Below are 144,179 nucleotides of genomic sequence, written 5' to 3'. Positions count from 1 at the left end.
AGGGAGAGTAATTACTGACAGAGATTACATTTCGGGGTGAACTAACCCTTTAATGATCCTGTGTCGAGCACACCTGAGAAGGACAGTGTGTATAGATAGCTTCTTGATGGGACGCCGTCACTTTACTTCAGAAAAGTATTGTATTGTATTTTGAGAATTCAGGGAATTACCTCAAGAGACTGTAGTTATTATTTAAACTGGAAGTTGTTTAAATTTTCCGTGGTGAAGATGTCAGATTATGTAGGTTGTGTTCGTATGAAGAATTTCCCTGACAGCTGCTACTTTGTTTTTCCATGTATTTGCAATTCAACCAAGCTCCAAAAAACCATAGTTAAAATGACTACAGGATTTTGTTGATTGATGATATTTATTTGAATGTACAACAGATGCAAAAACAATTGTATATGAACATTATTCAAATACTTTATTACTTGGTAAAGTTGCATCTTCAGGTTCCAACAGTAAGAAATAAACAGCATCTTTTAGAAGCTAATGCCTTTTCTAAACTGACCTGACTGAATCATATTTGTTCTTTCTAACGTAACATTTCTCCGCATATGCTCAAAAGATATCACTAACTCACACAGAAACAAATGCTTTGTGAAAAACACGTCATCATTCTCTGGATCTATAGGTTTTTTTTTTTTTTTTTTTACGTTTCATTCTGTGCAAGTGTAAATCCATCGTCTTTGAATCCTTAGTATTGTTGATATCATGATATGTTCTACTGGTCACATGTCTGACTGGTTCATAAGACATCATGTGAGTTTAACTTTTCATCATCATCTTCCTCACTGGCATTTCCAATCCGTTGTTCAGGGTTTCTGAGCGAGAAGCGTGTTGAGTTTGATCTTGCCGTCCATGGACGCGGTGAGGCACGTGCCACAGTCCATCGCTGAGCACCAATCCACCGTCACGACGGGTGCTTTATGACCACCGAGAGACAAAACGCTTTCGAGACCCACGTCCGCCTTGCTTAACTAGACGAGAGGAGAGAAGATAGGCCTATTAGGTTCGATTTACTCGATTTAATTACTAAAACTTTCAAATTAAGATGAAAATGAATTAATAAAAATTATAATACTATCAATGCTACTAAAATAACACTGTTTCGGTACATATGTGTTGATTCGATCAGATGCAATGGATCTAGATTCAATTCAAATACTATTCTTACTATACATCAGTTTACAAATGGTGAATTAATACAAAGACATTAAGAGCCACAGAACTTTATATTAAACTTTTTTTATTTCAGGAACACATTAATTAAAAAAACTACCTCTCTATTTCAAACAGAGCAGTCACATGCCGTGTTCAAAAATCAGGTTATTTTACTTTTAGGATAATAAAATCTTAAAACATAAGCTGTAACCCAGATAGCAAACTGACATTGAATCAACGTGGAAATATGACATCGAAACAACGTTGATCTGACATTGTTTTGCTCATCGAATTAACGTTGAACCAACGTCAGACGCGTCATTCTTTCAAAACTAACGGAAAATCAACTTGAAATCAACGCGTTGTTTCAACTTTATGAAAGCAAACCAATTTTCGATTTTCATTTAGCTTTGAAGGATGCCGCGTCTGACGTTGGTTCAACATTAATTCGATTAGCAAAATCAACGTTGTTTCAATGTCATGAGAGACGTCGTTTCCACGTTGATTCAATGTCAGTTTGCTGTCTGGGAAGGCTCTCGGATTTCATTAAAATATCTTAATTTGTGTTCCTAAGATGAACAAAAGTGTTACAGGTTTGGAACGACAGAAATTAATGACATAATAACTCATAATTGTAATTTTTGGGTGAACTAACCCTTTCAGCAGTAAATAACATGGTAAATAAGAGGGTGTCATCTAGTGGAGAAGTAATAAGATTCAAGTTAATCAAACTTAAAGGGTTAGTTCACCCAAAAATTAAAATTAAGTCATTAATTACTCACCCCCATGCTGTACCAACCCCGTAATCCCTTCGTTCGTCTTCGGAACACAAAGATATTTTTGATTAAATTTGAGAGCTGTATAACTACCACATTGGCTGCCTAAGGGACTGGCTCTTGACGGCCCAGAAAGTCATTGAAGAAAATGTTTAAATATCCCAAGTGACTACCGTGGCTCAACTATAAGTTTATCAAGCGACGAGAATAGTTTTTGTGCGAAAAAACAAACAAAAATAACGACTTTATTCGACTATTCCTTTTCTTCCTTGTTGGCCTGAAACGAGACTTCCTTAGATTTCCACGACGCATGCGCGAGAATTGCGATCTCCTTCAACTACTTCAGTTCAATTCTCGGTCATGCGTCGTGGAAATCTAAGGAAGTCTCGTTTCAGGCCAACAAGGAAGAAAAGGAATAGTCAAATAAAGTCGTTATTTTTGTTTGTTTTTCCGCACAAAAAGTATTCTCGACGCTTGATAAACTTATAGTTGAGCCACTGTAGTCACATGGAATATTTAAACATTTTCTTCATTGACTTTCTGGGCCGTCAAGTGCTAGTCCCTTAGGCAGCCAATGTGGTAGTTATACAGCTCTCAAATTTAATCAAAAATATCTTCATTTGTGTTCCGAAGACGAACGAAGGTCTTACGGGGTTGGTACAGCATGGGGGTGAGTAATTAATGACTTAATTTTCATTTTTGGGTGAACTAACCCTTTAATGGTGCGTCCAAGTCATGTCAGAAAGACAGTATTTAGTTGAGTTGGGAATGGCACCACAAAGTCATAATTACAAGTTATAAGTGGGGAACTTGGCTTTTGGGAATCAACATCAAATCGACCATGTTTTAAAAAACTATTCATTGAAAAAATGACCAGCCAGATGACAGATACGGCTAAAAAGATACAGGTAACGAAACCGGAACCAATTCCTCAATGACCTGAGCTCATCTAAGAGCGGTTGGTGAATGTGTGTTTACCCGGTAGATGTTTCCTCCATTACTGGCGCAGGTGAGAACGTGTTGCCCCTCAGAGTCGAAGGCGAAGAGGCGACCGTGTGGAACCTGAACCTGTTTATATCCACTGTAACCCGACAGCACAAACGGCCCCACGGCATCCTGGGATAGCGAGTACTCCGACTGCTTCACGCCACAGCGATGGATATTCCACTGAACAAACTGACAACAAATACATGATGTTTACATAAAATAATCTCAGATGAACACGAGCAAGTTTTAATCGTTGGCGTCGAACCAGAAATGAATGAATTGTTGAATCAGAGCTTTGAACTGATTCACTGAAATGAATCAAACTTTAAAGGTGCAGTCACGTTTATCATTGTTTGTTGATTTATCAAGGGCATAATCCTGTCATATCAAGGTATTTAATGTGAAGGCTAAACATTTAGATTTCACAACGGGTTCATGAAATATTTATTTCAAGTTCCCTAAGACTAAGTGGAGTTGCACTGATGTATCTATCGGTCGCTATTTTATATCGCTGATCGCGGATATAGCATGAAAAAGGCCAGTATAGCAAACCGATAGTTTATTAATTAACTTTGTGTGTTGTATTATGTCTTTCTATTTAGTAAGGAAATATGAAAAGTTCTATAATATTGTAAAATATGAGGTGACGTTAATCAGAAATATTTGATAGCAAAAATAACCCCTGAGTGTTAAATGAATCCAATCCATATTCAATGAAAATGATTAGATTACCTCAAAAATATAGCTAATACCTTAAATTCATGCATTTTTTTTAACTTTGCTAATTTAAAACATGATTAAAACAGTATTTTTTTTTCTTAAATGACAAAAAGTTCAAATAAGTGTTCAAGTGACGAATATCGGAATCGGCTAATAGCTATATTCGTGCTACATTCATTTATTTTAATTTGACATTCAATATAATAAATTACTAGCTTTTAATCAAACTCTGTGTGGGAAACCCTGCATTAAAACATCAGTGTGTGTGGCTCATCATTAGTGTTAATGACATTCATCAAGTATAAACACAAATTCCCATCACCTTCCCGTCCTCTCCGATACTGAAGACCGTGTTCTCGTCGTAGCTGAACTCCACGCTGTACACTTCACCATCATGAGCCTTCCAGCTCAACGCGCTCTCATAGCGCTGCATGTCTGCAGACAAACATTTCAACATGTGAATTAAATGAGCCATTTGGTGTCAAGATGCAGGCAAGGAAAAGGCAAAAAGGCAAAGACAATACTAGACAGAGAACTAGGGCTGGGTATTGACACAAATTTCACAATTCGATTCGATTTCGATTCACAAGCTTGCAATTCGATTCGATTTCGATTCAATATCGATTATTTTGGATATCAGTTACAATAAATGGCAAATTTTCTAAAGGAAATCAAATCTCTTAACTTAACGTTTTGTAGCTATACAAACTCTTAAATTACACTTTTATTTATTTTTATAATAAGATTATATGAAATATAAACATTTAAATGGTGGCTGTCATAAAAACTTGCCAGATTTATTCAAAATGCAATTAAATATTGAAGAACATTAAGATTATAATGCATATGTAATATGGTTTATATATTTAGCAAAATGCTCCTCTCTACAGTTATTTTTTCTAGTTGACTAACGAGTTTATGTGGGTTTTCTGAGGTAAATGAGGATACATGACATTGATTACAAGCTGTTTAACTGACGTCTTTCCTCGGTTGAAACGCTGATTGAGCGAATCAATGTGACATGATACAGATTTCGATAAGTTGTACTCTATCTTTAACACACTTTCAAATGCTCATTCATGTTTATTTCGAGCTGTGACTGGTATTATTAACCCGGAAGAGAGATCAGCGCTGCTGCTTCTCTTGAGCTGCACCAGAGCGATCTCACGCCACAGCGCCAAAACAATATTTATGTTTTTGAATTTCTAAAGAAAATGGACGTTGAAAATTGAGGCTTTGTTTCATATCAATAGTAAGAAAGGAGAAAGATTATTGCGATTTTTTTTTTTTTTTTTTTTTTTTTTTTTTTTTCCCATTCATCCCTTTCATTCAAATGAAACAGGATGACTAATCGATTCTTGAGATTTAAGAATATCGATATCGGTTCTTAAAAATGAGAATCGATTAGTATCGAGAAATCGATATTTATTACCCAGCCCTACAGAGAACAGATGGCTTAAATACACTGTAGATAACCAACTGAACAAGAAGCAGGTGCGCAGATCATTCAGAACCATGACAACAAACTAGTGCATAAACCCAGAAAACAGAAAAGCAGCGGGAAATAGGAATAACTGAAGCAGGAACTGAACATAGGGAATCAATGATATAAACATAACAAACCTGACACTTAGAGATTAGAAGACAACTGATATTCAGCAATATTATAGATTTAATGGCACCAGGACTGACTAAAATATCACTAACTTTGCAACAACGACAAAGTTATTGAACTGATTCTGAATTGAACTAATGTCTTCTGTAGAGCAGCTTTATAGCTGAGATTGAATTTTTCACAATTGATGAATTTTGCAACATCGACATTGATTATTACTGTGTAGGTGATTGGAAAATAAAGTACTACCGAAGAGTCGTATGATTCCGTCCGCCGCTCCGGTCACCAGGAGGTTTCCGTTGTGATTAAACGCCGTGCAGTTTATGGCGACCGGTCCCGGCTCCAGCGAAAACTGCAGCTGAACGCAATAACAATCAGATAAACGTCAGTACGCCAGTGTGCAGTCGTTACATGTCTGTGTTGGTGGCGTTTGGCATCAGTACCTGCTGCTTGACCGTTTTGGTGTCCCACAGCAGCAGATGTCCGGATACGGGACCGGATCCTCGTGTGTCGCTCTCCGTAACGACTGCAGAATTCGCAGCTTGAGCCGCCGCGGAGCAAACGAACGACGTCCCGCTGGGACTGCAGGCCAGCGACAGGATCCTGAACACACACAAATATGTTCTGAGTGGACTACTTTATAAAAAGGGTATGAGAAAGAGTATGCAACAATAGCTTATCAATAAGATGCATGTAGAAATGGAGATTAATATATTGGTGCATCATGGGTAATCTGTAGAGCTGGGTTGAAAATGTCAAACCGATGTCGATTCTTAAATCCCAAGATTCGATCTTTTAGTCTAGGCTGTTTTCAGTTGATACGTGAAGAAAACTAAACATTATTTGTTTACGCCTCCAATCCAATGACATGTAATGAGCTTTGATACTTTTGATAAGAGTCTAAGCTTTCAAATTCAATCAATTCTATAATAAAAATCAAGCAAAAATTTTGTTTTGACGCTCTTGAATGTCTAAGGTCATGCAGCGCGTGAATACGATAACCGATCCTTTATATTTAAAAAAAAACGATAACCGATATATTGGCCGATAAATCTAAATCCAAATTGTATATAATTTTTTAAAGAGCCTGATTACAAAAACAAAACTCTCACCATTAAAATCCATATCCCAAACACACAATTCTAATCATGTTCTCATTATGATTTTATGTAGCCAATATGGCAGACTTTAACTGCACATGTTGCACTTAATTGTATTTTCCTTTTTTTGATGTGATTCCAATCATATTACAAGCAATTTAAAACCATCTTGAAGAGTGAACATCTGAAGTGTGTCAGCTTTAGGAAACAATTTATAATTTATCGGCCTTAAGTTAACATATCGGCAAAATTCTCTTATCAGCCCGATAATATTAAAAATGAACATATATCAGCCGTTACTGATATGGTGGCATCCCTATCCAAAACTGAATGTGTGTTTGAATAGACTCCTTTTCAGTTGGTAAACATGGTGACGTTTTTATGTGGGAGGAGCTTAGGTGGAGGCAGAACGATCCCTCTGGTCGCTTCACTAACGCTAGTTAGCAAGTATTGTTAGCTTGTTTTTTAACAATGACTGGAGAAAATCCGATTTTATCTTAATGTGTAAGGTCACTCAGTGTCCAGGACCGCGATTGTTATTTCCAAAAGTTATTTTTAACGGACGGAACCAGATTGGCCGACCTGTAGCCGCCTACACGCTCACTCAATGCATGGACGATCTGACCGGATTAACGTTACGTTACCTCGGGTGAGTGGCCTGACTTCTACACCTACCTTATGGAGAAACCGATCGCAAAGAGAAACTGATGGCATATAAATCTTTAGATGCCTATAACTATGTGCTGAATGGTCCTGTACAAGACTTGTGTGTACGATCCGCAGTTCTGCCGAGCCAGGGCAGAGAAGACGACAATGTAAAGAGTGACATTACGGTGCGATTTTAATCATGTGAATATTTTCAAGAAATAAAAAATCGAGATACAGCATATTCATTTTTCATTGATACTTGCACCACACAATAACAACACAATAAGATAACATTTAAAAATAATAAAAGTAATTTATGCTCCTTATTATGTAGCCGAATCTGTGCTGGTTTGTATTGGCCGCCTCCAGTTTTCACATTGTTTTGCCTCCAGCTAGCGCCGTGACGTTACTGTGACGTCGGCGCAAAAGGGGTCTATAATTCTGTCAAGTACGTTATGACAGCCACCATTTGAAAAATAAACTGGAGTAACAACATAAGAAGCTATTATTAAAAAGTTATTTTATATAAACAGCCATATCTACGGTGGCTGAGGGAGCTCAACACGCGACACACCCGCAAATTAAGAAAACATTTTTATCAGTTTTAAAACACACGTGTGCTCCATAGCACAGCCAAATACAGAAACGCACTACAAATCTTTTGTAAACATGTTTTATTAATTTGCGGGTGTTTTTTCTATTTGCATGCGTTTCCTTCAGTTGCAGTGCATTGAGCTCTCTCAGCCAGCTTATATATGTACAATTTAAATGATTGTACACATCAGCTGTTAATTTCAAACTTTGGTAATATACTGACGGTATTCCCTTAAAAGTTCACCACATTAGTTTACTTTGAAGTGTGTCAAAGCCCAGCACTAGTGATCTGTGAGGACTCACCGCGGGTGGACGGTGTCTATTGACATCTCGTACAAACTCTTCTTGGCGTCGGTATCGTAAAGCTTCACCGTGCCGACGCCACTGCCGAGCAACAGCTGCAAGAGTAAAACACCACATAAACCAATAAAACCAACCAAATACTGTTTTTGGCAACAAAAAAATGAACTGAAACCGCGGTTAATGTATATGTCATCTGAATTTTTTTCTCTGGTTATATTCATGAACCATGATGTTATTTACCAGTCGGTCAGGTTTGGCCGCCCACTCCAGAGAGAGAAGTGGAGACTTGGACATGATAGTGGCTTTGGTTTGCATGATGGGATTGAAGGCCCAAACCTTCACCACCCCATCCACATCCAGACTGGCCACTTTTCTGCCCGAGCAGTCCACCCTAAAACACAAACACACAACTGATGATGCCAATAAATGCTCCTATAGTGAAACTAAAACACAGAAACGCCTATAAGCTCATTAACACATCCAGTGTTAAGCATCCAAAACAGTATGCAGAGATTAGCCAATCACAACAGAGCTCATTTACATACTCCAATCCAACAGCCAGTGAAATACTAAGAGTCAGAGGAGGATGAGGATTATTAGACAGTGAATTATGACCATTTCCAAGGTTTTGATTGTGTTTTAGTCTCGACTAGAACAGGTTTTCCCGCTTGAATGTTGATTATTTTCCTCATATTCTCCATTGTTGCGGCTCCTCTCTTCCCAGTCTGTCAGTAACGCTCTGTTTACTTCCCGTCTCTATGAAGCCACTCCTTCTGAAAAGCACACTGTGCTCTGATTGGTCGGCTGGATCAGTGTGCTGTGATTGGTCGAGCGCTTTGAGTGTGTTTGGGAAATGTCCCGCCCCTTTCCATAACCGCCAGTTTAACACACTACTAAATAACTCAACCAGGCCCCGCCCCTTCATTCTGCATATTAATTATTAAAATGAGGAATATTGTGAAGTGTTCATTCTCTGAAGAAAACTCACTTCAGGGAGTCAGAAACAGTGACGCTGATATAGAGAATAACTTTGAAGAGCTTTTTCATGCTCAAACGGCAACATTAATAAATGTTAATTTTATTTAATTTTTAAATAAATTAAAAAAACCATAATGCGACCCATTTGATGTCTCCTGGCCACACACACCTGCAGTGCATGATGGATGAGTGATGTTCTCCATACTCTTCCTGACTCAGCTTAATAAAGGGCTGCTCCACTCCAGCTCCGCCCACTTCAAAGACTCGCGTCTGATTGGTGGAGTCCGTTTGATCAGGAAGAGCTTCGGTTTGAGTGTCTGGATCCGAATCGTTTTTCTTCTCCAAACTCTGTGGAAATCAAAAATACACACGGAAAAATGCATGATGTAGTCAGTATGATTTTAAACTTAATTTAATTTAATATCCCAATTGAAATAATAGCAAAACCAGGATGGGTTTAACATTAGTTAACATTTTAACTCGGAATGAAAAATACTTATCGTATTGTAAAGTGTTATCAGAAATCTTTATATTCTAAAGTTAATGTGATTTATCTGGTTGGTTTGGTTCATGGAACTTCCCCAAGGAGAAAAGGAATGGGAAAAGTACGTTCCGGACTAAATTCCTTGGAAGAGTGTTTGGCTACTGTAGTGCCAGAGTTACGCGAGGAGAAAACCGCAGAAAACACAGAACATGGGCTTTGTTTCTCGGACCTGCACTGAAGGTTTGGACAGCAGCTCTTTTCTCTCTTTCTCGTGGTCATGCACTCTTCTCGTTCGGGGATGACCCGTGACCGAATCCACCGTCACCGCGGAAACAGTGGCCGTCTTCAAGTCCTTCGCGCCGGGCGCATCTTTCGCTTTCACAGACTGAGAATCACAGAGAGAAAGACCTTTAGATTAGCAGAGAGACATCGGGTTGATAAAGCAACGTTTGTAAAACTTCTACGGTCCCTTTAGTTAATGCATTAACTAACTTAAACTAACAATGAGCAATACATTTGTTACAGTATTTATTTATATTTGTTAAAAACTAAAACTGTTGTTTGTTAGTTTAGCTCCGTCTTATAATTATAAACCAATTTTTGATTTTAATCATGTAAATGAACTTTATCAATTCTCTCTCTCTAAAAAGAAAAGTATTTCATTGATAGTACATGTTAACTTATTTTAAAGTGTTAACAGCTTGCTAAAATAACTAAAACTGAAATAAAAATGAATACCAACTAGAGACATTTTTTAAACTAATAAAATCACTACAAAATCACAAACTTTCATTGAAATGAAAAAATACAAAATAAAAACAAATTCAAAATATTTACAAACACCTCAAAGTTTGTGCTTTTATCATGAATAGATGCACTTTAATGATGGATAGATGCACTTTTATGATGGACAGATGCACTTTTATGATGGACAGATGCACTTTTATGATGGACAGATGCACTTTTATGATGGTTAGATGCACTTTTATGATGGACAGATGCACTTTTATGATGGTTAGATGCACTTTTATGATGGTTAGATGCACTTTTATGATGGTTAGATGCACTTTTATGATGGACAGATGCACTTTAATGATGGATAGATGCACTTTTATGATGGACAGATGCACTTTTATGATGGACAGATGCACTTTTATGATGGACAGATGCACTTTAATGATGGTTAGATGCACTTTTATGATGGACAGATGCACTTTTATGATGGACAGATGCACTTTTATGATGGTTAGATGCACTTTTATGATGGACAGATGCACTTTTATGATGGTTAGATGCACTTTTATGATGGACAGATGCACTTTTATGATGGTTAGATGCACTTTTATGATGGTTAGATGCACTTTTATGATGGACAGATGCACTTTAATGATGGATAGATGCACTTTTATGATGGACAGATGCACTTTTATGATGGACAGATGCACTTTTATGATGGTTAGATGCACTTTTATGATGGTTAGATGCACTTTTATGATGGACAGATGCACTTTTATGATGGACAGATGCACTTTTATGATGGTTAGATGCACTTTTATGATGGACAGATGCACTTTTATGATGGACAGATGCACTTTTATGATGGTTAGATGCACTTTTATGATGGACAGATGCACTTTTATGATGGTTAGATGCACTTTTATGATGGACAGATGCACTTTAATGATGGATAGATGCACTTTTATGATGGACAGATGCACTTTTATGATGGACAGATGCACTTTTATGATGGACAGATGCACTTTTATGATGGTTAGATGCACTTTTATGATGGTTAGATGCACTTTTATGATGGACAGATGCACTTTTATGATGGACAGATGCACTTTTATGATGGACAGATGCACTTTTATGATGGTTAGATGCACTTTTATGATGGACAGATGCACTTTTATGATGGTTAGATGCACTTTTATGATGGACAGATGCACTTTTATGATGGACAGATGCACTTTTATGATGGTTAGATGCACTTTTATGATGGACAGATGCACTTTTATGATGGACAGATGCACTTTTATGATGGACAGATGCACTTTTATGATGGACAGATGCACTTTTATGATGGACAGATGCACTTTTATGATGGTTAGATGCACTTTTATCATAGATGTACTTTTATGATGGATTGATGCACGTTTATCATGGATATATGCACTTTTATGATGATAGATACACTTTTAACATGGATAGATGCACTTTTATGATGGGCAGATGCACTTTAATCATGATAGATGCACTTTTATGATAGACCGATGCACTTTTATGATGGACAGAGGCACTTTAATCATGGATAGATGCACTTTTATGATGATAGATGTATTTTTAAGATGGATAGATGCACTTTTATGATAGATGTACTTTTATGATGATAGATGCACTTTTTATGGTAAATAGATGCACTTTTATCATGGATAGATGCACTTTTATCATGGATAGATGCACTTTTATAATGGATAGATGCACTTTTAAGGGGACAGATGCACTTTTTTGTTATCATGGACAGATGCACTTTTATGGACTTTAAAACAGAAACAACCATTCACTGACATTATAAAGCTTGGAAAAGCCAGGATATTTTTTATATAACTCTGATAGTAGTAGAAGAAAGTCATGTACTCCTAGGAGGACTTGAGGGTGAGAAAATCATTGGCTATTTTTTTCTTTCTTAATTTTTGCGTGAACCATCCATTCAATAGTATCTTAATGATGTTGTAATAACGCTGGATGTACCTGCGCTCCGGCGGGAGAGTCTTTCCGGCCCAGCGAGGCCTGCGTAGGCGAAGACTGTGACCCCGGGGCCGTTTTCCCAGGAGCACGTCTGGCCTGAGGGAGGAACGTGGAGAAGAAGTTTCTGGACGGCGTGGTCATGTTCACGTTCCTCTGACTGTACACGAGATCACTGAGAAAACAGATGAAACATCGCTCACGTTTCTGAAAACACACACACTTCACACTACCTGATTTTCCCGCTCACTTCCCTTCCACAGATTTCCCTTTTTCCAGTTTGAATGCCTTTTAACTTTAGACGAAGAGGCCTTTTGTGAAGAATCGTAGTTTAATCTTCACAAAGAGCTTGCAGGAACAGAAACCTTTACGTGGATATTTGTGCAGATCCGTTCTTTGTGCTTCGCGTGTATCAAAAATTGTTTTGATTTCATATTCTTTTACATGATTTTTTTCGCCAACTCAGACAGACCCTGTATTATCACAGTGATGTACAGAAATGATCACAGACACAATCAAGACTATTGTGAGGAAGTTACGTTTCAAGTGAATGTTTATTCACTAGTCAAACGCTCGTCAGTCTCATTATTTTCAGTTCATGCTTGTAAACATTGATATAATGTGAAATGGTTGGATAAAAACACCCTGCGTGAACAAAGGGATGATTTCAGTGCTACAGTCTCCTCACAGCTCAGTGTCGCCGAGTCGGTCCATATGCTGGACGTACGGCGGGAGTTTGTGATGCACCATCATCTCGTCTTTCTTTGGCCGTGATTCTCCTTGAAGAGCAAATAACTGGAACGAAGGGAGATGTTTGATTACAGGCAGATTCATCTTGACAAAATGACTGCTCTTCTAATAGGCCACTAAAAGTCACAGATCAAAAAATAATAAGCAAGAATCAAAACTTTAAAGGGACAGTTCACCTTAAAATGAAAGTAGTCCTCATTTACTCACCCTGGTGTTGTTTTAATGCCGAAAGCCCTTCGTTTTTTGTTTTTTTTTGGACCTCAAAAGGAGAATTTTTATAAAATGTTCTTAAAAAAATATGTGTTTGGTGAAAAACAAGCTAATGTTGTTTGTATGTCTATGTGGTGTTTAATTAATATGCTTTAAGACAAATCATGTGTAAATCATGAAATCAATCAAACACGGTTTGAAATCGCTGATGTTTCTGACGTCACAAACGACCTTGTAACCAATCAGATCAATGTGTGATCGTCAACCAGTGGTGGAGTGAGTGGAGGCGGGGCTCATCTGCATATTCATAGAGCCATGTACACTAAATGAGGCAAGGGTGTCGAGTTACATTCAAGATATTTTAAGGCATGAATGAATAAAAAATTAAGAAAAACACATCATGAAATACAATCCATGTACTTTCGATATAATTTGTTGTGTTCGTTGAAACAAGTTATCACGTTTTGGGGATTTCGAGGTATTTTATTTCATGTTGAGTGTTGATTTATCACAACTTGGACCACAAAATTCTCCTTTTATGGTCCAAAAAGGGCGTACGGCATTAGATTGACACTAGGGTGAATAAATTAGGAGTTTACTTTTGATTTTTAAGGTGAACTAGATTGGCTAGAGGAGGTGTCAATCTAGAACTAGTGGACCAATATAGACGCTAAATACCCTTCTCATTTACATAAAATTCTAATACATAGAAAATTTAGAAAAGCAAGTGATAAAACAGTACACAAAATGAGAGAGAGAGAGATTATTTTGAATTCATGTTTTAGTTTTGTGCAATTTCATTTTAATTTTAAGTTTTGATTAATGCTTATTTTTAAACAAGTTTTAACATTTTTTGCAAAACACCGTCACATGCTGTGATACTTTGGCCATAAAACTAATCCCAAAGCCTTCTTCCATTGTAAGTGCACATATTCAAGGCTGAACAATGTATATTTTGGTCAAATATTAAGCACTGATGTCGCATATCTACCATGTTGCATCAGGGATTACTGACTAACTAGTAAACCGTGAAGATCTCACCATCTGTCTGTACTGCTCGTTCTCCTCCTGAAGACCCGTGAGTTTCTGTACTTCACTGTCAAAGCTCAAGAGCGCAGGCAGAGGTGAAGCTGTTAAGGAGCACTATCAATTTCATCACATTACATATGATATAATATCAGGTATTAATGCACATTAATGCCACATTAAGGCTATTTAAACAGCTGAAGCACGATCATAATTCCCTCCATCCCATAATAGACGGATGTTACAGTGAGCAGCGCATGGGTTGCCGGGCAACAGCAGTGTTTGGATATGCATGCACTGGAAGAGAACGCTGAGGAAGTTGTGCAGAGACACCAGGAAAGTGTCGGCCCACTGGCGGGAGAAGTACGGAGAGAAGACGGGATTCTGTTCCGGGGTGGAAAGGAACGGCAGAGCGAACCATTCCCGCCACTCCGGCTGAACCTGCAGCTCCAGCGCCTGCTTCTGGAAAAACTCCTGCGTCTTCTCTGGATTCCTCGACTGAGACACAGCAGATTCAGGATGAGTCTCACAACATAAACTATAGACAGACACTGAAACAAACCTGTTTTATTTATTCATTATAATTTATCATTCATTATTCTTTAACATTTTTATTATGTATGTTGTATTATTAATTACATGAAGTATATATTATTTAAAGGTATTATTATTTTTTTATAATATTGATAAGTATATGAAGAGTTCAGATGCAAAAGCCTCTAAATGCCATTTGAAATTTTCTTCTTTAATGATGATTTTTATCAAACTTGTATATTTAAGTTTAGCAATTTCACTTAAATAACAATTAATAGGTAATTATCATTGCCATTTGAGTATATATATATATATATATATAAAATATTGAAATAATATAGCTTTTATTACTATTATTTATATTAAGTATATATTTATATAGAATTTAGTATATATAATGAATAAATACCATCAATTAAATTAATTTAGTACTGCCTTGAAATAATGCTTTTTTAATTATTATTATTTAATTTACTATTATTTATTTTAAGCATATATGATATTCAATAATTCATCACTAATACGTTTACTTACTGATTAGTATAAATTTAATGTAATACTAGCTTGAAGTTTAATTTTGCATAGCTGTAACAATTTTGGAGGAGTAAACGTGTTGTGCGGTTTTCATCACAATTCCACAATGCAAAAAAAAATAATAATAATAATGCAATGTTCCAAAAATAGGCTTAAAGGGGTGGTTTGGGATTTTGGACATCAGACCTCATTTCAAGTTAGCCTGAGTGTTATTTATCAGTCAAAAACTTTCATCCAGTCGTTCCAGATACATAGTTTGTCGGTCAACCGTAACTGCTAGCCTGCCATTAAAAACAGTTTTACCCACTCCACACACAGTTCACCAAAAGAACATCAATTATAACACCAGACTATCAATGTATGTCTGTTGAGAGAATAATGTTCTTTGCGTAGGATTTGAATCAGAAGTGGTGTACGGATGAAACATAGGATGTGCGTACGCACAGAAATATTGGGATTTATAAAACTGTACGCACGCACATCCTACGCAGTTTTCCCTTAATAAATCAATCAATTTCTAAATGTAACGCAGCTTTTGCGGCTTCATGTCACGCCCATAGTTGCCCGTAAAAAGTCGGTGAAACACCCAAGTTAATATTCATCGATTGCGAAATCATGGCAAACACAGAAAGGAAAACCAAGAAACGTATCTTCACTCAATGTGAGGTAGAAATTATAATTGGCGAGGTGGAAAAGAGGAGTAACATGTTGTTTGGAGGGCACAGTGTGGGCATTAATGGCAAAAAAGGCACTTGAGTGGCAAAAGGTTGCATTACGCATTGTGAGGGCATCATAGCATTTATTACTATCCATTTGATTGCATCTGACAAGCTACAGATGTGTCATGAGGATGAATTGCATAACGTGCAATAATTATTATTGCAGAACATATTTCACTTATTCTTGCAAATGTGTGTTAATTTGCATTTCTGTTGTTATCTTCTTGTTATCCACTGCAAATCGATCAAACAGGTGTTCATGTAGGCTGTTAATTGTAAGACTTGATTTGTGAAGTCTTCATGTTATTTATTTCGTTTACACAACGGTCTACGGTTTCACACACTTTCACGTTTCTTCCATCTGCCGACGATGTCGCCATTTCTCATTCCACCCGTTTTTGTGCGTACGCTACGCCTGGGTCAGAGTTTGCGTGAAGGACCGTACATTTTCCAGTCAAGTTTGCTTTTTATAAATAACAATTATTGCATAGAGAGCGGCGTACGCCTTCTTTTGTGCATACGCAATGTTTATAAATGAGGCCCCTGCTCGAGACTTTTACCAAGCGTGTCAGAGGTTCAGGGTTCTAATCTGTCTCCACTGATAAGTAACACTAAGGCTAACTTGGAAATGAGGTCCGATGTCCAAAATCCTGAACCACCCCTTTAAATTTCTTACATACAAAAATACATTTTCTGAGCGAGTCGTTGAGTTCCTGGGTGTGTTGTGCTGCACCTGAACGCTGTGTATGACGTAGAAGCGGAAGAGGCTGGTCCTCAGCTTGCTGACGGTGGGTCTGTAGATGTCCTCCAGCCTGGAGAAGAGCCTGCGGTCCAGATACCCCCAGTACTCCTTCAGACCCGCCAGATCATAGTTCTGAATCAGATGCTGGAGCTGATCGATGATTTTATCAACCTGGAAAACACATCAACAAAACCAACATTTACACTATTACATATTATACACGTGTACATTTGATTCATGCATACTCATACTTGACCTTTTTGATGTGATAACCCTTATTTAATGTTTACTAAAAGCCTGTTAGAGACGTTAGATTGTCCTGTTATGATACTGTCCTACACTTGTGCATGAACCCGCATAAGCCAGGCATGCAGGAGGAGGTGAATAAACACATAGACTCACTCTGAAGCCTTTCTCCTTGTCTGATTTGATCTCTGAGTCCAGATGTTTGAGTGTGCTGTTGAAACCTCGATAGATCAGATACTCTCGCACCAGATCATCTGTTCTCTCCACCGCCGCGGCCATTTCACATACTGTACAATTCACAAACACAGGTGCACATAAACACAGCATTTTACATGCACGATTATTTTGCACACAAAATGTTTCAGAATAATGGTGAGTCGCAATAAACTAAACTAGTGCTACATTTTGACTCAAAAGACAATAGTTGATGCATGACGTGACCTGTTTACTTCGCCTGTAGATACGACAGTGCAATTTATAAATTAATAATTACTAATAATAGAAATGTTTTAAGTAGAAACAGCGACAAATAAAGCATTACCTGATTAGATTAAAATACGAGTTCGATGTCTTCCTGTTTTCAACTTCTGTCCGTCATGTGATTGTTGTGTCACGTGATAGCTGTAAGCAGAGCCCGTCTAACGGAGAGCCTTGGTTGCAGTTCCATTAAAATTCCACTGGAGGTGATCGCGGGCGAGTGCAGAATGAATGGGAGTCTATGGGGCTAAACGGCTAAATGTGTCTCTTTCACCTGCTTGTCGTTAAATCAAAATAGATTTTATTGTTGATTCCTCAAGTTCAATATAGATTATAGGCCAAAAGTCGAATGAACAAGTACTTATGTCCTTTTGATTTCTTACAGGTTAGGCTGTTGTTGGCCGGAACACGCTAGCATTCTGCTATTGTGTGACGTCATCACATTTTTAAACGGATTTTTAGAACAGATAAGTGAACTTAAAAATGCAATTTTCAGCCAGTGTATTTTCTTAGCCCTCCCTTTTGAATGCAACTTTCAAATTACTTGACAAAAAATTGCATACTGAGAAAAGTGGATTTCTGGGGGTGAAACCCCATTGACTCCCATTCATTCTGCACTCGACCGCGAGCGCCCCCGCATGGACAGAGACGCCTTACTGCAGCCAGTCCAGAACTCGGAAGTTAATTAGACATTCTCTGCTGTAAGTCCTTGTTTATGTTTTATGTTATACCCACAATATTGGAAACTGCACAATGTATTTTATTTTATAATAGAGAGGAATGTTCGTGTAAACTGTGAAATTGTTGAATAAAAAAACAAACAAACAAAACAAAAAAAGAAAAGACTCTAGCGTCAACGCACAGTTCACGCGCACCGCCAGAGGGCGCGCTCACACTGCCATTACGTGCATTAAGTAACACACGTTTCTATCTACACTTTTGTAGGGTGTCATTAGACCTCCATAGTCGCTTTAATAAACTTATTAAACTGAGTGAATCTCAAGCCTTTTGTTAATTATTCTCATTGTCATTTTTCTGCAAGACATAAAAATTTTGTATCCAATAATATCCATATCTATAGGCTATGTGGTATCTTATTGTTTCTTCTATAGACAGCAATGAGCATTGTATCTACTTAACTATTAAAGTTAAACAAAAAAACACACTTTTCCCCACTGATCTCACTTTTGGAGGTGTTTAAACAAATTATGAGCAACAGATATGAGCCGCCTTTAGTTGATTTTATGAGACTGGCTTTCATGGCACTCATTATACTGTCATGGTTGAATAATCGAACACGACCAGGTTAAGCGATGGGAAGAGGAGGTTCAGTGACACAAACTATATATTAACTTGTCCTGAATTCAATTAGGATAATTTGGTTTCCTGTTGGTTGTGTAATGACACTATACTAATGAAAATGCTCATGGACATTTATCAAATAATGGTAAAAATTGCACATTAAAAGTAGGTTACAGTACATTAACAGTTACTCTTAAATATAAAGGTTCTTCATTGGCATCTGTGGTTCCATGAAAAACATTTAACATCCATTGAACTTTTCCAACGCACAAAAGGCTCTTTATAGTGGAAAAATATTCTTTATATGTGACCCTGGACAACAAAACCAGTCATATGGGTCAGTTGTTTTAAACTGAGATTTATACATCACTAGAAAGAGATAAAAAAATAAATAAGCTTTACATTGATGTATGGTTTATTAGGATATTACATATTTTGGCCGAGTTCTGAGGGTGCAAAAAAAAAAAAAATCAAAACATTGAGAAAATCGCCTTTAAAATTCTCCATTTATGTTCGCGATTGTGCTGCATTCACTCACCAAAATAAATGTTTTATATATTTACGGTAGAAAATTTACAAAATATCTTCATGGAACATGATCTTTACTTAATATAGCAATGATTTTTGGCATAAAAGAAAAATTGATAATTTTAATTTTGAATTTTTGCCACAAATATACCTGTGCGACATGTGACTAGTTTTGTGATCCAGGGTCACATAATTAACCTATTCATGCATGAATTATGACAACCTCAGTCAGGATTTTTCATGGGTTTATTGCAAATGCAGTTGAGTTTGTTCAAGTTCAACCAGCAGACAGAGAATAAGCTTCATATAAGTTGAGCGTTGCATGTCTTTGATATCAGAACATGAGGACGTGATTCCATCAAAGATCTGGTGAAGATACAGCTGGGTGGAAACACAACTCAGACTATATGTAGATCACACTCATGCTCCTCCAGAGTGTGTCGATTAACAATTATTAGCTGATAATTCTGATTATGTTTAAAATGGTCATATTTCTACCGTAGCTCTCCTCTCTGGCAAAAACTCAGACTGAAATCTACATTGATCTATTGATGTTTCCAGACTGTGGAAAAACTAGCAATCAGGTGTTTTCAATCTCTTTTGAAACAAACAGTGTTGGGGTAATGTCCATAATGTAATCAGATTACTTTTGATGTAAGGAGTAAGTAACACATTATAAGTAACATGCATTTCATAATCAGATTACTTTTTTAATGTTACGAGTGAAGTAACAAATCACGGGTATGCATTACGAGTAACATTCATTATAGACCATTTCACAAGATGTAAACAACACTGGTCCAGAAGCACTTCCTGTTTCAGTTTTTTAACACTACATAAAAGCTGGGATAAAATACAACCAACAGAACATATAAAACTGAATCAAAAAGTTAAACAAACATCTTTAAGATGTTTTCTTTACATGTGAAATAAAGAAAACAGTTACAAACTGAAACAGGAAGTGCTTCTGGACCAGTGTTGTTTACATCTTGTGAAATGGTCTATAATCAGATTACTTTTGGATGTTACAAGTAAAGTAACACATTACGGGTAACGTATTACATAATCAATTTTGTTCTAACTGTTACAAGTGAAGTAACACATTACGAGTAACGCATTACATAATCAGATTACTTTTGGATGTTACAAGTAAAGTAACACATTACGAGTAATCAATTTTGTTTTTAATGTTACAAGTGAAGTAACACATTACTAGTAATGCATTACATAATCAGATTACTTTTGGATGTCACGAGTAAATACATTACAAGTGATATGTATTACCCAATTAGTTTTCTTTTTGATGTTACAAGTATTTAACGGATTACAAGTAACATGCATTACATAATCAGATTACTTTTTAATGTTACAAGTGAAGTAACACATTACGAGTAACACATTACATAATCAGATTACTTTTGGATGTTACGAGTAAATACATTACAAGTGACATGTATTACGTAATAAGTTTTCTTTTTGATGTTACGAGTATTTAACGGATTACAAGTAACATGCATTACATAATCAGATTACTTTTTAATGTTACAAGTGAAGTAACACATTACGAGTAACGCATTACATAATCGATTACGTTTTTAATGATACAAGCGAAGTAACACATTACGAGTAACACATTACATAATCAGATTACTTTTGGATGTAACAAGTAAATACATTGCAAGTGACATGTATTACGTAAGTTTTCTTTTTGATGTTACGAGTATTTAACGGATTACAAGTAACATGCATTACATAATCAGATTACTTTTTAATGTTACAAGTGAAGTAACACATTACGAGTAACGCATTACATAATCGATTACGTTTTTAATGTTACAAGTGAAGTAACACATTACGAGTAACACATTACATAATCAGATTACTTTTGGATGTAACAAGTAAATACATTCCAAGTGACATGTATTACGTAATAAGTTTTCTTTTTGATGTTACGAGTATTTAACGGATTACAAGTAACATGCATTACGTAATCAGATTACTTTTTAATGTTACAAAAGAAGTAACACATTACGAGTAACGCATTACATAATCGATTACGTTTTTAATGATACAAGCAAAGTAACACATTACGAGTAATGCATTACATAATCAATTACCTTTTTAATGTTACAAGTGAAGTAACACATTACGAGTAACGCATTACATAATCAGTTATGTTTCTAATATTACAAGTAACACATTACGAGTAACACATTACATAATCAGATTTCTTTTGGATGTTACGAGTAAATACATTACAAGTGACATGTATTACGTAATTAGTTTTCTTTTTGATGTTACGAGTATTTAACGGATTACAAGTAACATGCATTACGTAATCAGATTACTTTTTAATGTACCGCATAAAAAAGCAATGCATTAAAAGTAGCGTGCATTAGATAATCAGATTTTTTTGATGTTACGAGTAAAGCAACATATTATGGGTAACATGCATTATGTAATCAGATTACTTAAGTAATACAGTACATTACAAGTAATATGAATTACACAATCAGATTACCTTTTTTGAACCGCAAAATACATTCTAATAATATTTTTTGCAACCAAAAAAGTTACTGCAGATTAAATATCTTCAAGAACTACATTCACAGCAATAGTATGAATAGCAGCTGTAATTTAGCTACTGATGCATGATGTCCGAAATAGTGGACAGATTATCAATCCAATCGAAAATCAAAACTGGAATATTGAAATATTCGAATATTTAACTATAACGATAACGGCACAGATAAACAATTTCATTGGAATCATTCTTGGAATGATTTTAGGAACCCAATACATCTCATAGGCTTTACTATTTTTGTACTCTCTTGGTCACAAATTTTCAAGCCAAGTTCAACACAAACCCTCCAACCTTTCCCTTCTACTTCGTTATTGAGACTAATTGGCATTTGATAAACAATTAAAAGCTGTTGCCTCTCCACATTAGTGGTTCCCATGGAGACAGGAGCGCTGATGCCATGTGAACACGTTTTAGATTTGCAGCTCTTCACTATATCAAGACAAGAGAGTTGTCTTCATATCACAGTGAATAAATGAACGGTCACGCTGCCATGCGCTATGTGCACACAGGAAACTGGTGTATCCATGACAACGGTTGGCACAGGTTCCGGAACGGGTGTCTCCATTTGACCTTACACTTCTCTTTAATTGATCTGAACACAGATTGTGTCTAGTTTTATGACAAAGCGAGGAGGGATGTCAAATGTTAATAGCGCTCAAAAGGGATTTTTGCAGTCTGTTGGAATATTCTGGAAGCATAGAGTCTGTTTCTAAGTTTCTGTGTGAAGTTGTGCAGTTACTGTATGCAGTCATTGAATAGGCAGACTTATTTTTCTGGTGTGATGCATTTATTTTGGTCTCATTTGGGTAAGCACGGTTGTCAAATTAGATTTGTAAATTGGATGCGTACAAAGAGCTCATTGTTGTGTTGCACAAAGAGCATGTAAGTGCATGAAGGTCTTGTAAAGCCTTGTAATGAACCCATAATAAAGTCTCGTAAATGAATGAAGAATGAAACCAAAGTCACTTCTAAGTCACCAAAACATTAGGCTATTTTATACTAATCAATATGTCATGTTTTCATTTTTTTGGCAACTCATTGTTTACAGTAATACATTTACCAACTTATAGTTTCAGATGTGAATATTAATTACACACACAACGATGTTTCAGTAAGAAATGTCAGCATCTGATTAATATTCATGAGCGAATGTCCAATGAACGCGCTGCAACCTGTTGTTGACGATCACAGACTCCGGCGCTAGGACCCGGATCTGAGCGCGCCGCGGGGCTGGAGAAACGGTTCGGCTTCTACAGATCCAACCGAGAGCACGCAAGAGCCTCATGCACACTCATTACACTTGAGTAGGTATGCTTTAGTGTTTGAGCTTTTAATTGAGCAGGTTCCCCTTCGAATGAGGCGCGGTTAGAGCGAAATAAGCGGCGGTGGGGTTTGATGAGGATGAGGATGAAGAGCGTGAGACACCTGTGATTACATTCAGCAGCATCAGTCACTGAGATGTGAGTAAATCACCAGTGTAAACTCGTCTAATGGTTATGAATATCATGTCTGCTACTGCTGTGAATCAGAGAGCTCGGTGTCGTGTGTGTGCGCGCGCGCTGTGTGTGTGTGTGTGTGTGTGTGTGGCGGAAGCCTGAGTCACCAGAAGCAGAAACACACTGCGCAGTACCACAACTTGATCACAACAATTGTATACATGAGTGATGTTCTTTCCATCATATAACATAAGTATGAATAATCATGGCTGATACTGCCTGATTGCATTGACTGAAGTTATCATGGTGCTATAATGCTTTTAGAACGGTAATACCAGTTTTTTGGGTTATTTATCATGGTATTACCTTGCTTATTAGACCATGGTATTACCACATTTTTAGGCTATTTACCATGATAGTAGCTCGTAATCATGTCTTTTTCTCCTTGATTTAATTTAGTGTTTAAGGACCAATACGGTAGTACCTTGATAGAACCATTGCATTCATTTATGCATAATATCACCATGGTAATACAATCTTGAAGGCAACATCAAGGCAATCTTATGTATTTTGTAAGATTTAATGTTGTTTCCAGGGTTTCATAGTCTAGTGTAGATCTGAGCATGTTTGAATCCCACATGGATTGATTTATCACCATGGATCAATCACGAGTAATCTTTCACTGCAAACACAGTATCGATTAAAAAAAGTGATATAATGGCCAATTAGTATATTAGAGAATGTTTGCTCATTAATGTTGGTGGTTGGTTGCCAGGGTGTTGCTACGTGGATTTTTTTTTTTTTTTTTTGCATGTTGTTATAAAGTTGTCAGGTGGTTTCTAACTGGTTTTCTAAATGCATATTACTCATCGTATTGTGAACAATTTATCCACATGTTTAATTAAATTTTTCGACTCGTAATGTTTAATTTAAATGTCATAAGACTGATTTATTCAGGATTTCTCCAATTATTTAATCTGCTTAAACTCCGCCCCTGCAAACTTGTATTAATTTGCATCCACTTTTAAATGCCACGCCCACATCTCAACATCCAATCAGCAACTGATGCATAGAACCAAGTCCTGCCCTACATTTATCTTTTTTGACAATTAGCTACACATACGACACGTCTCTTTATGAATTTTTCAGTGCGTCAGAGTTTTGGACGATGATCAAAAGACTTATGGGATTGGACCGACATGAGTAATAGATGAAATAATTTGTATTTTTGGGTGAACTGTCCCTTTAATTCTAGAGCTGCCCTATTAATCGTTAAAAGATCACAATCTCGATTCAAACCCACATGATATCATTCCTACATGACAACGATTCTCCTGTCTAGTTAATAATCTTTCAAAACATCACAGCAAATATTCAGATCTGTGTTCTGATCCAGAGAGAGCCATCATAGATATGAAACAGCTTCACAAACAGTCTTTTCAACTGGGGATGGGCAACGATTAATCGCATCCAAAATAAAAGTCTGTATTTACATAATATATGTGTGTGCGGTGTGTAAAATTAATTTGTATATATAAATACCCACACATGCATGTATATATTTAAGAAAAATGTGTTATTAATATATATCAAAAATTTATATATAATATTAATTGTGAATATTGAATAAATACATATAAAATATATATGCACATATTTCTTAAATATATACATGCATGTGTGGGTATTTATATATACAAATTAATTACACACTACACCAACATATATTTTGTAAACACAAACTTTTATTTTGGATGCGATTAATCGTTGCCCATCCCTATTTTCAACCACACAGTTTCATTATTTCTGTGATACAGTTATTCATATTATCACTGAAGCACTGGGATAAAAGGTTAGAGGTCAGGCATAAACACTGATGTCTACAGTAGAGATCAAAATAGAGTAAATCACCTTTAGCTTGATGCTTCAAATAACAATTGTATATTACATTGTTACACCAGTAGGTGGCAAGTGACTTAAAAATGTATTTGGCATTGAATCATTCATTCAAAAGATTCGTTCAAAAATGTTCGATGAATTACAGTAACGAAACAAGTGAGGTATTTATGAGTGACTGAATCATTCACTCAAACGTTAAAATTTGTTCAAAGATTATGAATTCCAGTAACGAAACAAGTGAAGTATTTATGAGTCATTGAATCAGTCACTCAAACCGTTTAAAAAATGTTGTTTCTCTAAATACCCGCTCTGTAAATGTGGCCTAAATCTACACAAACAAAAAATCATGATTTTCAGTCTATCCAGAATGGTTCAGCTCTATTTAAATCTGGATTTATTTTGTTCATTAATGTTTAATTGAGCATTTATAGTATATTTCAGGACCTTTGGATGTTGTTCAGGCTAGTTTGCTTTGTGTCATTCTTTGAGTCAAGCGGCGTGTGAAAATGTTCCAAACCAGAAAAATTTGATTTTTTTATAACAGAGAAGTTCCCATGTGTGATCCACGGCGCCTGACCAGAAGGGAGTTTGATGCTTGTATATTACTAACAAAACCTCTTATTGAGCGTGTTGCACGGATGTTATTGATCTTCTGAAGGGTGTATAATAGACAGAACATGAGTGTCAAACGCTTATTGATTTCAGTCACTTCAGAGCTGTGGAAATAGAGCTTCTGCAGTATTAAACCTCTGTAAAACAGATATTCGTTCGTCTGCACCGCTGCCTTCATGCTTAAACTCAGTTATTGATAAGATGATAAAGTCAGCGATCATTCATAGAGAAGAAGCGAAATGAAAATGCAAGAGGTTGAGGAGTGTAATTAGGAGCATCATCTATCACTGATCCATTAGTGTTATTTAAAATCTCATTAGAGAACTACTGATGAAAATCTGAGCGATGTTTGATACTGCAAATCTCACCATTCTCATGCTGGGGGCGGTTGCTAGGGCATTGCTATATGGTAACTGTTTGTTTTAAGGGTGCTATTATGCTTTGGGTGTCGTGTGGCAGGGCATTGCTATGGTTATCGTTTGTTTTTAGGGTGTTTTTAAGCAGTTGTCAGGGTGTTGCTATACGCCTACTGAGGTTTACTAGTTGTTTTTAGCCTGCTGTTATGCAAATGGTGTTGTGGTTTGTTGCCAGGGCGTTGCTATACAGTTCCTGGTTGTTTTTAGCATGCTGTTATTGGTTACCAGGGTGTTGCTATATGCTTACTGCGGATACTAGCTAGTTTTTTATAGCCTGCTATTATTAAGGGTGTTGTGGTTGGTTGCCAGGGCGATGCTACTGTATACGGTTACTATGCTTACTGTTTGTTTCTTGTGTTCTGTTATGCAGTCGCCAGGTGTGTGCCAGGGCATTGTTATATGGTTACTATGGGTAGGGTACTGTTTGTTTTAAGGGTGTTGTTATGAAGTTGCTAGGATATTGTGTGTGGTTGTCAGAGTGTTGTTTTTAGCTTGCTGTTATTGGTTCCCAGGGCGTTGCTAGACACTTACTGTGGATACTAGTTGTTTTTAGCCTGCTATTATGCAAAGAGTGTTGTGGTTGGTTGCCAGGAGCTCATCTATACAGTTTCTATGTGTTATATGGTTACTATGAGAGTACTGTTTGTTTTAAAAGGTGCTGTTATATAGGCTAGTTGCTAGGGTGTTGTGTGTGGTTGTCAGGGATGTGTTACTATGCAGTTACTGGTTGCTTAACATGCTGATTTGGTTCCCAGGGCTTTGCTATACACTTACTGTGGTTGGTTACTGCTTTTTTTTTTGGCCTGCTGTTATATAAATGGTGTTGTGGTTAGTTGCCAAGGTGTTGCTATATGGTTTACTGTGGTTATTTGTTGGTTTTGTTGTGCTGTTATAGAGTTACTAACTTTCTAGGGTTTTTTGGCCATTTTCCAGGGTATTGCTGAATGATTATTTTGGTTACTATTTGTTTTACGGTTCTGTTATGCAGTTGTTAGAGTGTGGTTGGTGATTGGTGGGGTTTTGTCATAAATGTACTGTGGTTACTGGGTGTTTTTTGCTTTCTGTTAAGCAGTTGCTAGGGTGTTCAGTTTGGTTGCTAAGTGGTATCTTAGCAACCCCACTGTCTTAAGCCCTATTCGCACAGGATGAGTATTACCTGGTGACTTCTGGTCATTTGTAATAATTGCGGAGGTTGTCTGTGATCTTAAACCTGTGTGAATCGGCCATGTCTGTAATTTGTAAAGTAAAAAATCCCACGCAAATGACCCACCATATTTCGCCGAACACCGAGGTCTTGTGATAATGTCACTCCCGAGCGAATCGGCATCTCTGTGATTAGCGGGGTCGTTTATAATTTTTTTAAAGGGTTTTGTTTCATGTACGCTTTTTTATCTTTCACAAAGAATGGAGGCTGTGTTGGAGTGTTTTGATAGTATTTTGGGTGCTGGGTCATGTCGCCATACACCTTTCAACTATATAATTTGCAGAAAGAGAAAGCTGAAAACCGTCAGAAGAGTAAAAACAAAAAGAATGATTAGATGGAAATGAATGACGTGTGTAGCAGCATCCGGTAAGGAACATTCTTCTGTTCATGATATACAGCTAGACCTATAATAACAACAACACATTTCCAAACAATAGCCTATTGATATCATATCCAGGAGATAAGTCAGTAAATTGTAGTAAAATCACAGGCTTCACTTATCCCGTGTGAATGATGAGGATGAATGGGGAGGGATTTCAAATTCATACGAGGTCCCCAGATATAATAATACTAATCAGTGCGAATAGGGCTTTAGTGTAGTCAATTTAGTGGCTGAAATGATATGCTACCCACATTTTTTTCTAATATAATCACCTGTCCCATACTGAAGAGGATGCCTTTTCATGCAGAGTTTAAGGACATCAGTTTTATGTTTATTTTTATTTCAGCATCTCAGAATCTTCCGAGTTTGTTTGAAATCTAGTCAGTGTTTCAAAGCTATTTCTCTCTTTTTTTTATTTATTTTTTTGATAAGCCGTGTTGTACCCTGACAGAAATCATCTGGCTTTGAATAAGAATCAGCTATCAGAGCGACTGTTTAATTAGGTACACACACACGGTAATTCTCACCGCAGTAAATCCTGAGGGGCACTGCCTTTATTATACAAATGAGTCAATAAAACATTCTGCTGTAACATTGAGGAATCAGTTGTTGTTAAGCGGCTGAATGAATGATGTGTTAATTCATTTGGATAGACTTAATTTTTTTTGTTTGTTTTTTAGTTGATGTTTAGCTTTGTTTAACTCATTCCTCAGTTTGTTATTACCAGCTTGAATTACAATAATGCATTGGGAACAGGGGACTAGTTTGATAAAATCACTACTATACATGCTTAAAATTACTTCCAATATTTTAACTACTGTTATCATGACCATTTCACCCATGTTAACACCAGGGTAAAAAAACAAAAAAACGAAACAAAAGAAAAAACATTTTGGCGCTTGATAAACATTAGCTGAAATAAAGTAAACTTAAACTTTAATTTCAGTTAGTTGCCAAGGCAGTATTTCTCAAATAACTGGAGTTACTAAAATAATCATTTGGCAGATGCTTTTATGCAAAACGACTTACAAATAAGAAAAACAACTGAAGCAATCAAATTAACAACAGGCCAACAATAAGTGTTGGGACTTGTCCCAGTTAGTTTAGCACAGTACATTTAGCAAGGTTTTTGTTTTGTTGAATAAAATACAATAGAATGCTTGTATAATTGGGGCAAGTGTTGGTGAAAAAGATGTTTCTTTAGCTGTTTCTTGAAGATGGCTATGACAGTCCAGGTAAAGGTCCATGAAAGAGATTTTGTACCTCTTTGGGATGATGGCACCACAAGACGCCGTTCACTTACAAAGCACAAGCTTCTGAAGGGCACATACGTCTGAAGAGTGAGTTTAGGTATGGGGTGCAGAGCCAGTGGTTGTTCTATTGGCAAACATCAGTTCCTTGAATTTGAAGGGAACGGCAATTAGCAACCAGTTCAAGTTTATGAAGAGAAGTGTGACGTGCGCTCTCTTCGGCTCATTAAAGACCACTCTCGCTGCTGCATTCTGGATCAGACACAGGGGTTTGACAGGTAATGTTGGAATGGCTTCCAAGAGCGCTTTGCAATAGTCCAGTCTAGATAAAACAAGAGTTGAGTAGTTGAGTTGATCCTCCTAATGTTGTATAAGGCAAATCTGTAGGACCGGGCCGTTCTAGCAATGTGGTCTGTGAGTTATGGTTGACGAATCTAGCAGAATGAAGAAGTTGTGATCAAGAGTTGGGTTGACCTAGACTACAAGTTCTTTGCACGGTTGATTTGTCATCCAGGTAAAGGCTGAGACATGAGCAGCTACTGTCGGATCGTCTAGCTGGAAGGAGACGTAGAGTTGTGTGTCATCTGTATAGCAGTGATAGGAAGATCCCAGTGATGACATGTAGATGGAAAAGAGAAGTGGTCCAAGCACTGAGCCCTGAGGAACCCCAGTAACAAAATAGGCACCCCACCCTTAAGAGGCCCTTTTGTCTTGAGGATTGACAGGAGGATCCGGTTGTTAACTGTGTCACAAGCGGCAGACAGATCCAGAAAGAAGAGTACTGATGCTTTGGAAGCTGCTCTGAGCTTCAATAATCGAGAGCAGGGCAGTCTCAGTTGAGTGCTCACTTTTAAAGCCAGACTGGTTGTTGTTCAGGAGTTTGAGAAAGGTAGAGAGTTGGTTGAACACAACTCGCTTAAAGGGCATATTGCAGGTTAGAGGACCCAACGAGTCAATGTATAGAAAAATAATGTAGGAACTATATTTTCTTTAAAATGTTCTTATAAATACGTTATAGAAGTTTCCGGAGTCGTTTTTGTGAGCAAATTTTACTGCCGTGTTTGAAAATGGGTGTGGCTGCTGTGACGTGACGGGCGGAAGAGAGGTCGATTCAGACAACAGGAAAACAATGGTTCGCAATGAGATTTCGGACACTGACGAAATACTTACTCGTGTGACGGACCACAGCCGTACAATTATGAGCCTGCTATGTTGCCAAGAAAGGACAGGCCAGGATTAATGTTAGTCAGAACGGTCAGAGACACGTTGAGTTGTGGTGTGAGGAGAACCAGTGGAGAACAGGGCAGGTGTCTTGGTGAGAGACGTGCTTAAAGATACACTTTCGCTAACGATATACACTGTGCTCACAATATTGTACAGATTATTACCATCATATATCAGGCCAGCAGACATGAGTTTGGGTAGATTAGGATTAGGGTAGATATATAGTAATAAATTAATAAAAACTATACTTCAGTATATTTTAGGGGTGTAACGGTACACAAAAATCACGGTTTGGTACGTACCTCGGTTTTAAAGTCACGGTTCGGTACGTTTTCGATACAGCAAAAAGTAAGAAATGCCAGAGAAATTTCCTATTTGTTTAAAGAAAAAATATTTTTAAATAAGTGTGAGTTTTCCTAGATCTTGAAACTTTCAGGTTTATAAATGGGGCTCATCTTTGAAGGATGAACAAATAATGTTTTGGTCATCACATTAAAAATAACTTTTAAATATATATTTATTTATATAATATTTGAATTTTGAAGTGCTGGAAAAAGATGTGTGAAGTACTTGAAAGCATTTCACCATTCCAGCCAAACTGGTTCCAGTTAGTGTTACTATATTAAATCCATGGTGAATGTTGCTGGTCTGTGGACGAAAGTATTACTAGTTCATTCACGGCACAATGTTTCTCCTGGTTTCCATGACAGCGCTGTTTGATCTAATAGAGATCTACGGTTAATAACGGAGAAATGTGAATGCATCTCACTAGATCTCGCAGCGATGTTATTACCTCAGTGGCGAATTCAAATGTGTTCTTTACCGGATCTCTTAGCGCTGTGTAACATTGTTGCTTGATCGAGATCGGCTCGCGCTGCACAGATGTTGCTGGTCCGAACTGATAAACGATCCGTGAAGCACATAACGAGTAGCGCAGTTTCGTTCTGCTTTCATTACGCTTGCCATTTGATGTTGCGCAACGTTGTGTTTGCCGCGTCAGCACGAATTTTGCCGGACGAAAAAATGGTCCAAGCAATCGTTCGGTTTGTATGCGTACCGAACCGGAAGCCTCGGACCGAAACGGTTCAATACGAATACATGTACCGTTACACCCCTAGTATATTTGTATTGTACTAAATTCATACTCAAGTACATTTTTAAAGGTACAATATGCAACTAACCTCTTACAATAACAAAGGTGTTATGACGTATATTCGGAAGTCTGGATCTTTTCGTCAAGCTGATGGATCTTTCATGGATGAGTGAATACGTTGATGTTTTTAACATGACTGGTAATATGAAGCAGGGCGCGATTGCTAGGCGTATACCAGTTCCACACGCAACGCGAGTCCTGTGGATAAATAGGAATAAGAACATTTCATTCTACCGAACTACACGCAAGTTCTGGATTAGTTAGTCCCGATCGTGGAGCTCTCGGCATCTCGAAAGATGTTGATCTTCGTTCTAGTCCTCTTTTTGTTTCAAAGTCTGCTTGCCATGGTCCATAATGTTTGAACAAAACAACAACAGTGTGAGCGTCCTTCTAGGCATAAGCGGCATAACCCAGTTGTCAATGTCAGTCACCATGTTTACTAAGGCAGTACGAGGTCAAACCTAGCGGAAACCGGGGGTAATGCGGAAATGATGCCACTGTTGGCGACTCCTCACCCGTTTCCTCGGTTAAAATTGCAATTTTCTCCTGATTTACAAATGGTTAGAAACATTTGGGATATTGTAAGTAGTCCCCTAAAGAAAATATATAACATTAGCCTAGTGTTGTTTGGATATTTTACTGCAAAAATCCTGCATATTGTACCTTTAATACATATTTTTCACCTAGGTTATAACATAAAGGGAGTTTTTGCATCCTCCACAAACACAATCATTTACCAAGACGATGATAAATTGAAATACAAAAACTGCCGAACTGACTCACGGCCGCTCTTACTGAATAGCAGCCTACTCTGCATTGAGGCTCCCTATCTTGTCGTATGACGCGATGTTGGAGAAAAAAAACATTTTTACAAGCAATCCAAGAAAAGCTCACTTTATCTACTAAATTAGTGCCCTTATGTTATTTTAAAACATTTTATATCCTGCATTAACTTTTCATATGGTATTTTCATACATGGTTATATATTAATTTAGATTTTTTTTTTTTGCCTGCAATTTGCTCTTTAAGGCCGTGTGTCCACCAAAGCGTATTTAGCTAGCTTTGGGTGCTTTGAGCGTTTTGGCATTGCAGCGTTTTTTCAGTTGAGATGTTGAGTTGCTATGATATAGAATATCCAAAGCAAAGTTTACTTGTAACTGATTTCACAGATAATTTGTTTCATACTAAAAAATTTTTTTTCATCCTTATTGTCCTTATTGTAAAAATGGAGCGAAGTACTCCTACAGTGTCGGTTAGTGCAGTTTATAGCAGCAACCATTTTATGTACGATATTTCAAAACAAATGTTCAAAAGGATGCAGAAGTGATATGATGTGTTGTCAGATCATGGCTGAGACATCAAATTTTAGGAATTCCACTTGACGCAGCCCATTTTCAGCCATCAATCAAGCTGTCAATCAAAGTTAATCATGCTTTTATTTGTCATGCATTTTATATCTAAATACAATCTAAATGAACAAGTTAGAAAAAAAATCACCCCCCTCACAGTTGTCAGGCATGCAGAACCTATACAATAAAAGTCCTAAAAACCTAACCTAAAAATACAATAAAAGTCCATGGGACCAACCTGTAAAAACATGAATTTATGCTGTGAAAACAGACATTTTAACATGGGGTTTATGGACATTTGCTTCTTTTTGGGACCTGTCCCTAGAGAATTTTCGATGTATTGCAGTTTTTTACACTTCCGGGTAGGGTTCAATTTTCAGATTAAAATGTTGCCGCTTGGTTTTACTTCATCTCTCGGCAACCAGTAAAAAACGCTCAGTGCCTCATTACGCTCATGGCATTTTAAAAACGCGGCACTTCCATTGAAAACAATTGAAAAAATACGCCAGGCATGTGAAAAAATGGTGGACACACAAAATGGTGTCTTTGGTGGACACACGGCCTAAGTGTCTTTGCAATGTATGGAAGAAGGGTCCGGTTTATATAGTTATATAAGATACCGGTCTATAGTTTTCTAAAAGTGCTGGATTTAGTGTGAGTTTCTTTGGCAGTGGGTTTACCTGAGCCGCTTAAATGCAAAGGTACCAGTATGAAGAGAGGTCTTGATAATTTGAGTGAGTGTGAAATGTATTGAGGAATGAGTTGGAATAGAATAAAGCCGACAGGTAGTAGTATTGGAAAGGATGAGTTTGGAGACTTCTGCCACTGAAAGTGGAGAGAAGGAAGGGATAGTGTGCAAGTTGTGGTTGGTGTGGAGAATTTGCCGCTGATGGTAGTTGTTTTGTTTATGAAGAATGTGGCAAAGTCATCATCAGCTGTTAGAGATGATGAAGGACAAAGGAGAGAGGAAGAGATTCTGAAAAGCATGCATGGATCAGATTTTTTTTTAAAATTTTGTTGTGGTGGGATGTTGTTTTAGAAGTGGAGACATTTGCTGAGAAAAGAGTGACTGATTCAAACTAAGGTCAAGATCTTTGGATTTGCCAAAATCCAAAATTTGCTTTGCTTTCTCTTTTTGGGTTTGCTTTCTCGCTGCAGAACGAAACTTGCAGAGAACATCAGACAGCCTGGGGACAAATGCGGTGGCGTGGGCTTGTCTGGATAAAAGGGAGCAAAAGGTATCCATAGATGTCAGAGTGGAGCTAAGAGTATCAGTTGCATTGTTAGTATCCAAGGGGGATGAAACCATAGACGATAGGCGGGCGGGTGACATCCACCTAGAAAATGAATCCATCCTAACTGATAATTTAAAGAACTTTGAACCAATTTAAAGAACTTTTATTATACAAATTTTAGAAGAGTTATCAGTGTGAGACGAGTAGTTAAAGAAAGATCTTCAGTGAGAACTTGTGCATCTTCTCCCTCCTCTGAAGCCCAGCGTGTCTCTTTGCTCGCTGGTAATTATCTCAGGTCTGCCTGCTGCGCCCCACCGCAGGGGTCAGAGGTCACAGGGCTCACCAGCTGCTGAGGAAGACCCTCCCGCTGGGCGCATTACCTGCACGCCAGGAACCCCAAAACACCCCCGGCGGCTCGGAATAGACACACTGATCTCATTTTAAACCTTTCGGACTAAACGCTGGCCGTCGGTATGGAATAACGTGGGTGTACGGAAAAAAATCTAGCCATAATTACACGACTTTACTAGATTCCTGATTTAATGTTTATAACTTTTGCTGTTAGTGATGTGATAACCTCGAACACCAGTGTAAAGCCAGACTAAATTATGGTGGCTCGTCAATCCCTCATATCAGAATGAAAAGTGCAAAAATAAACTGGCATGTTTATGTAAACACACCTTAATGCCACTTCAGAGGTGCTTCTGTGTCACCTTTGTAGTGTAAATTTGGCAGTTTAAGTGATCAGGGTGGAAATCATCACACAGAGCGAGCGTTTCACTCACATTTGCAACCTATGCATCCTTTATACAGTCTAAAAATTTCAGTTGTATGAATTTTAAGGTAATAATAAAAAGTTAAATCTTGTCAATGGTATAACAACCGTCTTACTTTGTGATCATTAATCTTCAAATGTCTTATTTCATTTAATAAATTTCAAAGAAAATAACAGCACTGCTGCACTACATGCTCTTGCTTTACATGTAGTTTATAATCAAAGAATATCATGCATTTATGCCAATAGATGTATAGCGATCTACTTTTGATGAATTAAGATTAAGGTTAACTTTATGGTGTTTATATTGTAATATGTTGTAACTACATACAGTATTTTATCCTCATCTTTTTTGAATGAGGAGCCAGAAATAGTAAAGCATAGAAAAGAGTCCTTTTGTATTTCGGGCTCATTATGAATAATGTTTTTAGAGTAGGGCTGCCAAACGATTAATCGTATCCAAAATAAAAGTTTGTGTTTATATAATATATGTGGGTGCTCTGTGTATAATTATTTTATATATATATTTAAATACACACACATTCTTCTATATATTTAAGAAATATTTTCATGTTGTATATAGATTTATATATAATTTATATTATATATAAATATAAATATTTTATATATAAATAATATTTTTTTCTTAAATACACAAGCATACAAGCATGTGTGTGTATTTATATATATCCAAATTATTATACACAGTGCACCCACATATATTATGTAAACACAAACTTTTATTTTGGATGCGATTAATCACGATTAATCGTTTGACAGCCCTATTTTAGAGTTATCGATTTTTAGTATCGGCCCAGAATCTATTAGTTAAGTAAGCTTATCAATAATTTCATAATTAATTACATGTGCTCTTTGGTAAAAACTAAGTGTCAAGTCCCTGAGACTTAAACGGATAGTCCACCCAAAAATGAAAATTAGCCCATGATTTACTCAACCTGAAGTCATCCTCTTTCCGGCTAATACTATCAGAGTGTTATGATGTTTAGGAAGGAGAACCCAGGCGCAGACAGAGTACACTGAATACACAATTTATTGCAGACAAAAAGGGGAAAATAATGCCCACGATGGGGTAAACAAGGCAGAGGATGACTAAATAGACTAAGACATGGACAGAAGGCTAGACGCTAACTAACAGCAAATACACTAACAGGATCTTCACAGAACACGACAAGATACTAACAGGTAATATTTAGCAATGACTCAGACGCAACTATAGCAAACACAGGCAGGATTCACAGAGTTGAAACATCACAGCAGGTTTCACAATGAACCGACACAGGACAGCAAACACAAGGGGATGATAAAGGGAGACTAATGATAACAGAACAGGTGACACAGATTAATTAATGAAGACTAAACAATGGTAACAAGGGGCCGGAGTTCGGTGACGAGACAACGCAAGCAGACAGCCCAAACAAATGGCCATGTGCTTACACAGAAAACATGGGTCTGTCGTGATCCTGCGGCCGCCACAAGACTAGGAAAAATCAAGGAGATGACGGCAGAATCATGACACAGAGTTATATTAAAACATGCCCTGGCTCTTCCAAGCTTTAAAATGGCAGTGAATGGTTGTTTCTGTTTTGAAGTTCATCATAAAAGTGCAATATATTCATCATAAAAGTGCATCCATCCATGATAAAAAACATAAAAGTGCATTTATCCATCATAAAAGTGCATCTATCCATCATAAAAGTGCATCTATCCATGATAAAAAAATATAAAAGTGCATCTATCCATCATAAAAGTGCATCCATCCATCATAAAAGTGCATCCATCATCATAAAAGTGCATCCGTCCATTATAAAAGTACATCTATCCATCATAAAAGTGCATATATCCATGATAAAAGTGCATCTATCATGATAAAAAATATAAAAGTGCATCCATCCATCATAAAAGTGCATCCGTTAATCATAAAAGTTCATCCGTCCATCATAAAAGTGCATCCATCCATCATAAAAGTGCATCTATCCATGATAAAAAATATAAAAGTGCATCTATCCATCATAAAAGTGCATCTGTCCATCATATAAGTGCATCTGTCCATCATAAAAGTGCATCCGTCCATCATAAAAGTGCAACCGTCCATCATAAAAGTGCATCCATCCATCATAAAAGTGCATCTGTCCATCATAAAAGTGCATCTGTCCATCATAAAAGTGCATCTATCCATCATAAAAGTGCATCCATCCATCATAAAAGTGCGTCTGTCCATCATAAAAGTGCATCCATCCATCATAAAAGTGCATCTGCCCATCATAAAAGTGCATCTATCCATCATAAAAGTGCATCCATCCATCATAAAAGTGCATCTATCCATCATAAAAGTGCATCTGTCCATCATAAAAGTGCATCTATCCATCATAAAAGTGCATCTCTCCATCATAAAAAATATAAAAGTGTATCCATCCATCATAAAAGCACATCTATCCATCATAAAAGTGCATCATAGCGCGTTCCCCTAGTTTGATGGACTTCCTAAATAATATATTCATTGAATTTTTATTTTCAAAAATTCCATTATGAGGCTTGGAAGAGACAGGATATTTTTTAATATTACTCTGATTGTAAACCAAGCTTCTGAATGAAGAAAGTCATATACACTTGGAAGGCTTTAGTGTTAGTAAATCATGGGCTAATTTAAAATTTTGGGTGAACTAACCCTTTAAATATGTTGACCAAAGACAAAAATGTGCTGCCTATTTTTGTAATTGTATCAGAGAGACCTAGTGAAGTAAAAATGCACCATGTTTTTTGTTCAACTTTCCATCAATGACTGGAAAAGATGGAGGAAATGTGTTCCAGCTCATCCTAACCCAGTTTCCCCCGAAGCCATAAAATGACAGTGACAGTGCTGATTGGTTTAAGTTTGATGGCGAAATAATGCAGTAATTGGCTTTACATACTTGCTGTAATTGCTTTTGCATCCTGCCAAGAACCTGAACGTGCTAACAGATGCACTACAGCGACTGTAGACGAGGCAATGCCTCGGGAGATGTTGTCGTTCACATCCTAACGCTCATAAACTCGTGCCCCAAGGACCTCGGCCATCTCCTATGTATTGTTCTTCTGATTAATAATTCATGATGTTGCATGTATTAAAGTTAAACCTGTCACTTTCATCATTTAAGTGATGTTGGCATAATCATTTTAAATCATTTGTGATGGAAGGCCGATCGCACTACGGTTTGCTGTTTCAGTGGCATCTGGGATTTTTCTTGTACTTAAGGGGATGTGGATTGCGCGAGGGCTAATTGGGCAGCGTAAATAATTAATGCAGCTGAAGACGTTAAGAAATGCCAGAGAGCTTGTGAAGGAGCCGCAGTCTGTGTGGACTTGTGGGATCTAATGGCCCTGCTCTTCTTTCGATCATGTGTGTAGGTTTGAAACAAACCCAGATTCACAGCCTTCTGCTGAATGCTTGTACTTACACTGAACGCCTGCTTCATTCATGATCGGGAAATCCAGTCTGTAGTTCATTTTAAAAGCTCTACATTAGTGCTGCAAAATATCACAAAATCATCGAAATATCGCAAATGTATCGCAACGGCTTGCAATAACTGCGTTTATGAACGAAAGAAAATCGCCTTTCTAGCTTTAAAAAAAACCTTTCTAGCTTTAATAAGAATCTGTATACATTTAATACATGCAGAGAAAACTAAGCAGTGTTTTATTTTTGCATTTGATTATTCAGTTTCTGTTGTTAAATAACCCTAATGTAGGATAACCTGAACCCTGTGGTTTACAAAGATGTTAAAATAACACTTCTTATGCGACAGTAAAACACTGATGTTCACTTTCAGAAGTTGTAGGGATGTTTTTTTTGTCACAAAAAGAATGTGAAACACATATTTAGGTTACATAATAGATCATTTAAGTTTATTTTACTCACTTTAAAGGCATAATATGTACGATTTTTCGCCACAAGAGGGCGCAGTTTCCAACAATAACAAAGGCGTAGGTTGATGACGCAGTGATGAGCTGAATGATGGGACTTGCTGTCAAGCTGATGGATTGAATGATGTTTATTGATCGGGATCAGGTCGTGATTGCTAAAGAGACAGATATCACACGCGAGTCCCGCGGATATAAAAGAATAAGGACATTTAATTCTACCGAACTAACCACAAGTGCTGGATTACTCACACAGGTCGGTTTATTAGACGATTCAAACTTGTGAGGTAACGCAGCGCTGCTTCACTTGGTCTAGCGTTACACTATCACAGTAAACGGCATTTAAATGTTTGTTGAAAGTTATAATGTTTGTGTTAGTTTGTTTGCTAAACAAAACTAGCAGTAAGCTAGATCAACATTAGAATAATATACTGACCATATTCTAACATTTCATCATGTTGAGCATTGGTTTGTTTATTTAAGCCTTGTTCACACTACATGATTTTAAAACGTCGGGCTGAACTGTGCGGTTCACACTACATGACTTGCTCTCAGTGAAATCATGAGTGTTCAAGTTGTTTAGCTGTTCACACCACACAACACAACGTGATTGATCCACAACAGGAGGTAACTCACTACACGAGTTGACAACGCACTACATAGAGATACAACCACGATCGGATGATAACAGCAAATCATTTGTGACTCAATGAGAGCTGTTTCAGTACTATAGTACGGTCTAAATCCTGAAAAAAATCAAATAAATAACGAGTTGACAACAACTATGTCACCCAACGATTCAATCTTTCTTGTCTACAAACCACGTTTTGTCACGAAAAAACACGCAATAAATAAATAAATATTGCGCGCGCCAATACCCAGCGAAGAAGAGAACACAACACGTGAATATGGACGTCAGACAGAAACTAGTGCTGCACACTGTTTGCCCGATGATCTGCTCTGAGAAAAAAAAGCAAAAAAGAAGAAAAACTAAGATTTACCTGGTGTCCTCAAACCATGCGTTGCTATGATTGGCTGTACTCATGACATCACTGAGTTTAAGTCGCGCGACGGCTCTGGATATCCAGCAGGCTAGATATTTTTCTGGGCTCGGCGACGCGTCTGCGAGTGTTTTTGATGCGTTGTTGGCTCTTTCATACTAACAGATTGGCAAGCGTTCATCGTCCGCTAATCCCCCGCGATTTGCACGCGATAACACCCTGACCTGTCGGCGAGCTCAACGATTTGCAAATCGGGCATAAATCGGGTTTTAAATCCTGTAGTGTGAACTTAGCATTACTCTAATAAAGCTGTCAAGTCGTGACTCGTGAAGCTCTGTCAAGTCCAAGTTAGTCGTGGACGTTGAGCTCTTGGCATCTCAAAAACGCCACGCTGATATTGATCCTCATTTTAGTTCTCCTTGTTTATCGCAAAGTCTGCTTGCCATGGTCTATGTTTGAAAGAAAAAAGAACTGTGTGCCGCTAAGCTTTACGTGCTACGCATTTGTCCAAGTCTGTCGCCATGGTTACCTCATGGCTATGGCAGTATGAGCGGAAACCAAGGATAGCGCGACTATTGCGTCATTGACAGGCGACCATTTTTTTCCGGGACGGCCACTTATTTAAAATTGGAATTTCTCTGAAATAAAAAATCTTCGGAGACTTTTGGGATATTGTAATTACACAACTGCAGGAAATATATCACACTGGGCAAGTGATTTTTGAATATTTTATTACAAAATTCTTACATATTGTACCTTTAATCATTGTCGTATGGCATATAGAATATTGCATTATTTGAGTTATCGCATTTTTCTTCAGTATCGTGCAGCTTCAACTCTCCAAGCTTTTGGAGCACTAGTAAGAAAGTTTGCTGGTATTTACCCACCCTGCCACCAAACTGTTGCACGCTGCTTTCATTTGCATGTGAGCATTTGCATCTATGTGAATTCATTACCTCATAACATATTTGCTTTTAGGCTTATTGTGTAAAAAAAAAAATAATCAGAGGAGCACTGTTTTAAACACCTCTTAGTACAGGGTTGTGGGTAATATTTGCATGGACAGATGCACACTTTGACATCGCCTGAGTCATTTTTATTTGTTTAACTTTCCATAATGCATCTTTACAGAAATTCATACTGTTTATAATCCCACTGGCCATTTTCTGTTTTAATGGGTTAATAAATTCAATTGATTAGATGTCTAATCAATTTAATTCATAAAAGTTTTAACAATTTAATCAGTATTTAAAATGCAATTAATGCATTTTTTGTGTCAAATTACTGCACACGTTTTTTTTGCATTTTTTTATTATACATCGTAATATACTTATCATAATTTCCTTAAAGATCTAGTTTGCAGATCCTCCTCTTTATTGGCATCTCTGTTCGAAATCTGCAATTGCAGTCATTCGCGGAATTATCTACTTGAGTTGTTACGCGAGTTGTACTTCGGCACGGCACAGCGCAGATGACACAGTGTTTGAGGAGAGTGTGTGTCTGTCAGTCGCCACGCCGGTGTCGATAATGTCATTCAGAATCACAGATTATTTTTTTTGGAAGTTTGACCAACATAATAATTTTCACCGGAACAAGTAAGAAACATCCACTTTTGTTCTGGTTCTGACATTGTCGTAAATCGCGTTACTTAAAGCTTAGCTAACAACTGTTTATCATATCACACAAAACAGTGCAAATTATACTATGTTTTCAAATTGTTAATGTTAACAACGTCAGCATTGTGTGACTACATGTAATGTCCTTCCGGGTGTGTGTATCCTTGTTTTCGCATGGGTTCGGTGTCAGTCTCTTTCACTCTCTTTCAGTCTGGGTCCGGTGTCAATCTTTTTCACTCTGAAGTCCGAACAAAGTCTTTTGCATTTTACAGCGGGTGAATCTGTTGTCAGTGGTGATTGTCGTTTGAACCTTTCTGAATCCACAATCAAATTGAAAAGTTGAATTATATCAAGTGCTGTGAGAAAAGGCTGTAAATCTCCACCTCCAACATCCACACACGCAATATAGCCTACTAGCGAGACTCTTGTTTATGTGTACAGATGTGTGTGTGTGTGTGTGTGTGTGTGTGTGTACAAATGTGATGTAATGACGCAAAGACATGCATGAATCTCCCGTGGAAATCCACCAGTACCACTGAGTCAAAAACATTATTACAAGCTTACCTCTTTGAATCGAGCTTAGGGATCGACCGATATGGATGTTTTAGTGCAGATACCGATTTTTTTCCCATCAGCCTTAGCCGATTTTCTTGAGCCAATATTTGGAGCCGATACGTTTTGCTCGCTAAATTTACTTCATAAAAATGACATGATGTTAACAAATGTTACAGGTCTCGATTTAACAAAAGTAACATTTATTTAACTTAAAAAAAACAATATTTAACAAATAGTAAAAACATGAGGTAGAACAAGAACAAGTAGATAAACAATTTTTAACAAATATTAAAAACATGAGGTTGAACAAAAAAAAGTTCAGTGCTGAAAATAAATATTTAAGCATAAATGAAATAATTACACTATTGCACACAATAGCAACCAGCATAATAAAGTGCACAGTGCACACTGTACTTCATTTTAAAAGTAACTTAAAAAGTAAAATTTTCTGTGCCGGGAAAAACTATCGGCGAGCGCAGCAGTCGCGTATCGGCCGATTCCGATACACGTAAAAAACGCAAATATCGGCCCGATATATCGGTCGATCACTAATCGAGCTACGGCAAGAAAATAGTTATGAACACTGACTGGTTTTGTATTTTCTCAAATGTGTATTTTGGATCATTTTTAACCCCAAAAAGGCTACAGACTGCAGCTTTAAGTTGAATGTAACTTTTATTTTGTTTATTTTTAGCGAAGAGCTTTGAGTTTCTGTGTGTATTTGCGGATAGTTTTCTCAAATGAAGTGGTGAAACATTAAAAGACAAAAAAACCATCACTCACTACTCTTGACTAAATATCTTTTAGTAAGGATGAATGCAGTAGCGGAGTGGCAATCGGGAGAGTCGGGAGTTTTCCCGGTGGGCCGGTAGTGTTTCGAGGCCGCAAGGGCTGGCCCGGTCTGCTAAAATGTATTTATTGGAAGTTCGCCATGGGCCAAGCTAAGGGAAGAAAACATTTATATTATATTAACCTATATTATAGTGTAATGTAGGTTAAAATATAATGAAATACTCATTTTCATTTACATAGTACATTTATAGGTTATAAATGGATTTTAAAGTACGTCATAGGAATAACTATAAATCATTATTACATTATTATAATAATTGTTTGGCATCCTAAAACACCATTGATAATGTAATGCAGACTGAGACTAACTAAAAAGACGTTTGAGCCCTCTTTATTGTCCTGGTACAAATTAATACTTTTTCTTTGTTCAACGAGCAGTTCATGGGTTAGCTCTTAATTTCGATCTCTCAGAGAGCACGAGATTGATGCATTTAACCTTAAAATGTCCAAAATTTTCTTGCGGGGAGCATGCCCCCGAACCCCCCTAGAGGCACAGAGTCCACCCAACATAGTTTTAGAAATTAATATGGGAAAGAACGACCATTTATGAACTTTACTCCAGCATACTAGTACAACAAAGTTCCTTTTAAATCAGTAAAACTGTAAATGCTGTCGGCTATTAAAATCGTGCCGGCGACGAGGGCCGGTGGTCTACGAAATTTCCCGGTAGATTTTTTGGTCCCACTCTGCCCCTGGATGAATGTATATTTAAATTATACAATGAAGAATATATTTTACATTTTGATTACTTTATTTCCTGAAAACTACTGTTAGACGTAGACCTAAAAAGTATGTTTGTTCTGTTGTATTTATGTATTTATCAAATGGATCCTATCCATGTTCAGTTGGAATTATTTGATGATGCAGCATTAGCTAGTACACCGTAATGCATGCGTTTTTCAACTTTACTCATTTAAATCATGATCAAAACACTCATCTATTTTATTGACAGAAGTTCAAATAAGAGAAGTGACAAGAAGTGGCAAACAAAATCCTATCGGTGCATCTCTAGTTAAAAACTGTTCCATACGCTTGGCCCCAGAAATGTGTTTCCGCTAAACGAATATAAATCCGCTCATCCGTCGCTATATGCTAATTTAATGGCTTTCCTTTCAACGAAAGCCACAGATAAGCCCTGCATTTTATTTGAGCGCTACAGGAGAGAGTGTCATCAGCACTGTCTGGTAAGATCATCTAGATATGTGTTTGCGTGTTAAGCGCTGTACGTTCAGTTAAATGTGCAGCGTTTGGCTTGCTGAAGAGAGACGCAGTAATCTGTGGTGAGGCATGTTACTGTAACCCTGGCAGATATGGCCACTGGATCCGGTGTTACGCATGCTTGCACGTTTATATATTACTTTACCATTTTGGGAGGAGTAATGTGGCTTCAACAACCAGATGCATTTACTCTTGTCCACTTCTGTCTAATCTCAGACGTCCTCCTTTAAATCCGTCTGGGGCCGGTTTCACAAAGAGAGACTTCGACTACGGCTTAGATATAGTAGATAGTCAGACTTCAGATAGACATCTAAATCAGTCCGTTGCACAAAGCATTGAAGACTCTGACTGTCTTATGTGTGTGTTGGAGGAGTATAACAGTTACAAGGGCATTTTACTGGGGACATTTAGCAGAGAATGTAGCAACAATAAGAAATGTTTAATTTGGACAAAGATGTGCTATTGACAGTTAACAGCGTTAAGCGTTAAGACGTACAGGAAAAATACAAAAACATGGTACAAGATGCCAAAAAAGAAATATTTAAGAGGAAATATCCAAAAACAGGAGGAGGACCCCAAGAGAAACTTAAAGACACTGTGATGCTTATGTATTACAAATATGAAAATCTGGCGTTTTCATAAGCTGTAATCCATAATCATCACAATTGAAATTTGAAATATTGAAATATCTCACACTGGTCCAGAAGCACTTCCTGTTTCAGTTTTTTAACACTACATAAAAGCGGGGATACAACCAACAGAACATTTAAAACTGAATCAAAAACTTAAGCAACATCTTTAAGATTTTTTCTTTACATGTGAAATAAAGAAAACAAGCCATGTTTCCATCGACACGTTTTTATCCGAATTAAGTGATATCGAATGAAAAAAGCCTTATGGAAACAGTAAAATTCGATGAAATTTCATGAAAATCGACTCAAATGAAATACGTTCGGTCTCATCGAATTTTCTCTTGATCGATATACGGTTAATGCGATAAAAGCTGATGGAAACGTTATTTGCCGAATAAATAATGAATTGCGATTAAGTTTTATGCCCTTTTATGGTTGCAACACGTCAGAAGACGAGTTCATTTCCGGCCAGTCTGTTTGCGCACACATGGCGGATGTCAACAAAGACAGATGTAAGTGGACAAAGCAAAAAGATGCTTCAACCAAAGGGTTTCCGTGAACCACGATCTCCCAGAACTGATGGAGCGCTCGTTCCCACGTGCATCGTCATCATCATAGCAATGTTTATAGCGTCGTTGTTTTCTTAGGTTAGTTTTGCTTGTTTTTACGTGGCTTGGTTGAATTCTAATGTAGAATGTGGTCTGTTATTTCTACTTAACAGACTGCGGCGCTGCTAGTATAACACACCGTTGCCATGGACGCAGTTCAGAGACGGAACAGACTATTTTCTTTAGCAGAAGCAATACTCGTTTTTAAATCAATAAACTCGTTTTTAAGTCAATATTTTGTGTCACATTATTGATTTATTTATTTATTTGGTTGATTTATATGTAATAAGCAGGATAATATAGCGAGGCGGTTGTTATAGCGAATACAACAACCGCCTCGCATACATTATCCCATTCATATGTCGCTATCAGCTGGCACATAAGCATTATTAGCCTTCAACTTCTGAAATATTGATCATTTTTTGGTAGATGGCGCGATCCGTTTTGTCTAACAAAACTTTGTTCGCAAAAGTTTGCTTGAATGTTGTTCGATTTAGTGCGAAAATGAATGAAAACACCTTAAAATGTCTCAAATCAATTCGATATACCAATTTGATCGCAAAACAGCATGTGACGTCATTACGTACAGGTTTTTATTCGCTTTAAAGCCGTTGGATGGAAACACACTTTCACCAGCTTTGTCCGCATGAGTTTTTTAATCGAATTTCAGATAATTCGATTGACAAGTGGATGGAAACATGGCTACAGTTACAAACTGAAACAGGAAGTGTTTCTGGACCAGTGTTGTTTACATCTTGCAAAATGGTCTATATATAATATAGTAGTTTCACCTTTTAAGTCAAATTACTGAAATAAATGAACTTTTGCACGATATTCAAATTTCTTGGGTTTCACCTGTAGAACCTTCTATAATGTGATCATTGTATAATTTATGATCATTTTAATACATTTTTAATTTAAACGAAATGTTATGAATTAAAACCGCTTGTAAACATAATCTATGAGTAGACATTTTTTAAATAACATAATAATCGTTTAAGACATTTCTCCTTATTGAGTCAAGAACCCTCGAGTTCTACATATAACCCCAATTGAACCTTTTGTCTTAAGAGTGAACTGTGAAATTATGTTTGTGCAAACTCCATATAATTGACAGTCTGTGAATTAAGATGCAGCTTTTCTTTCCAGAGCTCATGAATGCGTATCTGTCAGGAAGTGTGTGTCTTGATGATAAGCCGTTCTACTGTTAGTCAGCATTTCCTCTCAGTGCTTTCGTAAGTATTATCGCAAATGTGGTTGAATGACATCAAACATATCCTTTACATGCAACTACAAGCTCACACTGACCAAACAACCGATCTTAAAAGTGCAATAAAATATCATAACAGTAGTGCAAATAACATCACAGATTAGCATTTTTCATTAGTCTGTAAAAAGTCAAATCTGCACCTTATTTACATTTGTGTTAAAAACATTAATGCATCAATGTGTGTTTTGGAGAGTCTTCATCCGCTCAGTGAATGTATGGCTGGATATGTGTTGCCATAGCGATTCTTGTGATGTCATTGTGTTAAGCATGATGGGATGGAGGCATTCAGGCGATCAATGATTTAACAACTATCAACTCAAGGACCTTCAGGAGTCGAGAGATGAAGGCTCTCCGGCTCTCCTCTCCGGCCTTGAATGCTGGATTTGTACATTTTTCAGATGAAGACACGAGTGCGGCATGTTGAACTTTGATTAATATCTAGTGTTAGTATGTTCACTATTATAATATTATATATTTATATATACAAGGGGTGCAGGATATTTAAGAAAAATGTGATATGCGATAACTCATTAAATAATGTGATATTCGATATGCGATACGATAATGCTTAAAGTGTGTAAAAAAACTAAAGCTTTAACAATAAAATACTTTAACTTAAATAAAATGAATTCTATATTAAAGAAATTCGCTTTTCAGGGTTGTTTTAGTTTTTTACAGAAAAAATTTAAATATAAAATAAAATTAATTACAATTATTAATAACACTAAAACATTTTATTAATAACTGTAATTAATTTTATTTTTTATATTTGAATTTTTTCTGTAAATTTTAATTACATTTTTAGAAATTTCATTATGTACTTTTATAATTTTATTAGTTTAGTTATAATATTGCTATTTATTTGATTTTGTTTTATTTATTTCTAGTTAATAATTTTAGTGCTTCAACTTAAACTTGTTTCAGTTTATTGCCGAGGGAACATTTACGTTTAGTTTAAACTTTTCAACTAGTATTTATATTGTATTTTATTTCAACGTTATTTCAATGAACAGATATATTTTTGTAATAGTTTTAGTTAACGATAATAACACTTAATAACTTTCAAAAGCACCTTTTTTCATTTTAGTTTAGTTTAATGTAAAGAAAACTATAGACATAAGATAAAAACTAATAAAAATGACAAACAACAAAATTACAAAAAAAATAAATAAAACAAAAAGTATCATATGAAAAACATTCAAAATATTAATAAGAACTAGTATCTCAGTGATGCTAAAATAACAATTTTATAAATATGAGCAGCATAAAATAAATAATAACCACTCATCAGGACAGTACAGTCCTGTGACATCATCATCTTCGCACAGATCGGCGCCGCTGTTAAACATGACCTACTGCTGTTTCCCAAAGTAGAAGCTCATGCATTTTTTAATTTTAGAAATATTACATCTCTGATAGTCCATTTGATTTATGAGCAGCAATATTTAATGCACACACATTTTTCAGGCTACTGTGCCCTGAGGCCAGACTCAGACCCACCCAAGAGGTTTCTCTATGATCATCTCACACTGTAGATACAGGATTATGTCTTGATATTCTTCAGCCTTTGGCTATATTTGATGTACATCTCAAAGCTTTTCCAATCAGATGAACTGCCTTTCTGACCAAATAGCTTTTGTAGCCAATTATATGCAAAAAGTAAAGGTAGTTTCTCACATTGATCTTCATTAAAACAATACAACAGAGATTATTAAATCGTATTTAATCATTTTTATTTTTTTATGCACCAAAAATAACAATAAACAGCTATATTTACCAACATTGTGGTAGGGTATTTTTACAGACAAGCACACACAAAAAAAAAAAAAATAAAAAATATATATATATATATATATATATATATATACTGTATATATATATATATACACAGGCAAAGCTCAAAAAATTGAGTATTCTGCAAAAGTTATAATTTTTATGATTATGGCTGACAGCTTTTGAAAACCCCAAAAGCTCAGAAAATTTGAATATTACATGAAATCAATAAAAAAAGGATTTTAAATGCAGAAATGTCGGCCATCTGAAAAGTATAATCATGCGTATGTATATAGTTATATATACTAAATATATTCACCTTTTAATTTGAATAACTGGAATGCATGAAGTTTTTGAGTTTCACCTGTGTTCTGTGTGTGTGTGTGTGTGTGTGTGTGTGTATGTATGTATATATATATATATATATATATATATATATACACTCACCGGCCACTTTATTAGGTACCCCATGCTAGTAACGGGTTGGACCCCCTTTTGCCTTCAGAACTGCCTCAATTCTTCGTGGCATAGATTCAACAAGGTGCTGGAAGCATTCCTCAGGGAGTTTGGTCCATATTGACATGATGGCATCACACAGTTGCCGCAGATTTGTCGGCTGCACATCCATGATGCGAATCTCCCGTTCCACCACATCCCAAAGATGCTCTATTGGATTGAGATCTGGTGACTGTGGAGGCCATTTGAGTACAGCGAACTCATTGTCATGTTCAAGAAACCAGTCTGAGATGATTCCAGCTTTATGACATGGCGCATTATCCTGCTGAAAGTAGCCATCAGAAGTTGGGTACATTGTGGTCATAAATGGGATGGACATGGTCAGCAACAATACTCAGGTAGGCTGTGGCGTTGCAACGATGCTCAATTGGTACCAAGGGGCCCAAAGAGTGCCAAGAAAATATTCCCCACACCATGACACCACCACCACCAGCCTGAACCGTTGATACAAGGCAGGATGGATCCATGCTTTCATGTTGTAGACGCCAAATTCTGACCCTACCATCCGAATGTCGCAGCAGAAATCGAGACTCATCAGACCAGGCAACGTTTTTCCAATCTTCTATTGTCCAATTTCGATGAGCTTGTGCAAATTGTAGCCTCAGTTTCCTGTTCTTAGCTGAAAGGAGTGGCACCCGGTGTGGTCTTCTGCTGCTGTAGCCCATCTGCCTCAAAGTTCGACGTACTGTGCGTTCAGAGATGCTCTTCTGCCCACCTTGGTTGTAACGGGTGGTTATTTGAGTCACTGTTGCCCTTCTATCAGCTCGAACCAGTCTGGCCATTCTCCTCTGACCTCTGGCATCAACAAGGCATTTCCGCCCACAGAACTGCCGCTCACTGGATGTTTTTTCTTTTTCGGACCATTCTCTGTAAACCCTAGAGATGGTTGTGCGTGAAAATTCCAGTAGATTAGCAGTTTCTGAAATACTCAGACCTTCTGGCACCAACAATCATGCCACGTTCAAAGTCACTCAAATCACCTTTCTTCCCCATACTGATGCTCGGTTTGAACTGCAGGAGATTGTCTTGACCATGTCTACATGCCTAAATGCACTGAGTTGCCGCCATGTGATTGGCTGCTTAGAAATTAAGTGTTAACGAGCAGTTGGACAGGTGTACCTAATAAAGTGGCCGGTGAGTGTATATATATATATATATATTAAACTGGTCAAAAAGTTAATAATTAAGGAAGGCATTTTTTATGTTTTTGAAAGATGTCATCACCAAGGCTGCATTTATTTGATAATAAATAAAGTAAAAACATTAATATAGTGAAATATTATTAGAATGTAAATCATCTGTTTTCTATGTGAATAAATAGTTTAATTTATTCCAGTGATCAAAGCTAAATTTTCAGCATCATTACTCCAGTCTTCAGTGTCACATGATCCTTCAGAAGTCACTCTGATAGGCTGATAGTGTGTAACGCATCTTGCAGAATCTGATTGTTTTGTCTGTTTTGTGAATTCTCGGCTGAACACATGATTGGTAAACGGCAGCATCAGTCTTTGTTTTAAGAGGATTCACACATATTCAGTTAATGCTGTAAACAGGCTGTGCTTCTCTGTCTCCCAGCACACATCTCTGATGGACACATTCCTCAGATGCCTTAAGCCGCGCTGTAATGCGTTCTGCGTGACTCTGCTGTGTTTATCCGCCCAGCGACGCCGCGCAGGTCATGTGAACCGGGGGCCGAGAGCACCGTCTCCTGCAACGGTTTTATCAGTAGATCACCTTAAGAAACATTGAGTTTCTGCTAATCAAATGAAAAGTGCCATAAAAAAACTTAATTCATCCTATAAAGCATCATATGACTTCAGAATATTTGGAATATAATGCACGAGTCATATGGACAAATGTTACGCTGCCTTTTTTTCTGTGCTGAATCATATCGATCAATTTCCATTTTTGATGGTTTTATTTTTTCCTGAATTCCATTTTTATTTTTTATCCAACTCTTCGTTTTTACGTTTAGATTTATCTGGATTCATTTTCAATGGTTGCATTATATTTTAATAATCAAAAGTGATGTCAGTTGAATTGATAACTTTAACAAAATAATAAAATTCTAACAATAATAGTGCCTTATTAAATCTTTTTTGTTTTTAGAAAATCTATTTTTATGATTCAATACTAATTTATTATTAAAATGGTGGTGAGCAAATACATGTAAACTTTAATTTCATCAAAGTAATTATTTTTCAAAGACCTGCACAACAGTGTACTTTTAAACCTTTAAAAATAAAATTAAAACATGGATGAACAATTGTAATATTGTATGATATTCCTTAAAAACAATGTTTTAATTAGTGTTTTTTAGAAAGAAAAAAAGTTGCTTTTATTACTTTGAGAAGTACATTCTATTGTAGAAAAATAATATATTTTTGTCATAATTTCTTCAAGTTAAACTGAACTTTTATTTTGGCGGGTTGTAGTTGAACACCTTGGATTTGGTCCATGTTTCCCGTATGTTTCTTTTATCGCGAGCAGGTTTGCATGGTTATTATCATTATGTATTCTTGCATGATTGTGGTTCTGCCGAATCCGCACAAACTCTCACAGTTAAGTTCACAGGACTGAAAATGCCCTCTGAGACTCCTACATCTCATTACCCAGAATCCCTCAGCTATAGAGACAGGCCTGTGATCGGTAGACAGTGAGTGTGGAGCAGTGCATTAGCACACGCCTCGCTGCATCACTGTCCTGAATTAACCTAGTTCACTACATGTCACTACATCTACATCATAGAGCGATAGTTTACCCAGAAATTATGAATCTATCATTTACTTGCCCTCGATCAAGTCAATGGGTTCCAATGTTGTTTGGTTCCCAAAACATGTGTTCGGTTGTACTGTCCATTTAGCATGTTCATCAGACTGGACGTGCTACATAAGAAGGCTATTGCAATCTATTTCACATTTAAATCCACTGTTAAAGTTGATTTAGGTTGTTTTTCAATCGCTGTTAAATTTCAATCGCTGTTTTTCAATCGCCTTTTAGCTGTTAAATTGTCTCTGGACGTAAGCTGAATTGGACCAAACCTCCCTTTGGTGATGTTCTCAAATATATAAATAATTCATAAATATAACAAATGATAATTTCGATTGATTCAGAACAGGTTTATTTTAATTCCCCGCAATTTTATGTCTGAGAACCGCGGTATGTTGACATCATCAGATGCTAGTTTACTTTATTATTTAAGTTTTATTGAAGCATTTGTCCCGTTGGATGTACCACCAACACTTTTCACACACAAAAACGGCTTTTATACCAGTAATTGTCTGCCACAGATGCAAGAAATGCAGAGAATGTGTCTATCTGTTTGTTATTTAGTCAAGCAACTATTAGAAATGCACCCAGTGTAACGCAACAATGCTAACTATGTGTCGTCAACAGTGGTTCACTTTCATGAGTTATTATGAATTTAGTTTCAACACATTATTTCAAAGCAGCTTTAAAGAAAATCATGATGTTAATGTTTATAATATGCCTTAGATTAGAGCTAGGCGATAATTTAGTAACATTTTGCAACAATATAAGTTATTGAGTCGTTGAGATATGCTATTGTAACATTGCTGGGAGCGATCCATGTAAATCTGACGACCAATTCGTACGAATTCGTACGAGTGGTTAAAAAGTGGCTAATTCGTACTAATTCATACGACCTCACTCTTACGAATTCATACGGTTTGTCCAAACCCACGTGATGGGTAGGTTTAGGGGCGTGGTCAGGGGTAGGTCATTCGTACGAATTCATACGAATTGGCCAATTCGTAAAATATGTACGATTTAGCAAAAACGAGTGAGGTCGTACGAATTGTTACGAATTAGCCATCTCGTAAAATTCGTACGAATTCTCATGAGATCGGGTTGAACAGATTAAAAGTGCTGAAACAAGGAACAGGTGAGAGCGATTAGTTGCTATGGAGATAAATACGGGTAAATGATGCGTCTGAAATTGCAAACTTCCCTGCTATATTATAGTAGGCAAAAAAAAAAGAAAAAAAAAACTATGTGACAAGTATCTCTGAATTCACAGTACGGATGACTAGGGCTGTCACTTTATGTTCAAAAATCAATTGCAAAATCTATCGGACCAACTAACAAGTTTCGAACACGAAAATAGTGAATCGATTTTTACGGCCTTTTTTTAAAGACAAACCATGTGTAAATCTTAAGTCGACAGCATTGCTGAGTATTTTCTGCTTAAAACTGCAGTGAACCAAAGACAGTCTCAAAAACACGAGTTGAAATCGCTGAAGACAATTTTTTTTAAAGGGGTCATGAACTGGATCTTTAATTTTTTTATATTGTTGTCTGAGGTCAGCTCATGACGTTCACTCGGTTTTTACATTCAAAAACATCAAAAAGAATAAGTAATAGGCTATTTTATACCCTAGTTTTGAGCCTAGCACAAAAACGCTCGCTTTTTATGGGTGTCTTGCATTGAAGACTTGGAAGTAAACACCCACTGCTGTGAGTGGATAACAGTTTTGTATATTATAATGAGTTTCAACTCACTCGCAAACAGGCACTGCACAATATTTTGTAAACCGCATGTTTATTGCTTGGTAGCTCGATCCAATTTTTTCATCAGACATCGGTGGGCGGGGCCAAACCGGCCACGTTGAAGTAGGCATTGATCTTCTATGGGGGTGGAGTTTTATCCTCTTTGACGTCATAGTTCCCCACTTTGAAAAACGAGTCGTTTGCTGAGCCTGGTGTCAATAAAAGCTTTTATTGGTCTAACAAGGACGTTTTCACTTCTGAAACTTACAGGATATTCTTATTACATGATGACCTCTTAGATGTAAAGCTCAAGGAAAATTTGATTTCTCAGTTCATCAACCCTTTAAGGAAACAACATTTAAACGGATGTAGTTTTGGTGATCAAATATGCGTTTAAAGGGATACTTTTTTTTGGAAATAGGCTCATTTTACAATTCCCCCAGAGTTAAACAGTTGGGTTTTAACTAGGGCTGTCAGTTTAACGCGTTATTAACGGCGTTAACGCAAACCCATTTTAACGGCGTTCATTTTTTTAATCGCGTGATTAACGGTCCTTTTGTCCTTGCAAACTTTGTAGTTTTCTCACATGCTTTTGCAACAGGACGCGGCATGGGTCGTGGTCCATTTTGGCGTCTCGCGCTCGTCATCCACTCAAAGCCGGCTCGCAAGCCGAAACGTGTGTTTGCAGCGTGCCTGTTGTTTTGTTTATGGTCTAGATCCGCTTGCGCTTTGGGAGAAGAAGCAACAAAACGTCCTCGCACGGCGCAAGCCATTGAAATGAATGGGTTCAGAGCGCAGCGCGAGGACGTTTTGTGTCCTCACACTCGTTTCGGCTTGCGAGCCGGCCAAATAGTAACGTTACGTTTTGAGTGGATGATGAGCGCGAGATGCCGAAATGGATGCCCTAAGATTCTGAATGGAAAGTTTACTTTTAAAAAGTTGCCAAATTGTCCCATTGACAAGACCAAGTAAGTGATCTTTGTGTTTTGTCGATGTGAACTGAGCTATCATCATCGCAGCACGTCCAGTCAGAAACACCACTTGATGATGGCCAAGCAAACACACACACACACACACACACACAGATGATGCGAATTCTCCACCCCCTCGTCAATATCAGTACCTCGTCAGTATTTCTTTCACCCTCTTATTGATAGACAGTGAGTGTTACATTGTGTGAGAGATTGTTTATATATTAGTGTGAAATTGAGCACTATTCCAATGTTATTTTCAATAATAATAATAATAAAAAAAACATTTGCACTAAACAAGCCGATCCACTTTTCCATGTTGATAAGAGCATTAAAATGAGAAAAAAAATAATGTAACAAAAAGAAAGCAAAAGACATTTAGAATAGATAAAAATGTGCGATTAATCGCGAGTTAACTATGACATTAATGCGATTAATCGCGATTAAATATTTTAATCGTTTGACAGTACTAGTTTTAACGTTTTCGAATCCATTCAGCCAATTTTGTGATATTCAGAAGAATATCAGTAATGAGACCAGAAACTGTCTGGTTACTGATATTCTTCTAAATATCAGAAAATCGGCTGGATGGATTCAAAAATGGTAAAACTCAACTGTTTAACTTTGGGGGAATTGTAAAATGAGGTTATTTCCAAAAAAAGTGGAGTATCCCTTTAAGGGATAAAATGATAGACTACAGGGGGACTTTAAGCATTTCTGTAGCTTTAAGTGTAGAGCAACACTAAAGTTATGGTTTTGATTCCCAGGGAATGCATGGACTGATGAAATTTGTAACTTTAATCACTTTGGGTGAAAGCGTCTGACAAATGCAAACGTGTGCCACTTTGATGAAAATGTCAGATTGGTGGAACGCAGATCTGTTCTGTTGATTTATTGGTGTTCTGTCACATGGCCGTCAGTCTTCCTTTGTGTGTGTGTGTGCATGTGTGTGTGCCCCAGGCCTTCAGTAGTAACAGTCCAAGCGTTCTCCTCCAGAGCGCAGAGAAAGCCACAGTGATCTCAAGTCGAGCAGGACTGGTGTGTGTGACCAAACGCTTCAGCCGATCAGGAACTTTCCCCCGCTGAGAACAAGAGGAAAACACGAGGGTGAGATCTGAATTTAAATCAGTGTTTTAGAGCTCGGCAGTGATGGTTTTGATGGAGGTGAAGTTGTTGAACTGGCTTGTTATCTATGGGATGCTTATAAAGTAATTAATGAGAGCACTTACAGTTAAACACTCGACAGGATTGTGCTGATGTAGTTTTGAGTTCTTTTCCGTTTTTCAAGTGTAGATTAAAGTTGACATGTACTGGAGAATTGTGTCTATTGCATCTATTTTGTTTTGGCAGGTTTAACTCTTTTCTGAGTTTAGTAAAAAAAAAACAACAACACGTTTCCCCATTTACAACAGTTTTCTCTACGTTTCCCCATTTTACAACAGAAGACAAAAATATAACCGTCACAGTACACATTTCTTTTTGTGAAGAACAGACCCATAAATGTTGTTGATTGTTTTAGAGCTTCGGTGGTAGGAATAATTATCAGTCAACAAATTAAATGTGTATTCATGATTTGATAAGACTCAAAATATATCTTTTGTACTACTTTTATGTGACTTTGTGTAGCACGAAAACCCTCTTGTTTGGCTTCTCGTTTTGTGTTTGTCAGTGTAAGAAAGAGAGTCATGTTGTTTTTTTGAGAGTTTTAATTGGTTAACCTCAATATATTATATTGGCATTGTTTGTTTAAACGTGTCCAGTGATGCTCATTTTAGTTGAAATGTACGTTTCTAAGTTAAAGTTCACATGAAAATAATCAGATTTTGTTGAACATGATGAGGGGGACAGAATTACACAAATATAGACAAAAGTCATTCTGTAAATAATTTATTACAGTATTGAAACTTTTTATCTTGCTCAGTGAGTCTCTCTGTTACACACAGTGTTTCTTTTGTTTGTTCATTTCTGAGCATGTGATCGCTGATGCTCACGGGCTGTTGTCGTCTTCTGTTAGGCAAGGGATCAGTTTCTTGGTATACAGTGAACATGTTAAAGTTGACTAAAAAGAGGAATAAAAAATCATCTTTTGGAAATTTATATTAATGCCCTAATTAGGCACCAATTTTCTTTGTGAATGAATAATGTTTTGTAAATACATAAATGTTCTTCTTTAAAATACCGGGTGCATAAGTCTGGACACACCTATGTTAAATTCCCATAGAGTCAGACAGATTTTTATTTTTATTTTTAAAGGGCAGTTATTTCATGGATCTAGGATAATATGCATCCTGATGAAGTTCCCTTGGCCTTTGGAATTAAAATATCCCCACATCATCACACACCCTTCACCAACCTAGAGTTGGCATGGTTTTATTTCAGCTAGCCTAATAATATACTCGACTGTACCGGTCGTTGTTATATTCTTAATTTACTACTAGTGGTAGTTCAGGCTGCTTGTTAGGCTGCTGGTTCAGGCACACATTTATTTTCCTGTTGGTTCTTTGCAATGTTAATAAAATATATTGTACATTAATTCTTTATGGGTCATTACTTTGTACTTTTAAAGCAAAGTATTTATACACAAATCTGCCACAAACTCAATGGGCGCTGCCATCTTGCCTGCCGCATATTCCGTATCATAGCAACGAAACGTCTCAATGGAAGAAACGCTGCGCTGCCAAAACGTTCTCAAGCGCCCAAATCACGGCGTCTTCAGCAGAGCGTCTGGCGTTTTCAGCTGGCTAAAAACGCTTTGGTTGGACACACGGCCTTACTGCGTGTCTGCTAAGGGTCAGTAGCGGTTCTAGGCACGGGCGAACCGGGCAGTCGCCCGGGGCGGCATTTCTTCATGTCACATGGGGGGCGGCACGAGCAGTTAAAAAAATCCTCTGTGCCTCGAAGGTTTTCTATTTTTTTACCATTTCGATTCAATTATTGGCAATGGCGCCCCTAATTGCTGAGAAGGTGCCGTGCACAGAAGCGATGTCATGGGGGTCTCTTGATTAGTTCACGTATCGCGTCTTTTGCGCGCTCGAGGTCGTTATTTCAAATAGGCGATTAGGCGCACGGGAAGCGCGCTCATTATGCGCTCGCGGGAGGCACGCTCATAAACTTTTCAGTATGGGAGTGCTCGTGCACCCAAACACTTGGGTGTTTTTTATCTTCTCCATAAAAAAATCTTTTAGCAGAGCTACAGCAAGCGTTTTTCTGTGGTGGAAATACATTAGCTACTAAAACTTCTTTGTCATTGTGGAGAGCCCAGTGCATGGTTGTATAGCAACGACAGCCATTGGGAAAATCAGGCCGAATTTTACTATTAATAAAAAAAAGATAAGCTACTGTGCATTATAAATGTCAGGAATGTATCTTTATTGACTCATTCTTTTTATAGAGATGATTGAATGCTGAAATATGAGGTATATATTTTTATAAAATCTCTTTTTGTGTTAACATTTTTTTAAGTTTAGTAGGTAAGATAAAAGACACTCCTTTAAACAAATCTTTAATGTTATTAACTTGGTGAATTGATAGTGTATTAGGCTTTTTGTGTATGTGATCATGTTGGTCACTATATTCATGAAATGAAAATAATTTACATAATGTTCAACTTTGTGTTTTTACAGTAGCCTATATGCAAAGTACAATTTTCTATTTTCTAACATTCTAACATTTTAAGAGTGACATAGGGCTACAAAAGCTATTTTAGGTCTACAGTTTGGATAGTGTTTAATATGAGAGCTGTTCAAAATTATTTAAGAGATAAGAGAGATAAGTATTGTGTTACTAAATAAGTATCTCTCAGACCCTTTTACTTTTAAAAACTCCATTTTGTGACAAATATTGTTTAACAAGCCATAACTAAAAGTGTGCCATGGATATAATTTAAGGCAATAACCAATGCGCTAATGGTTGCTTCCTCTCTTTAAGTTAGATTAATCTAGCAAAATAACTGGATTCTATTAACTGTGTTTTTCAAATGAACGGTATGTGATTTTATTGTTGGGTTGTTGTTGTTTTTTTTGTTTTTTTTTGGGGGGGGGGGGGGCGCTCGAAGGGGGTCTCGCCCTGGGTGTAATTCACAGTAGAACCGCCACTGCTAAGGGTGACGGTGTGACACTTGCCGGTGCCCTCCAAGGACATTTCGATGAAAGCGGACCCTGCTCATGAAAGAAAATGTCTGGTGAAAGGGAACATTGGGTAGATGATGGCAGGTAGTGGCCAAAACTTACTGATAAAGGTAATTTATTGACAACATAATGTATTAATGTAAAAACGCGTCAGCCAAATGGAATGTAATTAAGATGTGTATTAATTACTTTCTCCCGTCCGCAAATAGACTTTTTTTTCTGTACCTCCAAATAGTTTCAAGTTAGCCTACGTGTCACCACCATACACATCAGCATAAATGCTCCTGATAAATTATTTGTTTTTAAAGCGTAAAGTGTTATTAAAGCGTAAAGCATTAACACACAAACCACGCTGTTATAATAAAAGCAAGCAGGCTACTGCGTGCATGGTTTGGCATGACTGAATGCACGCAAAGTACATGTGCCAATAATTCCTAAAACGTTGGTTTTCTGCAACAGATTAAAAAAAAAATATTCGTTTTTATAATTTTTTTATATATAATTCTAGTTTGCGGGAGTCCCGTGAATCGTTTTATTCTCCCGCACACACAGAGTGAGTGCATTACCACCCGCGCCCGCACCAGCAACTCTGTGTAATCCGTATGGCCGTAAACAAAGGTTTGTGAATTTCACAAACGGTTTATTAGTTGTTAAAACAGCCAACCACACAATAAGCTCTTCCCGGCATCGCTGGATGGCATACGTACTAAAAGAAATACATAGAAATAATGTCTAGCCGCCTACGGGTCTAACGATACTTCTGCTACTTCCTTCTTGCTTCTTCCTGGTTTCCACGTCAGCACTGTTTGATCTGTTAATAACGGAGAAATGTGAATGTTTCTCACTATATCTCGCAGCGACGTTATTACTTCCGTGGCGAATTCACATGTTTTCTTTACTGGATTTGGCTGTGTAGTAACAGTGCTGCTTGATTAAGATCGGCTCGCGCTGCATTGGTCCAAACTGATAAACGGTCCGACAACCGCACAATAACGAGTAGCTCAGTTTCGTTCCGCTTACATTACATTTGCCATTTGATATGTTGGGCAATGTTGTGGTCACACCAGCGTCTCTTACATTATGAGCGAGCTTGCCACGCGCAACGTGACTACATTTGAAATAATGAAAATTTTGATCGGCAGGAAAAATGGTCCAACGATGGTTCAAAAATGCCTACCGAAAACCGAACCGAATGCCTTGTACCGAACGGTTCAATACGAATACGTGTATCGTTACACCCCTATTGCCTAATTAATCTGAATACGTGAAACACACTACCGGTCGCCACGGAGCAGCGCCCCCTCGAGGGAAAGTTGAAATGATCAAAAAATTTGTTCGAGTGAATGATTCAATGACTCACTCATGTCTTCACTTGTTTCATTACTGAATGAATCAGCCTTTTGAACGAATCTCTTGATTCAATGACAAATCTGTCTATCAGAGAACAGCCTCCCGATAAACATTATGCTACGTTCACACCGGACGCGAATAGGGCGTCAGGCGCGAATGATTTCAATGTTAAGTCAATGCAAAGACGCTTTACGCACGTGAAAAATTCCTGCGGCGTGAATGAGGCGTGGAGCGCGGCACGGAAGTTGCGAATACGCCTCATTCGCGCGTCAAGTTCGCGCGAATTGAGCGTCTGGTGCGTTACGCGTGAATGATTCAGTGCCATTTGTGCATTCACGCGTTTGACGCGAATTCGCGTCTGCCGCCGAGTTTAAAAATCGGAACTTTGGCGTGAATTCGCGCCGCGTTAACCAATCAGGAGCCTAGCTGCTTGCTCACGTGGTGAAGTGTCTGGATGCTTCAATAAATTATTTTGTTAATATGACTAAATACATGTTGGGATTATGCACAACAAAGCAAATGTTTTATCACTTAAAACATTATTTCTATATACGAGACATGTTCATTTTGTATTGAATGTTATTCATTCCATATCTAGATTATATGAAATAGTAATGTTGTAAAGACAATCAACATATGTGCATAAATTCGTTTCTGGACGTGAGAGAGAGAGAAAAATCACAGGACAGGTTAATGACTTTTGAAGGCTGGCTCTATTTATCATCAAAACAAAAATAAATGACAGCTAGATTAGATGGATGAGGGCGAGGGTGATCCTCACTGCGATGCGGGACAACAGGTCATCAAACTGGGCGCGTGACAGGCGGAAGTACCGCTGACAGCGGCCGTCATCCAGCGCAGCTCCTGGAGCGAGCAAATGGTGAAATTAGACAAACGGTTCGGCTCCGAAGGGTCGGGTGGACACAAATAAACGGCGACGATGATCCCCACGCCGCTGTTCTGCTCTCCAGAGTTAATACAGAGCGGTACCCAGATAGCAAACTGACATTGAATCAACGTGGAAATATGACATCGAAACAACGTTGATCTGACATTGTTTTGCTCATCGAATTAACGTTGAGCCAACGTCAGACGCGTCATTCTTTCAAAACTAACGGAAAATCAACTTGAAATCAACACGTTGTTTCAACGTTATGAAAGCAAACCAATTTTCGATTTTCATTTAGCTTTGAAGAATGCCGCGTCTGACGTTGATTCAACATTAATTCGTTTAATTAATTCGTTAAAACGTTGATTTTTCGATGAGCAAAATCAACGTTGTTTCAATGTCATGAGAGACGTCATTTCCACGTTGAGTCATTGTCAGTTTGCTGTCTGGGTAACTCTCTTGATGAATGCTCGGTCGACATAAAAACAATGGCCGCCAACGGATTTCGATTCTGACGCGCGTCACGAGCGTAAATTTCGCTTCAAACTTTTGTTTTTACGCGCGCCAGTTTCGCTCTTGACACGCGAATTAACACAAAGTGGTCAAGCGTCAAACTAGACGCGTCAGGCGCGAATTTGACGCGCGATTCGCGTCCGGTGTGAACGTAGCATTAGAGAATGTCCCACTTATTGCACATTTAAAAAGCCTCTTAAACAATTTCTTAAACATTCCCAGTTATGTCCTCATTTTGACAAATTTTACCGATGTAATTTGATGATTTGTCTGAATGCGCGTCAATCTGATTGTTGACTGATAATGTATATTGTCATATTATCCGTTTGTGTTGTTTTCCTGCCTCGGGACTACAGATGAAACTGAGCATTTATGCTATAATCTGACTTATTTACAGTCTCTACACAAGTGTCAGATTGTTCATTTAATGTGCACTGTCCCGAATAAAAAAACATTTGAAAATGTAATTGTATATTTTTAAAATTTTCACTCTGGTAAATGTCACAAATAATAATTACAAAAAAAACTAGCAAGTTAAACATTGAGTTAAACATGAATATTTGAAGTAGAAAGACTGAAATAGTAGCCTATTTTTTGATACTTTGAAAAAATGAATGATACTTTCATGGCGATTTTTGTTGCTCGTCCTCATTCACTTTCAATGTATAAAACCTGGAAATTTTTGCAGCATGATGCCTGAATGTATATTTTTGGGTGTACTGTGCCTTTAATCTCTGGTCCTGATGGTCACTAGTAGCGAGTACATCCGTTAAAGATCTGTTTGTGTGGTTTATTTCATCACTGTTTCTTGTCTACTTTTCTTTAACAGTGTTTCATGCTTAATATATTATTCACGTGTAAATGGTGCAATTATTGATGTTGGGAAATCGAGGTCATGTTTTCCCACAGGCCTTTTCCTCTCAATCCCTATTAGACTCTCTGACTCCGTTGGGTTTCTCAACTCTTGTCAGTTCTAGAGCGTATTCTGTAAAGCGTTTACAGTTGCCGCAGCTTTTTAGTATAACGTTCCACTCATTTAATGCCTTTAATGTGATTTATTTCAGAAGGAAATTATTTACAGGATGGGAAGTGATGAGGCATGATTCAGCCTCTGTTATGAAATCATCACTTCCTCTGATCCAGTCAGAGAGCAGTATCCTGGCACGACATGTCCGTAAAGACTTGATTTCTTTGTTGAACAAAGGATTAGAGGTTTGGAAACATGTGCTTGCTTAAATATTACACTTCTTCAGCAAGTATAATGTAGAGACCAGAAAGTCACAGAGACTTAGCAACACCCTAGCAACTGCATAGTGACACAAAATGTCTTTTGCATGGTCAAACAGAACTCTAGTTTAATCAATCGTCTTGTGCAATGTCCCTGTATGCTGCGTCTAATTGTCTAAATGTCACAGTTTGTCTGATGAAATGTCATGCTTTAGACTTGCTTTAACCCTCTAAGGCCTGATGCATGAACAAAATACATGCGGTAAAATCAAATATGCAACTGACTATCATATTTTAGCTTTTATGGCTCATACAGTATGATATATTGTGGTATAACATGCATATAAATATCAGTCGTCCCTATATTTGCCAATATTATGATTTAGTAAGATGATATCAAAGCTCTGTAGTTGTAAAATGCATAATGCTATGAAATATAATGATGATTAAGAGATGAACTAATAAGCCTGATGGTCATATTTAATATTCATAATTTTTCTTAAAAATGACATGTGGATAAGCAAGTAAATCTTAAAATGCTGCTACTAACAAAATAAAAGTTGACTTTGTAAAATCACTTTATTTTGAGTAAAATCACGTGAAGCACGACCTGAAGGCCTTTTACTTGCTAAAAAGTCTAAACATCAGTCCGATGACAGAAGGACTGAAGTGGATCGTGTGCAACAGGTTTTAATCATGTTGATCAATTAGAGGCTTTCGTCAATATTCATTAGGCTTTATCAGGTTAAGCACAAGCACATCTGCCTAAATAACACACGTAATCAGTAAATGAATGAGAGACATTGTGTCTAGTAATGAAAGACGCCCCAAAACAATCTAGTTAGGTCTGACTGGATCTGATCTGTGTGAAGTGCATGTTCTGCTAAATCTTTTCAGTGTGTCTAAAGGTCAAAGGTCTCTCTGTGCTATTTCTGTTCAGTGAGTTACTCATTTTCCTATTAACCAGGTGTGTTGGACATAAACCATTGATCTGTTATGCTTTTAACGTTGTTAAACTTCTCTTTTCATAGATTAATGCTTTTAAAAATGGGATTTTGAGCCAGTGGAAAACGTGGAAACACTAGTAAAGGCCCGTTCACACCGATGAGGATAAATATAAAGATAACGATAAAGATATAGCTCTAAAAATCTTTTCAATAATAAACTAATTCTTTTTAAGAATAGATGTGAAAATTCACTATCCAAACTTAAATGTTTTAATTATAAATTTGGCCTAACTTTCTCTGAAATTTATTTATTCAAAAACAAGGCAAGGATAGGCTACAAAGTTATTGTTAGCAATCTAATGCTACATCCATATCTCATATTCTCCTATTGTCTTGTACCGTTTAACATGGTATCACGTGGATGAACATGCACATGCAGATGATATGCAGAAGAGGATCTGCATAGTAAAATGAGGTGTTGTAAGCTCATATATGGTTATTTCGGGGAGTAGACGCATGTGTGCACAATGCTCCGCTGACCGGGGTTTATAAAGGGGATTTAGCGCAGGTTATTATGTACCCACGGTTTTATAAGTCTCAATATTTTTTGCCGCGTATTTGACTTTCAGACACACGTACACTTTTAGGAAGGATGCACAAAATTGAACTTTTTTGCTCACCAGCCACTGTGGCGAGTGGTTTTCCACAGTTACTAGCCACTCAGCATTTTCACTAGCCACAATTTGGGCACCGCTACCATAGGGGAATAACTACCAAATCAATATTTTTAATAGCATCTCATAATTTGGGAGCCGGTATTAGGGCTGCAACAAACTATTATTTTGACAATCGATTAATCTAAGGATAATTAGAGCGATTAATCGACTAATCGTCGATTATTTCACCGACTGATCAGTAGATTTGGAACGATTATTCCGATTTTTCGATTAGTTAAAACATTGAGTTATACATAATCTTACTATAATATAAAAAAAGAAAATCAGATCAGCTTTTAAAATAGATTTTTTTAATGAACTTTGAGCCAACTAAACAGGTCATTCTCTTTAAGTTTTCAGATTTTAGTCCAACTCAAATCACACACAAATGCTCTCTAAGTATTGTTTAATAGGACCACTGCTTTTCTTAGAAGTGAAACAGAAAAAGGGTCATTTACTACAGGACACAAAAATCTCCTTTTGTAAATCTTCATGATTATTATGGAACAAAATACAGGCAAGTGATAAGACTATAATAACAGCCCTGAGTCCTAAGCTCTATCAAGCTTTATTCTATGCAAAATAAATCATCACATTACTGTAATTATATTATTATTATTGATAATATCATTACTATTAATATTAGTATTGCATTCTCTAATAAAGAGATTTACCACTAGTTAGTTAGCTCCAGCTGGAGAACACTGAATTCTCACCGGCTCCTCTTTTGCCACCGGGATGTTTCCTCTTTAAGTGCTCCAACATTCATGTTGTGCTCCCGTTAAATGACTCCGTCATAATTCACACTGTTTTTTCTTTTACCGCAATAGCATTTGTAATGGGCTGCATTACACTCTAGCGCCATAAGCGGTCAAATCGCGATATTGCGCGGCCTTACATTAGGTCACATGAGATCAAACGACTACTCGACGACAACGATATTTGTCGACAATTTCTTAATGTCGACATTGTTTACAGTGTCGACTAATCGTTTCAGCCCTAGCCAGTATAATAGGCTACTGTCACTTCACTCTCAGAAAAAAGGTACAAAAGCTGTCACTGGGGCTGTACCTTTTCAAAAGGTAAACTTTTGTCCATTTTAGGTGCTAATATGTACTTGTACATTTCAGGTGCTAATATTTACATTTCAGGTGCTAATACAAACATTTCAGGTGCTAATATGTAAATATTGGGTGCTAATATGAACATTTCAGGTGCAAATACGTACATTTCAGGTGCTAATACGTACATTTCAGGTGCTAATATGAACATTGTAGGTGCTAATATGTACATTTCAGGTGCTAATATGTACATTTTAGGTGCTATTATGAACATTTTAGGTGCTAATATGTACATTTCAGGTGCTAATATGTACGTTTAAGGTGCTAATATGAACATTTTAGGTGCTAATATTTACATTTTAGGTGCTAATATGAACATTTTAGGTGCTAATATGTACATTTCAGGTGCTAATATGTACGTTTTAGGTGCTAATATGAACATTTTAGGTGCTAATATGTACATTTCAGGTGCTAATATGAACATTTTAGGTGCTAATATGTACATTTTAGGTGCTAATATGAACATTTCAGGTGTTAATATTTACATTTCAGGTGCTAATATGAACATTTTAGGTGCTAATATGTACATTTTAGGTGCTAATATGAACATTTCAGGCGTTAATATTTACATTTTAGGTGCTAATATGTACATTTTAAGTGTTAATATGTAAATTTTAGGTGCTAATATGAACATTTCAGGTGCAAACACGTACATTTCAGGTGCTAATATGTACATTGTAGGTGATAATATGTACATTTCAGGTGCTAATATGAACATTGTAGGTGCTAATATGTACATTTCAGGTGCTAATATGTACATTTTAGGTGCTATTATGAACATTTTAGGTGCTAATATGTACATTTCAGGTGCTAATATGTACGTTTTAGGTGCTAATATGAACATTTTAGGTGCTAATATTTACATTTTAGGTGCTAATATGAACATTTTAGGTGCTAATATGTACATTTCAGGTGCTAATATGTACGTTTTAGGTGCTAATATGAACATTTTAGGTGCTAATATGTACATTTCAGGTGCTAATATGAACATTTTAGGTGCTAATATGTACATTTTAGGTGCTATATGAACATTTCAGGTGTTAATATTTACATTTCAGGTGCTAATATGAACATTTTAGGTGCTAATATGTAAATTTTAGGTGCTAATATGAACATTTCAGGCGTTAATATTTACATTTTAGGTGCTAATATGTACATTTTAAGTGTTAATATGTAAATTTTAGGTGCTAATATGAACATTTCAGGTGCAAACACGTACATTTCAGGTGCTAATATGTACATTGTAGGTGATAATATGTACATTTCAGGTGCTAATATGGACCATTAAGGTACCAACATGCAACCTTTAGGTACACAAAGTGTACCTTTTGAAAAGGTACAGCCCCAGTGACAGCTTTTGTACCTTTTTCTGAGAGTGTTTAATACCTGATGCACGAACCCATTATACTTTTACGTTTTATAGCCAGTATACTTTGTGCACGCACTTTGGGTGTGAGCACAAAATCTGCGGGAATGAGTAAAACTGTGCTCAATACACGCAATCCCACGGCAGAGTTAAAGCCCTGTACGAGATATTTCAGTATCGAAAAATCAATGTTACTGCCAACACTAGATTGCATTTATTTTATTATTTCAGATGCCTTTTTACTACAATTGAAAAATGTATATAAAATTCAATTGGTGTGTGTTAATGTCAAGCCTTGAATGAGACCCTACTTGTTTATGTGCATTATTGTGACGTTTATAGAAGCAAGTAGTTCTTATGTTCAATGAAATCCCTTGTTTGGAAGTTTTTTTGGACCCTTGGTAAATGTAGTTGTTTTGGGGATTTGTCTGCTTGTTCAAAACCATCTCAGGGGGTCTCTGACCCGGTTTGGTCCCTGTGTAACATCGACCTCTGAGGGCGTTTCACAGCGCCGGTAACCTTTCCACAGCTTAGCACTGATACAGATGTCGCACAGAGACCCTACTGAGGGTGTGTGTGTGTGTTATAGGCTTCAGGACAGACAGAGACAAGTCTTGTTGAATCTACGTCAGTCTGGCTCCACTGTGCATGTGTGTTTAATCTAATGAACTGTTTGTTGTGTTCGCAGCCCAGTTGGGTATGAGAGCGCAATGGTCACACCTAAATCACATTAGATCGACTCTTTTGTTCAAACTTTAGTCAATATGTCATTGTTCAGTCTTCTACCATCAGTGCAGCGTTTATTGATTAACCCTGTCAAGCCTGACGTATGAAATAATAGTCCGAAAAATATATTTTTCCTATTAATAGAACAGTTTATTGAACCTTTGGACTGAACAAAAACATGCAAAAACGTTTTTATTTCTATTGTGAGTCATATTTGAGCTTTTATGGTTCATATTTAGTGAGAGGAACTTAAACGTCCAAACTTAAAGAGGAAAAACAGATCAATTTTATGCAAAAATATGCAATGTGGTGCAGAAGCTGGTATTTATATCAAAAGGATCTGATGCTTGTGATGTAAATCAACAGTATACAACAGATTACTTGCATGAAATGATTGTAAATGTCTATTTCTGCCAATAATATGATTAAGTTATATGATTCAGTTTTATATAAGATTCAATCATGTATTAATTTCCGGCATAACATATCGCCGGCATTGCTGGTATTTGAGGAGCTCCATTGGCTCCTCAAATACATGAAAATGTGTATACATTTTAGGTCATTAAAGGGATAGTTCACTTTGAAATTAATTTGTGATATGTTTTAGCTTACCTCAAGGGCATCCAAGATGTAGGTGTCTTTGTTTCCACAGTATTTTCAATTTTGACATTTTTCGGTCAAACCGTTGTTGTCTATCAGTCATATAATGGAGGTTAAGGGGGTCTACCATGGGTCCACCTCAAAGAGCATGCACAGAGAAGTCAAAATTAAACATGATTTATTGACTCGTAAATATAAGTACACATTGATGGCCTAAGCCACGAAACGAGCGGTTTGTGTGAGAAAACGAACAGTATTTATATCGTTTTTACCTCTTGTAACCACAGCCATGATGACAAACTGATCTGACGGCACGGGCGCTTCGGTCTGCGCATGCGCTGGAAATGATCGCTTGCGCGCCTACTTCACTCTTTGTTTATACAGAGATTTCGGAAGTTTTACCTTTCACTAAACATATTTAGATATACGGGAAATCGCAATGGAAGATGATTTCGGTATATCTAAATATGTTAAACTTAATAGGTAAAACTTCCGAAATCTCAGTGTAAATATTGAATGACGTCACACGCAAGCGATCACTTCCGCCGTAACATTGAACTTCAGTTCGGTTCAGTTGGACATTGAACAACTGATTCAGATCACTTGGACGAGACTGTGATTACACGAGGTAAAAACAATATAAATACTGTTCGTTTTCTCACACAAACCGCTCGTTTCGTCTCTTAGGCCATCAATGTGTACTTACATTTACGAGTCATTAAATCATGTTTAATTTGGACTTCTCTGTGCATGCTCTTTGACGTGGACCCCCATATCTGCATTATATGACTGACAGACAAGAACAGTTTGACCGAAAAATGTCAAAATTGAAAATACTGTGGAAACAAAGACACCTACATCTTGGATGCCCTTGAGGTAAGCTAAAACATCAAAAATTAATTTCAAAGTGAACTATCCCTTTAAATATGGAATCAAAACCAAGAAGGACTAGAAAGCCCGACTGGACAGAGGAACAGTGTTTACTGTTAGCCCAGTTAGTGGATGAACACAAGGCCATCCTTAAAATAAAATTCGGGCCGGGTGTCAATCTAGCATCACTGTCATCCATCCACATTTCTTCTCCCTCTTCCACTTTCTGCCATTTTCTCCTCTGCTAAAGAAACTCTTAAGCCTCTTAAAAGTCCTCGTCCGTACTCCTAACAATTTTGACTTTAAGACCTCTTTTTTAAGGGTTAAGATTCTTTCTGAATTACTTTTTTCTTTACTAGGATTTTTTCTTTAATTTAAAGAGTAAACGCCCACATTTCTAAGAATTGTCTTAGAATTTAGTCACTACGAGCGACTCTTTGCACTAAGATTCTTTATTAATACGGACCCAGGATTGTTTCACGATTCTGATCAGACAACTAAACAGAATAACATGCAATTAAGGCTCAATCCCAATTCACCCCTTGGCCCTTCTCCTTAGCCCTACCCCTCTGTTTTGCGCATTCACGTCTAGGGGTAGGGTGTCCCGATTCTTGTTGAGATCGAGGGGTAGGGCGAAGGGGTAGGGCTACATATAGCCCTCGAAACGGAGATTTTTCAGAGGCGCACTCCAAACGGAGGGCAACGAGAAAGTTCACGGAAATCATCGCAAATCACCAGCGAGACGGTTCACAAATGGTTAAACATTTAAATTTAGCGCCAGATGATTTCACCACACACTTTATTTACTCTTATAATAACACTATAGTCGTTTAAATTAAGAAATGGCATAATAAATTACCTTTCCGATCAAAAAAGACATACATTTCGAGGAAGGGATATTATAATCATCATGTTTATTCAAAGTTAAGAGCAGCTGCGCTGATTGTCAGTTGTTGTCATGGAGAAATCCTGTAAAAACTCTGTAACGGCAGACTCAGAGCCATCGCCGACGACTGATGACGTATCGGGTTCATGAAGGGTTGAACATTGAAGCCATTTTGTAGGGGAATATTTCAACCCCTTGGCCCTTGTAGCTCTGTTTTAAGGGCCAAGGGATACACTCGAAAACAAGGGGTAGGGCCAAGGGGTGAATTGGGATTGAGCCTTACTGACAAGATGTTAATTGCTGCAATCTTGTATAAAAAAATGCTTCATTATTTTTAATGAATTATTTTAAAGTAAACAATTTGAGTGAATGATTCAATGACTCACTCTTAAAGATTTCTTTGTTGGATGAATCAGTGTTTTTGATTGTTCTCTTCAGAACAAGTACTGGCAGCTCATTACCCAGAAATCATCTAGTAATTTTACGAATAATGCCGCAACACTATAACACAACACAATGAAGTGCAAAATTTTAAATACAGGGGAAAAAAACGTTTAAAATATAACAGAAAATTCTGTTAAATTAATACAGTACATTGTGCATTTACATATTATTTTGGTTTAGTGTATATGAGACAGTGAAGTGAGAAAGAGTTGATGATGATGATGTAATCACAGATGTGTATGTGAGACTGATCACATGAGGAAGCGTTTCAGGGTCATGTGCACAGATGAATGAAGCTCTTTTCATTTCTCTCTCTTGTGAACTCTAGTGAATCTGAGTGTTCGCTCCAGGCGTAGCGGTGTGTTTACTGTAGCGTCTCACACACACACACACTCACTGCTGTGATTACATGAGTGCTGTAGAAACGGCCCCAGGGCCCGCTGGACCCTGAGATAGACCCACCTCTGACATATTGGTCAATCCATCTCTTTCTTGTTTTTTTTTATGTTTCTTAGATTATAGATTATATTTCTTAGATTAAGTATTTCTTATATGTCCCTCTTTGGCGAAAATCCCAGTAGCACCTCATTGCAGGACACCAGACGCAGGGGGCGGAGTCGGATCCAGATCTGAGGGGTGGAGTTGGGAAGGTTTAGGGGTAGGTTTAGGGATCAGGGGGTGGAGCTGGGTAGGTGTATGTAAGGTGGGAGGAGTTGGATCTGGATCCGACTCCTCCCAGTGGATTTCATGTTCTGCAGTGAGGACCATCTTGAAAATCTCTCAATGTCTGTCTTTGGTTTTGGCAAATATTTAAACAATAAAGTATTAAAAAAGCTTGTGACTAATTCTCTTTACTCCATTGGCTCCTCAAATTGTCAATCAATCCTCATAACTCTCAAATATATATACAGTGGTGGTTATATGTTCTGCAGTGCAAAAATGTCAACAATTCTGTGTTTTTCTGTCAATATGGGATGCTATGTGTACAATAATGAGGGGGAAAACGAACTTATACTTATACTGAATATATATATATATATATATATATATATATAGAGAGAGAGAGAGAGAGAGAGAGAGAGCACAAGCATGTTGTTAATCTTCAAATAAAAACTGTAATGCTCAATTTTATGTTTTAATTATTGCTTTTTTATCAATCATTGAATATGTAATTTTTTAGGTCGTTAAATACGTAGTTTCATAGTTTGTCTGTTATTTATCTCTGTTTTTCTGTCTTGTTGAAGTCAGTTTAGGTGTTATTGCATTAGTTTATTTAGGTTTCCTGCTGTGTGATTGTGTTGTTGTATTAACTGATATGAAGACAGATGTGACAAGCTCAGAGGGGGGCCGCGGGTCCTTTAAACGTCTTTAAAAAAAGTTTTCCTAATAAAAGGCCTTAAAAAGTTTCAAACTGTCTTAACCTGTTAAGTTAACCCCCCCCCCCCCCCTCTTATATACATGCACATTTCTAACTTAAATGGTTGTAATTCAAGAATGCTTTGGAACATAGACATAAGATTGGTCTCGTTTTAAAGAAGACATTTGGCAGATTTTTCTAGAAGTGAAATAGATTAAGAAAGTGAAACAGAAAAAAGTTTTAGAAGTTTGAGTTTATGAAAATGCACAATGTAAAACAATTAATTATTCATATTTTATATTAAATATATGTTTCCAAAACGTGGGCGACTCTAAAACTGCAACAAAAAAGAAAAAAACAAAAAAAATCAAAGCCAGAAATCTGAACAAGTTGTGTTACAAATTTTAGGTTAATATCTCAAAAAAGAGCTTTTGTTTGTGCGCAGTGCCGAACGCTTCCACTAGAGGACAACCAGACTCAATTACTGCCCATACAAGGGCGCATCCATTTTCATATGCGTTTTGAGTGATATACCATTATTTTGTCAATTTTCACACAATTTATGAAGTAGACATCCTATTCAGAAGTAATATGAGAAGTTTGGCAGATTTTGGTATGAATTCAACCCCTCAGAAACATAAAATAACAAGTATGTGCGTTATAGCTCGCTTCCACATCACTAAGTGGTTTCTACCCTTCTTTCATGATTTTTCATGTCTTTTTCAAAATAAAGGTCTCACCACGCCTTAGGAGTATGATAATTATTCTTGTTGCAAATTGATAAATTACGGCTCCTCTGTAATTTATTTTGAAAATCAGATTGTAAGCTTTCAAATGATATATAGTTTGTCAAGATTAGTTTAGGTTTAGTATTTCTGATCACGTTACCGCTAATATTTCTCCAGTCTAACGGACCCAATGTCCGTCAAATAACCAGCGAAGCATCGAATCGCGAGAATGATTCTGATTTTATTACATAAACAGAGATTGATAATGATCATATATTTCTTGGAGCGAAATTGACTCGCCTGGCTCTGTGAGATTTTCATAAAAGCACATAATAACATAAAAACTCACAGAAGAAACATTGAGGTGAAAATTCAAATGTTGAGTTTTATATTTATAACATATGATATAGTTTAGTAACATAACATGACAGGAGCTATTTCTGAATATTCTCACGATTGCAAATTTTAGTTCAATAAACATTTTAGTTCAATAAACAAGTTGTTAATATTAAATTACTTCGGTTAAACATTCAATGTTACATATATGTTTGTAATATAATTTTTCCATCACAGTTTTAGTCTTAAATTTAATTTAAAGTGGCATTAAAAGGTCTTAAATGTAACTTGTTTATATCTGTAGACACCCTGAGACTGTGTGTGTGTGTTGCATTGACTGATATGAACACGTGTGTGTGTGTTTTTGCAGGTTCAGCTCCAGCAGCACTATGACCGATGGAGATTACGACTATCTGATCAAACTCCTGGCTCTGGGAGACTCCGGAGTGGGCAAGACCACCTTCCTCTACCGCTACACCGACAACAAGTTCAACCCCAAGTTTATCACCACCGTGGGCATCGATTTCAGGGAAAAGAGAGTGGTTAGTGTCCGCGCCGCCGCCTGTGTGTGTGTGTGTGTAGAATAGATGAGGGTTTCGTGAGTTATGAGCTTTGATCTGTCCTGTGAGGTCGACCCTCCATCCTCATGTAATTGGCTCATAAGTCTGTGTGTGCGTGTGTGTGCGTGTGTGAGGGTGATAAAGTTTATTGCTGCGGATCATAAAGTGTGAAGAGGACTTCACACACACTCCAGCTGTGTTAGAAGAAGAGCAGCTCTGTCACTGCACTGAAGCGGCGGGAGCAATGAGTTCAGGTGTTTGTTGAGATGCTGACGTGTGTCTTATGAAGCTTTACAAGAGATCTGTGAAGACTACTGCTCACTCGCTCTCTCTTTCTCTCTCACCCTGTCTCTCTGTTTCTCGCTTTCTGTCTCTCTCTCGCTCTCTCTGTCTCTCACTCACGCTCTTTCTCGCTCTCTCTGTCTCTCACTCGCGGATCTACAGATGATGATGTTGTTTTTGTATTTGTCAAAATGTTGAAATCACATGTAAGAATAGATTTTAATTAGTAGTTTGATGAATGATCTTGGAAAATTTTCCAATATTTGGTGTCACAAGGAGGCGCTCTGCTCTGTTGTAGAGAATAATCTCACTTTCAAGAGTGTGTTGATTTAATGTGATTTTATTTGAGTGTTGTTTTTTACAACTGTTTTAATAAAGTATTTGTAAAATCTCAAATCTCTCTCTCTCTCTCTCTGTTTTTGTCAAAAATGGCTTAAAATGGTTCATTGTTATTTATAAATGCATTAAAGGGGAACTCCGGACCAAATTAACCTTTGGTCTAATAACACATTGGTACCTACTATATGGGGGCATATAATAAGTAGAAAGAAATCGCTAGTTTATACCACTAATATCCCTTTTCCACCAAAAAAAGAACTGGTTCGGAACTGGTGCTCGTTCAAAGTTGGTTCGGAGTTGGTTCAACTTGCGAACCCGTTCAGAACCTGTTTGTTTTTCCACCGACTAGATCGCCCAGGGAACGACGTCGTTACGTCAGTGTGTACATCGCCATATTTCTTAGCTAGAAACGCTTGCAAGTACAACATTACTTTTAAATTATCTCTAACTCGTATACCAAGAAGGCTTTAAAAACTATTGAAATATGTAAGTCTTTTAATCTTTTTGTTTGATATGTAATCTTTTCTGATAAATTATGTGTTATGTGTCATGTGTCTTTTTTTCTTTCCATTTATTTGTTCTATATTGTGACTGTTTTCTTCTTTGCTTATAATGTTTTCAATAAAAAATTAAAAAAATAGAAACGCTTGCGTCAACTTCAAGCAGAACAATTACAAAGGCGGACTCCATCGTGTTTCTGCAAATGTTTCTCTTGGCTTTGCGATCCTTTATTATGGTCAGAAAAGATGTTTAGAACACATCTAAATCCGCCCCAGCCCCCGACGTAAGCATGACGTGGTAAAAGAACGGTTCTTGTCCAGCAAAGAGTTAGTGCAGCTTTGGAAGCAGTTTTCCCGGCCGAGAACCGACAACCGAGAACCAGCCGATCCCTGGTTGTCGAAACACAAAGAACTGGTTCGCACGCAGGCACCGGCTCCGAACCGGTTCTCAAAATGCTCTGGTGGAATAGGGGCTTAACAAGGCTCAAAATAGCCCAAAACAGTAACATATTGAGGGTCCCTACATGCAAAACAAAGTATTGAGAACTTTGTAAGTGTACAGAGAGTTTAATAAGAAGATACTTTATAAAGACAGTCCACTTCATGTATACAGGCAGGAGCCATCTTTGGAAAACAGTCTCGACAAGTCGAACCACGAACGCCATGCCAAGTGAGCTGAACTGTATGAACAATGTTCATGGTTCGACTTATCAAGAAATACTTTATAAAGTATCTTCTTATTAAACTGTCTGTACACTTACAAAGTTCTCAATGCTTTGTTTTGCATGTAGGGACCCTCATTATGTTACTGTGTTAGTGTGGGGCTATTAGCGTTATACGCTAAACAGTTTTTTTTTAGAGCTAAAACTCTTTACATTCAATTATCATGAAAACAAACCTCAGAGAACGGTCGACTTGGTGCCAATTTGTTATTAGACTAAAGGTTCATTTTGCGCCGGAGTTCTCCTTTAATAGAATATATATATACATTTTGTGATTCAAAATTTGAATCACTACTCAAAATTTGAATCACTACTCAAAATCCTTCATGAAGCATATTTCATACATTCAATTTCATATATTAATTTTTTTTGGTCTATTAATGCATTTATAAATTAAAATGAAACAAGTATATATAAATACAATATAACTAAATAAAAGAAAACCTCTCTCTTCAGTCTTTTAAGCCATTTTAGACAAACACAGAGAGCGAGAGTCACTACCCAAATCCTTCATGAAGCATTTTCATACAATTTCATCAATTAATTTGTATTGTTCTTTTGTGGATTGCAAAAAAAAAAAAAAGCTGTTAGAGTGAGATTTCCACCTTTGAATCAGTTCAAACTTTACTGAATCAGTTCAAACTTTACTGAATCAGTTCAAACTTCACTGAATCGATTCAAACGATGACTCACCAATTCATATGAAATTGAATGTATGAAAAATGCTTCATGAAGAATTTTGGGTAGTGAGAGTTGGTGAGGCATTGTTTGAATCAAATCAGTGAAGTTTGAACTGATTCAGTGACGTTTGAACTGATTCAAAGGTGGAAATCTCACTCTAACAGCTTTTTTGTTTGCAATTCACAAAAGAACAATACAAATTAATTGATGAAATTGTTAAATCAAATATTGATTTCTTTTGTGTAATTTTGTGTAAGTTTAAATTCAAGTTGCTACATTTCATTTATTCAAGTTTTTTAAGTGTTTATTCTAATATACATTTTATTTTGTCTTTATTTGAATTAGCGAAGCGACTTCTAAAACGTGTGTTTTGTGTAACGGTCCGTGACTGTTATGAAGTGCAGTCTGACAGTTTAGAAGAACGCAACAATTTCACTTCGAGTTTGGAGGGTTTCAGTGTCTGGAATATATGAATGTACATGACTCACATTAACATAAGACCACACACACACACACACTTCCACCCACTGAATGAGCCTGAGCCAATCTGGAAAAGATCGATAATGAGAATGAGGCCTGAACTTCTCAAACACACTCACTGTATGAATCATCAAAGTTCAGATTGTCACACACACTTTATCTCACTCTCTCACACACACACACACACACACACACACACACACACACACACACACACACACACACACACACACACACACAATATCACTTACTCACTCATCCATTTTATTCTCCAGATTTTCCATGATTAATCCTCCATTTTCTCCAACATTATTAACGTAAGAACCATATTTTGTGATGTTTTATTGGATCATCCATAAACACGGACTCCTCACACACTGCGTTTCCTCTGTGGATGCACACGATAATCTAGTGCTAGACACACAATCCTGATGTATTTCGGGTGTTTTATGATCTTCTTCAGTTCACAGTGTCTCCCAGAGACTCTTAAAGCATCTATCCCAGCATGCACTGCGGCTCCGCAGATCAATAACAGCGCCCATCTGAGCTAAACTGAACAGAAGTTCAGCAGAATCTGATGCTTGAGAAATGTGTGTGTGTGTGTTCTGAATCTGAACAGCTGACTGCATGTAGTAGGTTTGCTTCTGTCTGATCTCTGATTCTCCTTCACACTGTTCCCTGTGTGAGATGTTGATCAGGTTTGGTTGTGTGTGAGATTTTGATCAGGTTTGGTTGTGTGTGTGTGTGAGATTTTGATCAGGTTTGGTTACGTGTGTGTCCAGGTGTACACGACGAACAGCCCCAATGGAACGACAGGGAAGACGTTTAAGGTTCACCTGCAGCTTTGGGACACGGCGGGACAGGAGAGGTTTGAGTTCTTCATATTCATCATCAGCAAAAGCTCCTCGCGTCTCACTCTCCCATCTCGACTTCATCTCCGGCTCTGGCTGCCAGAGACTTATATTTATATAAATTTTATACTTAGATATTTCATATACAGTATATATAGAGAGAGAGAGAGAGAAAATTGGATCTTTCTATTATTATTATTATTATTATTATTTATGGGTCTGAAATAAAGAATAATAATAATAATAATATAAATATCCAATTTAGATTAATTTAAATATTAAGTTAAATGTATTAAAAAAAATCCACCCTACTCTCTATGGTAGTTTATTTATTTATTTATTTAAATTTTTCTTTAACTTCAATTTCAACTTTTATTTATTTATATAGCACATTTAATAGCAACATTGTTGCCCACAGTGCTTCACAGTTATGATTAAAACATACGTTTATAAATACATTTACTAACCCTAGCAAATGACACACCCTCACACAACTGTACAGTGGGATCAGGAGAGAGAGAAAAATAAAAGTAGCTAACTTTAATCGAATTTTTTTTATTTATGTAAATAGATTATAATAATACATACATTATATATTTTTTAAATTTAGTTAAAGTGTTCAATTATAATTAAATTAAAATTTTATATATATATATATATATATATGCGTACATACTGTGTGTATATAATTGTAAAAAAATTATGTATTGTAAATTTTTATATGAATTTTTATCTGATTCGGTTCTTTTTTTTTTATTCGGTTCACTCTTTGATTCAGTTCTCTCTTTGATTGGTTCACTCTTTGATTTGGTTCTCTCTTTGATTGTTTCACTCTTTGATTCGGTTCTCTCTTTGATTCATTTCCCTGTTTGATTCGGTTCTCTCTTTGATTCATTTCCCTGTTTGATTCGGTTCTCTCTTTGATTCGGTTCCCTCTTTGATTCGGTTCTCTCTTTGTTTTAGTTCCCCGTTTGATTCGGTTCTCTCTTTGATTCATTTCCCTGTTTGATTCGGTTCTCTCTTTGATTCATTTCCCTGTTTGATCCGGTTCTCTCTTTGATTCGGTTCCTGTCTTTGATTCGGTTCTCTCTTTGATTCTGTTTCCGGTTTGATTCGGTTCTCTTTGATTCAGTTTTCTCTTTTTGCATCGGTTCTCTTTTTGATTCATTCACTTCAGCTGCTGCACTGGTGCTCTATTCACTGATCGTAGGACGTTTATGGCCTCAGTTTAAACACAATAGATACCCGAGTCTGTCTCCTTCATCATACCGGTGAAGGTGATAATTGAACCCCTAGAGACTGACACTGGTCCTAAAATAGCAAATCTGTGTCGTCTGTGTTTTATGCATATACATTTCTGATAAAAAAATAAATGCAGCCTTGATAATACAGTTTAGCAACCAACGTTGTTTTGCTTAAATTGAAATTTTTGTTTACCAAATGTACAATAAATTGATGGTAAGAAAAATTATATTTCAATACTTTTGCATTCTCTCACACGTCTTGTGTTTCCCCAAAATAACTTTTTTTTCTGCCATCTTATATTTTTTCAATCTCTGTTCATTAGAGACATCTTTTAAAAATCGTAACCTTAAAAATCTTAATAATACCAAACTTTTGACCAGTTTATGTACTGAACCTGTTAGTATTGTCTTTATTTATTTTATGTCAATTTGAATGAATCTGTCATGAAAACAAGTTTATTAACCACTATTTTAATGTTTATTTTAAAACAATGAATTGGAGTACAAATATAATTCTGTTTTTAAAAAGTGTGCAATTAAAAGTATAAATAGTTGATTATTGAGTAAAATTGATTGGGTTTGGGTTTGCACTACAGGTGAAACTCAGAAATATTAGAATATCCTGCAAAAGTTCATTTTTTTCACTAATTCAACTTAAAGGGTGAAACTAATATTAAATAGACTCATTACATGCAAAGTGAGATATTTCGAGCCTTTATTTGTTATAATTGTGATGATTATGGTTTACAGCTTGAAAACCTTTAAAAACCCATGAAAACCTTTCACAATATTCTAATTTTGAATTTGGCTTTTTCATAAACTGTAACATCACAATTGTAACATAAAGGCTTGAAATATCTCACTTTGAATGTAATGATTCTATATAATATATTAGTTTCACCTTTTAAGTTGAATCACTGAAATAAATGAACTTGTATGATATTGTAATTTCTTGAGCTTCACCTGTACATGTTGAGATGGCGTGGTTGTACTTGAGTATTGCAGTCGAGTATAACTGAATGTTCCTGTGTTCTTTGACAGGTTCAGGAGTTTAACCACAGCGTTCTTCAGAGATGCGATGGGATTCCTGCTCATGTTCGACCTGACAAGCCAACAGAGTTTCCTCAATGTCAGGAACTGGATGAGTACGTCTCTCAACTTGCCATCGATAGCCAGATTAGCAGAACTGTGTGGGTTATAGAGCCTGCAAGATGAGAACTATATATATATATATATATATATATATATATATATATATATATATACTATATATATTATATAACTAACTATAATTATTCTTATAACTAACTATAATTACTCCCTTAACTAACTATAATCACTCCTATAACTAACTATAATCACTCCTATAACTAAGTACAATCACTCCCATAGCTAACTACAATTACTCCTATAACTAACTACAATCACTCCTATAACTCACTATAATTACTCCTATAACTAACTACAATCACTCCTATAACTCACTATAATTACTCCTATAACTAACTACAATCACTCCTATAACTTACTACAATCACTCCTATAACTTACTATAATCACTCCTATAACTAACTATAATCACTCCTATAACTAAGTACAATCACTCCTATAACTAACTATAATCACTCCTATAACTAACTACAATCACTCCTATAACTAACTATAATCACTCCTATAACTAACTACAATCACTCCTATAACTAAGTACAATCACTCCTATAACTAACTATAATTACTCCTATAACTAACTACAATTACTCCTATAACTAAGTACAATCACTCCTATAACTAACTATAATCACTCCTATAACTAACTACAATCACTCCTATAACTAACTACAATCACTCCTATAACTAACTACAATCACTCCTATAACTACAATCACTCCTATAACTAACTACAATCACTCCTATAACTCACTATAATTACTCCTATAACTAACTACAATCACTCCTATAACTTACTACAATCACTCCTATAACTAACTACAATTACTCCTATAACTAACTACAATCACTCCTATAACTTACTATAATCACTCCTATAACTAACTATAATCACTCCTATAACTAAGTACAATCACTCCTATAACTAACTATAATCACTCCTATAACTAACTATAATTACTCCTTTAACTAACTATAATCATCACTCCTACAATTAACTATAATCACTCCTACTGTATAACTAAGTACAATCACTCCTATAACTAACTATAATTACTCCCATAACTAACTATAATCACTCATATAACTAACTACAATCACTCCTATAACTAACTACAGTCACTCCTATAACTAACTATAATCACTCCTATAACTAACTATAATCACTCCTATAACTAACTACAATTACTCATATAACTAACTATAATCACCCATATAACTAACTACAATCACTCCTATAACTAACTACAATCACTCCTATAACTAACTATAATTACTCCTGTAACTAACTATAATCACTCATATAACTAACTATAATTACTCCCATAAATAACTATAATCACTCCTATAACTAAGTACAATCACTCCTATAACTAACTACAATCACTCCTATAACTAACTATAATTACTCCCATAAATAACTATAATCACTCCTATAACTAAGTACAATCACTCCTATAACTAACTATAATTACTCCTATAACTAACTATAGTCACTCATATAACTAACTATAATTACTCCCATAAATAACTATAATCACTCCTATAACTAACTACAACCACTCCTATAACTAACTACAATCACTCCTATAACTAACTACAATCACTCCTATAACTCACTATAATTACTCCTATAACTAACTACAATCACTCCTATAACTTACTACAATCACTCCTATAACTAACTACAATTACTCCTATAACTAACTACAATCACTCCTATAACTTACTATAATCACTCCTATAACTAACTATAATCACTCCTATACCTAAGTACAATCACTCCTATAACTAACTATAATCACTCCTATAACTAACTACAATCACTCCTATAACTTACTATAATCACTCCTATAACTAACTATAATCACTCCTATACCTAAGTACAATCACTCCTATAACTAACTATAATCACTCCTATAACTAACTACAATCACTCCTATAACTAACTATAATCACTCCTATAACTAACTACAATCACTCCTATAACTAACTATAATTACTCATATAACTAACTATAATCACCCATATAACTAACTACAATCACTCCTATAACTAACTACAATCACTCCTATAACTAACTATAATTACTCCCATAAATAACTATAATCACTCCTATAACTAACTATAATCACTCCTATAACTAAGTACAATCACTCCTATAACTAACTATAATTACTCCTGTAACTAACTATAATCACTCATATAACTAACTATAATTACTCCCATAAATAACTATAATCACTCCTATAACTAAGTACAATCACTCCTATAACTAACTACAATCACTCCTATAACTAACTATAATTACTCCCATAAATAACTATAATCACTCCTATAACTAAGTACAATCACTCCTATAACTAACTATAATTACTCCTATAACTAACTATAGTCACTCATATAACTAACTATAATTACTCCCATAAATAACTATAATCACTCCTATAACTAACTACAACCACTCCTATAACTAACTACAATCACTCCTATAACTAACTACAATCACTCCTATAACTAACTATAATTACTCCTATAACTAACTATAATCACTCCTATAACTAACTATAATTACTCCTTTTTCTTCTTCTTCTTCTCTTATTTTGTCAGAACTGGTTATTGACTCCATTTTGACTTTGTTTTGCCGATCATTTCGGCTCTTTAGATCTGCTGTTCTGATCAGATCTGATTCTGACAAATGATTCTGTTTCATTTACACTAAGACCTGAAACGATGACTTTTAAAACTGCTGTACTGCATGTGTGTGTGTGTGTGTAGGTCAGCTCCAGGCTAACGCGTACTGTGAGAATCCAGATATTGTTCTTGTGGGTAATAAAGCCGATCTGTCCGACCAGAGAGAAGTTCAGGAAAAACAAGCAAAAGAACTCGCGGACAAGTACGGGTGAGTTCAGTCTCTCTTGGAATATGAATGCTAAATATTGATTGTTATTATTATTATATCATTAATGTTGGTTAAGAAGTATATAATGCTACTAATATAATGCCAAGCTTGTGGGTTTGATTCCCAGGTACTGAACTGTGTAACTTGAGCACAAAGGAAGTCGCTTTGGATGAAAGATGCATTAAAAAAATTTTTTTAGTCCATAAATATTGAGTAAAATAAAAATAGTATTTTAGTAAATAGCATCATATTTATTTACTTATATTTATTATTACTATTATTGTAACTTTCCTACATCATAATGTTTTGATTTACTTGTATTTGTTATATAGTAAATAATACAATATACTGTACAAATATACAATCAATGACTTGAATAAATGATTCAATGACAAACAAATTTTTAGTCACTTGTTGCCACCTACTGGTGTAATGAAACAATCTTTAATTGAAGAAATAGTTACTTTAAGTCGAGGAAAAAAAATTAATAAAAAAAGTGTCAATTTCTTTCAATAGACATTTGAATTTTTAAATGACTCGCTCATAGACATTTGAATGATTCAATGATTCGTATAGATATTTGAATGATTAAATGACTTGCTCATATAGACACTAGAATGATTCAATGGCTCGCTCATTTAGACATTAGAATGATTCAATGGCTCGCTCATTTAGACATTTGAATGATTCAATGACTCTCTCATAGACATTTAAATGAATCAATGGCATATCATCAGCTCAACAGTGAAAGCTAATTCCATGTTTCATAATGATATCTCCCAAGGGTAGCATGTACAGAGTGAATAGCAGCGGTCCTAGTACTGAGCCTTGTGGTACACCATACTGAACTTGTGATCGATAAGACATCTCTTCATTTACTGCTACAAACTGATAACGGTCAGCTAAATATGATTTAAACCATGCTAATGCAATTCCACAAATGCCAACATAGTTTTCTAGTCTATTTAAAAGAATGTTGTGGTCAATTGTGTCAAATGCCGCACTATAAGATCGAGTAACACTAATAGAGAGATGCAACGATCGGATAATAAGAGCAGATCATTTGTGACTCTAATGAGAGCTGTCTCTGCACTATGATGTGGTCTAAATCCTGACTGAAAATCCTCGCAGATATCATTTCTTTCAAGAAAGGAACACAGTTGTGACGATACTACTTTTCCAGTATCTTTGACAGAAAAGGCAGATTCGAGATTGGCCTGTAATTAACTAATTCTGTAGGATCAAGTTGCGTTTTTTTAACAAGCGGTTTTATCATAGCCAGCTTGATGGTTTTTGGTGCGTATCCTAGCGACAAAGACGAATTAATTATCTGGAAGCAACTCTTTCAGTAGTTTAGGCGGTACCAAGCATACAAGTTGTTGATTTATATGAATTAACGAGTTTGCAAAATTCTTCCTCTCCTATAGCAGCAAACGAACCAAATCTTTCCTCAGGGAGACAACAATGCACCCCCTGATGCGATACTGTAGTAGACCGTTAAATAGTTATAATTTTGTCCCTGATATTATCAATCTTATAAGTGAAGAAATTCATAAGGTCATTACTGCTGTGTTGCTTGGACACTTCTGGGCTTAAAGCTTACTTTTTCGTTAGTTTAGCCACTGTTTCAAATAGATACGTAGGATTATGTTTATTTTTTTCTAATAGGTTTGAATAATAAGCAGACCTAGCCGTTTTTAAGGCCTCTCTGTATGCAGTCGAGCTCTCCTTCCATGAGATCCGGAATACCTCTAGTTTAGTTTTCTTCCAGAAACGCTCCATTTTTCTGGCTGCTCTCTTAAGGACCCGAGTGTGCTCATTGTACCACGGCGTTGGACTATTTTCTTTAATCTTCTTTAAAGGGTTAGTTCACCCAAAAATAAAAATTCTGTCAGTATTTACTCACCCTCATGTTGTTCCAACCCCGTAAGACCTTCATTCATCTTCGGAACACAAATTAAGATATTTAAGATATTAAGATCGCTCCTGCATACAGTCCATAGGCTTCTTGAGGGAATGACATTTGCTGGCCTCAAAGTCATTAAAGGACATCGTTAAAATAGTCCAAGTGACTTCAGTGGCTCAATCTTAAGTTTATCAAACGACGAGAACACTTTTTGTGCGCAAAAACAACAAAAATAACGACTTTATTTCAATTATTCGTTTATTTCTCCCTCTGCCTCGAGTCAGGTTACTAGTTTAATAGCGTAAGCTTCTGTTATTGTACGTCACACGCATCACACACATGACCAGCGTTGGCCAATAGTGAGCCTACGTGTGACGTAGCTCTACGCAATCACACTACGTTAACTGACTACAGGCCCATAGAGAAGGAAGTGAATAGTTGAAATAAAGTCGTTATTTTTGTTTGTTTTTGCGCACAAAAAGTATTCTCGTCGTTTGATAAACTTAAGATTGAGCCCCTGTAGTCACTTGGACTATTTTAACCATGTCCTTTAATGACTTTGAGGCCAGCAAGAGTCATTCCCTCAAGAAGTCTATGGACTAGTATGCAGGAGCGATCTTAAATATCTTAATTTGTGTTCCGAAGATGAACGAAGGTCTTACGGGGTTGGAACAACATGAGGGTGAGTAAATACTGACAGAATTTTCATTTTTGGGTGAACTAACCCTTTAAGCGCAACGGAGCAACTAAAGTGCTGGAAAAGTGAGAGTTAAAAGTTTCTGTCAAAGCATCGATATATTTGAATGATTCAATGACTCGCTTGTCGCGTCAAGTTACTTTCAAAAGGCAATTTACTCTGAATGATTGTAAGACAGAAATAATGAAACTGTGTGGTTGAAAAGACTGTTTGTGAAGCTGTTTCATATCTACACATGACACCGGCTCTCTCAGGATCAGAACACAGATCTGAACGTTCGCTGTGATTTTGTCAAAGGTTTAATAGACACAGGAGAATCACTTTCATTTAAGAAAAAGATCACGTGTGTTTTTGAATCAAGATCTTTCAATTTCTTCAATGAACTCATTGTTTCTACCTTTAATGGGCTATATGCACGCATAAGTTCCGCATTTGACGTAAGGATGCTCGTCCATTTCCGGTTGTGTAGATTAAAGCGGAGGAAAACCGAGGAAAACGGGATTATGGCAAGAGTCTTCAATATTTACTGTCCTCCCGTCTTTGAAACGAAACGTACATACGTTTAGATGTAATTTTATATATAGTTATGTTTATTTATTATACTTTTAAAAAGAAGCATAAACACAACGAGGGGTGTCTGTTTTATCTGTTTTTGTGACTAACGTTTCATTAGTATAACCATGGAGTATAAAATTCAATATCAATTCTCGGTATTGCATTGAACTCTACGATCGGCGGAAGTTATCGAGCATCCTTAATCCTTCACCGGAAATAACGCCGTGCATAGAGCCCATTACATTGTTTAAATAAATCAAAAATAGCTAACTGTGATTTGGTATATGTACATTTCTGAAATACACATAACTTAGACAGTTTCCTCTGATAACAGACTCTACATTGTAAATACACTTTCTGTAAAGCGCTATACAAATAAACATGAATTGAATGATTAATCGTGCAGCTCTAATGTAACACATTCAGCTTATTTTCCGTGTGTGTGTGCGTGAATCCAGCTTCATCTCTGATGTGTGTTTGTGTTTGCATCGTCCTCCTCCCAGTATTCCCTACTTCGAGACGAGTGCGGCCACCGGTACGGAGGTGGACAAGGCCGTGGTCACGCTACTGGACCTGGTGATGAAGAGGATGGAGCAGTGTGTGGACAAACCCGCGGCCGACACTCAAAATACGGACGGCACCAGCAAACTGGACGCTGCGCCGGCCAACGAGAAGAAATGTGCATGTTAAAGACGCAGGCAGTGGCCTTCCTCTAGCGGACCGTCTCAGAGCGCCGGCATCTCGCACGCCCGTCTGACCCACTGTATTACAGATATGTGTGTGTGTGTGTGTGTGTGTGTGTGGACATGTATATTTCCCATTGGAGAGTTTGTGAGAGCTGTCGTACTGCCTCGTGATCTTTAACAAACCCTGACAAATTTATACTGGATTACTTAATAAACTATTTGCAAATGCATCTCAAGTTTTGAATAATTAACGCTTTTGAACGAGTCTCTTATTGTCAGCAAGGCGACGTTTATTTGATCACAAATCCAGTAAAAACTGTGAAATATTATTACAGTTTAAAATCGCTGTTTTCTATGTGAAGATATAGGAAAGTGTAATTTATTCCTGTGATCAAAGCTGAATTTTCAGCATCATTACTCCAGTCTTCAGAGTCACATCACTCTAATATGATGATTCGATGCTCATTAGCATATATATGATTATTATCAGTTGAAAACAGTGATGCATTTTATTTTTCAGGATTCACTTTTGATCGATTTAATGCGTCCTCGCTTAATGAAAGTATACTTACGCCAAACTTTTGAATGGTAGTGTATCACGGTTTCCACAAAAATATGAACAATCTTCAACATTGACAAATAATCATCATATTAGAGTGATTTGTGAAGGATCATGTGACACTGAAGACTGGAGTAATGATGATGATAATTCAGCTTTGATCACAGGAATAAATTACACTTTACTATATATTTTAAAAAATATTTCATATTTTTGATCAAATAATTCAGCTTCGGTGAGCAGAAGATACTCTTTCAAATGCGTTAAAAGAAATCCTAATTATTGAAAACGATTGATTGACCAGTTTTGATCTTATGTCAGAAAAAACTAAATCCAAAATCCTGAAGTGGCGAAAGCTAAGATGTTATGCACCATAATCTTAATTGGACATCTAAATGAATGTACATACAAAAATATATACAGCGTCTGGTTTCTGCATTCATAAATGGGTCATTTGAACCGTGATCACGCCTGTAGAGAACGGTCTAGAAACGGTTTGTGCCAAACACTATTTACACTGCCTGCTGGAGTGGGTCTTTGGTGGATGGAATCCTGTGCATGTCTACAGGCCAAAGAGACGCTTCAGCTTCTGAATGTCCAACGTTTTATTGAGTGTTTGAGATGCTGTCGTGTCTCGTGATGATGCGTGTCTGTGCATGCGGCCAACAGTAGGTTCACTCGCGGCTTTAGACGTCTCTCACACAACCACGCTTTTAATAACACGACCCGTGTTATTAAACCACACAGATGAATCTCAGACTGGAGCTCGATCACCCACAGACCTCTGGAGGATTTCAGATTGAATTTTTCGATTGTGTTCACATGAGAGTTAACGAACTGTAGAAGGTAGAGATTGATGCAAACAAATAATTCAATAATTATGGTGTGTTTATATGTGTTTGTGAGCGGCTCTAACACGCTTCTGTATGGAAGATTGTTTTCAACACAGAATCAAAAAAAATCTCCAGGGTTATTATCATTAACTAAAACTAAAATACAATGTAAATATTAGTTGAAAAATGTTTTAAATTTTTGTTTAGTTTAAGCACTAAAATTAACATTTTATTTGATCTAAATAGCAATATATAATGAAATTACAAAAAATTTACCAAAATTAACACGAAAACTAAAAATATAAAAATAAAAAACAATTCAAAACATTTATTTAAGTAAAATAGAAAGCTAAAATCTCACAATAACTTTGTAACTTGCAACTGGGAGTTTATGTCTCACATTTGTGATGCACCCTTTTTTTATTCCGTGACAAAAAACAAGCTTCCATACTTCTTAAGATTTGAAAGAAATTGCCAGCGACTCTTTTTAATGCATCTGAAAGACAATATCCTGAAAACACATCCAGATCATATCTCAGCCCACACTCAAAAGCATTAGGATGTTTTGCATTGTAACATTATTTTCACACATTTCAACGTCAAACTCTCAATACTGTAGCGTGTGAGTGCTTGACTTTATTCTGTTTGTCATAATTCCTATAATACTGTACATTATTTAATTTTTATTTACAGTAAATCAGCAAAAAGCCAGTACAAATTATCCTGGTGTTCAATTAAATGCATTTTTTTTTCTTGTTTATCATTGCAGTAATGAGAATTTGGAGGTATTTTTTAAAACTGAAATTGTTTATAGGAAAATAAATCTTGGTCCTAATATGATAATAGCCTTTATTTTTAATGCAAAATATGTCTTGTGAATTTGGCATGAAATAATACTGGATGTGTTCTTGTGCAGACATATTAATACAAATTTCTGTACTTTTTTTTTTTTTTTTTGTGTGAATACCATAAAAACATGTACAGGTCAAATTTCACCCTAAACCAAGATGTTTTGCACTGTGATATTATTTTAATGACAGTTAAACACGTCTTCATACATGTTTTATTTTTGATTTCTCATTACTGCTATAAACATAGGCTTCATAGGCTACTCGTAATGCAAAATATAATGTTATTTTGTTGTTGTTGTTTTTATCATATAAGTTCAGGGTGAAATATGAACTGGGCATGTTCTTGACAGGTTTGGTGAGATTCATATTGTTATGATTGTTTAACGGTCTGTATTGGAGCTCAAAATGATCGATAAGGTTTCCTAGAGTTTGATGTTTTGATTCGTAAGGCCCATTCACACTAATAATGATAACTAAAAAGATGATAATTATAATCTTCCATCATTGTTTATTCTAAGCGCGCGCTGCAGTTTTTCCGTCTGTAGCTTTAAATGTTCGCGCTGTTTAAAGCAGGATGAATTCTGATCGGCTGTCAGCGTCTTTAACGATTATCAGCTGGTGAGAAAACCTGGTTTCTCGTCGTGATTGTTATGCGGTGTGGACTCTGCTATTCTTTATATTTAAGATAACTTGTAGTTGTAGTTATCTTCCTTTGAGTGAACGGGCCTTTAACACGGTTTTATTTCTGTCCTCCGGTGCCAAATCATCCCGTGCCATAATATCACCTCAGATCCTCATGATTCACGTCATAAAGACACTCGCAGTGAGTATTTGATGTGTGTGTGTGTGTGTGTGTGTGTGTGTGGAACGACTGATCGCACATGCCTTTAAATGTGACAATCTCTGGACCAACATTTCTGTTTGAAGAACATTAAGATTAGCTTTTGTGTTTCTACTGAACTTCTGCTTGGCCTTGAACAGAGCCGCGTCTCTTGAGCTTCTCGTGTGTTTAGTACCTCATGTGGTTTAAGGAATGGCTTTATGACAAGTAATGTTGTTCTCTAAAAAGTTTACATTGAAGGATTTTCTCTCCTTGTGCCTGTAAAGATCTACTGACCAATGACACGCTTCCTGAGTCTTTAATAAGGTCCTAAACTCCTCTAAGCTAGTTTAACTCATTACAAGTATATTTGGCAAAATAAAGCAGAAAATAACACAAAGAACTGAACTGTAACTGTAAAGCAGGTCAAAAAAATCAACTTCAGATTTCTTTGAGAGCGTTTATTTTTTGTTATGCGTGTAACATGTTACTAAAGAATAAAGAGGAAAAATGCACTTGTTTTTTGTGTGTGATTAATGAAATGTGGCCCAAATGTTGTACCTTCTCTGTCATTAAAGGGATAGTTCACTTTGAAATTAATTTTTTATATGTTTTAGCTTACGTCAAGGGCATCCAAGATGTAAGTGTCTTTGATTCCACAGTATTTTAAATTTTGACATTTTTCAGTCAAACCGTTGTTGTCTATCAGTCATACACTGGAGGCTAAGTGGGTCCACCAAAAAGCATGCACAGAGAAGTCAAAATTAAACATGATTTAATGACTCATTCCAAAAATGTAACTTTTCTGTGGACAAATGCTAGCCTTGCTCTATTCTGTGAGGCGCGTTTGTAACGTCACGTAATACATAATTACGTTCAAAAGGTCACGGGCGACGTAGCCGTAAGTACAGAGTCAGTGTTTACAAGTTGAACGCATATGTTGAACGTGAAAACTAACTCAAACGCTGTTTACAAAAAAAGGAATTAAAAGGTAAAACAACGATGTCGGACGATTTTGATTCTGTACTTCCGGCTACGTCGCCCGTGACCTTTTGAACGTAATTACGTATTACGTGACGTTACAAACACGCCTCACAGAATAGAGCAAGGCTAGCATTTGTCCTTAGTAAAGTTACATTTTTGGAATAAGTTTTGAAATAACCGATCGTTTTGCATGATAAGACCCTTATTCATCGTCTGGTGTCGTTTAAAGACATTTGAAGCTGCATCTGAAACTGTTATTAACTGTCTTTTCGACCTTGGACCGTCTGGTTCCCATTTAAGTCCATTATATGGAGAAAAAGCTTGCTGCAAAGTTTCATTTTAAACGTCTCTCCTGCAACGCGCTTCCAACTTCAAAGGCTTTCATTCGCCTGCCAACCACACGTGACCGGCGGCTCAGAAACTTCCACCCAGGCACGAGAAGACAACCACGGACCCGGGAAACCCCTTTGCCGAAACAGGACAAAAAGGGAATTCCCAAAGCAACGCAAAGACAAGCAAGTACTCAGCTGAACTACAGACTCTTAGCTGAACTGGTGCATTAATGTAAATCGACTAACCTGCCTAAATGAAGGTTTAAATTAATGATTGATGGTTCTTTCAGGTCATGTCTTACGTGCATATAGAAACTTGAAACTTCAACATCTCACTCTGAAACTTCACTCTTTCTCTCTCTTCCTCTGCGCCTTGTATGAATGTGTGTGTGATTGTGTTAGATATTAGTTTTATGTGTTAAGAATAGCTAATAAAGTCTTGTCCATTTGAAAATATAATTGTCTTGTGTTGTGTTTGCACATTTAATGTATTGTACTGTTTGATCTAAAGTTACCTTGCTAATACATAGTGTTTCACTATAGATTGGATATTTATATCCGTTGCAAAGGTTATAATTATGGCCCGTTCAAATGAACTCTAAACGAGTCATTTGCGTGGTTCCATAGTGATTCGGTTAAGATTCATTGTAAATCAATGAATCATTCCTTTTGAGCTAAATTGGCCTTCCGGCCCCCCTTAAAGAGCATATTGCAGGTAAAAAAAAAAATCGAAATTTATAGATAACCTTGTATGAAAATACCATATGAAAAGTTAATGCAGGATTTAAAATGTTTTAAAACAACATAAGGACACTAATTTAGAAGATAAAGTGAGCGTTTCTTGGACTGCTAGTAAAAACGGCTTTTTTTTCAACGTCGCGTCATTTGACGTCATAGCAGGGAGCCGCAGCCTCGGCTCAGTGAGAGCAGGCTGGTGTTCAGTGAGAGCGCTCGTCAGTCAGTGTGCTTTCGTTAGTTTTTGCATTTTAATTTATCATCGTCATGGTAAATATTGTGTTTGTGGAGATTGCAAAAACTCCAGCCTGTCAGGACTTCAAGATCGAGTCCACAAGTTTCCATTACAATAAAAGTGACTGTGCTATATCGTTCCTGGTGCGGTTTGAGCAGGTGAAGAGACGGGATTTCTCCTCTCGGCTCGGAAAACACGGTCGTGTGTAGCGTTCACTTCAGATCAAATGATTAGCATCCCGGCAATATGATGGAGTTCAACATGGTATGCCGAAGCAAGAATATTGATCGTCGTATACTACCAATGGCATCAAATAGTGTTATATAGGTAACTTAGTCATGTCATGCCCTAAATAAAACTTGTAATTGAAAAACAAAATTGGTTGTTTAAATACTCAAACCTTTAATGTTCTGTTTATGTTATAACCAAGGTGAAAAATATGTATTAAAAATTTACCCGAGTATAGCCTATGCTTTTAGTATAGAAATATACTCAAGTAAAGTTTTTATACATTTAATAGTCTATAAATCTACCCTAAACATACTAATGTCTGCTGGCCTGTTATAGGATCATAATAATCTGTACAATATTGTGAGCACAGTGTATATCGTTAGCGAACGTGTATACTATAAGCACGTCTCTCACCTAAAAGGCACCTGTCCTGTTCTCCACTGGTTCTCCTCACATCACAGCTCAATTTGTCTCTGACCATTCTGTCTGACATTATCCTGGCCTGTCCCTGATCTCTTTAGCATAGCAGGCTCATAACTTTATGGCTTGATCCGTCATACGAGTATTTCCTCAGCGTCCGAAATGTCATTGCGATTCATTGTTTTCCTGTTGTGTGAATCGACCGCTCTCCCGCTCATTGCGTCACGCCCGCCACGCCCATTTTCAGACGCGGAAGTAAAATTTTCTCACAAAAACGACTGCAGAAGCTTCTGTGGCGTGTTTATACGTATATTTTAAAGAAAATCTAGTTCCTACATTGTTTTTCTATGCATTGACTCGTTGGGTCCTCTAACCTGCAATATGCCCTTTAAATAGATTTTATGTATAATATTATTGTGTATTCGTTACACTAGGCAACATTTTTCCAGTCTTCAACTGTCCAATTTTGGTGAGCTCTTGCAAATTGTAGTCTGTTTTTCCTACTTGAAGTAGAGATGAAGTAGAAGTAGAGAGGGTTCTTCTGCTGTTGAAGCCCATCCGCCTCAAGGTTGTGTGCGTTGTGGCTTCACAAATGCTTTGCTGCATACCTCGGTTGTAACGAGTGGTTATTTCAAAGTTGCTCTTCTATCAGCTTGAATCAGTCGGCCCATTCTCCTCTGACCTCTAGCATCAACAAGGCATTTTCGCCTACAGGACTGCCGCATACTGGATATTTTTCCCTTTTCACACCATTCTTTGTAAACCCTAGAAATGGTTGTGCGTGAAAATCCCACAGAGCAGATTGTGAAATACTCAGACCAGCCCGTCTGGCACCAACAACCATGCCACGCTCAAAATTGCTTAAATCAACTTTCTTTCCCGTTCTGACATTCGGTTTAGAGTTCAGTGGATTGTCTTGACCAGGACCACACCCCTAAATGCATTGAAGCAACTACCTTGTGATTGGTTGACTAGATAATTGCATTAATGTGAAATTGAACAGGTGTTCCTAATAATCCTTTAGGTGAGTATATATATATATATATATATATATATATATATATATATATATATATATATATATATAAATAACAAACAAAGAAATGTGTGAAAATTGTGATATCATGTGCATTACGTGGTTAATGGTTAATCTATAGACCCCTTTTGCGCTGACGTCACAGTTACGTCACGGCGCTAGCTGGAAGCAAAACAAAGTGAAAACTGCAGGCGGCCAATGCAAAACAGCACAGATTCGGCTACATAATAAGGAGCTTTAATAATTGTTATTATTATTAAATGTCATCTTGTTGTGTTTGGTGCAAGAATTGATGAAAAATGAATATGCTGTATCTGGAACTTTTATTTCTAGAAAATATTCACATCATTAAAATCGCACTGTAATGTCACTCTTTACATGGTCATGGTCTCGGCGCTGGTACAGTCATACACATTCAAAGGTGAGGAAGTTATGGGGGTTCGGGGGCATACTCCCCCGAGAAAATTTGGATTTCTCAGACCTACATGTGTGCATTTTAGGGTGTTTAAAGGTCATAAAAATGGATTAACAATAGCTTTAAAAGTATGTCAGTGGGCACTGGCAGTAGCATAAAAGATGACAGATTCTTAAATATGAGAATGAGGATAAATGTTGAAATGAATGATCCACGCTTGGATGCAAATGCAGAATGTTTCTGCTTATTATTGACTATATACAATCCATATTCCTAACAGGAATGGCCTTAATGAGAAATCTTTCAAGGATTATTTTGCATAGCCTAGATGAATTTCAATCAAACACCAGTGCAATCTTCTTGTGTCCAGACGAAAATGAGCAATTTATATATTAGCATTAAAGATTGGTTTCAGCAACTTGTTTCTTTCTAAGGTTAGATAATCAATTTTTTTGGCACTAATCTGTTAAGTTAAAGTTACATTGTTCACTCATAAAGACAGTCACTTGTCGCCACCTACTGACTTACTTAATAATGCAAGTTGGGCAAACACAGACAAGCAAATTGTGAAAACAAAGGCTGATACTGGTGAAATATTTGAACACATTCGAGGACCATACAAATATATATACTTAAAAATGTTATACTAAATATATATTTATACTAATGAATTGAGCTTATAGTTTATGTAATTAGCAAATAACATCTGTGTTAAATAGTAATATATTATAATAATGTTAATCAAGCTGACTAAATCACATGACTGCGATGTTAATTCTCCATTTTCAGTGTATGTTTTATTAAAAAAAACTCCGATTAAAAGCAGTATAAGCTCGCGAGATAAAAAAAGTGACATCGGTTACAATAGCTAAAGTTAGACAGAAACGTTGATGCTAGCAATATGATTTCCTAACCTGAAATAAGATGGGAGTTAAAGGGTGTATTGGATGGGCTTTTATTGCGGGTTTGGTTTTATTTGTTGGAAAAATAAATATAAAAATATAATTTGACACAAGAGGGCAATATAGCCCTATTTATGGTTTTGAGTTAAACCGTGACATCTACACGTTTTCCAAAGTGGACCAACGTGATTATTTCACGTCTTGTCGTGATACGGGTTGGGCACTGAAGTTACAGGAGTTTTTTCTCGTTGCTAAGCAATGGAACTAGGTCGAGTATTTAAAAGGTTATGGTTAACACGGTTAACGTGGTTTAACGTCGATGTAATACGTTGTTTTAGCGTATTGCGTATGTTTTACCCGATACAAGCGTAATTCACGTATCGGATTTTTCCGATCCAACCTGCGGAGAAATCCGATATTTATGATCCATGTCTGCGCTTTAACGTTGTCTGCTGAAATGACTCCAAAAGGGATTCCCCGGGCCTGCTAGTCTGCTAGCTGGTTGCAAACTGTGGAATGGATATCCTGAACGGAGGTGCAGCTCAATTATAGACTGTAAAAAATAGGGCTCAATGAGACACACAGACCCCCGCTCAGGAAATCCATTCCACAGTTTGCAGCCAGTTAGCAGGATAGCATTGAGCTACCAACATGTTCGCTGTGTGGAAATCCTATGGTGGAAATACTTCACACTGGAAACACCGCAGCAGAGCAAGACAGCAAAATGCAATGTTTTTGTAAAGCCGTATAAATTAAACTATTTGTCTGTGATCCATGTTTGCAATTCGCAGTCCAGAAGAGAAAGAGAGAGCTCTCTCACGCAGTGCCACAGCAAGCACAACACGACAGCCCTGCTTAATGCGTGACGACAGAGGACAGAACTAAACATTCAAACGTAGCCTGGTTACATTTTAGATCTGTGATATTAGTCGGATTTCCAAAGATTAAAGAATGTATTGAGGTAAAAAACCATTAAAAACAATAGCCGCATTCTGTCTAGCCAACTTCCCATCGCGGCGGTGCACTGTCATTTCTCCTTAAAACTAAAACTTTAAGACAGGATCAGCAGCACGATCGGTGATTGTTGTAAAATGCAGTCTCTGCTGTTGCTAAATTGCGGGACGCTTTTAATAATAAAAAGAGCTATTAAAAGCACAAAATTTGCGCAAGAGATCTGTTCCCAATGCGGCACGCGCTCCGTAACAGACCGCAACAAGACAAGCAAATTATACTCTGGGCTTCATATGCGCGTCCAAACGATCAAATGTAGCCTGCACAAAAATGTCAAAACGACCGGCTTGGAGATTAACACTTAAACCACCGTTTATGTCTAAAATGAACGTAGTTATGGAAATAGTTGGGAGAAAATATGGTGCATCAGTAGATATGAAATCTGAACCCGTTCTTAAAGGGGCAGCAGTATAAATGTGACGATTGCGACATTACTGAGAATCAAACAACAAAAGGCAAAGAGAAAATCACTCACAGCTCTTGAATGAATAACTTCAGCTTTAATAAGCATAAATCTATCTATGATAAACTTTGCAGTGCTATTTTACTTTTGATTACTTTATTATAATTCTTTTTAGACCATACCTGAATAATGTTACTAGACCTTCCTGAAATTAAAGCACTGTGTAGGCCTGTATAATGTGTATCTTTGTTTAATTGTCTATCTATTGTTTATATCTATTGTTTAATATATATATATATTGACATACATGCGTACATATCATCCTTGCTTGTAGAGAGGAGTTTATTTCAGCATCATATAAAATCAACAATAATGATAAATAGTGTTAAAGCAAACACAGCTCTGGTATTGGAAAAGTATCGGTATCGGCCGATATCCAAAGTGAGGTATCGGGATCGGATCGGAAGTGAAAAAATGTGGATCGGTGCATCCCTAGCTAGAACCTCCATTTTTGCACTCAGGTCTAAGTCTCATGGCCCTCTATCAGAATCCAGAGTTTTGGGAAGATTGGAGAAACTTAATTTTTCGCCCCAAAAAAAAAAAAACGTAAGGGGTACCACTGTCTTTTTTTTCGGGCCGAATTTTTGAGTTTCGATATCAGCTCTGGAAGGGGCTAGAGCCTCCATTTTTGCACTCAGGTCTAAGTCTCATGGCCCTCTGTCAGAATCCAGAGTTTTGAGAAGATTGGAGAAACTTAATTTTTCGCCCACAATAAAAAACGTAAGGGGTACCACTGTCGTTTTTTTTTCGGGCCGAATTTTTGAGTTTCGATATATCAGCTCAGGAAGGGGCTAGAGCCTCCATTTTTGCACTCAGGTCTAAGTCTCATGGCCCTCTATCAGAATCCAGAGTTTTGGGAAGATTGGAGAAACTTAATTTTTCGCCCAAAAAAAAAAAAACGTAAGGGGTACCACTGTCGTTTTTTTTTCGGGCCGAATTTTTGAGTTTCGATATCTCAGCTCTGGAAGGGGCTAGAGCCTCCATTTTTGCACTCAGGTCTAAGTCTCATGGCCCTCTATCAGAATCCAGAGTTTTGGGAAGTTTGGAGAAACTTAATTTTTCGCCCAAAAAAAAAAGCGTAAGGGGTACCACTGTCGTTTTTTTTTTTCGGGCCGAATTTTTGAGTTTCGATATCTCAGCTCTGGAAGGGGCTAGAGCCTCCATTTTTGCACTCAGGTCTAAGTCTCATAGCCCTCTATCAGAATCCAGAGTTTTGGGAAGATTGGAAAAACTTAATTTTTAGGCCAAAAAAAAAAAACGTAAGGGGTACCACTGTCGTTTTTTTTTCGGGCCAAATTTTTGAGTTTCGATATCTCAGCTCGGGAAGGGGCTAGAGCCTCCATTTTTGCACTCAGGTCTAAGTCTCATGGCCCTCTATCAGAATCCAGAGTTTTGGGAAGATTGGAGAAACTTAATTTTTCGCCCAAAAAAAAAAAAACGTAAGGGGTACCACTGTCGTTTTTTTTTCGGGCCGAATTTTTGAGTTTCGATATCTCAGCTCTGGAAGGGGCTAGAGCCTCCATTTTTGCACTCAGGTCTAAGTCTCATGGCCCTCTATCAGAATCCAGAGTTTTGAGAAGATTGGAGAAACTTAATTTTTCGCCCAAACTAAAAAACGTAAGGGGTACCACTGTCGTTTTTTTTTTCGGGCCGAATTTTTGAGTTTCGATATCTCAGCTCGTGAAGGGGCTAGAGCCTCCATTTTTGCACTCAGGTCTAAGTCTCATGGCCCTCTATCAGAATCCAGAGTTTTGGGAAGATTGGAGAAACTTAATTTTTCGCCCAAAAAAAAAACGTAAGGGGTACCACTGTCGTTTTTTTTTCGGGCCGAATTTTTGAGTTTCGATATCTCAGCTCGGGAAGGGGCTAGAGCCTCCATTTTTGCACTCAGGTCTAAGTCTCACGGCCCTCTATCAGAATTTGGGAAGATTGGAGAAACTTAATTTTTCGCCCAAAAAAAAAAACGTAAGGGGTACCACTGTCGTTTTTTTTTCGGGCCGAATTTTTGAGTTTCGATATCTCAGCTCTGGAAGGGGCTAGAGCCTCCATGTTTGCACTCAGGTCTAAGTCTCATGGCCCTCTATCAGAATTTGGGAAGATTGGAGAAACTTAATTTTTCGCCCAAAAAAAAAAACGTAAGGGGTACCAATGTCGTTTTTTTTTCGGGCCTAATTTTTGAGTTTCGATATCTCAGCTCTGGAAGGGGCTAGAGCCTCCATTTTTGCACTCAGATCTAAGTCTCATGGCCCTCTATCAGAATTTGGGAAGATTGGAGAAACTTAATTTTTCGCCCCAAAAAAAACAAACGTAAGGGGTACCACTGTCGTTTTTTTTTCGGGCCGAATTTTTGAGTTTCAATATCTCAGCTCTGGAAGGGGCTAGAGCCTCCATTTTTGCACTCAGGTCTAAGTCTCATGGCCCTCTATCAGAATTTGGGAAGATTGGAGAAACTTAATTTTTCGCCCAAAAAAAAAAACGTAAGGGGTACCACTGTCGTTTTTTTTTCGGGCTGAATTTTTGAGTTTCGATATCTCAGTTCTGGAAGGGGCTAGAGCCTCCATTTTTGCACTCAGGTCTTAGTCTCATGGCCCTCTATCAGAATTTGGGAAGATTGGAGAAACTTAATTTTTCGCCCAAAAAAAAAACGTAAGGGGTACCACTGTCGTTTTTTTTTTCGGGCCGAATTTTTGAGTTTCGATATCTCAGCTCTGGAAGGGGCTAGAGCCTCCATTTTTGCACTCAGGTCTAAGTCTCATGGCCCTCTATCAGAATCCAGAGTTTTGGAAAGATTGGAGAAACGTAATTTTTCGCCCAAAAAAAAAAAACGTAAGGGGTACCACTGTCGTTTTTTTTCCGGGCCGAATTTTTGAGTTTCGATATCTCAGCTCGGGAAGGGGCTAGAGCCTCCATTTTTGCACTCAGGTCTAAGTCTCATGGCCCTCTATCAGAATCCAGAGTTTTGGGAAGATTGGAGAAACTTAATTTTTCGCCCAAAAAAAAAAACGTAAGGGGTACCACTGTCGTTTTTTTTTCGGGCCGAATTTTTGAGTTTCGATATCTCAGCTCGGGAAGGGGCTAGAGCCTCCATTTTTGCACTCAGGTCTAAGTCTCATGGCCCTCTATCAGAATCCAGAGTTTTGGGAAGATTGGAGAAACTTAATTTTTCGCCCAAAAAAAAAAAACGTAAGGGGTACCACTGTCGTTTTTTTTTCGGGCCGAATTTTTGAGTTTCGATATCTCAGCTCTGGAAGGGGCTAGAGCCTCCATTTTTGCACTCAGGTCTAAGTCTCATGGCCCTCTATCAGAATCCAGAGTTTTGGGAAGTTTGGAGAAACTTAATTTTTCGCCCCAAAAAAAAAAAACGTAAGGGGTACCACTGTCGTTTTTTTTTTCGGGCCGAATTTTTGAGTTTCGATATCTCAGCTCTGGAAGGGGCTAGAGCCTCCATCTTTGCACTCAGGTCTAAGTCTCATGGCCCTCTATCAGAATCCAGAGTTTTGGGAAGATTGGAGAAACTTAATTTTTCGCCCAAAAAAAAAAAACGTAAGGGGTACCACTGTCGTTTTTTTTTTCGGGCCGAATTTTTGAGTTTCGATATCTCAGCTCTGGAAGGGGCTAGAGCCTCCATTTTTGCACTCAGGTCTAAATCTCATAGCCCTCTATCAGAATCCAGAGTTTTGGGAAGATTGGAAAAACTTAATTTTTAGGCCAAAAAAAAAAAAACGTAAGGGGTACCACTGTCGTTTTTTTTTCGGGCCAAATTTTTGAGTTTCGATATCTCAGCTCGGGAAGGGGCTAGAGCCTCCATTTTTGCACTCAGGTCTAAGTCTCATGGCCCTCTATCAGAATCCAGAGTTTTGGGAAGATTGGAGAAACTTAATTTTTCGCCCAAAAAAAAAAAACGTAAGGGGTACCACTGTCGTTTTTTTTTTTCGGGCCGAATTTTTGAGTTTCGATATCTCAGCTCTGGAAGGGGCTAGAGCCTCCATTTTTGCACTCAGGTCTAAGTCTCATGGCCCTCTATCAGAATCAAGAGTTTTGAGAAGATTGGAGAAACTTAATTTTTCGCCCAAACTAAAAAACGTAAGGGGTACCACTGTCGTTTTTTTTTTCGGGCCGAATTTTTGAGTTTCGATATCTCAGCTCGGGAAGGGGCTAGAGCCTCCATTTTTGCACTCAGGTCTAAGTCTCATGGCCCTCTATCAGAATCCAGAGTTTTGGGAAGATTGGAGAAACTTAATTTTTCGCCCAAAAAAAAAAACGTAAGGGGTACCACTGTCGTTTTTTTTTTCGGGCCGAATTTTTTAGTTTCGATATCTCAGCTCTGGAAGGGGCTAGAGACTCCATTTTTGCACTCAGGTCTAAGTCTCATGGCCCTCTATCAGAATCCAGAGTTTTGGGAAGATTGGAGAAACTTAATTTTTCGCCCAAAAAAAAAAACGTAAGGGGTACCACTGTCGTTTTTTTTTCGGGCCGAATTTTTGAGTTTCGATATCTCAGCTCGGGAAAGGGCTAGAGCCTCCATTTTTGCACTCAGGTCTAAGTCTCACGGCCCTCTATCAGAATTTGGGAAGATTGGAGAAACTTAATTTTTCGCCCAAAAAAAAAAACGTAAGGGGTACCACTGTCGTTTTTTTTTCGGGCCGAATTTTTGAGTTTCGATATCTCAGCTCTGGAAGGGGCTAGAGCCTCCATGTTTGCACTCAGGTCTAAGTCTCATGGCCCTCTATCAGAATTTGGGAAGATTGGAGAAACTTAATTTTTCGCCCAAAAAAAAAAACGTAAGGGTTACCAATGTCGTTTTTTTTTCGGGCCTAATTTTTGAGTTTCGATATCTCAGCTCTGGAAGGGGCTAGAGCCTCCATTTTTGCACTCAGATCTAAGTCTCATGGCCCTCTATCAGAATTTGGGAAGATTGGAGAAACTTAATTTTTCGCCCAAAAAAAAAAAACCTAAGGGGTACCACTGTCGTTTTTTTTTCGGGCCGAATTTTTGAGTTTCAATATCTCAGCTCTGGAAGGGGCTAGAGCCTCCATTTTTGCACTCAGGTCTAAGTCTCATGGCCCTCTATCAGAATTTGGGAAGATTGGAGAAACTTAATTTTTCGCCCAAAAAAAAAAACGTAAGGGGTACCACTGTCGTTTTTTTTTCGGGCTGAATTTTTGAGTTTCGATATCTCAGTTCTGGAAGGGGCTAGAGCCTCCATTTTTGCACTCAGGTCTTAGTCTCATGGCCCTCTATCAGAATTTGGGAAGATTGGAGAAACTTAATTTTTCGCCCAAAAAAAAAACGTAAGGGGTACCACTGTCGTTTTTTTTTTCGGGCCGAATTTTTGAGTTTCGATATCTCAGCTCTGGAAGGGGCTAGAGCCTCCATTTTTGCACTCAGGTCTAAGTCTCATGGCCCTCTATCAGAATCCAGAGTTTTGGAAAGATTGGAGAAACGTAATTTTTCGCCCAAAAAAAAAAAACGTAAGGGGTACCACTGTCGTTTTTTTTTCGGGCCGAATTTTTGAGTTTCGATATCTCAGCTCGGGAAGGGGCTAGAGCCTCCATTTTTGCACTCAGGTCTAAGTCTCATGGCCCTCTATCTGAATCCAGAGTTTTGGGAAGATTGGAGAAACTTAATTTTTCGCCCAAAAAAAAAAAACGTAAGGGGTACCACTGTCGTTTTTTTTTCGGGCCGAATTTTTGAGTTTCGATATCTCAGCTCGGGAAGGGGCTAGAGCCTCCATTTTTGCACTCAGGTCTAAGTCTCATGGCCCTCTATCAGAATCCAGAGTTTTGGGAAGATTGGAGAAACTTAATTTTTCGCCCAAAAAAAAAAAAAAACGTAAGGGGTACCACTGTCGTTTTGTTTTCGGGCCGAATTTTTGAGTTTCGATATCTCAGCTCTGGAAGGGTCTAGAGCCTCCATTTTTACACTCAGGTCTAAGTCTCATGGCCCTCTATCAGAATCCAGAGTTTTGAGAAGATTGGAGAAACTTAATTTTTCGCCCAAAATAAAAAACGTAAGGGGTACCACTGTCGTTTTTTTTTTCGGGCCGAATTTTTGAGTTTCGATATCTCAGCTCGGGAAGGGGCTAGAGCCTCCATTTTTGCACTCAGGTCTAAGTCTCATGGCCCTCTATAAGAATCCAGAGTTTTGGGAAGATTGGAGAAACTTAATTTTTCGCCCCCAAAAAAAAAAAACGTAAGGGGTACCACTGTCGTTTTTTTTTTCGGGCCGAATTTTTGAGTTTCGATATCTCAGCTCCGGAAGGGGCTAGAGCCTCCATTTTTGCACTCAGGTCTAAGTCTCATGGCCCTCTATCAGAATCCAGAGTTTTGGAAAGATTGGAGAAACTTAATTTTTCGCCCAAAAAAAAAAACGTAAGGGGTACCACTGTCGTTTTTTTTTTTTCGGGCCGAATTTTTGAGTTTCGATATCTCAGCTCTGGAAGGGGCTAGAGCCTCCATTTTTGCACTCAGGTCTAAGTCTCATGGCCCTCTATCAGAATCCAGAGTTTTGGGAAGATTGGAGAAACTTAATTTTTCGCCCAAAAAAAAAAAACGTAAGGGGTACCACTGTCGTTTTTTTTTTCGGGCCAAATTTTTGAGTTTCGATATCTCAGCTCTGGAAGGGGCTAGAGCCTCCATTTTTGCACTCAGGTCTAAGTCTCATAGCCCTCTATCAGAATCCAGAGTTTTGGGAAGATTGGAGAAACTTAATTTTTCGCCCAAAAAAAAAAAACGTAAGGGGTACCACTGTGGTTTTTTTTTCGGGCCGAATTTTTGAGTTTCGATATCTCAGCTCGGGAAGGGGCTAGAGCCTCCATTTTTGCACTCAGGTCTAAGTCTCATGGCCCTCTATCAGAATCCAGAGTTTTGGGAAGATTGGAGAAACTTAATTTTTCGCCCAAAATAAAAAAAAACGTAAGGGGTACCACTGTCGTTTTTTTTTTCGGGCCAAATTTTTGAGTTTCGATATCTCAGCCCTGGAAGGGGCTAGAGCCTCCATTTTTGCACTCAGGTCTAAGTCTCATGGCCCTCTATCAGAATCCAGAGTTTTGGGAAGATTGGAGAAACTTAATTTTTCGCCCAAAAAAAAAAACGTAAGTTGTACCACTGTCTTTTTTTTTTTCGGGCCGAATTTTTGAGTTTCGATATCTCAGCTCTGGAAGGGGCTAGAGCCTCCATTTTTGCACTCAGGTCTAAGTCTCATAGCCCTCTATCAGAATCCAGAGTTTTGGGAAGATTGGAGAAACTTAATTTTTCGCCCAAAAAAAAAACGTAAGGGGTACCACTGTCGTTTTTTTTTCGGGCCGAATTTTTGAGTTTCAATATCTCAGCTCTGGAAGGGTCTAGAGCCTCCATTTTTACACTCAGGTCTAAGTCTCATGGCCCTCTATCAGAATCCAGAGTTTTGAGAAGATTGGAGAAACTTAATTTTTCGCCCAAAATAAAAAACGTAAGGGGTACCACTGTCGTTTTTTTTTTCGGGCCGAATTTTTGAGTTTCGATATCTCAGCTCGGGAAGGGGCTAGAGCCTCCATGTTTGCACTCAGGTCTAAGTCTCATGGCCCTCTATCAGAATTTGGGAAGATTGGAGAAACTTAATTTTTCGCCCAAAAAAAAAACGTAAGGGGTACCACTGTCGTTTTTTTTTTCGGGCCTAATTTTTGAGTTTTGATATCTCAGCTCTGGAAGGGGCTAGAGCCTCCATTTTTGCACTCAGGTCTAAGTCTCATGGCCCTCTATCAGAATCCAGAGTTTTGGGAAGATTGGAGAAACTTAATTTTTCGCCAAAAAAAAAAACGTAAGGGGTACCACTGTCGTTTTTTTTTCGGGCCGAATTTTTGAGTTTCGATATCTCAGCTCTGGAAGGGGCTAGAGCCTCCATTTTTGCACTCAGGTCTAAGTCTCACGGCCCTCTATCAGAATTTGGGAAGATTGGAGAAACTTAATTTTTCGCCCAAAAAAAAAAACGTAAGGGGTACCAATGTCGTTTTTTTTTCGGGCCTAATTTTTGAGTTTCGATATCTCAGCTCTGGAAGGGGCTAGAGCCTCCATTTTTGCACTCAGATCTAAGTCTCATGGCCCTCTATCAGAATTTGGGAAGATTGGAGAAACTTAATTTTTCGCCCAAAAAAAAAACGTAAGGGGTACCACTGTCGTTTTTTTTTCGGGCTGAATTTTTGAGTTTCAATATCTCAGCTCGGGAAGGGGCTAGAGCCTCCATTTTTGCACTCAGGTCTAAGTCTCATGGCCCTCTATCAGAATCCAGAGTTTTGGGAAGATTGGAGAAACTTAATTTTTCGCCCCAAAAAAAAAAAACGTAAGGGGTACCACTGTCGTTTTTTTTTTCGGGCCAAATTTTTGAGTTTCGATATCTCAGCTCTGGAAGGGGCTAGAGCCTCCATTTTTGCACTCAGGTCTAAGTCTCATGGCCCTCTATCAGAATCCAGAGTTTGGGAAGATTGGAGAAACTTAATTTTTCGCCCAAAAAAAAAAAAATGTAAGGGGTACCACTGTCGTTTTTTTTTCGGGCCAAATTTTTGAGTTTCGATATCTCAGCTCTGGAAGGGGCTAGAGCCTCCATTTTTGCACTCAGGTCTAAGTCTCATGGCCCTCTATCAGAATCCAGAGTTTTGGGAAGATTGGAGAAACTTAATTTTTCGGCCAAAAAAAAAAACGTAAGGGGTACCACTGTCGCTTTTTTTTTCGGGCCGAATTTTTGAGTTTCGATATCTCAGCTCGGGAAGGGGCTAGAGCCTCCATTTTTGCACTCAGGTCTAAGTCTCATGGCCCTCTATCAGAATCCAGAGTTTTGGGAAGATTGGAGAAACTTAATTTTTCGCCCAAAAAAAAAAACGTAAGTTGTACCACTGTCTTTTTTTTTTTCGGGCCGAATTTTTGAGTTTCGATATCTCAGCTCTGGAAGGGGCTAGAGCCTCCATTTTTGCACTCAGGTCTAAGTCTCATAGCCCTCTATCAGAATCCAGAGTTTTGGGAAGATTGGAGAAACTTAATTTTTCGCCCAAAAAAAAAACGTAAGGGGTACCACTGTCGTTTTTTTTTCGGGCCGAATTTTTGAGTTTCAATATCTCAGCTCTGGAAGGGTCTAGAGCCTCCATTTTTACACTCAGGTCTAAGTCTCATGGCCCTCTATCAGAATCCAGAGTTTTGAGAAGATTGGAGAAACTTAATTTTTCGCCCAAAATAAAAAACGTAAGGGGTACCACTGTCGTTTTTTTTTTCGGGCCGAATTTTTGAGTTTCGATATCTCAGCTCGGGAAGGGGCTAGAGCCTCCATGTTTGCACTCAGGTCTAAGTCTCATGGCCCTCTATCAGAATTTGGGAAGATTGGAGAAACTTAAATTTTCGCCCAAAAAAAAAACGTAAGGGGTACCACTGTCGTTTTTTTTTTCGGGCCTAATTTTTGAGTTTTGATATCTCAGCTCTGGAAGGGGCTAGAGCCTCCATTTTTGCACTCAGGTCTAAGTCTCATGGCCCTCTATCAGAATCCAGAGTTTTGGGAAGATTGGAGAAACTTAATTTTTCGCCAAAAAAAAAAAACGTAAGGGGTACCACTGTCGTTTTTTTTTCGGGCCGAATTTTTGAGTTTCGATATCTCAGCTCTGGAAGGGGCTAGAGCCTCCATTTTTGCACTCAGGTCTAAGTCTCACGGCCCTCTATCAGAATTTGGGAAGATTGGAGAAACTTAATTTTTCGCCCAAAAAAAAAAACGTAAGGGGTACCAATGTCGTTTTTTTTTCGGGCCTAATTTTTGAGTTTCGATATCTCAGCTCTGGAAGGGGCTAGAGCCTCCATTTTTGCACTCAGATCTAAGTCTCATGGCCCTCTATCAGAATTTGGGAAGATTGGAGAAACTTAATTTTTCGCCCAAAAAAAAAACGTAAGGGGTACCACTGTCGTTTTTTTTTCGGGCTGAATTTTTGAGTTTCGATATCTCAGCTCGGGAAGGGGCTAGAGCCTCCATTTTTGCACTCAGGTCTAAGTCTCATGGCCCTCTATCAGAATCCAGAGTTTTGGGAAGATTGGAGAAACTTAATTTTTCGCCCCAAAAAAAAAAAACGTAAGGGGTACCACTGTCGTTTTTTTTTTCGGGCCAAATTTTTGAGTTTCGATATCTCAGCTCTGGAAGGGGCTAGAGCCTCCATTTTTTGCACTCAGGTCTAAGTCTCATGGCCCTCTATCAGAATCCAGAGTTTGGGAAGATTGGAGAAACTTAATTTTTCGCCCAAAAAAAAAAAAATGTAAGGGGTACCACTGTCGTTTTTTTTTCGGGCCAAATTTTTGAGTTTCGATATCTCAGCTCTGGAAGGGGCTAGAGCCTCCATTTTTGCACTCAGGTCTAAGTCTCATGGCCCTCTATCAGAATCCAGAGTTTTGGGAAGATTGGAGAAACTTAATTTTTCGGCCAAAAAAAAAAACGTAAGGGGTACCACTGTCGCTTTTTTTTTCGGGCCGAATTTTTGAGTTTCGATATCTCAGCTCTGGAAGGGGCTAGAGCCTCCATTTTTGCACTCAGGTCTAAGTCTCATGGCCCTCTATCAGAATCCAGAGTTTTGGGAAGATTGGAGAAACTTAATTTTTCGCCCAAAAAAAAAAACGTAAGGGGTACCACTGTCGTTTTTTTTTTCGGGCCGAATTTTTGAGTTTCGATATCTCAGCTCTGGAAGGGGCTAGAGCCTCCATTTTTGCACTCAGGTCTAAGTCTCATGGCCCTCTATCAGAATCCAGAGTTTTGAGAAGATTGGAGAAACTTAATTTTTCGCCCAAAATAAAAAACGTAAGGGGTACGACTGTCGTTTTTTTTTCGGGCCGAATTTTTGAGTTTCGATATCTCAGCTCGGGAAGGGGCTAGAGCCTCCATTTTTGCACTCAGGTCTAAGTCTCATGGCCCTCTATCAGAATCCAGAGTTTTGGGAAGATTGGAGAAACTTAATTTTTCGCCCCAAAAAAAAAAAACGTAAGGGGTACCACTGTCGTTTTTTTTTTTTCGGGCCGAATTTTTGAGTTTCGATATCTCAGCTCTGGAAGGGGCTAGAGCCTCCATTTTTGCACTCAGGTCTAAGTCTCATGGCCCTCTATCAGAATCCAGAGTTTTGGGAAGATTGGAGAAACTTAATTTTTCGGCCAAAAAAAAAAACGTAAGGGGTACCACTGTCGCTTTTTTTTTCGGGCCGAATTTTTGAGTTTCGATATCTCAGCTCTGGAAGGGGCTAGAGCCTCCATTTTTGCACTCAGGTCTAAGTCTCATGGCCCTCTATCAGAATCCAGAGTTTTGGGAAGATTGGAGAAACTTAATTTTTCGCCCAAAATAAAAAACGTAAGGGGTACCACTGTCGTTTTTTTTTTCGGGCCGAATTTTTGAGTTTCGATATCTCCGCTCGGGAAGGGGCTAGAGCCTCCATTTTTGCACTCAGGTCTAAGTCTCATGGCCCTCTATCAGAATCCAGAGTTTTGGGAAGATTGGAGAAACTTAATTTTTCGCCCAAAAAAAAAAACGTAAGGGGTACCACTGTCGTTTTTTTTTTCGGGCCGAATTTTTGAGTTTCGATATCTCAGCTCTGGAAGGGGCTAGAGCCTCCATTTTTGCACTCAGGTCTAAGTCTCATAGCCCTCTATCAGAATCCAGAGTTTTGGGAAGATTGGAGAAACTTAATTTTTCGCCCAAAAAAAAAAAACGTAAGGGGTACCACTGTCGTTTTTTTTCGGGCCGAATTTTTGAGTTTCGATATCTCAGCTCTGGAAGGGGCTAGAGCCTCCATTTTTGCACTCAGGTCTAAGTCTCATGGCCCTCTATCAGAATCCAGAGTTTTGGGAAGATTGGAGAAACTTAATTTTTCGCCCAAAAAAAAAAACGTAAGCGGTACCACTGTCGTTTTTTTTTCGGGCCGAATTTTTGAGTTTCGATATCTCAGCTCTGGAAGGGGCTAGAGCCTCCATTTTTGCACTCAGGTCTAAGTCTCATGGCCCTCTATCAGAATCCAGAGTTTTGGGAAGATTGGAGAAACTTAATTTTTCGCCCAAAAAAAAAAAAACGTAAGGGGTACCACTGTCGTTTTTTTTTCGGGCCAAATTTTTGAGTTTCGATATCTCAGCTCTGGAAGGGGCTAGAGCCTCCATTTTTGCACTCAGATCTAAGTCTCATGGCCCTCTATCAGAATCCAGAGTTTTGGGAAGATTGGAGAAACTTAATTTTTCGCCCAAAAAAAAAAAACCGTAAGGGGTACCACTGTCGTTTTTTTTTTTTCGGGCCGAATTTTTGAGTTTCGATATCTCAGCTCTGGAAGGGGCTAGAGCCTCCATTTTTGCACTCAGGTCTAAGTCTCATGGCCCTCTATCAGAATCCAGAGTTTTGGGAAGATTGGAGAAACTTAATTTTTCGCCCAAAAAAAAAAACGTAAGCGGTACCACTGTCGTTTTTTTTTCGGGCCGAATTTTTGAGTTTCGATATCTCAGCTCTGGAAGGGGCTAGAGCCTCCATTTTTGCACTCAGGTCTAAGTCTCATGGCCCTCTATCAGAATCCAGAGTTTTGGGAAGATTGGAGAAACTTAATTTTTCGCCCAAAAAAAAAAAAACGTAAGGGGTACCACTGTCGTTTTTTTTTCGGGCCAAATTTTTGAGTTTCGATATCTCAGCTCGGGAAGGGGCTAGAGCCTCCATTTTTGCACTCAGGTCTAAGTCTCATGGCCCTCTATCAGAATCCAGAGTTTTGGGAAGATTGGAGAAACTTAATTTTTCGCCCAAAAAAAAAAAACGTAAGGGGTACCACTGTCGTTTTTTTTTTCGGGCCGAATTTTTTAGTTTCGATATCTCAGCTCGGGAAGGGGCTAGAGCCTCCATTTTTGCACTCAGGTCTAAGTCTCATGGCCCTCTATCAGAATCCAGAGTTTTGGGAAGATTGGAGAAACTTAATTTTTCGCCCAAAAAAAAAAACGTAAGGGGTACCACTGTCGTTTTTTTTTCGGGCCGAATTTTTTAGTTTCGATATCTCAGCTCTGGAAGGGGCTAGAGACTCCATTTTTGCACTCAGGTCTAAGTCTCATGGCCCTCTATCAGAATCCAGAGTTTTGGGAAGATTGGAGAAACTTAATTTTTCGCCCAAAAAAAAAAACGTAAGGGGTACCACTGTCGTTTTTTTTTCGGGCCGAATTTTTGAGTTTCGATATCTTAGCTCGGGAAGGGGCTAGAGCCTCCATTTTTGCACTCAGGTCTAAGTCTCACGGCCCTCTATCAGAATTTGGGAAGATTGGAGAAACTTAATTTTTCGCCCCAAAAAAAAAAACGTAAGGGGTACCACTGTCGTTTTTTTTTTCGGGCCGAATTTTTGAGTTTCGATATCTCAGCTCTGGAAGGGGCTAGAGCCTCCATGTTTGCACTCAGGTCTAAGTCTCATGGCCCTCTATCAGAATTTGGGAAGATTGGAGAAACTTAATTTTTCGCCCAAAAAAAAAACGTAAGGGGTACCAATGTCGTTTTTTTTTCGGGCCTAATTTTTGAGTTTTGATATCTCAGCTCTTGAAGGGGCTAGAGCCTCCATTTTTGCACTCAGGTCTAAGTCTCATGGCCCTCTATCAGAATTTGGGAAGATTGGAGAAACTTAATTTTTCGCCCAAAAAAAAAAACGTAAGGGGTACCACTGTCGTTTTTTTTTCGGGCCGAATTTTTGAGTTTCAATATCTCAGCTCTGGAAGGGGCTAGAGCCTCCATTTTTGCACTCAGGTCTAAGTCTCATGGCCCTCTATCAGAATTTGGGAAGATTGGAGAAACTTAATTTTTCGCCCAAAAAAAAAACGTAAGGGGTACCACTGTGGTTTTTTTTTCGGGCCGAATTTTTGAGTTTCGATATCTCAGTTCTGGAAGGGGCTAGAGCCTCCATTTTTGCACTCAGGTCTTAGTCTCATGGCCCTCTATCAGAATTTGGGAAGATTGGAGAAACTTAATTTTTCGCCCAAAAAAAAAAAAACGTAAGGGGTACCACTGTCGTTTTTTTTTCGGGCCGAATTTTTGAGTTTCGATATCTCAGCTCTGGAAGGGGCTAGAGCCTCCATTTTTGCACTCAGGTCTAAGTCTCATGGCCCTCTATCAGAATCCAGAGTTTTGGAAAGATTGGAGAAACTTAATTTTTCGCCCAAAAAAAAAAAACGTAAGGGGTACCACTGTCGTTTTTTTTTTCGGGCCGAATTTTTTGAGTTTCGATATTTCAGCTCTGGAAGGGGCTAGAGCCTCCATTTTTGCACTCAGGTCTAAGTCTCATGGCCCTCTATCAGAATTTGGGAAGATTGGAGAAACTTAATTTTTCGCCCAAAAAAAAAAACGTAAGGGGTACCACTGTCGTTTTTTTTTTCGGGCCGAATTTTTGAGTTTCAATATCTCAGCTCTGGAAGGGGCTAGAGCCTCCATTTTTGCACTCAGGTCTAAGTCTCATGGCCCTCTATCAGAATTTGGGAAGATTGGAGAAACTTAATTTTTTGCCCAAAAAAAAAAACGTAAGGGGTACCACTGTCGTTTTTTTTTCGGGCCGAATTTTTGAGTTTCAATATCTCAGCTCTGGAAGGGGCTAGAGCCTCCATTTTTGCACTCAGGTCTAAGTCTCATGGCCCTCTATCAGAATTTGGGAAGATTGGAGAAACTTAATTTTTCGCCCCAAAAAAAAAACGTAAGGGGTACCACTGTCGTTTTTTTTTCGGGCCGAATTTTTGAGTTTCGATATCTCAGCTCTGGAAGGGGCTAGAGCCTCCATGTTTGCACTCAGGTCTAAGTCTCATGGCCCTCTATCAGAATTTGGGAAGATTGGAGAAACTTAATTTTTTGCCCAAAAAAAAAAACGTAAGGGGTACCACTGTCGTTTTTTTTTCGGGCCGAATTTTTGAGTTTCAATATCTCAGCTCTGGAAGGGGCTAGAGCCTCCATTTTTGCACTCAGGTCTAAGTCTCATGGCCCTCTATCAGAATTTGGGAAGATTGGAGAAACTTAATTTTTCGCCCCAAAAAAAAAACGTAAGGGGTACCACTGTCGTTTTTTTTTCGGGCCGAATTTTTGAGTTTCGATATCTCAGCTCTGGAAGGGGCTAGAGCCTCCATGTTTGCACTCAGGTCTAAGTCTCATGGCCCTCTATCAGAATTTGGGAAGATTGGAGAAACTTAATTTTTCGCCCAAAAAAAAAACGTAAGGGGTACCAATGTCGTTTTTTTTTCGGGCCTAATTTTTGAGTTTTGATATCTCAGCTCTTGAAGGGGCTAGAGCCTCCATTTTTGCACTCAGGTCTAAGTCTCATGGCCCTCTATCAGAATTTGGGAAGATTGGAGAAACTTAATTTTTCGCCCAAAAAAAAAAACGTAAGGGGTACCACTGTCGTTTTTTTTTTCGGGCCGAATTTTTGAGTTTCAATATCTCAGCTCTGGAAGGGGCTAGAGCCTCCATTTTTGCACTCAGGTCTAAGTCTCATGGCCCTCTATCAGAATTTGGGAAGATTGGAGAAACTTAATTTTTTGCCCAAAAAAAAAAACGTAAGGGGTACCACTGTCGTTTTTTTTTCGGGCCGAATTTTTGAGTTTCAATATCTCAGCTCTGGAAGGGGCTAGAGCCTCCATTTTTGCACTCAGGTCTAAGTCTCATGGCCCTCTATCAGAATTTGGGAAGATTGGAGAAACTTAATTTTTCGCCCAAAAAAAAAAACGTAAGGGGTACCACTGTCGTTTTTTTTTCGGGCCGAATTTTTGAGTTTTGATATCTCAGTTCTGGAAGGGGCTAGAGCCTCCATTTTTGCACTCAGGTCTTAGTCTCATGGCCCTCTATCAGAATTTGGGAAGATTGGAGAAACTTAATTTTTCGCCCAAAAAAAAAAACGTAAGGGGTACCACTGTGGTTTTTTTTTCGGGCCGAATTTTTGAGTTTCGATATCTCAGCTCTGGAAGGGGCTAGAGCCTCCATTTTTGCACTCAGGTCTAAGTCTCATGGCCCTCTATCAGAATCCAGAGTTTTGGGAAGATTGGAGAAACTTAATTTTTCGGCCAAAAAAAACTAAACGTAAGGGGTACCACTGTCGTTTTTTTTTTCGGGCCAAATTTTTGAGTTTCGATATCTCAGCTCGGGAAGGGGCTAGAGCCTCCATTTTTGCACTCAGGTCTAAGTCTCATGGCCCTCTATCAGAATCCAGAGTTCTGGGAAGATTGGAGAAACTTAATTTTTCGCCCAAAAAAAAAAAAACGTAAGGGGTACCACTGTCGTTTTTTTTTTCGGGCCGAATTTTTGAGTTTCGATATCTCAGCTCTGGAAGGGGCTAGAGCCTCCATTTTTGCACTCAGGTCTAAGTCTCATAGCCCTCTATCAGAATCCAGAGTTTTGGGAAGATTGGAGAAACTTAATTTTTCGCCCAAAAAAAAAAAACGTAAGGGGTACCACTGTCGTTTTTTTTTCGGGCCAAATTTTTGAGTTTCGATATCTCAGCTCTGGAAGGGGCTAGAGCCTCCATTTTTGCACTCAGGTCTAAGTCTCATAGCCCTCTATCAGAATCCAGAGTTTTGGGAAGATTGGAGAAACTTAATTTTTCGGCCAAAAAAAAAAAAACGTAAGGGGTACCACTGTCGTTTTTTTTTCGGGCCGAATTTTTGAGTTTCGATATCTCAGCTCTGGAAGGGGCTAGAGCCTCCATTTTTGCACTCAGGTCTAAGTCTCATAGCCCTCTATCAGAATCCAGAGTTTTGGGAAGATTGGAGAAACTTAATTTTTCGCCCCAAAAAAAAAACGTAAGGGGTACCACTGTCGTTTTTTTTTCGGGCCGAATTTTTGAGTTTCGATATATCAGCTCAGGAAGGGGCTAGAGCCTCCATTTTTGCACTCAGGTCTAAGTCTCATGGCCCTCTATCAGAATCCAGAGTTTTGAGAAGATTGGAGAAACTTAATTTTTCGCCCAAAATAAAAAACGTAAGGGGTACCACTGTCGTTTTTTTTTCGGGCCGAATTTTTGAGTTTCGATATCTCAGCTCGTGAAGGGGCTAGAGCCTCCATTTTTGCACTCAGGTCTAAGTCTCATGGCCCTCTATCAGAATCCAGAGTTTTGGGAAGATTGGAGAAACTTAATTTTTCGCCCAAAAAAAAAAAAAACGTAAGGGGTACCACTGTCGTTTTTTTTTCGGGCCGAATTTTTGAGTTTCGATATCTCAGCTCTGGAAGGGGCTAGAGCCTCCATTTTTGCACTCAGGTCTAAGTCTCATGGCCCTCTATCAGAATCCAGAGTTTTGGAAAGATTGGAGAAACTTAATTTTTCGCCCAAAAAAAAAAACGTAAGGGGTACCACTGTCGTTTTTTTTTTCGGGCCGAATTTTTGAGTTTCGATATCTCAGCTCTGGAAGGGGCTAGAGCCTCCATTTTTGCACTCAGGTCTAAGTCTCATGGCCCTCTATCAGAATTTGGGAAGATTGGAGAAACTTAATTTTTCGCCCAAAAAAAAAAACGTAAGGGGTACCACTGTCGTTTTTTTTTTTCGGGCCGAATTTTTGAGTTTCAATATCTCAGCTCTGGAAGGGGCTAGAGCCTCCATTTTTGCACTCAGGTCTAAGTCTCATGGCCCTCTATCAGAATTTGGGAAGATTGGAGAAACTTAATTTTTCGCCCAAAAAAAAAAAACGTAAGGGGTACCACTGTCGTTTTTTTTTCGGGCCGAATTTTTGAGTTTCAATATCTCAGCTCTGGAAGGGGCTAGAGCCTCCATTTTTGCACTCAGGTCTAAGTCTCATGGCCCTCTATCAGAATTTGGGAAGATTGGAGAAACTTAATTTTTCGCCCAAAAAAAAAAACGTAAGGGGTACCACTGTCGTTTTTTTTTCGGGCCGAATTTTTGAGTTTTGATATCTCAGTTCTGGAAGGGGCTAGAGCCTCCATTTTTGCACTCAGGTCTTAGTCTCATGGCCCTCTATCAGAATTTGGGAAGATTGGAGAAACTTAATTTTTCGCCCCAAAAAAAAAACGTAAGGGGTACCACTGTCGTTTTTTTTTCGGGCCGAATTTTTGAGTTTCGATATCTCAGCTCTGGAAGGGGCTAGAGCCTCCATTTTTGCACTCAGGTCTAAGTCTCATGGCCCTCTATCAGAATCCAGAGTTTTGGGAAGATTGGAGAAACTTAATTTTTCGGCCAAAAAAAAAAAACGTAAGGGGTACCACTGTCGTTTTTTTTTTCGGGCCAAATTTTTGAGTTTCGATATCTCAGCTCGGGAAGGGGCTAGAGCCTCCATTTTTGCACTCAGGTCTAAGTCTCATGGCCCTCTATCAGAATCCAGAGTTCTGGGAAGATTGGAGAAACTAAATTTTTCGCCCAAAAAAAAAAAACGTAAGGGGTACCACTGTCGTTTTTTTTTTCGGGCCGAATTTTTGAGTTTCGATATCTCAGCTCTGGAAGGGGCTAGAGCCTCCATTTTTGCACTCAGGTCTAAGTCTCATAGCCCTCTATCAGAATCCAGAGTTTTGGGAAGATTGGAGAAACTTAATTTTTCGCCCAAAAAAAAAAAAACGTAAGGGGTACCACTGTCGTTTTTTTTTCGGGCCAAATTTTTGAGTTTCGATATCTCAGCTCTGGAAGGGGCTAGAGCCTCCATTTTTGCACTCAGGTCTAAGTCTCATAGCCCTCTATCAGAATCCAGAGTTTTGGGAAGATTGGAGAAACTTAATTTTTCGGCCAAAAAAAAAAAAACGTAAGGGGTACCACTGTCGTTTTTTTTTTGGGCCAAATTTTTGAGTTTCGATATCTCAGCTCGGGAAGGGGCTAGAGCCTCCATTTTTGCACTCAGGTCTAAGTCTCATAGCCCTCTATCAGAATCCAGAGTTTTGGGAAGATTGGAGAAACTTAATTTTTCGCCCCAAAAAAAAAACGTAAGGGGTACCACTGTCGTTTTTTTTTCGGGCCGAATTTTTGAGTTTCGATATATCAGCTCAGGAAGGGGCTAGAGCCTCCATTTTTGCACTCAGGTCTAAGTCTCATGGCCCTCTATCAGAATCCAGAGTTTTGAGAAGATTGGAGAAACTTAATTTTTCGCCCAAAATAAAAAACGTAAGGGGTACCACTGTCGTTTTTTTTTCGGGCCGAATTTTTGAGTTTCGATATCTCAGCTCGTGAAGGGGCTAGAGCCTCCATTTTTGCACTCAGGTCTAAGTCTCATAGCCCTCTATCAGAATCCAGAGTTTTGGGAAGATTGGAGAAACTTAATTTTTCGCCCCAAAAAAAAAACGTAAGGGGTACCACTGTCGTTTTTTTTTCGGGCCGAATTTTTGAGTTTCGATATATCAGCTCAGGAAGGGGCTAGAGCCTCCATTTTTGCACTCAGGTCTAAGTCTCATGGCCCTCTATCAGAATCCAGAGTTTTGAGAAGATTGGAGAAACTTAATTTTTCGCCCAAAATAAAAAACGTAAGGGGTACCACTGTCGTTTTTTTTTCGGGCCGAATTTTTGAGTTTCGATATCTCAGCTCGTGAAGGGGCTAGAGCCTCCATTTTTGCACTCAGGTCTAAGTCTCATGGCCCTCTATCAGAATCCAGAGTTTTGGGAAGATTGGAGAAACTTAATTTTTCGCCCAAAAAAAAAAAAAAAACGTAAGGGGTACCACTGTCGTTTTTTTTTCGGGCCGAATTTTTGAGTTTCGATATCTCAGCTCTGGAAGGGGCTAGAGCCTCCATTTTTGCACTAAGGTCTAAGTCTCATGGCCCTCTATCAGAATTTGGGAAGATTGGAGAAACTTAATTTTTCGCCCAAAAAAAAAACCGTAAGGGGTACCACTGTCGTTTTTTTTTCGGGCCTAATTTTTGAGTTTCGATATCTCAGCTCTTGAAGGGGCTAGAGCCTCCATTTTTGCACTCAGGTCTAAGTCTCATGGCCCTCTATCAGAATTTGGGAAGATTGGAGAAACTTAATTTTTCGCCCAAAAAAAAAAAACGTAAGGGGTACCACTGTCGTTTTTTTTTCGGGCCGAATTTTTGAGTTTCGATATCTCAGCTCGGGAAGGGGCTAGAGCCTCCATTTTTGCACTCAGGTCTAAGTCTCATGGCCCTCTATCAGAATTTGGGAAGATTGGAGAAACTTAATTTTTCGCCCAAAAAAAAAACGTAAGGGGTACCACTGTCGTTTTTTTTTCGGGCCTAATTTTTGAGTTTTGATATCTCAGCTCTGGAAGGGGCTAGAGCCTCCATTTTTGCACTCAGGTCTAAGTCTCATGGCCCTCTATCAGAATCCAGAGTTTTGGGAAGATTGGAGAAACTTAATTTTTCGCCAAAAAAAAAACGTAAGGGGTACCACTGTCGTTTTTTTTTTTCGGGCCGAATTTTTGAGTTTCGATATCTCAGCTCTGGAAGGGGCTAGAGCCTCCATTTTTGCACTCAGGTCTAAGTCTCACGGCCCTCTATCAGAATTTGGGAAGATTGGAGAAACTTAATTTTTCGCCCAAAAAAAAAAACGTAAGGGGTACCACTGTCGTTTTTTTTTTCGGGCCGAATTTTTGAGTTTCGATATCTCAGCTCTGGAAGGGGCTAGAGCCTCCATGTTTGCACTCAGGTCTAAGTCTCATGGCCCTCTATCAGAATTTGGGAAGATTGGAGAAACTTAATTTTTCGCCCAAAAAAAAAAACGTAAGGGGTACCAATGTCGTTTTTTTTTCGGGCCTAATTTTTGAGTTTTGATATCTCAGCTCTGGAAGGGGCTAGAGCCTCCATTTTTGCACTCAGGTCTAAGTCTCATGGCCCTCTATCAGAATTTGGGAAGATTGGAGAAACTTAATTTTTCGCCCAAAAAAAAAAACGTAAGGGGTACCACTGTCGTTTTTTTTTCGGGCCGAATTTTTGAGTTTCAATATCTCAGCTCTGGAAGGGGCTAGAGCCTCCATTTTTGCACTCAGGTCTAAGTCTCATGGCCCTCTATCAGAATTTGGGAAGATTGGAGAAACTTAATTTTTCGCCCAAAAAAAAAAACGTAAGGGGTACCACTGTCGTTTTTTTTTCGGGCCGAATTTTTGAGTTTCGATATCTCAGTTCTGGAAGGGGCTAGAGCCTCCATTTTTGCACTCAGGTCTTAGTCTCATGGCCCTCTATCAGAATTTGGGAAGATTGGAGAAACTTAATTTTTCGCCCAAAAAAAAAAAATGTAAGGGGTACCACTGTAGTTTTTTTTTCGGGCCGAATTTTTGAGTTTCGATATCTCAGCTCTGGAAGGGGCTAGAGCCTCCATTTTTGCACTCAGGTCTAAGTCTCATGGCCCTCTATCAGAATCCAGAGTTTTGGAAAGATTGGAGAAACTTAATTTTTCGCCCAAAAAAAAAAACGTAAGGGGTACCACTGTCGTTTTTTTTTTCGGGCCGAATTTTTGAGTTTCGATATCTCAGCTCTGGAAGGGGCTAGAGCCTCCATTTTTGCACTCAGGTCTAAGTCTCATGGCCCTCTATCAGAATCCAGAGTTTTGGGAAGTTTGGAGAAACTTAATTTTTCGCCCAAAAAAAAAAAACGTAAGGGGTACCACTGTCGTTTTTTTTTTCGGGCCGAATTTTTTGAGTTTCGATATTTCAGCTCTGGAAGGGGCTAGAGCCTCCATTTTTGCACTCAGGTCTAAGTCTCATGGCCCTCTATCAGAATTTGGGAAGATTGGAAACACTTAATTTTTCGCCCAAAAAAAAAACGTAAGGGGTACCACTGTCGTTTTTTTTTCGGGCCGAATTTTTGAGTTTCAATATCTCAGCTCTGGAAGGGGCTAGAGCCTCCATTTTTGCACTCAGGTCTAAGTCTCATGGCCCTCTATCAGAATTTGGGAAGATTGGAGAAACTTAATTTTTCGCCCAAAAAAAAAAAACGTAAGGGGTACCACTGTTGTTTTTTTTTTCGGGCCGAATTTTTGAGTTTCAATATCTCAGCTCTGGAAGGGGCTAGAGCCTCCATTTTTGCACTCAGGTCTAAGTCTCATGGCCCTCTATCAGAATTTGGGAAGATTGGAGAAACTTAATTTTTCGCCCAAAAAAAAAAAACGTAAGGGGTACCACTGTCGTTTTTTTTTCGGGCCGAATTTTTGAGTTTTGATATCTCAGTTCTGGAAGGGGCTAGAGCCTCCATTTTTGCACTCAGGTCTTAGTCTCATGGCCCTCTATCAGAATTTGGGAAGATTGGAGAAACTTAATTTTTCGCCCGAAAAAAAAAAAACGTAAGGGGTACCACTGTCGTTTTTTTTTCGGGCCGAATTTTTGAGTTTCGATATCTCAGCTCTGGAAGGGGCTAGAGCCTCCATTTTTGCACTCAGGTCTAAGTCTCATGGCCCTCTATCAGAATCCAGAGTTTTGGGAAGATTGGAGAAACTTAATTTTTCGGCCAAAAAAAAAAAAACGTAAGGGGTACCACTGTCGTTTTTTTTTTCGGGCCAAATTTTTGAGTTTCGATATCTCAGCTCGGGAAGGGGCTAGAGCCTCCATTTTTGCACTCAGGTCTAAGTCTCATGGCCCTCTATCAGAATCCAGAGTTCTGGGAAGATTGGAGAAACGTAATTTTTCGCCCAAAAAAAAAAAACGTAAGGGGTACCACTGTCGTTTTTTTTTTCGGGCCGAATTTTTGAGTTTCGATATCTCAGCTCTGGAAGGGGCTAGAGCCTCCATTTTTGCACTCAGGTCTAAGTCTCATAGCCCTCTATCAGAATCCAGAGTTTTGGGAAGATTGGAGAAACTTAATTTTTCGCCCAAAAAAAAAAACGTAAGGGGTACCACTGTCGTTTTTTTTTCGGGCCAAATTTTTGAGTTTCGATATCTCAGCTCTGGAAGGGGCTAGAGCCTCCATTTTTGCACTCAGGTCTAAGTCTCATAGCCCTCTATCAGAATCCAGAGTTTTGGGAAGATTGGAGAAACTTAATTTTTCGGCCAAAAAAAAAAAAACGTAAGGGGTACCACTGTCGTTTTTTTTTCGGCCAAATTTTTGAGTTTCGATATCTCAGCTCGGGAAGGGGCTAGAGCCTCCATTTTTGCACTCAGGTCTAAGTCTCATGGCCCTCTATCAGAATCCAGAGTTTTGGGAAGATTGGAGAAACTTAATTTTTCGCCCAAAAAAAAAAAACGTAAGGGGTACCACTGTCGTTTTTTTTTTCGGGCCGAATTTTTGAGTTTCGATATCTCAGCTCTGGAAGGGGCTAGAGCCTCCATTTTTGCACTCAGGTCTAAGTCTCATAGCCCTCTATCAGAATCCAGAGTTTTGGGAAGATTGGAGAAACTTAATTTTTCGCCCCAAAAAAAAAACGTAAGGGGTACCACTGTCGTTTTTTTTTCGGGCCGAATTTTTGAGTTTCGATATATCAGCTCAGGAAGGGGCTAGAGCCTCCATTTTTGCACTCAGGTCTAAGTCTCATGGCCCTCTATCAGAATCCAGAGTTTTGGGAAGTTTGGAGAAACTTAATTTTTCGCCCAAAAAAAAAAAAAAAACGTAAGGGGTACCACTGTCGTTTTTTTTTCGGGCCGAATTTTTGAGTTTCGATATCTCAGCTCGGGAAGGGGCTAGAGCCTCCATTTTTGCACTCAGGTCTAAGTCTCATGGCCCTCTATCAGAATCCAGAGTTTTGGGAAGTTTGGAGAAACTTAATTTTTCGCCCAAAAAAAAAAAAAAAACGTAAGGGGTACCACTGTCGTTTTTTTTTTCGGGCCGAATTTTTGAGTTTCGATATCTCAGCTCTGGAAGGGGCTAGAGCCTCCATTTTTGCACTCAGGTCTAAGTCTCATGGCCCTCTATCAGAATTTGGGAAGATTGGAGAAACTTAATTTTTCGCCCAAAAAAAAAACCGTAAGGGGTACCACTGTCGTTTTTTTTTCGGGCCTAATTTTTGAGTTTCGATATCTCAGCTCTTGAAGGGGCTAGAGCCTCCATTTTTGCACTCAGGTCTAAGTCTCATGGCCCTCTATCAGAATTTGGGAAGATTGGAGAAACTTAATTTTTCGCCCAAAAAAAAAAACGTAAGGGGTACCACTGTCGTTTTTTTTTTCGGGCCGAATTTTTGAGTTTCGATATCTCAGCTCGGGAAGGGGCTAGAGCCTCCATGTTTGCACTCAGGTCTAAGTCTCATGGCCCTCTATCAGAATTTGGGAAGATTGGAGAAACTTAATTTTTCGCCCAAAAAAAAACACTGTCGTTTTTTTTTCGGGCCTAATTTTTGAGTTTTGATATCTCAGCTCTGGAAGGGGCTAGAGCCTCCATTTTTGCACTCAGGTCTAAGTCTCATGGCCCTCTATCAGAATCCAGAGTTTTGGGAAGATTGGAGAAACTTAATTTTTCGCCAAAAAAAAAAAACGTAAGGGGTACCACTGTCGTTTTTTTTTTTCGGGCCGAATTTTTGAGTTTCGATATCTCAGCTCTGGAAGGGGCTAGAGCCTCCATTTTTGCACTCAGGTCTAAGTCTCACGGCCCTCTATCAGAATTTGGGAAGATTGGAGAAACTTAATTTTTCGCCCAAAAAAAAACACGTAAGGGGTACCACTGTCGTTTTTTTTTCGGGCCGAATTTTTGAGTTTCGATATCTCAGCTCTGGAAGGGGCTAGAGCCTCCATGTTTGCACTCAGGTCTAAGTCTCATGGCCCTCTATCAGAATTTGGGAAGATTGGAGAAACTTAATTTTTCGCCCAAAAAAAAAAACGTAAGGGGTACCAATGTCGTTTTTTTTTCGGGCCTAATTTTTGAGTTTTGATATCTCAGCTTTGGAAGGGGCTAGAGCCTCCATTTTTGCACTCAGGTCTAAGTCTCATGGCCCTCTATCAGAATTTGGGAAGATTGGAGAAACTTAATTTTTCGCCCAAAAAAAAAAACGTAAGGGGTACCACTGTCGTTTTTTTTTCGGGCCGAATTTTTGAGTTTCAATATCTCAGCTCTGGAAGGGGCTAGAGCCTCCATTTTTGCACTCAGGTCTAAGTCTCATGGCCCTCTATCAGAATTTGGGAAGATTGGAGAAACTTAATTTTTCGCCCAAAAAAAAAAACGTAAGGGGTACCACTGTCGTTTTTTTTTCGGGCCGAATTTTTGAGTTTCGATATCTCAGTTCTGGAAGGGGCTAGAGCCTCCATTTTTGCACTCAGGTCTTAGTCTCATGGCCCTCTATCAGAATTTGGGAAGATTGGAGAAACTTAATTTTTCGCCCAAAAAAAAAAAAACGTAAGGGGTACCACTGTCGTTTTTTTTTCGGGCCGAATTTTTGAGTTTCGATATCTCAGCTCTGGAAGGGGCTAGAGCCTCCATTTTTGCACTCAGGTCTAAGTCTCATGGCCCTCTATCAGAATCCAGAGTTTTGGGAAGTTTGGAGAAACTTAATTTTTCGCCCAAAAAAAAAAAACGTAAGGGGTACCACTGTCGTTTTTTTTTCGGGACGAATTTTTTGAGTTTCGATATTTCAGCTCTGGAAGGGGCTAGAGCCTCCATTTTTGCACTCAGGTCTAAGTCTCATGGCCCTCTATCAGAATTTGGGAAGATTGGAGAAACTTAATTTTTCGCCCAAAAAAAAAACGTAAGGGGTACCACTGTCGTTTTTTTTTCGGGCCGAATTTTTGAGTTTCAATATCTCAGCTCTGGAAGGGGCTAGAGCCTCCATTTTTGCACTCAGGTCTAAGTCTCATGGCCCTTTATCAGAATTTGGGAAGATTGGAGAAACTTAATTTTTCGCCCAAAAAAAAAAACGTAAGGGGTACCACTGTCGTTTTTTTTTCGGGCCGAATTTTTGAGTTTCAATATCTCAGCTCTGGAAGGGGCTAGAGCCTCCATTTTTGCACTCAGGTCTAAGTCTCATGGCCCTCTATCAGAATTTGGGAAGATTGGAGAAACTTAATTTTTCGCCCAAAAAAAAAAACGTAAGGGGTACCACTGTCGTTTTTTTTTCGGGCCGAATTTTTGAGTTTCGATATCTCAGTTCTGGAAGGGGCTAGAGCCTCCATTTTTGCACTCAGGTCTTAGTCTCATGGCCCTCTATCAGAATTTGGGAAGATTGGAGAAACTTAATTTTTCGCCCAAAAAAAAAAAACGTAAGGGGTACCACTGTCGTTTTTTTTTCGGGCCGAATTTTTGAGTTTCGATATCTCAGCTCTGGAAGGGGCTAGAGCCTCCATTTTTGCACTCAGGTCTAAGTCTCATGGCCCTCTATCAGAATCCAGAGTTTTGGGAAGATTGGAGAAACTTAATTTTTCGGCCAAAAAAAAAAAACGTAAGGGGTACGTACCACTGTCGTTTTTTTTTTCGGGCCAAATTTTTGAGTTTCGATATCTCAGCTCGGGAAGGGGCTAGAGCCTCCATTTTTGCACTCAGGTCTAAGTCTCATGGCCCTCTATCAGAATCCAGAGTTCTGGGAAGATTGGAGAAACTTAATTTTTCGCCCAAAAAAAAAAAACGTAAGGGGTACCACTGTCGTTTTTTTTTTCGGGCCGAATTTTTGAGTTTCGATATCTCAGCTCTGGAAGGGGCTAGAGCCTCCATTTTTGCACTCAGGTCTAAGTCTCATAGCCCTCTATCAGAATCCAGAGTTTTGGGAAGATTGGAGAAACTTAATTTTTCGCCCAAAAAAAAAAAACGTAAGGGGTACCACTGTCGTTTTTTTTTCGGGCCAAATTTTTGAGTTTCGATATCTCAGCTCTGGAAGGGGCTAGAGCCTCCATTTTTGCACTCAGGTCTAAGTCTCATAGCCCTCTATCAGAATCCAGAGTTTTGGGAAGATTGGAGAAACTTAATTTTTCGGCCAAAAAAAAAAAAAACGTAAGGGGTACCACTGTCGTTTTTTTTTCGGGCCAAATTTTTGAGTTTCGATATCTCAGCTCGGGAAGGGGCTAGAGCCTCCATTTTTGCACTCAGGTCTAAGTCTCATGGCCCTCTATCAGAATCCAGAGTTTTGGGAAGATTGGAGAAACTTAATTTTTCGCCCAAAAAAAAAAACGTAAGGGGTACCACTGTCGTTTTTTTTTTCGGGCCGAATTTTTGAGTTTCGATATCTCAGCTCTGGAAGGGGCTAGAGCCTCCATTTTTGCACTCAGGTCTAAGTCTCATAGCCCTCTATCAGAATCCAGAGTTTTGGGAAGATTGGAGAAACTTAATTTTTCGCCCCAAAAAAAAAATGTAAGGGGTACCACTGTCGTTTTTTTTTCGGGCCGAATTTTTGAGTTTCGATATCTCAGCTCTGGAAGGGGCTAGAGCCTCCATTTTTGCACTCAGGTCTAAGTCTCATAGCCCTCTATCAGAATCCAGAGTTTTGGGAAGATTGGAGAAACTTAATTTTTCGCCCAAAAAAAAAACCGTAAGGGGTACCACTGTCGTTTTTTTTTCGGGCCTAATTTTTGAGTTTCGATATCTCAGCTCTTGAAGGGGCTAGAGCCTCAATTTTTGCACTCAGGTCTAAGTCTCATGGCCCTCTATCAGAATTTGGGAAGATTGGAGAAACTTAATTTTTCGCCCAAAAAAAAAAAACGTAAGGGGTACCACTGTCGTTTTTTTTTCGGGCCGAATTTTTGAGTTTCGATATCTCAGCTCTGGAAGGGGCTAGAGCCTCCATTTTTGCACTCAGGTCTAAGTCTCATGGCCCTCTATCCGAATTTGGGAAGATTGGAGAAACTTAATTTTTCGCCCAAAAAAAAAAAATGTAAGGGGTACCACTGTCGTTTTTTTTTCGGGCCGAATTTTTGAGTTTCGATATCTCAGCTCTGGAAGGGGCTAGAGCCTCCATGTTTGCACTCAGGTCTAAGTCTCATGGCCCTCTATCAGAATTTGGGAAGATTGGAGAAACTTAATTTTTCGGCCAAAAAAAAAACGTAAGGGGTACCACTGTCGGTTTTTTTTCGGGCCTAATTTTTGAGTTTTGATATCTCAGCTCTGGAAGGGGCTAGAGCCTCCATTTTTGCACTCAGGTCTAAGTCTCATGGCCCTCTATCAGAATCCAGAGTTTTGGGAAGATTGGAGAAACTTAATTTTTCGCCAAAAAAAAAAAAACGTAAGGGGTACCACTGTCGTTTTTTTTTCGGGCCGAATTTTTGAGTTTCGATATCTCAGCTCTGGAAGGGGCTAGAGCCTCCATGTTTGCACTCAGGTCTAAGTCTCATGGCCCTCTATCAGAATTTGGGAAGATTGGAGAAACTTAATTTTTCGCCCAAAAAAAAAAACGTAAGGGGTACCACTGTCGTTTTTTTTTCGGGCCGAATTTTTGAGTTTCAATATCTCAGCTCTGGAAGGGGCTAGAGCCTCCATTTTTGCACTCAGGTCTAAGTCTCATGGCCCTCTATCAGAATTTGGGAAGATTGGAGAAACTTAATTTTTCGCCCAAAAAAAAAAACGTAAGGGGTACCACTGTCGTTTTTTTTTCGGGCCGAATTTTTGAGTTTCGATATCTCAGTTCTGGAAGGGGCTAGAGCCTCCATTTTTGCACTCAGGTCTTAGTCTCATGGCCCTCTATCAGAATTTGGGAAGATTGGAGAAACTTAATTTTTCGCCCAAAAAAAAAAACGTAAGGGGTACCACTGTCGTTTTTTTTTCGGGCCGAATTTTTGAGTTTCAATATCTCAGCTCTGGAAGGGGCTAGAGCCTCCATTTTTGCACTCAGGTCTAAGTCTCATGGCCCTCTATCAGAATCCAGAGTTTTGGGAAGATTGGAGAAACTTAATTTTTCGGCCAAAAAAAAAAAAACATAAGGGGTACCACTGTCGTTTTTTTTTTCGGGCCAAATTTTTGAGTTTCGATATCTCAGCTCGGGAAGGGGCTAGAGCCTCCATTTTTGCACTCAGGTCTAAGTCTCATGGCCCTCTATCAGAATCCAGAGTTCTGGGAAGATTGGAGAAACTTAATTTTTCGCCCAAAAAAAAAAAACGTAAGGGGTACCACTGTCGTTTTTTTTCGGGCCAAATTTTTGAGTTTCGATATCTCAGCTCTGGAAGGGGCTAGAGCCTCCATTTTTGCACTCAGGTCTTAGTCTCATGGCCCTCTATCAGAATTTGGGAAGATTGGAGAAACTTAATTTTTCGCCCAAAAAAAAAAACGTAAGGGGTACCACTGTCGTTTTTTTTTCGGGCCGAATTTTTGAGTTTCGATATCTCAGTTCTGGAAGGGGCTAGAGCCTCCATTTTTGCACTCAGGTCTTAGTCTCATGGCCCTCTATCAGAATTTGGGAAGATTGGAGAAACTTAATTTTTCGCCCAAAAAAAAAAACGTAAGGGGTACCACTGTCGTTTTTTTTTCGGGCCGAATTTTTGAGTTTCAATATCTCAGCTCTGGAAGGGGCTAGAGCCTCCATTTTTGCACTCAGGTCTAAGTCTCATGGCCCTCTATCAGAATCCAGAGTTTTGGGAAGATTGGAGAAACTTAATTTTTCGGCCAAAAAAAAAAAAACGTAAGGGGTACCACTGTCGTTTTTTTTTTCGGGCCAAATTTTTGAGTTTCGATATCTCAGCTCGGGAAGGGGCTAGAGCCTCCATTTTTGCACTCAGGTCTAAGTCTCATGGCCCTCTATCAGAATCCAGAGTTCTGGGAAGATTGGAGAAACTTAATTTTCGCCCAAAAAAAAAAAACGTAAGGGGTACCACTGTCGTTTTTTTTTTCGGGCCGAATTTTTGAGTTTCGATATCTCAGCTCTGGAAGGGGCTAGAGCCTCCATTTTTGCACTCAGGTCTAAGTCTCATAGCCCTCTATCAGAATCCAGAGTTTTGGGAAGATTGGAGAAACTTAATTTTTCGCCCAAAAAAAAAAAACGTAAGGGGTACCACTGTCGTTTTTTTTTCGGGCCAAATTTTTGAGTTTCGATATCTCAGCTCTGGAAGGGGCTAGAGCCTCCATTTTTGCACTCAGGTCTAAGTCTCATAGCCCTCTATCAGAATCCAGAGTTTTGGGAAGATTGGAGAAACTTAATTTTTCGGCCAAAAAAAAAAAAAACGTAAGGGGTACCACTGTCGTTTTTTTTTCGGGCCAAATTTTTGAGTTTCGATATCTCAGCTCGGGAAGGGGCTAGAGCCTCCATTTTTGCACTCAGGTCTAAGTCTCATGGCCCTCTATCAGAATCCAGAGTTTTGGGAAGATTGGAGAAACTTAATTTTTCGCCCAAAAAAAAAAACGTAAGGGGTACCACTGTCGTTTTTTTTTTCGGGCCGAATTTTTGAGTTTCGATATCTCAGCTCTGGAAGGGGCTAGAGCCTCCATTTTTGCACTCAGGTCTAAGTCTCATAGCCCTCTATCAGAATCCAGAGTTTTGGGAAGATTGGAGAAACTTAATTTTTCGCCCCAAAAAAAAAATGTAAGGGGTACCACTGTCGTTTTTTTTTCGGGCCGAATTTTTGAGTTTCGATATCTCAGCTCTGGAAGGGGCTAGAGCCTCCATTTTTGCACTCAGGTCTAAGTCTCATGGCCCTCTATCAGAATTTGGGAAGATTGGAGAAACTTAATTTTTCGCCCAAAAAAAAAAACCGTAAGGGGTACCACTGTCGTTTTTTTTTCGGGCCTAATTTTTGAGTTTCGATATCTCAGCTCTTGAAGGGGCTAGAGCCTCCATTTTTGCACTCAGGTCTAAGTCTCATGGCCCTCTATCAGAATTTGGGAAGATTGGAGAAACTTAATTTTTCGCCCAAAAAAAAAAAACGTAAGGGGTACCACTGTCGTTTTTTTTTCGGGCCGAATTTTTGAGTTTCGATATCTCAGCTCTGGAAGGGGCTAGAGCCTCCATTTTTGCACTCAGGTCTAAGTCTCATGGCCCTCTATCCGAATTTGGGAAGATTGGAGAAACTTAATTTTTCGCCCAAAAAAAAAAAATGTAAGGGGTACCACTGTCGTTTTTTTTTTCGGGCCGAATTTTTGAGTTTCGATATCTCAGCTCTGGAAGGGGCTAGAGCCTCCATGTTTGCACTCAGGTCTAAGTCTCATGGCCCTCTATCAGAATTTGGGAAGATTGGAGAAACTTAATTTTTCGCCCAAAAAAAAAAACGTAAGGGGTACCACTGTCGTTTTTTTTTCGGGCCGAATTTTTGAGTTTCGATATCTCAGTTCTGGAAGGGGCTAGAGCCTCCATTTTTGCACTCAGGTCTTAGTCTCATGGCCCCTTATCAGAATTTGGGAAGATTGGAGAAACTTAATTTTTCGCCCAAAAAAAAAAACGTAAGGGGTACCACTGTCGTTTTTTTTTCGGGCCGAATTTTTGAGTTTCAATATCTCAGCTCTGGAAGGGGCTAGAGCCTCCATTTTTGCACTCAGGTCTAAGTCTCATGGCCCTCTATCAGAATCCAGAGTTTTGGGAAGATTGGAGAAACTTAATTTTTCGGCCAAAAAAAAAAAACATAAGGGGTACCACTGTCGTTTTTTTTTTCGGGCCAAATTTTTGAGTTTCGATATCTCAGCTCGGGAAGGGGCTAGAGCCTCCATTTTTGCACTCAGGTCTAAGTCTCATGGCCCTCTATCGGAATCCAGAGTTCTGGGAAGATTGGAGAAACTTAATTTTTCGCCCAAAAAAAAAAAACGTAAGGGGTACCACTGTCGTTTTTTTTCGGGCCAAATTTTTGAGTTTCGATATCTCAGCTCTGGAAGGGGCTAGAGCCTCCATTTTTGCACTCAGGTCTTAGTCTCATGGCCCTCTATCAGAATTTGGGAAGATTGGAGAAACTTAATTTTTCGCCCAAAAAAAAAAACGTAAGGGGTACCACTGTCGTTTTTTTTTCGGGCCGAATTTTTGAGTTTCGATATCTCAGTTCTGGAAGGGGCTAGAGCCTCCATTTTTGCACTCAGGTCTTAGTCTCATGGCCCTCTATCAGAATTTGGGAAGATTGGAGAAACTTAATTTTTCGCCCAAAAAAAAAAAACGTAAGGGGTACCACTGTCGTTTTTTTTTCGGGCCGAATTTTTGAGTTTCAATATCTCAGCTCTGGAAGGGGCTAGAGCCTCCATTTTTGCACTCAGGTCTAAGTCTCATGGCCCTCTATCAGAATCCAGAGTTTTGGGAAGATTGGAGAAACTTAATTTTTCGGCCAAAAAAAAAAAAAAGTAAGGGGTACCACTGTCGTTTTTTTTTTCGGGCCAAATTTTTGAGTTTCGATATCTCAGCTCGGGAAGGGGCTAGAGCCTCCATTTTTGCACTCAGGTCTAAGTCTCATGGCCCTCTATCAGAATCCAGAGTTCTGGGAAGATTGGAGAAACTTAATTTTTCGCCCAAAAAAAAAAAACGTAAGGGGTACCACTGTCGTTTTTTTTTTCGGGCCAAATTTTTGAGTTTCGATATCTCAGCTCTGGAAGGGGCTAGAGCCTCCATTTTTGCACTCAGGTCTAAGTCTCATAGCCCTCTATCAGAATCCAGAGTTTTGGGAAGATTGGAGAAACTTAATTTTTCGGCCAAAAAAAAAAAAACGTAAGGGGTACCACTGTCGTTTTTTTTTCGGGCCAAATTTTTGAGTTTCGATATCTCAGCTCGGGAAGGGGCTAGAGCCTCCATTTTTGCACTCAGGTCTAAGTCTCATGGCCCTCTATCAGAATCCAGAGTTTTGGGAAGATTGGAGAAACTTAATTTTTCGCCCAAAAAAAAAAACGTAAGGGGTACCACTGTCGTTTTTTTTTTCGGGCCGAATTTTTGAGTTTCGATATCTCAGCTCTGGAAGGGGCTAGAGCCTCCATTTTTGCACTCAGGTCTAAGTCTCATAGCCCTCTATCAGAATCCAGAGTTTTGGGAAGATTGGAGAAACTTAATTTTTCGCCCCAAAAAAAAAACGTAAGGGGTACCACTGTCGTTTTTTTTTCGGGCCGAATTTTTGAGTTTCGATATATCAGCTCAGGAAGGGGCTAGAGCCTCCATTTTTGCACTCAGGTCTAAGTCTCATGGCCCTCTATCAGAATCCAGAGTTTTGAGAAGATTGGAGAAACTTAATTTTTCGCCCAAAATAAAAAACGTAAGGGGTACCACTGTCGTTTTTTTTTCGGGCCGAATTTTTGAGTTTCGATATCTCAGCTCGGGAAGGGGCTAGAGCCTCCATTTTTGCACTCAGGTCTAAGTCTCATGGCCCTCTATCAGAATCCAGAGTTTTGGGAAGATTGGAGAAACTTAATTTTTCGCCCAAAAAAAAAAAAAAACGTAAGGGGTACCACTGTCGTTTTTTTTTCGGGCCGAATTTTTGAGTTTCGATATCTCAGCTCTGGAAGGGGCTAGAGCCTCCATTTTTGCACTCAGGTCTAAGTCTCATGGCCCTCTATCAGAATTTGGGAAGATTGGAGAAACTTAATTTTTCGCCCAAAAAAAAAACCGTAAGGGGTACCACTGTCGTTTTTTTTTCGGGCCTAATTTTTGAGTTTCGATATCTCAGCTCTTGAAGGGGCTAGAGCCTCCATTTTTGCACTCAGGTCTAAGTCTCATGGCCCTCTATCAGAATTTGGGAAGATTGGAGAAACTTAATTTTTCGCCAAAAAAAAAAAAACGTAAGGGGTACCACTGTCGTTTTTTTTTTTCGGGCCGAATTTTTGAGTTTCGATATCTCAGCTCTGGAAGGGGCTAGAGCCTCCATTTTTGCACTCAGGTCTAAGTCTCACGGCCCTCTATCAGAATTTGGGAAGATTGGAGAAACTTAATTTTTCGCCCAAAAAAAAAAACGTAAGGGGTACCACTGTCGTTTTTTTTTCGGGCCGAATTTTTGAGTTTCGATATCTCAGTTCTGGAAGGGGCTAGAGCCTCCATTTTTGCACTCAGGTCTTAGTCTCATGGCCCTCTATCAGAATTTGGGAAGATTGGAGAAACTTAATTTTTCGCCCAAAAAAAAAAAACGTAAGGGGTACCACTGTCGTTTTTTTTTCGGGCCGAATTTTTGAGTTTCAATATCTCAGCTCTGGAAGGGGCTAGAGCCTCCATTTTTGCACTCAGGTCTAAGTCTCATGGCCCTCTATCAGAATCCAGAGTTTTGGGAAGATTGGAGAAACTTAATTTTTCGGCCAAAAAAAAAAAAAAAGTAAGGGGTACCACTGTCGTTTTTTTTTTCGGGCCAAATTTTTGAGTTTCGATATCTCAGCTCGGGAAGGGGCTAGAGCCTCCATTTTTGCACTCAGGTCTAAGTCTCATGGCCCTCTATCAGAATCCAGAGTTCTGGGAAGATTGGAGAAACTTAATTTTTCGCCCAAAAAAAAAAAACGTAAGGGGTACCACTGTCGTTTTTTTTTTCGGGCCAAATTTTTGAGTTTCGATATCTCAGCTCTGGAAGGGGCTAGAGCCTCCATTTTTGCACTCAGGTCTAAGTCTCATAGCCCTCTATCAGAATCCAGAGTTTTGGGAAGATTGGAGAAACTTAATTTTTCGGCCAAAAAAAAAAAAACGTAAGGGGTACCACTGTCGTTTTTTTTTCGGGCCAAATTTTTGAGTTTCGATATCTCAGCTCTGGAAGGGGCTAGAGCCTCCATTTTTGCACTCAGGTCTAAGTCTCATAGCCCTCTATCAGAATCCAGAGTTTTGGGAAGATTGGAGAAACTTAATTTTTCGCCCCAAAAAAAAAACGTAAGGGGTACCACTGTCGTTTTTTTTTCGGGCCGAATTTTTGAGTTTCGATATATCAGCTCAGGAAGGGGCTAGAGCCTCCATTTTTGCACTCAGGTCTAAGTCTCATGGCCCTCTATCAGAATCCAGAGTTTTGAGAAGATTGGAGAAACTTAATTTTTCGCCCAAAATAAAAAACGTAAGGGGTACCACTGTCGTTTTTTTTTCGGGCCGAATTTTTGAGTTTCGATATCTCAGCTCGGGAAGGGGCTAGAGCCTCCATTTTTGCACTCAGGTCTAAGTCTCATGGCCCTCTATCAGAATCCAGAGTTTTGGGAAGATTGGAGAAACTTAATTTTTCGCCCAAAAAAAAAAAAAAACGTAAGGGGTACCACTGTCGTTTTTTTTTCGGGCCGAATTTTTGAGTTTCGATATCTCAGCTCTGGAAGGGGCTAGAGCCTCCATTTTTGCACTCAGGTCTAAGTCTCATGGCCCTCTATCAGAATTTGGGAAGATTGGAGAAACTTAATTTTTCGCCCAAAAAAAAAACCGTAAGGGGTACCACTGTCGTTTTTTTTTCGGGCCTAATTTTTGAGTTTCGATATCTCAGCTCTTGAAGGGGCTAGAGCCTCCATTTTTGCACTCAGGTCTAAGTCTCATGGCCCTCTATCAGAATTTGGGAAGATTGGAGAAACTTAATTTTTCGCCAAAAAAAAAAAAACGTAAGGGGTACCACTGTCGTTTTTTTTTTTCGGGCCGAATTTTTGAGTTTCGATATCTCAGCTCTGGAAGGGGCTAGAGCCTCCATTTTTGCACTCAGGTCTAAGTCTCACGGCCCTCTATCAGAATTTGGGAAGATTGGAGAAACTTAATTTTTCGCCCAAAAAAAAAAACGTAAGGGGTACCACTGTCGTTTTTTTTTCGGGCCGAATTTTTGAGTTTCGATATCTCAGTTCTGGAAGGGGCTAGAGCCTCCATTTTTGCACTCAGGTCTTAGTCTCATGGCCCTCTATCAGAATTTGGGAAGATTGGAGAAACTTAATTTTTCGCCCAAAAAAAAAAAACGTAAGGGGTACCACTGTCGTTTTTTTTTCGGGCCGAATTTTTGAGTTTCAATATCTCAGCTCTGGAAGGGGCTAGAGCCTCCATTTTTGCACTCAGGTCTAAGTCTCATGGCCCTCTATCAGAATCCAGAGTTTTGGGAAGATTGGAGAAACTTAATTTTTCGGCCAAAAAAAAAAAAAAGTAAGGGGTACCACTGTCGTTTTTTTTTTCGGGCCAAATTTTTGAGTTTCGATATCTCAGCTCGGGAAGGGGCTAGAGCCTCCATTTTTGCACTCAGGTCTAAGTCTCATGGCCCTCTATCAGAATCCAGAGTTCTGGGAAGATTGGAGAAACTTAATTTTTCGCCCAAAAAAAAAAAACGTAAGGGGTACCACTGTCGTTTTTTTTTTCGGGCCAAATTTTTGAGTTTCGATATCTCAGCTCTGGAAGGGGCTAGAGCCTCCATTTTTGCACTCAGGTCTAAGTCTCATAGCCCTCTATCAGAATCCAGAGTTTTGGGAAGATTGGAGAAACTTAATTTTTCGGCCAAAAAAAAAAAAAACGTAAGGGGTACCACTGTCGTTTTTTTTTCGGGCCAAATTTTTGAGTTTCGATATCTCAGCTCGGGAAGGGGCTAGAGCCTCCATTTTTGCACTCAGGTCTAAGTCTCATGGCCCTCTATCAGAATCCAGAGTTTTGGGAAGATTGGAGAAACTTAATTTTTCGCCCAAAAAAAAAAACGTAAGGGGTACCACTGTCGTTTTTTTTTTCGGGCCGAATTTTTGAGTTTCGATATCTCAGCTCTGGAAGGGGCTAGAGCCTCCATTTTTGCACTCAGGTCTAAGTCTCATAGCCCTCTATCAGAATCCAGAGTTTTGGGAAGATTGGAGAAACTTAATTTTTCGCCCCAAAAAAAAAACGTAAGGGGTACCACTGTCGTTTTTTTTTCGGGCCGAATTTTTGAGTTTCGATATATCAGCTCAGGAAGGGGCTAGAGCCTCCATTTTTGCACTCAGGTCTAAGTCTCATGGCCCTCTATCAGAATCCAGAGTTTTGAGAAGATTGGAGAAACTTAATTTTTCGCCCAAAATAAAAAACGTAAGGGGTACCACTGTCGTTTTTTTTTCGGGCCGAATTTTTGAGTTTCGATATCTCAGCTCGGGAAGGGGCTAGAGCCTCCATTTTTGCACTCAGGTCTAAGTCTCATGGCCCTCTATCAGAATCCAGAGTTTTGGGAAGATTGGAGAAACTTAATTTTTCGCCCAAAAAAAAAAAAAAACGTAAGGGGTACCACTGTCGTTTTTTTTTCGGGCCGAATTTTTGAGTTTCGATATCTCAGCTCTGGAAGGGGCTAGAGCCTCCATTTTTGCACTCAGGTCTAAGTCTCATGGCCCTCTATCAGAATTTGGGAAGATTGGAGAAACTTAATTTTTCGCCCAAAAAAAAAACCGTAAGGGGTACCACTGTCGTTTTTTTTTCGGGCCTAATTTTTGAGTTTCGATATCTCAGCTCTTGAAGGGGCTAGAGCCTCCATTTTTGCACTCAGGTCTAAGTCTCATGGCCCTCTATCAGAATTTGGGAAGATTGGAGAAACTTAATTTTTCGCCAAAAAAAAAAAAACGTAAGGGGTACCACTGTCGTTTTTTTTTTCGGGCCGAATTTTTGAGTTTCGATATCTCAGCTCTGGAAGGGGCTAGAGCCTCCATTTTTGCACTCAGGTCTAAGTCTCACGGCCCTCTATCAGAATTTGGGAAGATTGGAGAAACTTAATTTTTCGCCCAAAAAAAAAAAAACGTAAGGGGTACCACTGTCGTTTTTTTTTCGGGCCGAATTTTTGAGTTTCGATATCTCAGCTCTGGAAGGGGCTAGAGCCTCCATGTTTGCACTCAGGTCTAAGTCTCATGGCCCTCTATCAGAATTTGGGAAGATTGGAGAAACTTAATTTTTCGCCCAAAAAAAAAAACGTAAGGGGTACCAATGTCGTTTTTTTTTCGGGCCTAATTTTTGAGTTTCGATATCTCAGCTCTGGAAGGGGCTAGAGCCTCCATTTTTGCACTCAGATCTAAGTCTCATGGCCCTCTATCAGAATTTGGGAAGATTGGAGAAACTTAATTTTTCGCCCAAAAAAAAAACGTAAGGGGTACCACTGTCGTTTTTTTTTCGGGCCGAATTTTTGAGTTTCAATATCTCAGCTCTGGAAGGGGCTAGAGCCTCCATTTTTGCACTCAGGTCTAAGTCTCATGGCCCTCTATCAAAATTTGGGAAGATTGGAGAAACTTAATTTTTCGCCCAAAAAAAAAAAACGTAAGGGGTACCACTGTCGTTTTTTTTTCGGGCCAAATTTTTGAGTTTCGATATCTCAGCTCTGGAAGGGGCTAGAGCCTCCATTTTTGCACTCAGGTCTAAGTCTCATAGCCCTCTATCAGAATCCAGAGTTTTGGGAAGATTGGAGAAACTTAATTTTTCGGCCAAAAAAAAAAAAACGTAAGGGGTACCACTGTCGTTTTTTTTTCGGGCCAAATTTTTGAGTTTCGATATCTCAGCTCGGGAAGGGGCTAGAGCCTCCATTTTTGCACTCAGGTCTAAGTCTCATGGCCCTCTATCAGAATCCAGAGTTTTGGGAAGATTGGAGAAACTTAATTTTTCGCCCAAAAAAAAAAACGTAAGGGGTACCACTGTCGTTTTTTTTTCGGGCCGAATTTTTGAGTTTCGATATCTCAGCTCTGGAAGGGGCTAGAGCCTCCATTTTTGCACTCAGGTCTTAGTCTCATGGCCCTCTATCAGAATTTGGGAAGATTGGAGAAACTTAATTTTTCGCCCAAAAAAAAAAAACGTAAGGGGTACCACTGTCGTTTTTTTTTCGGGCCGAATTTTTGAGTTTCAATATCTCAGCTCTGGAAGGGGCTAGAGCCTCCATTTTTGCACTCAGGTCTAAGTCTCATGGCCCTCTATCAGAATCCAGAGTTTTGGGAAGATTGGAGAAACTTAATTTTTCGGCCAAAAAAAAAAAAAAGTAAGGGGTACCACTGTCGTTTTTTTTTTCGGGCCAAATTTTTGAGTTTCGATATCTCAGCTCGGGAAGGGGCTAGAGCCTCCATTTTTGCACTCAGGTCTAAGTCTCATGGCCCTCTATCAGAATCCAGAGTTCTGGGAAGATTGGAGAAACTTAATTTTTCGCCCAAAAAAAAAAAACGTAAGGGGTACCACTGTCGTTTTTTTTTTCGGGCCAAATTTTTGAGTTTCGATATCTCAGCTCTGGAAGGGGCTAGAGCCTCCATTTTTGCACTCAGGTCTAAGTCTCATAGCCCTCTATCAGAATCCAGAGTTTTGGGAAGATTGGAGAAACTTAATTTTTCGGCCAAAAAAAAAAAAAACGTAAGGGGTACCACTGTCGTTTTTTTTTCGGGCCAAATTTTTGAGTTTCGATATCTCAGCTCGGGAAGGGGATAGAGCCTCCATTTTTGCACTCAGGTCTAAGTCTCATGGCCCTCTATCAGAATCCAGAGTTTTGGGAAGATTGGAGAAACTTAATTTTTCGCCCAAAAAAAAAAACGTAAGGGGTACCACTGTCGTTTTTTTTTTCGGGCCGAATTTTTGAGTTTCGATATCTCAGCTCTGGAAGGGGCTAGAGCCTCCATTTTTGCACTCAGGTCTAAGTCTCATAGCCCTCTATCAGAATCCAGAGTTTTGGGAAGATTGGAGAAACTTAATTTTTCGCCCCAAAAAAAAAACGTAAGGGGTACCACTGTCGTTTTTTTTTCGGGCCGAATTTTTGAGTTTCGATATATCAGCTCAGGAAGGGGCTAGAGCCTCCATTTTTGCACTCAGGTCTAAGTCTCATGGCCCTCTATCAGAATCCAGAGTTTTGAGAAGATTGGAGAAACTTAATTTTTCGCCCAAAATAAAAAACGTAAGGGGTACCACTGTCGTTTTTTTTTCGGGCCGAATTTTTGAGTTTCGATATCTCAGCTCGGGAAGGGGCTAGAGCCTCCATTTTTGCACTCAGGTCTAAGTCTCATGGCCCTCTATCAGAATCCAGAGTTTTGGGAAGATTGGAGAAACTTAATTTTTCGCCCAAAAAAAAAAAAAACGTAAGGGGTACCACTGTCGTTTTTTTTTCGGGCCGAATTTTTGAGTTTCGATATCTCAGCTCTGGAAGGGGCTAGAGCCTCCATTTTTGCACTCAGGTCTAAGTCTCATGGCCCTCTATCAGAATTTGGGAAGATTGGAGAAACTTAATTTTTCGCCCAAAAAAAAAACCGTAAGGGGTACCACTGTCGTTTTTTTTTCGGGCCTAATTTTTGAGTTTCGATATCTCAGCTCTTGAAGGGGCTAGAGCCTCCATTTTTGCACTCAGGTCTAAGTCTCATGGCCCTCTATCAGAATTTGGGAAGATTGGAGAAACTTAATTTTTCGCCAAAAAAAAAAAACGTAAGGGGTACCACTGTCGTTTTTTTTTTCGGGCCGAATTTTTGAGTTTCGATATCTCAGCTCTGGAAGGGGCTAGAGCCTCCATTTTTGCACTCAGGTCTAAGTCTCACGGCCCTCTATCAGAATTTGGGAAGATTGGAGAAACTTAATTTTTCGCCCAAAAAAAAAAAACGTAAGGGGTACCACTGTCGTTTTTTTTTCGGGCCGAATTTTTGAGTTTCGATATCTCAGCTCTGGAAGGGGCTAGAGCCTCCATGTTTGCACTCAGGTCTAAGTCTCATGGCCCTCTATCAGAATTTGGGAAGATTGGAGAAACTTAATTTTTCGCCCAAAAAAAAAAACGTAAGGGGTACCAATGTCGTTTTTTTTTCGGGCCTAATTTTTGAGTTTCGATATCTCAGCTCTGGAAGGGGCTAGAGCCTCCATTTTTGCACTCAGATCTAAGTCTCATGGCCCTCTATCAGAATTTGGGAAGATTGGAGAAACTTAATTTTTCGCCCAAAAAAAAAAACGTAAGGGGTACCACTGTCGTTTTTTTTTCGGGGCGAATTTTTGAGTTTCAATATCTCAGCTCTGGAAGGGGCTAGAGCCTCCATTTTTGCACTCAGGTCTAAGTCTCATGGCCCTCTATCAAAATTTGGGAAGATTGGAGAAACTTAATTTTTCGCCCAAAAAAAAAAAAACGTAAGGGGTACCACTGTCGTTTTTTTTTCGGGCCAAATTTTTGAGTTTCGATATCTCAGCTCTGGAAGGGGCTAGAGCCTCCATTTTTGCACTCAGGTCTAAGTCTCATAGCCCTCTATCAGAATCCAGAGTTTTGGGAAGATTGGAGAAACTTAATTTTTCGGCCAAAAAAAAAAAACGTAAGGGGTACCACTGTCGTTTTTTTTTCGGGCCAAATTTTTGAGTTTCGATATCTCAGCTCGGGAAGGGGCTAGAGCCTCCATTTTTGCACTCAGGTCTAAGTCTCATGGCCCTCTATCAGAATCCAGAGTTTTGGGAAGATTGGAGAAACTTAATTTTTCGCCCAAAAAAAAAAACGTAAGGGGTACCACTGTCGTTTTTTTTTTCGGGCCGAATTTTTGAGTTTCGATATCTCAGCTCTGGAAGGGGCTAGAGCCTCCATTTTTGCACTCAGGTCTAAGTCTCATAGCCCTCTATCAGAATCCAGAGTTTTGGGAAGATTGGAGAAACTTAATTTTTCGCCCCAAAAAAAAAATGTAAGGGGTACCACTGTCGTTTTTTTTTCGGGCCGAATTTTTGAGTTTCGATATCTCAGCTCTGGAAGGGGCTAGAGCCTCCATTTTTGCACTCAGGTCTAAGTCTCATGGCCCTCTATCAGAATTTGGGAAGATTGGAGAAACTTAATTTTTCGCCCAAAAAAAAAACCGTAAGGGGTACCACTGTCGTTTTTTTTTCGGGCCTAATTTTTGAGTTTCGATATCTCAGCTCTTGAAGGGGCTAGAGCCTCCATTTTTGCACTCAGGTCTAAGTCTCATGGCCCTCTATCAGAATTTGGGAAGATTGGAGAAACTTAATTTTTCGCCCAAAAAAAAAAAACGTAAGGGGTACCACTGTCGTTTTTTTTTCGGGCCGAATTTTTGAGTTTCGATATCTCAGCTCTGGAAGGGGCTAGAGCCTCCATTTTTGCACTCAGGTCTAAGTCTCATGGCCCTCTATCCGAATTTGGGAAGATTGGAGAAACTTAATTTTTCGCCCAAAAAAAAAAAATGTAAGGGGTACCACTGTCGTTTTTTTTTCGGGCCGAATTTTTGAGTTTCGATATCTCAGCTCTGGAAGGGGCTAGAGCCTCCATGTTTGCACTCAGGTCTAAGTCTCATGGCCCTCTATCAGAATTTGGGAAGATTGGAGAAACTTAATTTTTCGGCCAAAAAAAAAACGTAAGGGGTACCACTGTCGGTTTTTTTTCGGGCCTAATTTTTGAGTTTTGATATCTCAGCTCTGGAAGGGGCTAGAGCCTCCATTTTTGCACTCAGGTCTAAGTCTCATGGCCCTCTATCAGAATCCAGAGTTTTGGGAAGATTGGAGAAACTTAATTTTTCGCCAAAAAAAAAAAACGTAAGGGGTACCACTGTCGTTTTTTTTTCGGGCCGAATTTTTGAGTTTCGATATCTCAGCTCTGGAAGGGGCTAGAGCCTCCATGTTTGCACTCAGGTCTAAGTCTCATGGCCCTCTATCAGAATTTGGGAAGATTGGAGAAACTTAATTTTTCGCCCAAAAAAAAAAACGTAAGGGGTACCACTGTCGTTTTTTTTTCGGGCCGAATTTTTGAGTTTCAATATCTCAGCTCTGGAAGGGGCTAGAGCCTCCATTTTTGCACTCAGGTCTAAGTCTCATGGCCCTCTATCAGAATTTGGGAAGATTGGAGAAACTTAATTTTTCGGCCAAAAAAAAAAAAACGTAAGGGGTACCACTGTCGTTTTTTTTTCGGGCCAAATTTTTGAGTTTCGATATCTCAGCTCGGGAAGGGGCTAGAGCCTCCATTTTTGCACTCAGGTCTAAGTCTCATGGCCCTCTATCAGAATCCAGAGTTTTGGGAAGATTGGAGAAACTTAATTTTTCGCCCAAAAAAAAAAACGTAAGGGGTACCACTGTCGTTTTTTTTTTCGGGCCGAATTTTTGAGTTTCGATATCTCAGCTCTGGAAGGGGCTAGAGCCTCCATTTTTGCACTCAGGTCTAAGTCTCATAGCCCTCTATCAGAATCCAGAGTTTTGGGAAGATTGGAGAAACTTAATTTTTCGCCCCAAAAAAAAAATGTAAGGGGTACCACTGTCGTTTTTTTTTCGGGCCAAATTTTTGAGTTTCGATATCTCAGCTCTGGAAGGGGCTAGAGCCTCCATTTTTGCACTCAGGTCTAAGTCTCATGGCCCTCTATCAGAATTTGGGAAGATTGGAGAAACTTAATTTTTCGCCCAAAAAAAAAACCGTAAGGGGTACCACTGTCGTTTTTTTTTCGGGCCTAATTTTTGAGTTTCGATATCTCAGCTCTTGAAGGGGCTAGAGCCTCCATTTTTGCACTCAGGTCTAAGTCTCATGGCCCTCTATCAGAATTTGGGAAGATTGGAGAAACTTAATTTTTCGCCCAAAAAAAAAAACGTAAGGGGTACCACTGTCGTTTTTTTTTCGGGCCGAATTTTTGAGTTTCGATATCTCAGCTCTGGAAGGGGCTAGAGCCTCCATTTTTGCACTCAGGTCTAAGTCTCATGGCCCTCTATCCGAATTTGGGAAGATTGGAGAAACTTAATTTTTCGCCAAAAAAAAAAAAATGTAAGAGGTACCACTGTCGTTTTTTTTTCGGGCCGAATTTTTGAGTTTCGATATCTCAGCTCTGGAAGGGGCTAGAGCCTCCATGTTTGCACTCAGGTCTAAGTCTCATGGCCCTCTATCAGAATTTGGGAAGATTGGAGAAACTTAATTTTTCGGCCAAAAAAAAAACGTAAGGGGTACCACTGTCGGTTTTTTTTCGGGCCTAATTTTTGAGTTTTGATATCTCAGCTCTGGAAGGGGCTAGAGCCTCCATTTTTGCACTCAGGTCTAAGTCTCATGGCCCTCTATCAGAATCCAGAGTTTTGGGAAGATTGGAGAAACTTAATTTTTCGCCAAAAAAAAAAAAACGTAAGGGGTACCACTGTCGTTTTTTTTTCGGGCCGAATTTTTGAGTTTCGATATCTCAGCTCTGGAAGGGGCTAGAGCCTCCATGTTTGCACTCAGGTCTAAGTCTCATGGCCCTCTATCAGAATTTGGGAAGATTGGAGAAACTTAATTTTTCGCCCAAAAAAAAAAACGTAAGGGGTACCACTGTCGTTTTTTTTTCGGGCCGAATTTTTGAGTTTCAATATCTCAGCTCTGGAAGGGGCTAGAGCCTCCATTTTTGCACTCAGGTCTAAGTCTCATGGCCCTCTATCAGAATTTGGGAAGATTGGAGAAACTTAATTTTTCGCCCAAAAAAAAAAACGTAAGGGGTACCACTGTCGTTTTTTTTTCGGGCCGAATTTTTGAGTTTCGATATCTCAGTTCTGGAAGGGGCTAGAGCCTCCATTTTTGCACTCAGGTCTTAGTCTCATGGCCCTCTATCAGAATTTGGGAAGATTGGAGAAACTTAATTTTTCGCCCAAAAAAAAAAACGTAAGGGGTACCACTGTCGTTTTTTTTTCGGGCCGAATTTTTGAGTTTCAATATCTCAGCTCTGGAAGGGGCTAGAGCCTCCATTTTTGCACTCAGGTCTAAGTCTCATGGCCCTCTATCAGAATCCAGAGTTTTGGGAAGATTGGAGAAACTTAATTTTTCGGCCAAAAAAAAAAAACATAAGGGGTACCACTGTCGTTTTTTTTTTCGGGCCAAATTTTTGAGTTTCGATATCTCAGCTCGGGAAGGGGCTAGAGCCTCCATTTTTGCACTCAGGTCTAAGTCTCATGGCCCTCTATCAGAATCCAGAGTTCTGGGAAGATTGGAGAAACTTAATTTTTCGCCCAAAAAAAAAAAACGTAAGGGGTACCACTGTCGTTTTTTTTCGGGCCAAATTTTTGAGTTTCGATATCTCAGCTCTGGAAGGGGCTAGAGCCTCCATTTTTGCACTCAGGTCTTAGTCTCATGGCCCTCTATCAGAATTTGGGAAGATTGGAGAAACTTAATTTTTCGCCCAAAAAAAAAAACGTAAGGGGTACCACTGTCGTTTTTTTTTCGGGCCGAATTTTTGAGTTTCGATATCTCAGTTCTGGAAGGGGCTAGAGCCTCCATTTTTGCACTCAGGTCTTAGTCTCATGGCCCTCTATCAGAATTTGGGAAGATTGGAGAAACTTAATTTTTCGCCCAAAAAAAAAAACGTAAGGGGTACCACTGTCGTTTTTTTTTCGGGCCGAATTTTTGAGTTTCAATATCTCAGCTCTGGAAGGGGCTAGAGCCTCCATTTTTGCACTCAGGTCTAAGTCTCATGGCCCTCTATCAGAATCCAGAGTTTTGGGAAGATTGGAGAAACTTAATTTTTCGGCCAAAAAAAAAAAAAAGTAAGGGGTACCACTGTCGTTTTTTTTTTCGGGCCAAATTTTTGAGTTTCGATATCTCAGCTCGGGAAGGGGCTAGAGCCTCCATTTTTGCACTCAGGTCTAAGTCTCATGGCCCTCTATCAGAATCCAGAGTTCTGGGAAGATTGGAGAAACTTAATTTTTCGCCCAAAAAAAAAAAACGTAAGGGGTACCACTGTCGTTTTTTTTTTTCGGGCCAAATTTTTGAGTTTCGATATCTCAGCTCTGGAAGGGGCTAGAGCCTCCATTTTTGCACTCAGGTCTAAGTCTCATAGCCCTCTATCAGAATCCAGAGTTTTGGGAAGATTGGAGAAACTTAATTTTTCGGCCAAAAAAAAAAAAACGTAAGGGGTACCACTGTCGTTTTTTTTTCGGGCCAAATTTTTGAGTTTCGATATCTCAGCTCGGGAAGGGGCTAGAGCCTCCATTTTTGCACTCAGGTCTAAGTCTCATGGCCCTCTATCAGAATCCAGAGTTTTGGGAAGATTGGAGAAACTTAATTTTTCGCCCAAAAAAAAAAACGTAAGGGGTACCACTGTCGTTTTTTTTTTCGGGCCGAATTTTTGAGTTTCGATATCTCAGCTCTGGAAGGGGCTAGAGCCTCCATTTTTGCACTCAGGTCTAAGTCTCATAGCCCTCTATCAGAATCCAGAGTTTTGGGAAGATTGGAGAAACTTAATTTTTCGCCCCAAAAAAAAAACGTAAGGGGTACCACTGTCGTTTTTTTTTCGGGCCGAATTTTTGAGTTTCGATATATCAGCTCAGGAAGGGGCTAGAGCCTCCATTTTTGCACTCAGGTCTAAGTCTCATGGCCCTCTATCAGAATCCAGAGTTTTGAGAAGATTGGAGAAACTTAATTTTTCGCCCAAAATAAAAAACGTAAGGGGTACCACTGTCGTTTTTTTTTCGGGCCGAATTTTTGAGTTTCGATATCTCAGCTCGGGAAGGGGCTAGAGCCTCCATTTTTGCACTCAGGTCTAAGTCTCATGGCCCTCTATCAGAATCCAGAGTTTTGGGAAGATTGGAGAAACTTAATTTTTTGCCCAAAAAAAAAAAAAACGTAAGGGGTACCACTGTCGTTTTTTTTTCGGGCCGAATTTTTGAGTTTCGATATCTCAGCTCTGGAAGGGGCTAGAGCCTCCATTTTTGCACTCAGGTCTAAGTCTCATGGCCCTCTATCAGAATTTGGGAAGATTGGAGAAACTTAATTTTTCGCCCAAAAAAAAAACCGTAAGGGGTACCACTGTCGTTTTTTTTTCGGGCCTAATTTTTGAGTTTCGATATCTCAGCTCTTGAAGGGGCTAGAGCCTCCATTTTTGCACTCAGGTCTAAGTCTCATGGCCCTCTATCAGAATTTGGGAAGATTGGAGAAACTTAATTTTTCGCCCAAAAAAAAAAACGTAAGGGGTACCACTGTCGTTTTTTTTTCGGGCCGAATTTTTGAGTTTCGATATCTCAGCTCTGGAAGGGGCTAGAGCCTCCATTTTTGCACTCAGGTCTAAGTCTCATGGCCCTCTATCAGAATTTGGGAAGATTGGAGAAACTTAATTTTTCGCCCAAAAAAAAAAATGTAAGGGGTACCACTGTCGTTTTTTTTTCGGGCCGAATTTTTGAGTTTCGATATCTCAGCTCTGGAAGGGGCTAGAGCCTCCATGTTTGCACTCAGGTCTAAGTCTCATGGCCCTCTATCAGAATTTGGGAAGATTGGAGAAACTTAATTTTTCGCCCAAAAAAAAAACGTAAGGGGTACCACTGTCGTTTTTTTTTCGGGCCTAATTTTTGAGTTTTGATATCTCAGCTCTGGAAGGGGCTAGAGCCTCCATTTTTGCACTCAGGTCTAAGTCTCATGGCCCTCTATCAGAATCCAGAGTTTTGGGAAGATTGGAGAAACTTAATTTTTCGCCAAAAAAAAAAAAACGTAAGGGGTACCACTGTCGTTTTTTTTTTCGGGCCGAATTTTTGAGTTTCGATATCTCAGCTCTGGAAGGGGCTAGAGCCTCCATTTTTGCACTCAGATCTAAGTCTCATGGCCCTCTATCAGAATTTGGGAAGATTGGAGAAACTTAATTTTTCGCCCAAAAAAAAAAAAACGTAAGGGGTACCACTGTCGTTTTTTTTTGGGGCCGAATTTTTGAGTTTCAATATCTCAGCTCTGGAAGGGGCTAGAGCCTCCATTTTTGCACTCAGGTCTAAGTCTCATGGCCCTCTATCAGAATTTGGGAAGATTGGAGAAACTTAATTTTTCGCCCAAAAAAAAAACGTAAGGGGTACCACTGTCGTTTTTTTTTCGGGCCGAATTTTTGAGTTTCAATATCTCAGCTCTGGAAGGGGCTAGAGCCTCCATTTTTGCACTCAGGTCTAAGTCTCATGGCCCTTTATCAGAATTTGGGAAGATTGGAGAAACTTAATTTTTCGCCCAAAAAAAAAAAACGTAAGGGGTACCACTGTCGTTTTTTTTTCGGGCCGAATTTTTGAGTTTCGATATCTCAGTTCTGGAAGGGGCTAGAGCCTCCATTTTTGCACTCAGGTCTTAGTCTCATGGCCCTCTATCAGAATTTGGGAAGATTGGAGAAACTTAATTTTTCGCCCAAAAAAAAAAAACGTAAGGGGTACCACTGTCGTTTTTTTTTCGGGCCGAATTTTTGAGTTTCGATATCTCAGCTCTGGAAAGGGCTAGAGCCTCCATTTTTGCACTCAGGTCTAAGTCTCATGGCCCTCTATCAGAATCCAGAGTTTTGGGAAGATTGGAGAAACTTAATTTTTCGGCCAAAAAAAAAAAACGTAAGGGGTACCACTGTCGTTTTTTTTTTCGGGCCAAATTTTTGAGTTTCGATATCTCAGCTCGGGAAGGGGCTAGAGCCTCCATTTTTGCACTCAGGTCTAAGTCTCATGGCCCTCTATCAGAATCCAGAGTTCTGGGAAGATTGGAGAAACTTAATTTTTCGCCCAAAAAAAAAAAACGTAAGGGGTACCACTGTCGTTTTTTTTCTGGCCAAATTTTTGAGTTTCGATATCTCAGCTCTGGAAGGGGCTAGAGCCTCCATTTTTGCACTCAGGTCTTAGTCTCATGGCCCTCTATCAGAATTTGGGAAGATTGGAGAAACTTAATTTTTCGCCCAAAAAAAAAAACGTAAGGGGTACCACTGTCGTTTTTTTTTCGGGCCGAATTTTTGAGTTTCGATATCTCAGTTCTGGAAGGGGCTAGAGCCTCCATTTTTGCACTCAGGTCTTAGTCTCATGGCCCTCTATCAGAATTTGGGAAGATTGGAGAAACTTAATTTTTCGCCCAAAAAAAAAAACGTAAGGGGTACCACTGTCGTTTTTTTTTCGGGCCGAATTTTTGAGTTTCAATATCTCAGCTCTGGAAGGGGCTAGAGCCTCCATTTTTGCACTCAGGTCTAAGTCTCATGGCCCTCTATCAGAATCCAGAGTTTTGGGAAGATTGGAGAAACTTAATTTTTCGCCAAAAAAAAAAAAC

The 144,179-nt window shown here is 38.4% G+C and overlaps 2 protein-coding genes across 5 annotated transcripts; one reads left to right on the top strand and one right to left on the bottom strand.

Moving 5' to 3' along the window:
- Positions 1-561: 561 nt before the first annotated feature.
- wdr91 (WD repeat domain 91) lies at positions 562-17,504 on the bottom strand. The gene is made up of 16 exons (XM_089123541.1): positions 17,417-17,504; positions 17,032-17,162; positions 16,621-16,800; positions 14,392-14,598; positions 14,116-14,199; positions 12,803-12,909; positions 12,121-12,289; positions 9,599-9,754; positions 9,055-9,233; positions 8,148-8,298; positions 7,908-8,002; positions 5,706-5,865; positions 5,512-5,620; positions 3,970-4,082; positions 2,919-3,116; positions 562-980 (listed from the first exon to the last, which is right to left on the bottom strand). The coding sequence occupies exons 2-16, from the start codon at positions 17,152-17,154 to the stop codon at positions 816-818; spliced, it is 2,196 nt and encodes a 731-aa protein (XP_088979667.1). The 5' UTR covers positions 17,155-17,162; positions 17,417-17,504; the 3' UTR covers positions 562-815.
- A 5,463-nt stretch (positions 17,505-22,967) lies between these two features.
- Positions 22,968-89,493, top strand: rab27b (RAB27B, member RAS oncogene family). Of its 4 annotated transcripts, none has more exons than XM_089123614.1 (7): positions 22,968-23,226; positions 55,137-55,247; positions 72,714-72,885; positions 76,690-76,775; positions 79,044-79,147; positions 81,948-82,071; positions 85,733-89,493. In XM_089123614.1, the coding sequence occupies exons 3-7, from the start codon at positions 72,733-72,735 to the stop codon at positions 85,917-85,919; spliced, it is 654 nt and encodes a 217-aa protein (XP_088979740.1). In that variant the 5' UTR covers positions 22,968-23,226; positions 55,137-55,247; positions 72,714-72,732; the 3' UTR covers positions 85,920-89,493. The 4 variants fall into 4 exon arrangements, with proteins under 4 accessions (XP_088979740.1, XP_088979741.1, XP_088979739.1 ...); XM_089123615.1 differs by having other exon boundaries at positions 55,101-55,247; XM_089123613.1 differs by lacking the exon at positions 55,137-55,247.
- Positions 89,494-144,179: the final 54,686 nt, after the last annotated feature.

This window comes from Pimephales promelas, chromosome 19, assembly GCF_988280905.1.
Source record: "Pimephales promelas chromosome 19, fPimPro1.hap1.1, whole genome shotgun sequence".
Classification (NCBI taxonomy): Eukaryota; Metazoa; Chordata; class Actinopteri; order Cypriniformes; family Leuciscidae; genus Pimephales; species Pimephales promelas.
Note: the sequence above shows the minus strand (reverse complement) of the source record. Positions and strands in the feature narration are given on the sequence as shown.

Coding starts and splice junctions, on each gene's coding strand:
- wdr91 (XM_089123541.1), bottom strand. CDS start 17,154: ATGGCCGCGGCGGTGGAGAGAACAGATGATCTGGTGCGAGAGTATCTG. Junction 14,200..14,391: donor GCGTTCTCTTCCAGTGCATG/CATATCCAAACA, acceptor TTAACAGCTTCA/CCTCTGCCTGCGCTCTTGAG. Junction 8,003..8,147: donor CGGCCAAACCTGACCGACTG/GTAAATAACATC, acceptor TTACTCTTGCAG/CTGTTGCTCGGCAGTGGCGT.
- rab27b (XM_089123613.1), top strand. Junction 76,776..79,043: donor GACACGGCGGGACAGGAGAG/GTTTGAGTTCTT, acceptor GTTCTTTGACAG/GTTCAGGAGTTTAACCACAG. Junction 82,072..85,732: donor GAACTCGCGGACAAGTACGG/GTGAGTTCAGTC, acceptor TCCTCCTCCCAG/TATTCCCTACTTCGAGACGA.